Below are 119,481 nucleotides of genomic sequence, written 5' to 3' on the forward strand. Positions count from 1 at the left end.
ACCCTGCGCTCCCTCTGGTTTGTCTGATGAGGGATCTGATGGACAATGTGTCCTGGGCACTACCCTGATGGGGTTGCTAGGTTCCTCCAGTGCTCCGTATATTTGTGGTTTTGGGCCCCGGAGCATTGGGCCCCCCTGTCCATTTTTTGGCAATGGAGCCCAATGCCTTTCTCCATGATATCGTGGATAAACACTTGGTCCTTGTTCGTTTTTTGATAATGGAGTACCCTCTATGGTGGTTTGAGAATGGCATTCATTAGCCCAATGTCTCCCTCTATGGCATCGTGGGCAAATACCCGGTATTCTACTCCTTTGATACCTAGTTTTGTTAAACCCTCCTCCTATGGGGCAATTCCTTTTAAAATGTCCTGTTTGCTCACAATTGTAGCATGTTCTTGGCCTGGAATCTAAAGCCTGTTTTACTGCAGCTGCCACAATTTGCCCTTGTTCATTAATGTCTCTGGCATCTAAAGCCTGTTTTACTGCAGCTGCCACAATTTTCCCTTGTTCATTAATGTCTCTGGCATCTAAAGCCTGTTTTACTGCAGCTGCCATGACTTGCTCTTGTTCATTAATGTCTCTACATAATTTAATATATGTGTTTAAATCTTCATGTTTCCATGGTCTAATGATATCTCTGCACCAACGATTCGCTTGGTCATAAGCCAGTTGTTTTATTAATGGCATTGCTTGTTCTGTATTCCCAAAAACTCTGGTAGCTGTTTGAATAAGCCTATCTACAAATTCAGCATAAGATTCATTAGTTCCTTGTATTATCTTAGATAATTGACCTTGTAAACCTCCATGTCCTTGTAAAGTCTTCCATGCCTTAACTGCATCTACAGCAATTTGTAAATATACACCAGGATCATATGCAATTTGTTGCTGCTGATCCTCATAAGGTCCCTTTCCTAACAACATATCTAGATTTCTCTGAGGATAACCAGCTGCTGCATTTCGCCTAGCCGTCTCCTTGCAAAATTCCTCATTGGCAACCTTCCATAACAGGTATTGTCCTCCATTTAGCACAGCTTTACACATATTAGCCCAATCTGCTGGCGTCATGTTCAAGTTGGTAATGGATTCGACCAAGCTTACAGTGAAGGGTGCTTGAGGACCATAGGTTGTTACAGCCTCTTTTAGCTGCTTCACTGTTTTGAAATTTAAAGTATGGTAAATTCGCTGCCCTCCTACCTCAAATACAGGGCATGTTAATACTTGAGATCCTGTCTCAGGATCTGAACTATCCACTGCGGGGGTTGGGGGCCTCTCAGCATATGAAGGTGGCCTTGTCAGTTGGACACTTACGTCTTCTGGTGATAGAAAGGTGTTAGTAGCAGTCTCCTGTAGAGGTGGTGCTGTTGGTTGGACACTTACGCCCTCTGGTGATAGAAAGGTTTTGTGTCTCCTTTTGTAACTTTCCCCCTGATGGCTTTTTCTGCTCTAAACTTTCTTTCTCTGTCTGATTAGCTCAAAAGACCTTCTCTTTTACTTGAATATTTTCCTCTTTCTGACTAACTTGAGAGACCTCCTCATTTACTTGAATCAATATGTCTTCTCCTTCCTCTACCTTTGTCTGAATTGAAGGTTTTGGACTAAGAAAACCAGATACCAACGCCCACAATGCCAATGTGCCAGCTGGCAGAGTTCCTGGGCTGTTCTTTTCTATTCTTTTTAAATCTTCACCATGATGGTTCCATTGTGATATATTTAATAACTCCTCCTTAAAAAGCCATGGGCTACATTTTTGCATTGTATCAACGTATGCCCTGACTGCTCTTGATTTTACTGGGATGCCTCCTTCCTCTAACAATTTACTTAACACTCTTTCAGTTTGTTTTTTACTAGTTTCTGATCCCGTATTTCTACTATAATACAACCCAACAAGATGATGCCAAACAAAACCGAGACAGAATGAAATAAAAATGGAACAACAAAAATTCATTATAGCCTTTCTATCCTCCTGACATGTGCATCCGTCCTTTCTCCCTATCTGTTCCTCAGACGTAAATAGTTTTTCCTCAGAAGTGAGCGGTTTTTCTTCCGTCTCACTCATCTCCAGGGACAGGCAACTTAAAACAAAAATGAAGCAAAACAAAAGAGGAATCTTAAAATGGCTCCCCATCCTCTCACCCTGCCCTCAGGGGCGAGCGGTTTACTTACCCTCAGTCGCTCCCCGTGCGAGCCACCAAATGCCGCAGTCTGGCTGGGCACAATTCAGGAGCCACTTGTCAAAAGAAACTAACTTTATTTTTAGAACCACACAAGATAAACAAAACAGCTCCTCAGGAAAAAACCCTCAGAGCCCAACTGCCACCACCGGCTTCCCACAAGCCACACACCCCAACAACCTCTTCCTCCCACAATCCTCCTGCTCTTGAGGCCGATTGGCTGGGTCGCATGGGCGGAGCTAAAAAGTCCCCCAATGAGCAGCTCCGTGGTCTGAAAGGGCAGGGAAACAGCCCAATGAGCATCACTGCAGAGGAGCCAATCAGCTAGATGTTGCTGGGGCCGCTGTGAGCCAATCATCAGCTGGCAGTCTGAAAGTTTGCTGGGGCCCCTTCAGCTCATCAGCTGGCAGTCTGAAAGTTTGCTGGGGCCCCTTCGGCTGTGGCTCTCAACATACTCTATGCATCACAACATCACACAGCAAATCATTATCACATTGCGGGAAAGTCAAACAACAACTCTTAACATTGATTAGCACATTCACTGGCGGGAACAAGTTGGGTAGGGGTGATTGCTACCTAAATTGCTCTGGCACATTTTAGGCATCCTATACGCCGTAGTTGTTATTAGGTAGAGTTATAAAACATGCAGCTCTTGTACAAGAGGGGGATTCCTCTGAACTGGTTGATTTAAGCCACGAGGGGTCTCCAAACTACATGGTTTCCCAACATGTTATCAACCACCATAAACTACTGGAGGGTCATTTGGCATCCCAGGTATTTTCCCTGTCTCATGCTGATTGGTGGTTACTAGGGGGTTGCTATGGGTCCTCACCTAGCTTAACTGAGTTGGGGACACCTGGCGCCACAGATCTCTCCTGTTATTTGCAGATAAACAACTCAGCAGGGTGGGTATGTGCCTAGGAGCTCTCTGTGAGTTTTTCCAAGGACAAGGGTCACTCCCCTCTCCTTGGAAACACTTTGAGGTAGAAGCTTTTTTCAAAAATGGAGTCACATCAGTTTCTCACTAGCACCTTGGGTGGGGTAGGGTGGGGGGGGTGCACATGGCGATTCCAGTATAGTCAAGGCTGAGAACCACTGCTCTGACCTGAAGTTCAAGATGGTGTTAAAAGCTGTAAAGAAATAAAGATGAGGGCTGGGGTTGTAGCTCCGCAGTAGCTGGGTCGATCCTCAGCATCACATAAAAATAAATAAATAAAATAAAGGTATTATGTCCGACTCCAACTAAAAAAAAAAAAAAAATGAAAAAAGAAATAGGATGTAATTTCCACCACATCCCACACCTCCTCACCCTGGCTCATCATTTCCCAGTCTGTGCCTTGGAGTGTCCTAGGCCCTCTGTGTGGATGTTCCATTCCACTCCCACTGCCATTCTTGTCCTGCTAATCTTCACCTCCTCAGTGAAGCCCTCCTTCTCCAGGCTCCTCAGGATTTTGCTTAGTGCCCCCCCCGCCACCACTGATATCATGACATGGTTCCTGGAAGCTCCCTGAGAGCAGCGAGCTGCTTGGGTCAGCATCAGAGTCACCAGCGTCTTACATCTGCTCTGGAACATTTTAGGCATCCTATACACCGTAGTTGTTATTAGGTAGAGTTATAAAACATGCAGCTCTTGTTGAAGTGTTTAGGGACAAATGAGGCAAGGCACAGAAGATAGCAGGAAACAGTTTCATTTGGCTGCAGCCAGGTTCAGAGGGCACAGCTTTTGCTGTAATCAATTAATCCCCTGAACCCCGAGATCAGGGAGTTTCAGAGTTTTATACCCAGCATGTAAGGGGAGGGGCTCAGAAGTTCACAGTCTGCAGAAGTTCACATAAAAGCAGCTTTTTCTTTCACTGCTCTGGGCATGTTAACTGTTCAACGACAACACCTGAGAAGGGGAGAGCTTCTGCTCCCCTTTCTTTCCTCCCCCTGCCAGCTGTTACCATGGAGCCCATTTGTAACTTACCTTAAAAATGTAGACATCTGGGGCTGGGGATGTGGCTCAAGCGGTAGCACGCTCGCCTGGCATGCGGGCGGCCAGGGTTCGATCCTCAGCACCACATACAAAGATGTTGTGTCTGCCGAAAACTAAAAAATAAATATTAAAATTCTCTCTCTCTCTCTCTCTCAAAAAAAAAAAAAAAAAAAATGTAGACATCTCTGTGAAGCCCAGCTCAAGGCCAGAGGCCTTTTTTGCACATTTCTTCAAAGTACTATACTGGATATGTTTGTGAAAAACTAGTAAGGGGATGTCCAGCACCTGGAGTGCCGGTATCTTCTCGGCCAGTGGCCAAGTAAAACAGGGCAACACGAAAATAGGAAGTTTATCTACATTGAACTCTTTTGCAGAGACTCTTTTGCTGACAGTCCTAAAATCAGCCATGGTGAAGATTTCTGGAGAGGCCCGGTTAAGACTTTTCAGTGGAGAAAGGGGGTGCACTTCAGAAGCACATCATATTGCTCCCTGGGTCTGGAATATTCTTCCTCCAGATATCTATCTGCAAGGCTGTCTTTCACCTCTTTGGGTTCTTTGCTAAAATGTCACCTTCTTGATGTTTCCCTTGAGCATCCATTTTAATTGCCACCTCTCAAATCCCCACTCCATTCTCCTTCCCTAGTTAGCTTTTCTCCAAAGCAACTAACACCTGCTGACAGACTGTGTCATTATTTAAAATCTTGATAATTTTTCGCTGTAGTTTTTTGTGTTAATTTTTATTTTAAAAATAATTGTATTAAAATGCTATTTATCTTTAGTACTGTGGTCCTTGTAGTCCCCCTTCCCGCACTGCTTAAATTTCACCAGACTAGTTTGTTAACTGTTTCCTTCTTAGAATGTAAGCTACACTGAACATAGGTAATTTTGTCTGTTTTTTTTTTAATTTTATTTTTTTATTGGTTATTCAAAACATTACAAAGATTGCAGAATCACATCGGTTACACATCCACATTTTTACATAATACCATAATAGTAACTGTTGTATTCTGCTACCTTTCCTATCCTCTACTATCCCCCCTCCCCTCCCCTCCCATCTTCTCTCTCTACCCCATCTACTGTAATTCATTTCTCTCCTTATTTTTTTCCCATTCCCCTCACAAACTCTTATATGTAATTTTGTATAACAATGAGGGTCTCCTTCCATTTCCAAGCAATTTCCCTTTTCTCTCCCTTTCCCTCCCACTTCATGACTCTGCTTAATGTTAATCTTTTCCTCCTGCTCTTCCTCCCTGCTCTGTTCTTGGTTGCTCTCATTATATCAAAGAAGACATTTGGCATTTGTTTTTTAGGGATTGGCTAGCTTCACTTAGTATAATCTGCTCTAGTGCCATCCATTTCCCTGCAAATTCCATGATTTTGTCATTTCTTAGTGCTGCGTAGTACTCCATTGTGTATAAATGCCACATTTTTTTTATCCATTCATCTATTGAGGGGCAGGTTCAATGCAATGCCAATCAAAATCCCAATGGCATTTCTTGTAGAAATAGATAAAGCAATCATGAAATTCATATGGAAAAATAAAAGACCCAGAATAGCAAAAGCAATTCTAAGCAGGAAGTGTGAATCAGAAGGTGTAGCAATACCAGATTTCAAACTGTACTACAAAGCAATAGTAACAAAAACAGCATGGTACTGGTACCAAAACAGGCGGGTGGACCAATGATATAGAATAGAGGACACAGAAACCAATCCACAAAATTACAACTATCTTATATTCGATAAAGGGGCTAAAAGCATGCAATGGAGGAAGGATAGCATCTTCAACAAATGGTGCTGGGAAAACTGGAAATCCATATGCAATAAAATGAAACTGAATCCCCTCCTCTCGCCATGCACAAAAGTTAACTCAAAATGGATCAAGGACCTTGATATCAAATCAGAGACTATGCGTCTGATAGATGAAAAGGTTGGCTGCGATCTACATATTGTGGGGTCGGGCTCCAAATTCCTTAATAGGACACCCATAGCACAAGAGTTAAAAACAAGAATCAACAAATGGGACTTACTTAAACTAAAAAGTTTTTTCTCAGCAAGAGAAACAATAAGAGAGGTCAATAGGGAGCCTACATCATGGGAACAAATTTTTACTCCTCACACTTCAGATAGAGCCCTAATATCCAGAGTATACAAAGAACTCAAAAAATTAAACAATAAGAAAACAAATAACCCAATCAACAAATGGGCCAAAGACCTGAACAGACACTTCTCAGAGGAGGACATACAATCAATCAACAAGTACATGAAAAAATGCTCACCATCTCTAGCAGTCAGAGAAATGCAAATCAAAACCACCCTAAGATACCATCTCACTCCAGTAAGATTGGCAGCCATTATGAAGTCGAACAATAACAAGTGCTGGCGAGGATGTGGGGAAAAGGGTACTCTTATACATTGCTGGTGGGACTGCAAAATGGTGAGGCCAATATGGAAAGCAGTATGGAGATTCCTGGGAAAGCTGGGAATGGAACCACCATTTGACCCAGCTATTGCCCTTCTTGGACTATTCCCTGAAGACCTCAAAAGAGCGTACTACAGGGATACTGCCACATCGATGTTCATAGCAGCACAATTCACAATAGCTAGACTGTGGAATTTTGTCTGTTTTTGTTCACTTCACTCTTCCCTGTGTCTGCAACAGTGGATCATACAAGGTCGATCCTCCAAAAAAATTTTGTAAATGAAAGTTTGAATTCGTGTCTTAAGGACCATCCTGGGCACTAATAAAAGTGCCTCTCTCCAACTGTTTCACAATTTTAAAATTTTAAATGGAAATCCTTAATAATCATCGGGTGGATGGCCTGCAGGTTGTCAGAGTTACACTGCAGCCAGCAGCACTCCCATTGGAGAATGGGGAGGGGTAGTGGGAGAGAACACTAAGGCAAAATCTTCTGGAGTCGGCTTTGACCATAGAGTTAAGCCTCCCTGATTCCTAGAGGGCACTTCCGGAATGGTGATCTACTGATCCAGGCCAATCTATGATCTCGGGGAGACCCGATCTCTCTCTTCGACTAAACTTCCGGAAAACCGCACACGCGCGACCACAGAAAGGTCCAGAGAGCACCGCCCCATCCCCGTGAGTGTGGTCTTGCGATTGGCGAGAAGGTCTGGAGGCCGGGCTTAGCGCGAGCTGGCGCAGGCGCGCTGGCTCGGCGGGGTGGACAAGCGGGTGGCACTGGCCGGGACTGCTGGTGGTGAGCGTGGATGACAGCGGGAGGAGAGCAGCGGGCGAGGGTTCTGGGCGTGGGGACCCTGGACCTGGTGTTCGTTTTCTTACGTGTGTCCCGTCCTTGAACTGGGGCGCGGTACAATCACATGAACTCTTGGATGGATCCGGCTGGTCTCAGTTTTCTAGGTGGAAAAGTGAGGGCAGCACTTGACTGCGTCGGGTGGTTTTGAGAATCGGCGTTCCTAGAAGTGCCGGCCCTGGAAGGGCCTCGGGAATCACCTGGTGGTCGAGCCAAGCTTCCCGTTCTAGGAATGGGAAAGCAGGTCTCGGCAGTGGAGTGACTGGATCAGGGTCACTCCTAAGTGAAGGCCTAGCCAGTTCTCAGAACCCGGTTCCATTGCAGTTTTATTGGATTGGGAGCGGGGAGTGTTCCTTGTCTTCCAAGGTTGACCATGTGCATTTGCTTCTGCGTGACGAGGGATTTCTCAAGCATCCTGGTATTACTACTACTAGCAGTAAACATTATGGCACTGAACTGTGCACCCAGCACTATTGTATGCACTTTGTGTACAACTTTCCTGATTGAATTGCAGGGCAGTTGGGAGTCTTGAGAATCTTTTAAAAGACCTGATGAGGAACCACCAGCAGCTCCACACAGAGTAGGTACTCTGTAAAAGTTTGCTGAATTTGAATGACTCAGAGGCTCTTTGCTAGGCCACAATCATTACTATTTGTTACCATATTTGTTACTCTGTTACTATATTGTCTGTGGCCAATATTTTGAAAAATAAGATAAAATACTAATTATTCTGTTTGTATAAGCAGAGAACAGGCACACATTTGGTGGGGGAGGGCTTAAAGCTCTTATTTAAATTACACAAATAATTATATCATTGCATCTCTGTTCTCTTCATTTTTAATATTTGATCAAGAAATGTCATTAATAATTGCCCAAATATTAGGCATTGTGCTAGACCCTAAGTCTAAGAGTGTATAAATTTCATGAACTCATAGTTTAATGGAGGATTAGGACATGAAACATTCACTCCCAATACTAAGACATTAGAAATATATTTTAGAAGTGGCTGCAGTACAATACACTGCAAGGAAGCATGTGCCAAAGGAGTTCGGAGAAGGAAGTGGCTCTCTGTCCTGAAGGAAGCTTCTGGAGATAAGTAAACGTTGCATGGTGTGTTGAAGTTGCTGGGAGTTGGAGGTTGCCCTTTTCCAGGAATGATTAGTAATTTGGGGCATGTTAAGGAATTGGTAGGATAAAAAGCTGGAAAAGATGTGTTGAGATCAAAATATGAAGAGCTTTGATGCCATTCTGAGAAAACATGATGGGGAGTTGTTAATGGATTATAAGTAGTGGAGTGTTCTGACCAGCTACCTTTTTGTCAGTAATGTGGAGACTGAACTGACAGGTAAAAGGATTCTTTCAGCACTGTGCGCAGGCACTGTGCTGGATGCTGCAGATACTACCTGGAATAAACTAGACAAGGTTATTGTCTTCATGAAGTTTACAGTCCCAGTCAGCACATGTGCACAGCTTGGTCCCTATAGTGTTTCTCCCAGTGTGTCCTGAACCAGCACATCAGCACCGCCTGGATGCTCGTTAGGAATGTGAGTTCTCAGCCTATGACTACTGATTCAGATACCCTGAGGTTGAGACCTGGCAATCAGTGGGTTTTCTGGTTTTGTTTGGTATGGGGATTGAACCCAGGGACACCTAATCCACAGCCCTTTTTTAATTTCATTTAGGGACAGTCTCGATGAGTTTCTTAGGGCCACACTTAGTTGCTGAGTCTGGCTTTGCCGTCCTGATCCTCCTGCCTCAGCCTCCTGAGTCAGTGAGATTACAGGCGCTGATATTCAGTGTTAGGTGATTCTGATGCTCCATTGAGTTTCAGGATCACTAGACTATTGTAATGTAGAAAAAAGTGGGTGGACCTGAGAGAAATTATGGAGACTTTCTTGTTTTAGGAGGAGTCAAAGGTGAAGGAGTTTCTTACTTGGGCCACTGAGCTAAGGTTGGACCTCATGTAAGTGATGAAGTCAGGGGTGAATCCATATGTGTCTTCTTCTAGGCCATACTTCTGTGAAGCCACACTAGGGCTCTATGATAGTGCCTCACAACCTTTTAGAATTTGTACAGTGCACAGGAGAAATTGATGAGGCTACTTGTTGAAGGGGACCGACAAGTGGTGGACCTGAATCTTGGGATTCTAATACTCCAAAGATGGGAGGCATCAGTAACATATTGGCATACTGCCCAGAGCTTTGCTGCAAGGACTGTGCTGAAAAGTTGAGGTACTCAGCTGAATTTGGCACTGTAAATCAAGAGCCTCAAAGGAGTTTATGCTCTTTGACTCATTAATTCCTTTCCTGAAATGTTTCCCAAATATATACAAAAAAGAAGAAAGCAATCTGTTCATTGTAGATTATATGTAACAGAGAAAACCAACAACTCTGGTGACTGGAGAATCGTTTTTGATGTAGTCCATCAATGGAAGGTGGTCCTGCTCTTAGAAATATGTGAATATCTTATAACAGGGAAACATACTTATTCACTGGACAGCATATAATAAGTCTTGCCATGTGCCAAGGATACAGTGGTGAGCAGGACAGATGGGTCCTTGCCCACACAGAGCCGAGTGTCTGGAGGAATCAGCAGCCAAATGAGCAGCCCCCACACAGGATTCATGTTTTGGGAACCAGTGGGTATGCAGGAGAAGCCAGTTGTTTGATGTCTGGAGAAAGGGACAAAAGAGGCTTCCCAGAGAACAAGGCAGTGATCCTTAGGCCTGGAGCATGAGTAGGTGTTGGGATGCACAGGGCAGGGACTGTGTTCCCCAGAGGAATCGGTGTGTTTAAGAGGCACATGGGGAGGGCTGGGGATGTGGCTCAAGCGGTAGCGTGCTTGCCTAGCATGTGTGGGGCACTGGATTCGTTTCTCAGCATCACATAAAAACAAAATGAAGATATTGTGTTCACCTAAAACTAAAATAAATAAATAAATATTAAAAAAAAAAAAAAAAAAAAAGAGGCACATGGGGAAACTGGAGCAGGGAGCGGGCACTGGTGTGACATGGCCAGGAGGGGCATGCTGTATACACCCTGAAGGTCAGAGGCTTGGACCTTATTCTTGGGTCACCAGAAAGCCATTTTGAGCCACAAATACTGGGACTGCATTGTATTGGAAGCCTCCCTGAAGGCTGCAGTGGGGGAACAGATTGAAGGAGGGCAGGAATGCAAGTCGAGAGATGAAATGACAGTGGCCTAGACTGAGGTACAGGCTGAGAAGATAGAGATGGGGACAAGAATGACAGGATCTAGAAGGCTGGTGAATGTGGCCACAGCAAGGGGCAGAGTGGACATACCCAGGCTTCTGATTTTGTTTTGTTTGGTAAGGACAGCTTGCAGTGCCATTCAATATGATAGGCAGGTCTGGGGAAAATGTTGAGTTTATTCTGTGGTGCAGAGTTGGAAGTAGGCTGTGCAGTGTGCTCTCCAGGCAGGGGTCAATATGGAGGTTTGAAACTTGAGATGAGCCACACAGGGGGGAGTGGAGATTCGGACTGCCCAGGACACGTGCAAGAAGGAGGGCCGAGGCACCTGAAACTGATTTTTAAACAGGGTGAGAGATGGGAAGAGCAGGGCTTGCAAAAGAGACAAGGGATTGCCACAGTGTCCACAGCAATTGCCTGAGGGATTATAGTGGATTTTCTTCTAGTTTTTTTCCCTCTCAGTTTCCTACAATAATAGCAAACATCAGTAGGCTCATAGTATTGTGCCAGATACTATTCTAAGAACTTCTAAATTCCAACAGTAAACCTTCAAGATAGGTCCCATTATTATTATCTCCCAGATGAAGAAACTGAGCACCGGGGGCTAAGGCACATGGTCAGGGAAAAGACTGTCTGGAATCCAGGCTGCCTGGTCTCGGGGCCGTGCAGTCACTGCTGGTGGCGTCTCCACAGCATGTTGGTATGCTCTCATAGCCAGAAAAATACTGACTTTTTTTAAAGAAATAAAAGGTAAGAGAAGTAGTGCTTTGATCTGCTAGGATATCAGAAATAGAAGGATTCACACCTACAGAGTCAGTGGCTGACTTGGAAGTTTGCTGGAGACCAGACTGAGTGGCTTCTTAGTGACTCGGAACCCAGCTCATTCCCCACAACTCATTTGTCTCCAGGTACCTGCTTCCCTGTGCCAGGTTGTCATGGAAGGGCTGCTGACAAGATGCAGAGCATTGTCCACCTGGACCACCTGCAGCCACCAGCTCTCCAGATACATATCCCACAGGTGTCACCACTCTGCCTCAGGGAGAGGGCAGCGCTTGATATTGTCCCGCATGTTTCAGCCACAGAACCTCCGGGAAGACCAGGTGCTTTCTGTGGAGGGAAAATCTAGCGACCTGACTTGTAAGAGCCAACGACTGATGCTGCAGGTGGGTCTGATCCTCCCAGCAAGCCCTGGCTGTTACCATCTCCTGCCCTACACCGTTCGTGCCATGGAGAAGCTTGTGCGAGTGATAGACCAGGAGATGCAGGGGATTGGGGGGCAGAAAATCAGCATGCCTAGCCTCAGCCCAGCAGAACTCTGGCAGGCCACCAACCGCTGGGACCTGATGGGCAAGGAGCTGCTAAGACTTAGAGACAGGCATGGTAAGGAATACTGCTTAGGTCCAACTCACGAGGAGGCCATTACTGCCCTTATTGCCTCCCAGAAGAAACTGTCCTACAAGCAGCTTCCATTTCTACTTTACCAAGTGACGAGGAAGTTTCGGGATGAGCCTAGGCCCCGCTTTGGTCTTCTCCGTAGCCGAGAGTTTTACATGAAAGATATGTATACCTTCGACTCTTCCCCAGAGGCTGCCAAGCAGACCTATGGCCTGGTGTGTGATGCTTACTGCAGCCTATTTGACAGGCTGGGGCTGCGATTTATCAAGGCCCAGGCAGATGTGGGTAGTATTGGGGGCACAATGTCTCATGAGTTCCAGCTACCAGTGGATATTGGAGAGGACCGGCTTGCAGTCTGTCCAAGCTGCAGCTTCTCAGCCAACGTGGAGACACTAGGCTTGTCACAAATGAATTGCCCTGCCTGCCAGGGCCCACTGACTGAAACGAAAGGCATTGAGGTAGGACATACATTCTACCTGGGTACCAAGTATTCTTCCATTTTCAATGCCCAGTTTACCAATGCTCATGGTAAACCATCCCTGGCTGAAATGGGGTGCTATGGCTTGGGTGTGACACGGATCTTGGCTGCTGCTATTGAAGTTCTCTCTACAGAAGATTGTATCCGCTGGCCCCGCCTTCTGGCCCCTTACCAAGTCTGCCTCATCCCCCCTAAGGCAGCCAGTAAGGAGGAGGCTGCTGCAGAGCTCATGGGGCACCTGTATGACCACATCACAGAGGCTCTGCCTCAGCTCCATGGGGAGGTCCTTCTGGACGACAGGACCCATCTTACCATTGGAAATAGACTGAAAGATGCTAACAAGCTCGGCTACCCCTTAGTGATAATTGCTGGCAAGAGGGCCCTGGAGGACCCTGCACATTTTGAGGTTTGGTGTCAAAACACTGGTGAGGTGCTCTTCCTCACCAAAGAAGGAGTCATGGAATTCCTGACCCAAGTGCAGGTTGTCTAAGTGCCCATCTCATAGCCCAGTATTAACTCTAACAATACAGTTCTTGGCCCATGCTCCTCTCCTGGTGGTCTCCACAGAAACAGGACCACTCATGGAAAGTGAGAAAGGTTTAGAGAAACCAGTGTTTACCCAGTCATTTGTTCAGATTATTTGTATTTGAAATTGTTAACTTGATTCCCTTCTTTGGGCTGGCCATCTGACCATATGCCATTCCTTTTACATACCATTTTGGAAGCTTCTATTAGAAGATTGAGAGGCAAGAAAGAGACCCAAGTTCTAGTCTTGGCCCTTGAGCAAGTCACTTACCTTCTCTGCTGAGTTTCCTGTGTAGGATGGGAATGGCAGAAGGCCAGGGGCCTCAGCTTCACTCAGTCCAGAGAGCAGGCCCACCAGCCTTCTCCTGAGAAGCTGAGAGTGTAAATGAAAGAGTCTGATTGTCACCAATTCACTGGTGGCTTGACACGTCTGCTTCCCAACTTGGGCTACAGTTTTTCCCATCTGTTACATGAGAAATTGGAATTCTGTGAAGTCCTTAAAGCTGTCACTGAGTGGTTCCACAAGAGGCTCACAATACACAAATCTGGTTCTTCTGATCCTCCATGGTCTGAGTTTCCTACAAATTTGAATTGCCTGATAACCCAAGAACCACCTCCAGAGACCTAACCCTGCTGAGATGGCTTAAGCACTGAGATCATGTTTTCTTTATTGACTTTTTGTTTGTTCCTGAGTCCTGAGGCTTGAACCCAGGCGTGCTTTACCCCCATGCCACATCCCTAGCGCTGTTATCTTGTTAAGTTGCTGAGGCTGGCCTCAAACTTGTGATCCTCTTGCCTCAGCTTCCTGATTAGCTAAGATTTTCTTGATTGAATAAAATCTAACTATTAGACTTGAGCCTTTCATGTTAATTTGAAATGGTAATAACATTTCCTATTTTAACTGCTTAGAATACCTTACTGTTCCTTTTCATTCTTTTTCTTCTTTTTTCACACTCAAAAAAAGAAAAAAGCATGGTTGGGAAATTATGTTTTAACCATCTGTGAGCAGTGGACTTCAAGCCCCATGGTGACCTTGTCTTGGGTGCAGAGTTGGATCCCAGAGCCACAATGGAATGACTATAAAGAGCCTTTCTCTGCCTGAAATCCATGGGAAACTGGGAGTGGACTTGAGCCACACAGCAACACTGCCTGCTTTTCTTGCTCCTGCATACTAGATTAGGAACATAACCAGAGTTTCCATCCTTGACCCCTAGAGTCCCCCCTCCCATGTCCAGGTTTAACAAGAATCTGTCAAAGCCAATCTCAAAGCCACCAGCTCCAAAAAACCTGCCTGACAGCTTCTAGAAATGGTTCTTCCCTCTGCCTCACACAGCACTGGTCACATTCTTTCTTGTGTGCACACACCCAGTCACTCTACAGTGTTCAGGTGGTCTCATCGTTGATGGTGAGCTGCAGGAGGCCAGCCTGAGCTGCTTCCTAGTGCACTGTAGCTCTTGTCTTGGTGAGTCCTCACCCCCCGCCCTGTTAAACTGCTGCACAAAGCTTACTACCTCTGGGGTTACTGCAAGAGTAATGCCACCCCAAGCACAGGCAACATTGTGTTCCCAGTGAATATATCTGCCCAGCCCTGATGGCTCCCAGGCCTCCCTTTGGAGTCCTGGATCCCTTTGGACCAAACTTAGAAAGGCAATGATCTTAGCTTTACTGCATGTTGGAATCACCAGAATTCCCTGCAGAGGTTTTAGTTGGGCTGTGGCCTGGGCATAAAAAGTTTAAAGCTCTCAGATGATTCTCATGACAGTCAGTGGATTGAGAGCTCCTGCTGTAAGAGCCGCTTCCTTGGGGGCCCTCTTGGTAGTTGGGCATTTCTCTGAGTAAGGTATTGTCAGACTGATGCAAGCCGTCTGCTTTTATTGGTCTAGTTTTTTGTTGAGAGCTTGCCATATGTCCCTGTGCTGTGAGGCATTTTTACATACTGTTTCCATGTCTGCAAAGTAGACATGATTCTCATTTTACAAGTGCAGAAACCTGAGGTTCCATTAAAACAAATGACTCAAACATGCCCTGCTATTAAGGATTAGAGCTAGAATCTGGGCGGTGGCCAAAAACTATGCCCTTCCAAATATTGCTTGGCTTCTACTTAGATAAAGAGATTTTAATAAGTAAAATTGAATTTATATCTATCTAGTCAGGTTAGCCTCGAATATTTGAGAAATTAGAATCCATGCAGATGAATGCTTCAAATAATCCTTTTTAACTTTGTGCTTATTTATGGAAGGTTAGCCTAATGGCACTTCAAAAACTGAGACTCCGGGAATAGACAGCCAGTTAATTTTCAACTTTTCATAAATGTGCAAGTGCTAGGATAATTTGAGGATAAGGTAGAGTCCTGGAACTTGAGAACAGGAGAACATCAAGCTGGCTGTTCCAGCTGTGGGTTCACAGAGAGGAAATAGCCTGAAGCAGGAATGCACTGCCACATGCCATCTGACTGGCAAATATGAGGGCAGGCACGATAGCCCCTTGGGTCAGGCCTTTTGGAAGAAAAGAGGCCTGGGTCAGCCTTTGAGTTACCAAAGCCTTAGGCTGCTGAAGCTGGTACTTGTCCTCTTTATTTTATAGCAGAGAGACACATGAGGAGGACAGTGATATGCCCAAGGTCAGCATCCTGACCACTAGGCCAGTGTTTCTTCAGTTGGGCCAGGGGCAGTGAGATTTGGTGGAAGGATCAGAGCCTTGAGGAGACATGATCTAGATTCACCACTTGCTGGGAACGTGACTTGAGAAAATTACTCATCCTTTTCGCAGCTCTGATTCTTCATTGGTAAAATACTTCAGTTAATGGCCCCTGCCTTATGTGGTGGTCTGAGATGACTGAGCTCATTTGTGGTGAAATACTTAACCCTTAGTGTGCTTTCAAGAAACTTTCCCTTATACTGGACCACATAGGGACCCCTCCACACACACCCCCACACACACCAGGAGTTCAGGCTCTGCTGTTAACTCTTAGCTCAAGACCTGGATCTTGGTTTTTTTGGTAGGATGCTTTATTGCCTTCCTGGGGAGTGCTGTGGATAAGGACTAGGCAACACCTACTGAGTGGGTTCATCTCAGAGCAAAAACAGAAATAGTCAAACAATGTTCCTTATTTTCTCCCATTTCTGAACTTGCTGATTTTACTTCTTGCTATAAATAGATCAAATGAAGATGCTGGAAAAATAACAGGGACAGGCTATATTATCATTGCTCATTCCTTGGGGAGATCTAGAGGCAACTGGCTGGGAAATAGCAGAATTAATACTTTGGGACAAAGGCTGGTTCATAACAAACCCATCATTATTAAATGGGTTAAACTTAGAATGTAAATCAAGGTTTCCATTAGTATTCTGTGTTTTCATGGAAGAAACTCCTGCTGAACTGTCAATAAAGGCATTTACAGAAATATGCCGAAATTGCCATTTGCTTAACTGCTTGAGTGCCATGCTTCTTCAGAGTTCCCACGATCCATTTCTATATTAAAATGCCAGGATGCTTTTTAGAATGGACTGTTTGTATCCAGGGGCACAGAGGCTTTGTTTGGAGTTAAGGAAATTATCATGATGTTATTACAAACATTTTATTTAAAAATTCAAGGTACATCACTTAATTTAAAACAATGACTTGAATCATCAAGTAAGACTACAGACTGGAATCAGATCAGCTGGACCATATTACTGCAAAATGCTTCCTTAAGTCTCTGCACTGTAACTTCCTCATCCATAAAGTGGGGAAATGGTGTCCTGCTCACAGCTGGTACTTGGTAAGCAGCAGCTGGCTTTAAGTGATGGTGATACTTTGGCAATAGTAGGTGGATGGGTGGTGCACTGTGGCCAGCAGAAAGGGGTGGTACTTTAGGCTCCCTTGTGATGCCGGAATGGTGTCCATTCCCGTCAAGCCAGACTCTCCAGGCTGCTAATGAGCTCCCATGGTTAGAGCTTAATTGCCCTTGGCTAATGGAAACTGTGTAGGTCCTGGAGAGAGAAAGAGAGAGAAGCACTTACTGAGTGACAGTAACTGAGGATGCTTCATTTGCAAGCGCAGAACTGCTGAAGTTCACCTAGAAAGTTCATGGGTGATAAGAATCTTATTGATGGAGTGACAGGTGCTATGGGGATTTTGACTGTAGGCTCTAGCAGTGATTTCTGCAGACAGTGGATTATTCTATGCAGGTAGACAGGTTGGAGACATTGCATTCATGTCACAGTGAGTGCCAAAACTTTACCATAGCTTGGAGTGAGCAAGGCAAAGGCACCTGGATCAATTGCGAACTCCTAGAGGGAGAGTAAGGCCTAGTAATACTGATAGCTCCTGAAGAGCTTAGGAGGGTTCTGAATTCATGGCCTGCTCTGTTTGTCATTAGCTTGCTTTCTTTGGACAGGTATCTCAACCTCTCTGTGGCACTTCCTATCAGTAAAAGGCAGGAGGGGCATGAAAATTCCTGCTTCCTAGAGGTGTGGGGAGGATTTAAGTGAGCCAGTCCACACAAACACCTGGGATGCTGCCTGGCTTAGTCTAGGTACTCAGTAGGCAACAGCTGTTGTTTCTAAGCCAGGCCAGCCTATGCCCTTTCAAGGCTCCTTTGCTTGAGGGCCTTTCCCCTTGCCGTACCCCTGATTCCTTCTTCAGCTTCATGGCCCAGGTCCATCATGTGTGATCACTTCTACCTATGATCTGTTCAGAATCAATCCTTTCTCTGAGCCATCAGCCAACAATCACTTGTGCACCTACTAGGTGCCGTGCAGGTGCTGTGCTAGACCCTGGCAGTAAAGAGGTTCAGGGACCTTGATTCAGTTTACAGAGAGGTAGGGGGAACCATCAAATAAACAGGATTCAGTGTGGTAAGAGTAGTGATGGTGCAGCTTCATGGGAACACCTGGGTGAGGAACCAGGAAGGGATTCCTGGAAGAGACAGAGGACCTGATTGAAGGATGGGCATTAAGCAATGATGGCAGGAACAGTTGGAGGTGAAGAGAGGGAAGCAAGTGGGAGGCAGAGTGGGCCAGGCCGAGGGAACAAGGTGCAAAGGCCCAAAGCTAAGAGAACATGGCTGTGTTCTATATGCTTCACAGAGATTATTTCAACCTCAGCAACTGCATGAGGTTGGTGCTATTATCTTGCTTATATTGCAGATGAGGAAAGAGCCACAGAGCTAAGCAAAGTGCCCAAGACCTACAGTGGTGAGCATGGGGCTGGAACTGGAATGCAGATGGCCTCACTCCAGAAGTGAGCCCCTTAGCCACTGCACCCTCCTGCTGCAGAGATGAACTGTATCCAGGATGTCTGGGTTCAGGGGGTCAAAGAGGAAGGAGGAAGCTGCAGCAGGGACAAGGGCCCAGATCCTGGAGGGCCTTGAATGTCACACTGAGAGTGCTGATGAGGGCAGGGGAGCCTGGGAGGGCTCTGAGTAGGCATAAGGACAGGCCTGCTTGTTGTAGCTGTATGTCTCGTCACTGGAACATTTCCCAGTCCAGGGGTGGATCATCACGACAACTGAACAGTGGGCACTGAATGCAGGCTGCCTGATGCCCTTTGACCTTGATGCTTTGTCCGTGTAAGTGCAAGATAAGTGTTTGTAAAGAAAGGAAATGAACAGAGGACAGGAGGATGGTGGGTCCTGGGTGAGGTGTGTGGGTTCAGATGCTGGCTTTGATACTGACTAGTGCTGCAACTGTGTGCCTCCATCTCCATGTTTACAAAACTGGGGTCACAGACCCAAGAGGGTGGCTATTAGGATTAAATAAGAGAATCTAGTTACAGCATTTAGCACGATGTAGGAATTCAGTCAACAGAGGCCAAGACTATTGTTCTTTCCAGGCCACCCCTGTGTACTTGACAGCAGTGTGTTTTGGAGAGCTTTGTCCCCCTACTCAATTCTCCAGCTGCCACTCCAAATCCACAGAGGTAACCAAACATAAGTTTGATGTCACTGCCTCCATTACTGACTCCTGACTCTGGGAAGAGCTACACTCTGGTCCTTCTGAGAGGAAGGGTCACTGGGATGGGGATGGAAGAGGCTTTGCCCTCAAGACAGGTTGGCGGGCAGAGTGTATGGATGGAGTGCGTGCCTTGTCCTCAGCCTTCCCCTTCTATGGGCCTCCATTTCCCTATCTCATAAAAGGGGCAGGGAGATGCTGGAAGCCTGGGAGCTCTGCTGAAGTCTCAGTTATTGTTCCAGTAGCCAAGGTCACCGGATGATGGTCAGGTCCACGATTCCCATAGGAACCATCAGGTCATGCCCCTGTCCCCTCTACACACTCCCGCCCTGCCTCCCATAGGAAGGGGAGCACTTTGCCTGGTTCAGCCTAGCCTCCCCTGATTCCCGGTGCTCCTGTTACCACCATTACTGCCATCAGCATGGCTAAGACCTGAGGCTGTGCCTGCCACTCATTTATTCTTCCTTCCCTAGAGCAGGGGTGAACTGGGCTTAGCCAAGTAGTAGTCCTTCCCTCTATGGGGAGAGTGGTTGCAGGGCCTTCTGCAGAAAGAAGTCCCAGGATGGACAGAGGCCCCCTGCTTCCTGTGTACCACCTCAAGTCCTCCCACCATTCCCCGAGTCCACTATCCTGGTAAGCAAAAGGGAAAGCAGAGGCCAAGGGAGGTCAGGAGCCTTCCTGGAGGAGGTGTCAGGTGGCCATGTTGGGCGTGTGCCTGGGAATGCTGTAACAGCTGGTGCTTGTGTGCAGGCTGGGGCTTGGGAACAGGAGGCATTATTAGTTACTTCTTTCAGCCATCCAAACACTTGCTGCACTCTTAAGCACACTCTCACCATGCTCCCTCTATATCAGGTGCTGGGCACTCAGGTCTGAGTCCTTATGTGACCCTACCTGCCTGGCTGAGAGCTCACCTGCTGGGAGACACCACTGGACTCTGCAGGTGCACTGCAGTACTGCAGGGGTGGGGCAGGTTCTGCAGGTGAAGATGGGGGCAGGTGCATGCACCTCCCAGTGGAGGTGCCCTTCCAACTTGTTTGGGGCATGTGGACCAAACCAGAGGAAGAAGGTTCCAAGTTCAGGCAACTAGAGCAAAGGTGTGTGAGGGGAACTGTAATCCAGTTTGTGTGGGCAGTGGGAAGAGGGAAGCCTGGAGAGGCCAGTGTTGGCGGGGCAGAGTGCAAGGATGGACTGCTTCAAGGGATGGAGGCAGCCTCTCATCTCATTGGTTGAGGAGTCTGCTGTGGGCTTTGCTCTGTGCCCTTGAAGCATCAGAAGGTGGCTCCCACTTGGGGACAGTATGCTGGTAGCAGGCCCTTGGAACACATCAAGACCCTGCATTTGTCTTTTTTGGCACCTTCTGTCCAGTCATGACTTCTGCTGGGTTCCTAGGGCCATTGAGCACCTATTAATGCATGCCAGGCACCAGGATGAAGCACTGAACATACTGCATCTGATGAAAGTGTCACAGCACTCCCCAGCCCCCTATATTTGGCAGTGTTTTTTGCCTCAGTTTACAGGTGGTCAAATTGGGGCCCAGAGGGGCTAAGTGACTGGAACATAACCTTGTTGCAGAGCCAGAATCCAAATTAATATCAGTTGCATATCAAAAGTCATACTGGGGCTGGGGCTATGGCTCAGTGGTAAAGCACTTACCTAGCATGTGAGGTACTGGGTTCGATTCTCAACACGACATGTAAATAAATAATATACAATAAAGGTCTGTCAACAACTAAAAAAATATTTTAAAAAAATCATACTGGCCAGGTACGATATGGCTTGAGAGGCTGAGACAGGAGGATTGCAAGTTCCAGACCAGCTTTAGCAACTTAAGTGTGGCCCTAGAGCACTCAGTGAGACCCTGTCTCTAAATAATTTTTTTTTTTTTTTTTTTTGTGGTGGTGCTGGGGATTGAACTCAGGGCTTTGTGCATACACGGCAAGCATTCTACAAACTGAGCTATGTCCCCAGCCCTAAATAAACTATTTTAGAAGAGCAGGGGATGTGATTCAGTGATTAAGTGCCCCTGGGTTCAATCCTTGGTTAAAAAACAAAACAAAAAATCACCATACAGTATGAGCTAAAGATCTGTCTTCTGAGTGGGGGCCCTTGCTACTTGCTATTTAAAAAGAATAAGCCGGGGCTGGGGTATGGCTCAGTGGTAGAGCGCTTGCTTAACACATGTGTGAGGCACTGGGTTTGATCCTCAGCACCACGTTTAAAAAAAAAAAAAAAAAAAAAAACCTACAAATAAAAGTTATTTAAAAAAAAAAAAAAGAAGAAGCCTTATAGGGATGCAGTACTATGTTACTATGTTTTAATATATTGTCCCCATTTTTATATGGAAAAAACAAGGCCCAGTGAGAGCAGGGACTCGCTAGGATTAGGCAGTGAGTACCTGGTGCTAGCGCTATGGGCAGTCTTCACCCTCCTGCTTTCCATCCAGTACTCTCTCTAAATGGCAGGACCCTTCTCAGCTATACTTCTGGGGCCCAGGATTTCAGGAGGGACACCTGAGGACCAAGTCCTTACATGAAGAGATGTGTGCCTGCAAGGGGCCCTAGAGCTATGACAATTTCTCATCTGGGGGTAAAGGCAGGGGAGAAATATCTTACATTTACGTTGCCCCAAAGAGTGCCTGGTGCTCTTAACAGCTAATGTTTTCTAGACACTTACCATACATGTGCCAGGGGCTAGCTACTCAACCCTCAGAATAATCCTCCAAGTAATATTAAACTTCCTTACAGATAGAGAAATAGGCACAAGCTAGATAAGAAACATACCCACAGTCACACAGCTATTAAATGGCAGAATTGGGGATTGAACCCTGGCACTCTGGTCTGAGAGTCTGCTCCTAGCTATTACATTCCAATTGCTTTGGAATATCAGCATCTTGTATGTGGGTGGACGAAGGACCCTGTTCCCACCAGTCATTGCCAGCCACTGTCACCGTACCAGCCTGTCCCTCAGGCTTTGCAGCACACATACTGGGCTTCAGCCAGAGCAGCTTCTCCCTTCTACATAGGGCTCGGCCTATGCCTTCTGTCACCTGAGGCTTTTTGCCATGTTCTATCCAAGGGAGCTGCTTGAGGATGATGCCACAAGAGGACTTGCTCTTGACTGGCTGCCCAGAATTTTAGAAAACCCCTCTGGGCAAACCACTCCTTCCTTCAACACAGCAGTGGCTGTCCAGTGTGTAGGGATTTACATCCAACATTTGAGCCCAGTGACAAAGGGCACCTCCCATCTCCTTTTTTCTCCAGCATTATTACTCGCTAGTTCTCAAACATGCCAGTCGGGCACCCACCACATTCTCTGCTCTGCTCCAAGGGGCATTGGGTATCTGGAAATCCCACAGGCCCAAGTCTCAGGGAGCTGTCTGGTGGCAAAGGGGTAACAGTCCTTCGAGTGGGTGCTGTGTAGAGCAGTAAGGAAGGAAAGGCTTCTGTGCCTTCACATGTGCTGAGCCTTCTGCCAGGAATGCTCAGCTGGGGCCTCTTCAGCACTAAGTTACCTCTGGAACCTTTCCCCATGTGGACTGATCACTCATCCCTCTGCTCAGCCAGATCATGCTGCTTAGCCTCTTCTGCACTTTCATTTTATCCTGTTGGGTTTCCACATCCTATCCCTGAAGGCCTGGGAACTTCTCAAGGGAAGGGCCCAGGGCAGGAGCTGGCCCAGGGCAGGAGCTGGCCAAAGCCAGCTCAGTGAAGGCTGTGGTTGAATGACAAAAGCAGGTAAATAAGTCTTCCCAACCCCGGTGCAGCCAGAAGGATCCATGCAACTGCTGCTAAAACAGTAGGAGAGGGCGCACTTCTAGCTCCAGAATTAGAGCACCCTTGACATTCTAAGGCCTGGGGATCAAAGTCCTAGGTTTCAGTGACTAGGAATCTGTCTCACAGGATCAGATATGCAGACCTCACTGCCTGGCCCAACACCCTTCCTCATGCAGCATATGTTGTGTTTCTCAATCACCTCCTGAAGAAGTAAGTAAAGCAGTACATCCTATCATCTAGTAAGTGCAGCTACCATTATTGACCTCATCTTGCAGAGATTATGAGGATTATGAGGCTCAGAGAGGTTAAAGAACTTTCCCTGAACGCCACATGGGCTTGAACCAGGATCCATCTGAGTCCCTCAGTCATGACCATAACTGGTCATGGTAGGAGAGGGCATCAGGAGAGATGTGCTCTGATCTTTTCTGACTTGTCCTGCTTTAGCTGGTCATCTTCTCTGTATGTTGGACATGGCCATGCTGAACATCTAGAGGTTTAGGCAGATGATGTTAGACATCATGGGTGACATACTCTCAACAAATACAGCTATGGCTTAGACTACAACATTAGCCTCTTCTCTAGGAAGTCCTTTACTAACCTGTAGGCCACTGACTCCTGATACCTGGCTCTGCAGCTGCTATCCCATCACCATTGCTTCTTGTCCCTCTAGAACCTGTGCTGTGTGGCCTTAACAGTCTGAGGCTGCACTACCTGGCCACATACCTCTCCAAGCTCCAGTCTCTACTGACAGGGAGGCATCACATGGCTATACCCCCAAGCCCCCATACTCGGGGCTCCTAAACCTGGAATGTAGAACTGCATAGGGCCTTAGTGATCTCTCCAGGCCACTCATATAGCAGGGGTAGACCATCATAATATGACAGGGATTGTCCTAGACCACATAAACTTCTTCAGTCCCATTTAAGAGCAGTGAGGAGGCTGCACCAACTTGCCCACTAACCCAGAATTTGTTGTGGGCTTATTTCTAGCCACAAAAGCGTCTCTCCAGCTGCATACACACCTTGAGCCTGGTATGTCCACCACACAATGGTTTATCAGGCTCTATTCTTTGTGGACTTTCTGCAAGGACTGCACACTGAACCTTGATGGGAAGGGGTCAGATTCTGCTTCTCACATCAAGGATGGGGATAAAATTGTAAAGAACCAGAGAACATGGCAAACATCCAGTCCTCCATTTCCCTTCTCCACCTGACACTTCAGAGAGAAAGAATGTCATGTGACCCCCACAGTGTGTCAGAGCTGGATCTCAGCTTCCTGTGTGGTTACAGTCCTTTAATACAGGATCTTGTCTCTGCAGGGTCAGAGCCCCTCCTTTAATAAGTGCTGATGACTTAGGCACAAATGACTAAGAAGTTAATGGACATGGGATCCTCTATGCACCCCTATTGATAGACCTGGGAGAGGCTGAAAAAGTACTTAATGGGATGGTTACTTTAAAAGTATTTCAACATACATGGTCTTTAATAGTGTTTATTTTATCTTTTTGGTTTAGAGCAGCATTTCTCAATCTCAGCATTATTGACAACTCCGGTCAGATAATTCCTTGTGGGGGCTGTCCTGTACACCATATGGTGTTTAGAGGCATCCCTGGCCTCTACACTCAATGTCAGTAGCACCCACCAAGTAATTATGTCCCCCAGGAGACAATCTTACTTTTGGTTGTGAATCCCTGGTTTAGTGCTACCTGTCTGCATAGATGTGCCCCTGGATATAGTGTGCTTATGTGAAGAGCCATTGAATTAGTACAGGCCAGGCACTGAGCTAGGTACTTACATGTACTATCGTACAGAAGAGCCATCAATAAGCTGGTGTCACCATCATTTTACAAGTGAAGCAGTTTCCAAGCAGCAGTCCCTAACCCACCCACATTCATAGCAAAGTAGCAGCCACTGAGCTCTACCTCTGGTCTAATACTGTCTTCTAAGTCCCTCTCTTCCCTCTGCCCCAGCTGTTGGAGGGGAGTAGGAACTGAAGAGAATGTACAGCAAGAAGCTGGCTGATGGCCTAGCCTGCTAGGAGCCTAAAGAGAGGACTGGGTGCTGAGGATAAAAGTCACAGAACTCTTCTCAGGTACATTTCAATGTACAATTTGGTGGCATCCAGCACTTCATCCCAGTCTCACAGTATCTAGGAAGGAGGCTGTGCAGGCATCTCTAATCAGAGATAAGTGAGGGCACAGTGGAGCCTACTGTGCTCCACAATAGTGAGGTGGCCAGTGACAGCTGCTACAAGAACCCTCAATGCCTGCAGGGGTTGTTGCTGACTACATGTTATGCCCTCTACCCAAAATTCTGAGTTCTTACAAAGGGAGACAGATTGAAGTGAGAGAGGATGGCCTAAGTGTGGCCAAAACTAGACTTGGGAAAGACCCTGGCCTGGCAGGAACCAGCACCTAGAAGGAAAGCTGTCTGGTTCTTTGTAAATATTCCACAGCCAATTTCTCTTCCAAAAACAATGATGCACACAAGACAAACCCCAAACTAGCTCATCTGAAGGACAGCAGCTGATTTCAGTTTAATGAAGTATTAGTCAGCTCTGCTATTATAACCAACAACCCCAAATCTCAGCAAACATCTATTTCTCATTCATGATACAATCAATGGCTTCTGGCCGGCTGCTTGGGCTCTGCTCCCTGTGCCTTCCCACTCTGTCACTCAAGCTGAAGGCAATGCCCCTATTTGGGATCTCACAGAAGAGTCAAAGAGCACAAGCCATCATGTACCGGCTCTTCAAGCTTCTGGATGAGCACAGGTCCCATCTGCTCACATAACTTTGCACGAGCAGTAAGAAGTACACTCCCATCCGGGGAAGGGGTGGCCACTGCAGGAAGTAACACAGCTACCAGTAAAGATACACAAAGCCCTCTAGGACATGAGGAACAAATAGCTGAAGACAAAAATATAACCTATGACAATGATCCAAGATGCAAAAAGATTTTCTATTTTAAAAGGACTAAAAGCCTAGCCAGGAGCAATAATGATGCATGCCTGTTCCCAGTAGTCAGCAGGCTGAGGTAGGAGGATCACTTGAGCTCAGGAGTTTGAGAGCAGCCTAGGAAACATAGTGAGACCCCAACTCAAGACAAACAGGCAAACAAACAAGAAGGCATAAAACCCTAAAATGTGAAAACCAGAGAGGAACTGAGAGACCACTGTCCAAGTCTACTGAAGTTTTCACACTGCAAAGACCAGGGAAACTGGCAAACCTCTAAGGGGTACCAAGGATCCTAGCCTTAAGGCCTTACAACTCTATACAGAGCTGGTTTTACCGACTTAGAAGAGTGTTCTTTCCTAAGGTGACTGACACCACGAAGGTTCAGAAGCACATCATATCATGAGTTGGTTTCCATAGGCCAGTGAGTTTTTTGTGGTAACAGGAGCAGACAGTCTCTTGAGATGCACTACAAGGACATCACAACCAAGGCACAGAGTTTTGTATCCACTAGGAGAGTGATAAACAGCCAGAGCTCAGTACTTGGCCAGAGGCTCATCCTTCCTCCAGCATGAAGATAGGAAGGACTGTCTCTGGGGTGACAAAAGAACACTGCTGGACCGAGGATGTGTCCTGCTGATTCAAGTGAGCTAAATTGCAGGTGACGCAGGAGATCCAGGAAAGCTGGCTGTCACAGCCTGGTTCAGTCACTTTATCTGGTGTACCTGCCTCCCCCGGAGATAATTCTTGCAAAAAGAAGAGGATCCTACACAGACGAGAAATGCTGGTGTCAGGGCTTTTACAGAGTACCTGTAGTAAACACACAAAGAGGGGGGTTAACTAAATTATGATCTTAAATCATCAAGGTGAATGATCTTAAACAGCCAGCATTCATATGAATAAACATTAAAACCCAAGTTTAGCAAATTTATTTGTTTGACTGTTTATAAATCTGTAAAACTAGCATGACATTCTTCCCCTTACAACCTAATCAGAACCTTTAGGCCAGTCTTCCAGCATCAATGCTTATCCATGGATAAACAAAATCATAAAACATTTTCATTTATTCATTCAGCAGTCAGTGAGTGACAAGGACAACCTAGGCCCTGTGTTGAAAACAGATTAAAAAATGAACATACAGCCAGGATGTGCAGATTACCTGTAATCCCAGCAGCTCAGGAGGCAGAGGCAGGAGGATCATGCATTCAAAGCCAGCCTCAGCAAAAGCAAAGCACTAAGCAACTCAGTGAGACCCTGTCTTCAAATAAAATACAAAATAGGGCTGGGGATGTGGCTCAGTGATTGAGTGCCCCTGAGTTTAATCCCTTGTACTCTGCCCCCCATCCCCCCTCAAAAAAGAACATATAAAAACGTAGAGGAAAAAAGTAAAAAACTATTGTCCCTTGCTCTCAGGTTCAATCCTGGGAGATGGGGGCAGAAATAAAAAAACAATTGAAGGCAGCAAGCACAACTATAGAAGCATTTGTGAAATAACAGCCTCAGTGCAAGGAGGCACAATTCCCTCTACAGGGAGAGGAACCAGGAAAGGCTCCCTAAAAGATGCCATGTCAGAACATGGTTTTAATTTGGGGAGGGGGTTGAGGAGTAGGGGAGCAAAAGCCAGGAGGTGCAGATTATCAGAGTATAAAGCTATCACTGGAACATAAAGTAAATGGAGTGAGACAGGTTAGAGAGATGGGCAAGGCCTTGGCCTCCCAGGTCTAAGGGTATTTGCGTTATCCAGTGTCTGGTTCTGGACAGAGGGGTCTGTTTCTTGGCTCCACCCAGTTCAGGGTCTGGAGCTTCCAGAAACCCATCCCAGATAGCCTAAGTATCACTCCTAATACCATTTACATTTTCTAAAAGTATGACATTGCTTTTCCTCCATGGATCAGTCTGCTTTATTTTTTGGAAATGGGGTACATGGTGGACCTCAGGCCTTAAGAATTCTGGGCAATTTACTAACAACAGAGAAAATGATCAGCTGATATTCTGTCCATAAACTAGAAGGAAGATTTGGGATCACAGCAAAATACCACTAAGAGAACTACTAATCAAATTTGGAAAGTCTTCCCTATCTGCCTCCCAAGGCAAATCAGAAGCATCAAGCTCAGCTAGACCTTGACCCTTAACAATTCAGTCAGCACTTCACCAACACCTATCCCATCTGTTCTAAAGCTTTTTCCAACCCATTCCCTCATACTTCAGGGCTTACCCAAGAGTACACTTCAAACCTCTACATTACTATGTACAGTTTACTTAAACAAATACCTCCGTGACTCCATACACTACCAGGGTATAAAGTTGATGTGCCTTAATAAGGCATTCAAGTTTATGCTTCATGTGTGGTTCTAACTTAGCTCTTCAGCCTCATTCTCTTCAGCCTCATATCCAGCCACCTTCTTTCTCCCCAAAACACTGGGCTCCTTTAACCTAAGCGCAAAAGAACCTGCCTGCCTTCTCTTTGCTCAAAATTAAAGAAAGCAGTCTAATAGTCAACTTACTAATGCTGAGGGCACTCTCATATAAGCAGATGAGAGACAACCGCCAAATCCCACCTGCTGCTACTGCTAGTGACAAAGATACTCTATTGCAGAGGGTTTATCCTACGTAGTTTATAAGACCACTCTGACTCCTACTGGCTCAGTGGTATTCAAGTGCCTGAGAAACACAGGTGAGAGTTACTGTTCCTATTCTAGAGATGAAGGAAGAGCCCCAGGGAGGCATAGCGGGCTCAGGGTCACATGGTCAGTGAATGAAGGTTTCTGACTTCAAAAGCCAATGCTCTTTCACATGACAGTATCAGGAGACAAGAGAAAAATTAGGAAACCCACTTGAATCAAATGTATGAAATATGATATGTCAAGAGCTATGTAATGTTTTGAACAACTAATAATAAAAAAAATAATGCTTAATAAATAGTAAATAAATGCTCAAAAAAAAAAAAAAAAGAAGCCTGTTCTGTTTTGCTGCCTTCAGGTACAAAAGCCAGGTAGCTTTTCCCATCTGAGACCAGCCTATTTACTTGCCCTGCCCTGGGGGCATCAGAGCTGTAGTGCAGTGGCTATCATCACCTTGCAAGCTGTCTGGCAAACAGCTGGGTTTCATGGGCCAGGCCAGCCCACATGGCTGCTGTCTCACACAGCTTTGTGCCAGTGCAGAAGGGAGGAGAGTACAAGGTGATCACTAAGTGGAGGAATGAAAAACTGGCTGTACCCCTGGGGAGATGCCTGAGCATCTTCCCCAGTCTACTCAGACCCACAGAGCTGCTCACCTGGGGTGCTGCAGCACCTGTAGCAGGGTGCTCTTGGGAGGTACCTGGTATAGTTCTGCCCCATCCTCATCCTCAAAGTAGACCTATAAGATTAATGGAATAGAGTCAGAAACCAAGAGCTTCAATAGCCAGAGGCATATTAAGGTCTGCCGCAGTCTGGCTGGGCACAATTCAGGAGCCACTTGTCAAAAGAAACTAACTTTATTTTTAGAACCACACAAGATAAACAAAACAGCTCCTCAGGAAAAAACCCTCAGAGCCCAACTGCCACCACCTGCTTCCCACAAGCCACACACCCCTACAACCTCCTCCTCCCACAATCCTCCTGCTCTTGAGGCCGATTGGCTGGGTCGCATGGGCGGAGCCAAAAAAGTCCCCCAATGAGCAGCTCCGTGGTCTGAAAGGGCAGGGAAACAGCCCAATGAGCATCACCACAGAGGAGCCAATCAGCTAGATGTTGCTAGATGTTGCTGGGGCTGCTGTGAGCCAATCATCAGCTGGTAGTCTGAAAGGGCAGGGAAACAGCTCAATGAGCATCTCCACAGAGGAGCCAATCAGCTAGGTGTTGCTGGGGCCGCTGTGAGCCAATCATCAGCTGGCAGTCTAAAAGTTTGCTGGAGCCCCTTCGGCTGTGGCTCTCAACATCTCCCCCTCTCTGTTTAAACAAGAAGCATGTGGCTTAGGGACCGTGCCTGCCTTAGGTTGTCCAATAGTACATATGGTCCTTACCCGTTATCGGATGAGCTGACCTCAAGGCGTCAGCCTCCTGTCTTAGGTTGGTACCACAGTAATTGGATCTTACCCGTCATTGACTACCAGTCCAGTATACAGCCACACCTGTGTAGAGGTCTTCGTACCAGCGGGGGGGTGAGGTTCTTTGCCTCACCTCTGTTGGCCCCCAAATTTTAGCTGAACGATCATGACAAACAGAAGGGAGGAAGATACACCAAGCCAGCTGACGGCTCCTTTTGGAAAAATTGTACCACCGATGACACCATCAGCATAAATACCCCAACACTACCAGAAGTTGCTGCACCAACAGATAGTTCATAATGCATACAAGTGAGTTCACAATGCATATAAGTGATACATAGTCCAGGCAAGTTCTGCAAGCAGTTCAGTGATGGCTATTGCAGAAGCTGTAGATTGGTTTTATCTTTGTCTTTTGGTGGCAGTTGGGCTCTGAGGGTTTTTTCCTGAGGAGCTGTTTTGTTTATCGTGTGTGGTTCTAAAAATAAAGTTAGTTTCTTTTGACAAGTGGCTCCTGAATTGTGCCCAGCCAGACTGCGGCAAAGGTCAATCCCAGAGACAAGTTAAGGAGATTGCAACCCTTGTTGGTTGAATGCCCCCTTTCCACAGCTGTGGGACCAAGTGTGTTACATTCGTCCTCCCCTCAACACCATGAGAAAGGCTAGCAGTTCCATTCTCCAAAGACAGAACCAAGGTTCAATGTCACCAGTAGTAAAGAGACAAGCCAAGGCTCAAGCCCAGGCCATATAACCTTCTCTTCCCTAATAATTTAGTCCTTGAGCCACTGTGGGGTGGGAAGAAAGCCATGGTAACCCAGAGCAAAGAACTAAGCAGGTGTCTGCGTGGGGAGAGTCAGGGGGAGGGGTGTCAGAGCTAGACCAGTGAAGGAGGGGTCCCTGCTGGGAGCCAGCCAGCCTCAGCAAGGTGAGAAGGGCTTCCCTCTCAGATGGCTGTCCAGGGTGGGTCAGAGCCCAAGTGGGATGAGGAGCGTGTCCATGTGTAGGCCAGCTGAAGTGGACTATAAGGACAAAAGCAGGTGAGGAGGGCAACCAGTCAGCAGAGATGGCCTGTTGTATAGCGAGAACCCAAGCAGGATGAGGAGGATGTGAAAGTAGGGATGTCAGATCCTGCACAGGATGAGGAAGGCAGCCTGCTGGAGCAGCAGCCTAACAGAGTCAGGAGGCCAGAAAGGCTGAGGACTATTCCATGGAGGAGAAGAACCAGTGCTACTGACAGGCGGGGGAGATGATTAGACAAGTTAAGTATATTAAGAATACTAAAGTCATTGGTACAAATATAGAAAGGAAAAAAACAAATCCTGTAGTGATGGGTTAGAACTGGAGATACCTCATGTTTTTACACACACATATACATGCTCTCTAAGCAGGGAGGCACTGAGAAGGCACAGAGCTTTGGGCTTCTAAATAGCATTCTCCACTAGAAAGAACCAAGGCTCCTGCGGGGGAAATGACAGACTTCAGAGCTAGGGCAAGGAAAATACATTCAGAACTTGGAACATCTTGTGCTTAAAACATGGAGGTAAGTCAAAAGGACAAAATTTGAAGAGATTCCCACTGGCCAAATCTAGGACAATTAGGCATAAAATAAATAATCAGAGTAGCACATTATAAAGAAATTTGTATAAAAGAATAAACCATAAATTTACTAATATAAAAAAAACAAATATATTGAAGGTTTGAGGAACAATGGGATATTTACATCATTTCAAAATTTTTCCCTATAAAATACTTATCAATCATAAAGGAGAAAGAATAACTGTATATTAGAGAAGCCTGGCAGACCCCTTTCCCATCAGGCGATTACTGAATTTCAGTAAGGGGGAAAATTGAAATCAGGTACCACCTGATAGGATGCAATGAGAACACAGCATTATTTCTGTGATAGTCCAACTGAATATATAGAACCCAAATCCAGTCACAGAAACATGAGGCAAACCACAGACAGGCACTCCACAAATGGTCTACAATCTGCACAGAGTTAAGAAACTGGAGAAAAGTCTGAGGAACACTTCTATGCAGAGGAGACTACAGGATATGATCACTGAATGCCCAGCATGGATCTGAAAGGCCCCATGGGCTGGGAAGGACACTGAGTGGAGCCCAAGGATCAAAGAGCAGCAGTGTGCCGCCAATATAATCCCTGACTTTGGTGGCTATTTGGGGATTATGAAGAAAAATTTCCTTGTAAGAAACATACACAAGTACAGGAATTTAGGACATTAGTTGGCATCTTAATTTCAAATGATTACAAAAAGATAAATTCTTTCTACTATAAACTGATTATTTTTTAATCCCAAGAATGGGATATTATTCAGCCTTAAAAAGGAAGGATGACACATACAATAATATGACATATAATACAACATGGATGAACCCTGAAGATACTAGCTAAGTGAAATAAGCCAGACACAAAAGAACAAGCACTATACAATTCAAACTATGTGTGGTACCCAGAGCAGTCACATTCATAAATAGGAAAGAATAGTGGTTGCCAGGGCTGGAGAAAAGGAAGAATGGGGAGTTATTGATTAATAAGTGAAGAATCTCAATTTGGGATTATGGAATGTTGTGGAGATAATATTGGAAAACACTGTGCATCTACTTAATGTCACTGAACTGTGTACCTAAAATGATTAAAATGTTAAAAATGTTATATATATCTTACAATTTTTTAAAAAAAGCAGTCAGTCTCTCTCCTTTTGTCCCCTCCCCTAAATAAAATCTCATAAAGGAACAAAATAAAACTTCTCTTACCTCCAGATTATCAGGGCGGTATTTTTGCTCTGAGTCCCAAGCGGGTATTTCACCAAACATCACCATTAGATGATCAATAAACCTAAGGATGTAACATATACTTTCTGGGTATCAAAACCTCAAGATCTACATCAGTCCCTGGACAGCAATTCACAGAGACAAAAAGAATGTATAAAACGCAAAATAGGTTTAATCCATTCTGACGGTAGTGCCCAAAATGTGGTATATGCATATCACTTATCTATGACATAATTTCTTTAAACAGACTCAAGAGTTAAAAACATTTCTCATATTTAGCCATATTCTAAGCATTAACCCTATGAAATCACAAGATAAATGTGCCATCTATATTTTTTCTAATATACACTTAAATTACCTAAAATGATTTCACACTTCACCAGAGGTGTGCCACTCTTTGGCAAACACTATACTGTGGTGTTACACTGACCAGCCCAGGCAGTATGACAATGAGACTTGTCAATGAGACTTGTATCTATCATTAAAACCTAGTTGGGCTGGTATTGTGGCCTAGCATGCGTGAGGCACTGGGTTCAATCCCCAGTACCACATATAAAATAAACAAATAAAATAAAGGTATTATGTCCATCTATAACTAAAAAAACAAATTTTTTTAAAACCTAGTTAACAGAAGTTCACTCAGCTATAGGATAGAGAAGTTATATCAAATCAGATTGTATGAAACCCTCTGAACTATTCTTTTCCCTTCTCAACCAAAAATCCACCTGTCCTACCTACAAAGACAGCAGGGAGAGAAAATGCCAGCCAGAGCAGAAGGTTTTGGGGCAAGTGATTACCTGGAATCCTCATGGAAAGCAGAGATGAAGTCCGACTGGGCATACTCCGGGTACAGAAAGAGCACAGGCCAGCTTAGCCTTCCCTGGTCATCTAGACTCAGCCTGGCTCCATAGGGATTCTCAGAGCTAAGTCCATCCAGAAAAATCTCACCTATACCTTCTGAGGCTGAATCTTCATCCTCACCAGCAGCTTCAGGGATGAGCCTGATGTTCCTAGCCTGGGTTAAAGACAAGGTTATGTGGGAAGACAGAAATCCATTTCACTGAAATAGGGAAACCTAACAACGTAAGCTCCTAGAGGGCCAGCTCTACCCAAGATTAACCATCACGATCCCTGAGGACTGGCAGGGCACAGTAGGCACCACTTGTTTAACTCACTTTCACTAGGCATCTACCATTTATCTACCATGTGGACTATGTCACAGAGAGGAGCACACATGGTTCCCCCCACCTCCCGCCCTTAAGCCTTTGTTTATGTCTAGTGGGGAGACAGCTATGGAAATAATTACAATAATAAAATTAAGAAGTACAATTGTGGAACTGCAGACAATGGAATTATTCACCCTGGGGCTGGAAGTATTGGAAAATGCTAAGCTCTGAATGATGACTTTGAAAGGCAGAGAAGATGGGGGTAGGGGATTAGAATAATATGCCACCATAAAAAAAAAAATGTGCAAAGACAAAGAAAAGATCAAGAGTGTAGCCTGGACAAAAATGTTAAGTGTTTCAATTTGGCTAGGACATAGGATACTATAAAAAATGTATACAGACTTTATCTTGACAGTCAGATAAAGAAATGAGGATCAATCAGGGGTCTGAATAGAAGGGTCACCTCTTATGTACATGTGTGGAGGTTTATAAGTTTAGCACATGAAGGGAAATCATATGCAATCAGAATTACTTTTGATAAAACAGGGACTAGCAAACTTTCTTAAAGAATCTGATAATGTATGCTAAATAGTCTCTGTTGAAATTAACCAAATTTGCCATTGTAGTGTGAGAACTACCATAAATAATATATGAACAGTCAAAGCTGTGTTCCAATGGCTGTAGTTTGCTGATCCTGCTTAAAACCATCAGTAAGGGTTGGGGTTGCAGCTTACTGGTAGAGCACTTGTCTAGCACGTGTGAGGCACTGGGTTTGATCCTCAGCCCCAAATAAAAATAAATAAAACTACTGTGTCTATCTATAACTAAAAATATGTTTAAAAAAATAAATAAAGTATGGCTTGTATTCTATTGAGAATAATTCTCATGCATACTGAAATCTACGATGCAGGGTTGGACTAAAGGAGAAAACCAAATTAAAAAAAAAAGTCTGTATGTAAATGTCTAGTATTCCAATATCCTACATTTGAGAAAATGACCAAATCTTTCATTGTGAATGAGATGAGAAATAACAGATTGTTTGTTAGATAAGTGGAGGCATTTTAGAAGTGTTAAATCTTAAAGTCAAACATGTACCTTAAATGTGTGGATAATTTAACTGAACAAAAAATCAAATCAAAACCCACCCCACAATCTCTCAACAGGTGTTATGTACCTTATGGAAATGAAGCCAGCACTAACAAGGTTCAAGCAAGATTTGAGTCACAGTACAAAAATTTCAAAATGCAGGAAACAGAGGAAAAGGGAGGCAGGATGTTGTTGTTATAAAAGAGCAACATCCTAAAAATTCAGCTTCTCAGGATGTAGTATAACACAGTGATGAAGAGCAAAGCCCTGGCTGACACTCATTAGCTGTGTGAGGTTTCTTCACCTCTCTGAGGCTATTTCAACAGTTAGCAGAACAGGAACAAGAAGACCCCCCTCAGATGCTGTAGTGAAGATGAAAGGAGAGGTCACTTGACCCAGAGCAGTACTCAGTATGTTAGAGACCAGCACATTCACACAGTGGGAGAGCTGACTCAACTCGGGGGGGTCTGACTCCAGAGCCGGGGCTCCTTTGTCACACTGCTTCACCAAAGCAGAAAGAAAATGAACACAGTCATTCCAGTAAGAAAGGTCCCCAGCAGGCATCACAGGATTAGTGGATTTTGCAGGACTGGGGGACCTAAGGTTTGAGAACTTACCTTGATGGCTTGGAGTAAAGCCTCATTCTGATTCTGCTCCTTCTTTTCTTTCAACTTTGCTTTCCTCACATCCCTCTGTTCAGTTCGCTGGAGATGAAATTCAGATACATCAGCCCCAGGGAACTTGCTTCCTCCTCCCCTGCCTGCAGCCTATGCCTGAATGAATGCCTCTCTGGACTCTGTTCAAGCCATGCTCCTATGTTGAGGGCTGCCAGGGGCTGATTCAGTTCAATAAACATGCACAAAGCACACACCAAGGTGTGAGGTGCTATCGGCAGAAGTATAAGGTCTAGTTCCCATACTCAAGGAACTCACAGTCTACTGAGAGGTACAGACCAGTGAAGAGACACGTGTAACAGGTGTGCTCTGTGTTAGTCTGCTGGAGTGAACCAAGTGCTATGAAACACAGGCAGTGACTGACCATGCCCAACTGAGGAAGCAGGCTTAGACAAGGAAGACTGACTGACAAAGAAGAAAGGGCAGTCTCCATATAGGAACTGACACAGGGCAGATGAGCACCTCATGGGGAATTTCAACTTCCCTGGTTTGGCTGGAGTACAGGATAACACAATGGAAAAAACTAGGACAAGAACCTATCAGAGGTTCTGCCTTTTGAACAATTGTAATCCATGACAGAAAAACACCAACATTCTACTCAATATAGCAGAAATATACTTCAGATTTTCTTTTCCTGCTAATCTACCCAATACCCATTGTTTCTGCTTTCATCCTCAGAACTACACATTAGTAGGAGTCAGCAAATGTTTTCTGTTAAGCAAGACAGTAAATATTTTAGGCTGCACAGACCATGGATGATCTCTGTTGCATATTATCTGGTTGTCTGTTTATAACCCCCCTTTGGTATATTTTTTTTTAATTGAAATGGAGTCTCAGTGTGCTGCCCAGGATGGTCTTGAACTCTTGGGCTCAAATAATCCTCCCACCTCAGTTTTGTGAGTATTGGGACTACAGGTACATGGCACCACATCTGGCTTATACTACCTAAAAAAATAATAATTTTGCTGAAATATAATGTGCATGTTTTAAGGGCACAGTTCAATGAGTTTTGACAAATGTATACACCTGGGTGCCTAAAAGACCAATCAAGATAGAGAACATTTCTACATCCCTTCTGCCTCTTTGTAGTCAGTCCCCCTCCCAACCCATCACTGATAAGCTTCTTTCCTTTTATTGCCAAATAATATTTCTTTGAATAAACATACTATAATCTGCCTATCTATTCTCCTGTTGTTGAACACAAACTCTGTTTCTGGGCTGTTATATAAGGAAAAGGCTATGAACATTTGTATATAAGTCTTATTGTGTACACCTTTCAATTTCTCTTAGGCAGACACATAGAAGTGAAACTGCTAGGTCACAGGATAAGTGTCCAAAATAAAACACTGACTTCGAAAGTGGTTTTACTATTTTATGTGTCACTGGCAATGTACAAAAGGTCCAGATGCTCTATATATTCACCAATATTTGATTTTGTCAGTCTTTTTACAATTTTGACTATTCAGATAGGAATGAATTGGGATCTCACTGAGGTTTTTTTTATTTTTTTCTATACTGGGAATGGAACCCAGGGTCTTGAGCACGCCAGGCAAAGTTCTACCGTTGAGATGTATCCCCAGACTTGTTTTTTGAGATGGTGTCTTATTTAATTGCCAAGGCTGGCCTTGAACTTGCAATCCTGCCTCAGCCTCCTGAGTTGCTGGGATTACAGGTGTGCACCACCTCACCTGGCATCCTTGAGTTTTAATTTACATTTCCCTGATGATTAACTATGTTGTTATATTTTCATGTGCTTATTGTAAATCTTCTTTTGAGAAATATCTGTATTTTTTTACCACATTTTAAAATTTTGGTGTTTTGTCTTTTTGATGTTGAGTAGATTTCTTTATGTATTCTGGATACAAATCCTTTATTAAATGTAGTATTACAAATGTTTTCTTCTATTTTATGGCTTGCCTTTTAATTTTCTTAATGATGTCTTTATAGATCAGAATTTTTTTCATTGTTGACCAAGTTCCAATTATTAATAAATTTGTTTTTTATTGTTGGTAAATAATTTAATTTTTGAAAATTGAGGTGAAAGTCACATAAAAAAATAACTTGTTAACCATCATAAGGTATACAATCAGTGACGTTCAGTACATTCACTATATTGTACAATCATCACCTCTATCTGGCTCTGTGACCTTTTCAATACTCTGAAAGGTAATCCCATCCTCATTAAGTAGTCACTTCCCATTCACTCTCCCCAACAACCCCTAGCAACTATCTGCTATGTCCATAGATATACTTATTTTGGATGTTTCATATAAATGGAGTCATACTATACGTGATATTTTTTGTGTCTGTCTTCCTTCACTTATCATAATGTTTTTGAGGTATCCACATTATAGCATGAATCAATCCATTCCATTTTTATGGCTGAATAATATTCCGCTGAGTGGATATACCACATTTTATCCACTCATCAACTGATGGACACTTAGACTGTTCTACTCCAACTAGTGTGAACAGTGTTACTATGAACATTCAGGTACAAGAATTTGTTTGAATAACTGTTTTCAATTCTTTGAAAGTATATACCTAGGAGTAGAACAGCTGAAACATATGGTAATTTTGTTTAACTTTTTGAGGAACTGCCAAACTTTTCAACAATATCAGCATCATTGCAATGTATGAGCTTTCCAATTTCTCCACATCCTTGTCAACATTTGTTAGTTTCCTTAAAAAAAATGTATAGTCATCCTAATGGTTGTAAAATAGTATTTCTCTGGTTTTGATTTGCATTTCCTTATTATTAATGACATTAAGCTTCTTTCTATGGGTTTGTTAGCCATTTGTGTACCATCACTGGAGAAATGTTTATTCAGAACCTTTGTTCATTTAAAAAATGGAGTTCTTATTGAGATATTAAGAGTTCATTATATATTCCAGATAGATGGGTGTGGTGGAGCATGACTATAACCCCAGCAGGAGGATCACAAGTTTGAGGTCAGCCTCAACAACTTAGCAAAACCCTGTCTCAAAAATAAAAAAATAAGCCAGGCACAGTGGCACTTGCCTATAATCCCAGTGGCTCAAGAGGCTGAGGTAGGATGACTCTAGCTCAAAGTCATCCTCAGCAATACAGCAAGGTCCTAAACAACTAAGCAAGACCTTTTTTCTAAATAAAATATAAAGAAGGTCTGGGGATGTGTCTCTATGGTTAAGTGCCCCTGGGTTGAATTCGATACCCCAAATAAAATAAAATAAATCATAAAAAAAATAAGAGGGCTAGGGATATGACTCAGTAATAAAAAAAACAAAAACAAAACCCTGGATTCAGTCTCTAGTACCAAAATTTTTTAAAAGTTTATATGTGTGTGTATACACACACATACGCATATTTATATATAATAAATTTATGTATTTTTCTAGATAAATATTTCTTGCAAGATGACTTACAAATATTTTTCTCCCATTCTGTGGGCTGTCTTTTCACTTTTTTGAGGTTTTTGTTTTTGTTTTTTTGGAACTAGAGATCAAACCCAGGGTCTTGCATGTGCTAAGTAAGCACTCTATCACTAAAATAATCTCCATCATCTTTTCATTTTTTTGATGGAACCTTCTAAAGCAAAAAGGTTTTATTTTGATGAAGTCCTATTTATCTATTTTTTTCTTTTCTTGCTTGGGCTTTATGTCATATTTAAAAAACCACTGTATAATTCAAGGTTGCAAAGACTAATGCCTATGTTTCCTTCTAGGAATTTTATAATTTTAACTCTTACATTTAGCTCTTTGATCCATTTGGAAGTAACCTTTCTTATATAATTTCAAGTAGGAATCCAACTTCATTCTGCTACATGTGGATATCCAGATGTCCCAGAATCCTTTGTTGAAGACTGTTCTTTCCCCACTGAATAACCTCAGCACCCTTGTTGAAAATCAATTCTCTACAAATGGTATTTATTTCTGAGCTCTCAATTCTACTACACTGATCTACATGTCTATCCTATGCCAGTACTACAATATCTTGATTGCTATAGCTTTGTAGTACATTTTGAAATTAGGAAGTATGAGTCTTCTAATTTTTTTTCCCCAAGACTGTTTTGGCTATTCGGTGTTCCTTGAATTTCTAAATGAATATTATGATCAGCTTATCAATTTTTGCAAAGAAGCCAGTTGGAATTTTGATGAAGACTGTATGATCTGTGTATGATTATAATGTTCTAATTTTAAAAAAATAAAAGATTATATGGTTTGGCACACCAATTTGGGAAGTACTGCCATTTTAACAATTTTTAAGATCCAATCCAGAAAAAAATGGATTATCTTTCATTTATTCACATCTTCTTTAATTTCTTTCAACAGTGTTTGGTATTTTTCAAAGTATTTTTCAAAGTATTTTTATGCTACTTTTGTTAAACTTGATCCTAAGTATTTTATTTTTTGATGGTAATATGAATGAAATTATTTTCTTAATTCCATGTGGAGTGTTAATTAAAAGTCTAATGTATAAAACTCGTAAAAGTCTAATGTTAAAACCTACAAGCTTGTTCAACTTGTAAGTCCCAAGAAATTTTTACTGAATCCCTTAGGATTTTCTATACATGAAGTCATATCATCTGCAAGAAAAATACTTTTACTTCTTCTTTTCTTTTAATTTTTAAAGAATAGGTTTGCTAGATATAGAATTCTTAAGATTCTTTTTTTTTTTCTTTCTGTACTCTGACTATGTCATCTCACTGCCATTTGGCTTTCATAGTTTCTGGTAAGAAATCAGCTGTTAGTTTTATTGAGGATTGCTTATACATGGAGAGTCTTTCTTGCTGCTTTAAGATTCTTTTCTTTGCCTTTCAGCAGTTTGATAATGATGTGTCTAGGTATAGGCCATTTTAAATTTATCCTACTTGGAGTCTGTTAAGCTTCTTGGATGTACAAATTATTATTTTTCATTAAATTTGACAAGTTTTGGGACTGGGGATGTGGCTCAAGCGATAGCACGCTCGCCTGGCATGCGTGCGGCCCGGGTTCGATCCTCAGCACCACATACAAACAAAGATGTTGTGTCCACCGATAACTAAAAAATAAATATTAAAATTCTCTCTCTCTCTCTCTCCCTCTCTCTTAAAAAAATGATCTATTTAAAAATAAATAAATAAATTTGACAAGTTTCTGATCATCACTTCTTCAAATATTCCTTTGTCTCTCTTTCACTCTCCCCTCCAATTGGAACCTCGGTTATTCCTACACTAGTGCACTTCATGGCATCTCAAAGGCCTCTAAGTCTTTCTTTATCTTTCTTTTTCTTTTTCCCCATTCTCAACTATCTTCAAGTTTTCAGATTCTTTTCTGCCTACTCAAATTCACTGTTGAGCTTCTCTAGTGAATTTTACATTTCAGTTACTGTTCTTTTTCTCTACAGAAATACTATTAGGTTCTTTTTAAATAATTTATTTTCATTGGCATTTACTATTTGGCAAGACATTACTCTTGTGCTTTTCTTTAGTTCTTTAGACATTGTTTTCTTTTATTCTTAGAACATATTTAAACTAGATAGTTTACAGTCATTGTTTAGTAAATTCTATGTCTGAGCTTCCTCAAGGACAATTCCATTGACTTTTTCCCATCTGCATACTTTCTTCTTTCTTGGCATGTCTTCTAATTTTTTGCTAATAACCAAACACTAGTACACACCTGTAAATCCAGCAACTCAAGGGGCTGAGGCAGGATTGCAAATTCAAGGCGAGCCTCAGCAACTTAGTAAGACCCTGTCTCAAAATAAAAAATAAGATAAAGGAAAAGGAGAAGGAGAGAGGAGAGAGGAGAAGGAAGAGAGAGGAGGAGGGAGGAGAGAGGAGGAGGGAAGAGAGAGGAGGAGGGAGGAGAAAGGAGGAGGGAGGAGAGAGGAGGAGGGAGGAGAGAGGAGGAGGGGGGAGGAGGGGGGAGGAGGGGGAGGAGGGGGAGGAGGGAGAGGAGGAGGAGGAGGAGGAGGAGGAGGAAGGAAGGAAGGAAGGAAGGAAGGAAGGAAGGAAGCAAGCCAAACAGACACTATAATGTGGCAACTCTAGAACTCATATTTGACCATCCACTCCTGGATTTATTATTGTTGCTGTTACTGTTTATTGATTTTTCTCAACTAATTCTGTAAAATGTCTGTATTCTGTCATATGTGACTACTAAAATCTCTACTCATTTGGTCGTCAGCTAACAACTGAGCACAGATTTCCACAAATACCAGAACCAGTAAGTCTTCTAGCTGCTGCCTAGAGGCTCTGTGCACATGCCAGAGCACACCTTCAACACACACTTACTTGAGCAGCTTACAATTCTACCTTAGCCGCCACTTCCTGCTTGGTCAGCCAGAGGTGAGAGTTTAGGTTCCTCTCAGGTCCTTTTCTAAGCACATATGTAATACCCTTGGCATACATATAACCTTCTAGAGTCCCAGGAATACCGAAGGTATTCAAAGCCCCTCCAGAATCTTATCCCTAGCTTTTACTTTTAAGCTTTCTGGTAAGCCTTCATTATCTGTACTAAATGCTATCTGGTGCCGCAGGTATGTGGAATCTTAAAATAATTCCTCTAATGGTTTCTGATGAATGTTCTCCCTTTTAATCTCCCTATTACCATATCCTATCTGAAAAAGCTTTCCATACTGGGTGAGCTCCAAGTTGGGTCATATAAAGACAGCCTATAAGCAGGGTCTTCTAGGGATCTACTAGATGGTCGAATAATGATAACTTGGGAATAAGGCTTTGAAGGAACTGTAATGTTGTTTTTTCTGGTGGCCACCAGGTCACTTTTTTTTTTCACCATGATTATGGACTACCAGCTCTCACAATTACTGGGGAACTGGGAAGGGAGAGATAGGACTGAAACAAGTTGAAATGTCACCAGCTTATTACTACAGCTTATTATTCTTATTATTCTTGGCTATGTTTTTTTATTTTTTCTTATTCTTTTTTGACATTGAGGAGTTTTAGTTCTGAAAACAGAATAGTATACTAAATGATTGTTATGCTGTATTTCCTGTAGTCAGTCAATGGGTAATATAGCAAGAGAAGTCAAATCACTCCATTTCCATTTATGTGAAAACAGTTGCTATCAGTCTTAGAACTGCTGCTCTTTGTTTCTTAGTGTTAAATTCCAAATGTCATGTTTAACACTTAATTCTACCCACAGGTACCACCAAGAAAGCAAGCAGCACACCAGGCAAGCACCTAATTCTCTGTCCTTCTTCAGACTTCAAGAAGCTGTCCCTTCGTGGTCAAGCTGATTTTCTACCTTTACCTATCCTCTCCAAGAGGAGCTCTCAGTTCACACAAGCTACTAGCAAGGCTCTCAGGTCACCATCTTACACAATAAACAAAAAGAACTCCAGAGATTTTGAGCTCACAAAGACTCTCCAAGTGCAATTGCTTTCAAGTACCATGGGAACAGAATGAGTTTCACTTAGGAAATTCCCTTTTATCTTCCCCACTAGCTTTCCCTTTACAGAGCAATTAAACCTAGAGACAAAAAGGTTAGAACTTCATTTGTATGTTATTTCCACAACCTCATCAATATTTCTATAGTTAAAAAGTTCATAGAACATTAGTCATGTTTCTTGAACAACACTTCCTAGCCTGCTGCAAGCTTTTGGTTCATTTCCAGAATTCTAGAAAAGTTGATTTTGACCATTTTTGCCAGTTTTCTCATTGATTTTATGGAGGAGAGAATTTTTGTAGATCTTTTAGTCAACTCTTTACAGTGATATCATCTTATTTATTTTTTATTTACTTGATCTCATCAATCACTGAGAGAGAAGGATATCATCAATTCCATCTATCTGTAGAATTGTCTTTTCCTTCCTTGGGTTGTCAATTCTTGTTTCAAGTAGTTTCAAGCTCTGTTATTAGGTTCCTACACATTTAGAATTATTAAATCTTCCCATAAGGTGATCCATTTTTAAAAATCCTCACTTTATTTTAGCAATACTCACTGCTTTGAAGTCTACTTTCTCTGGCATTAACTTGGCCACAGAAAATCTAGTGCTTATATATGCCAAGCACAAATGAATCCAGAATCAATTTATACTATGACTTTTGAGAATAATTCGGTTATTCAGTAAACAAAGTCAGTTATATCTGATGTCAAGCTTTTGGGCACTGAAATCTCCCCTAAAGTGTATCTTTGCTGCAGACCAAGACGCTTTCACTTAAGTCCACTCTGGGTTTTCTATGGACAGGTGTGGCCACAGCCTTCCACAGGAGCCCTCTCGACATTCATTCCTGTATATATACTTTAGAAACGTTAGAAACCCCCCGTTACCTGGGCTTACAATTCTGTTTACTTAACCAGGTGAGGCCATAGAGATCTATCTTTTCTGATATTTCAAATGATGAGAATGACTTCTGACTCCTTGTTCAGGACCAGCTAAAGATTCTCCAGGCACTAAAATTTCCAATTCCATAGAATAAGCAGTGAGAAGATATTTAAGCCAGGAAAAGGAGACATGAAGTTTCATGCTGGCCTTGTACTGAAAGACAGATGAGGCAGTATTGCACAGTGGCCAAGAGCCTGGGCCCTGAATCAGACTGCCTGCATCTGAAGTCTTCTTCAGCAGAGTTGTGTGACCTGGGCAACTTCCTGATCTCTCTGTGCTTTAGCTACCTTTATAGTGACAGCCCCTACCTCATAGGGGTATTGTGTTGTTTAGATAGTTTAAATAAGTGAAAATTTTAAACTAGAGCCTAGAACATATACACAGTAAATACTATCTAAATATTGGGTAGTATATTTGGTATTAATGGTATTCTGTTGTTATTACTATTTTATCATCATTTTGGCTGTTATGTGTCAGAAATGTGGCATTGTTTTAGCAAGTAATAGGTGTCTTAATACTGGAAGTTGTGCATTAGAAACTTAAGGTTTTGTTTAAATATTTAGCTTGTCCTTTTTTCTTCTTTATTTCAAGAGCTCTACACTATACAGATAAACTATGGCACTCTTATGTTGTTTTCTATTTATTAAAATCATTCAATTCAAAGTCAATTTTTTAAAATATTTTATTTTTTAGTTGTGGTTGGACAAAATACCTTTTATTTTTTTATTTTTATGTGGTGCTGAGTATTGAACCCAGGGCCCTGCATGTGCTAGGCAAGCACTCTATCACTGAGCTACAACTCCACTCCAAAAGTCAATTTTTTACAGAGTCCTTACTGTAGGTCAGGAAATGAGGAGGAGGAAAAACAGGAGGGCAAAGTTAGATACCACTAGCATATACTACTACTACTACAATACTGTATGTTCTTGCTTACCTCAATTTACTTGTTTGTGTCCTCTACAGAGTTCCAAGAATAGAGACTGATTCTTTTGGTTTGTTTTTCTTTTCTTTTCTTCTTCATTTTTGTCTTTGGTACCAAGGATTAAACCCAGGGCTGCTTAATCACCGAGCCACATTCTCAGCCCTTTTTTATATTTTATTATAGGGTCTTGTTGAGTTGCTGAGGGCCTTATTGAGTTGCTTAGGGCCTTGCTAAATTGATGAGGCTGGGTTTAAACTTGCGATCTTCCTGCCTTAGCCTCCCAAGTCGCTGGGATTATAGGCATGCACAACAGCACCTATCTGTTTTTCTTTTCTTTTGTCTCTTTATTTTTATTTATTTATTTGTGTGTGTATGTGTTGCTAGGATCAAACCCAGGGCCTCACACATGCAAAGCATGCACTTCCACTGAGCTACATCTCCAGCACCCAGGTTTTTACAATGACCTGAGAGATGCAATCTGGTAAATGCAAATTAGCCAAAGCCAATTGTCTGCTAATACCAACCTTCAGCTTGTCTGCTTTAATCCTTATTTCCAGAAGCTTCTTCTCTTTGGCATCTATCTGCAGCCCCTCATCACACCAGTTCACAGCCTCAGCAAAGTGTTTCAGTTCCAGATGGCACAGGGCACCTACAGAAACCAGGGCCCTTAAGATCTAGGAATGACATACATGAATAAGCCCTGCCTTGAACAATACCTATCCCATACCAGCTACCAGCTACCAGCCAGCCCCTTGAAAAGAACTTCATTCCCCAAAGAAGAATATTTTTTGTATTATAGATCAGAAATGCCCTAGTGCCTATTCAGCTCAAAATTCCTCTAAGTCTCCCTGGTATAATGTACTCTAAAAATAGGCTTACTAGCAAAGAGCAAAGGCTCTGGAATCAGACTGATTTGGCTCTATCATTCACCATTCCATTAGGACAAAAGACTGAATATCACCAAGCTCCAGGTTCCTCATATGCAAATGGAAATAATAAAGCCAATCTCAGATGATTTTAAAAAGACAGACAGAAAGCAGAGTTTGCTTCAGCCATTCAAAGATGTTAGGTCTCTCCTAATTTTGTTCCTTATGATCATTAGTTTAAGTTGCCTCTTCTATTAAAATGTTTTAATGCAATCATGTGTGTTTTTCTTTAATAGTTAGCCTCTTTAGCCTTTCCACAGAATTTCAAAATATCAGAATTATAAAGGCTTAGATGTCAAAGGAACCTAACTCCATCTTCCAGAGATGAACAAACTAACATCAGAATGAGTATCTTCCTACTGTCACATTATAACAGAAAATCAACAACTGAATTCAGGATTATGGGTTTCTAGCCTAAGGCTAATTCCACAGGACTGTCCAATCTTTATTTAGTAACTTCTTTCTATACAGCTGAGAGACAAGGACCTACTTACTATCCCTTAGCCATGAACACCTAAAGAAACATAACTTAATAAAGCATTTTAAGCTGGTCATAAGAATGCAGGGAAGATTAAGTGTGATGAAAAAAGTGTGCAAAGCATCTATGAAGTTCTCAAAGAAAAAGTGAAGTATAAAAGAAATACAAGCACTATTATTACACAGAAAGGTCGGACTACAAGAGAAAAAATAATCTGGGGCCATCTCAGCATCAAAGCTATCAGCAAATGTCCTGTAACTTATCTTTTCACTGAATTAACAAGGCATTTGAAGATTTTGCCTTTCAATCAGCTAATCTGGAAAAAAAATCAGAATGTAGCTTTTGGGAATTACTTTAATTCATTTTTGGAATTACTTTAATTCAATACAAATTTAAAAAGAGGAGTCTCAATTTCTATACAAATTCTTATAAAGGATTAGAGTATTTTCTTTCAAAAGCGGCATGGTGCTGTTAATAAGGAACAGGAGCTTAATATCAAGAGTGCAAAAATAAGATAACTTCACTAGGAAGTATCCTACTACCTTAACATCAAAGCTTTAAATGTCAGTTTTTGGTAAATGAATACCAGCTTTTCCATAATGATAACCATACTACAGTTCTATAAGACTTACCTCTTACTATGGCTTTGAGGTGGCAGGGTTTTAGCTTTCTAGCAGCCATCACATCATTGAGAGCAGAACGAAAATTACCTACAAAAAAAAAAAAAAGCCATTTAATAAAAGAAAGAACAAGTTTTAAGATCAAACATTTCCAAAATTTTGTGTGATAAAAACAATCTTGGAGAAACATAAATCAGAGTGCCATTTTTAGAAAACATATAGTTGTGCTCATTTAAGCCTTAGAAATGTTTATAACATCAGGCAATCCACAGAACTATAAATGGCTAATAAGCAAGTGAAGAGATGTTCCATGTCTTAGTTATCAGAAAATTAAAACTGACATGAAACTGGTAATAAGTAAAGACAGATAGATAATATCCAGTATTGGTGTAGATATAGAAAAAGGGCACTCTCAGGATAAAATTAGCAAATTAGCATGCATTTTGTGCAACTACTTTGACCCAATAATTTCTTCTCAACATTATGCTCAAAAAAGTTTGTATAAATGTAAAAACACAATAATTACAGCATTACTTTTAATTGCAAAAAGCTGGAGATAACTCATTTTTAGTTTGGTAATGACTAAATGAATTTTTATGGATTCATACTATTGAGTATTATGCAGTCATTAAAAGAAGAGTGAGACAGATCTGCTTGTAAGAGACACAGTAGGACGTAAGTGTTATACTGTTTTAAGTGGTAGTGGTATCCACTCCAAGAGGATACCAGATTTCTGTTTGTGTAAAATAAACCAAACTAAATATTTAGACATATAGACACACATACGTAAGTGCATTTAAAAAAAAGTACAATCACATACATACCAGTTATCCAAACTAGGAGGAAGGCATGAGGCAGATTTACATTATAAATATTCCTTAATGTAATACCGTATTTGTTTTTTTGTTTTGTTGGGGTTTTTTTGGTACCAGGGATTGAACCCAGGAGTGCTTAACCACTGAGCCACATCCCCAGCCCTTTTTTATATTTTATTTAGAGACAGGGTCTTGCTGAGTTGCTTAGGGCCTTGCTAAGTTTCTGAGTCTGGCTTTGAGTTCATGATCCTCCTGCCTCAGCCTCCTGAACTGCTGGGATTACCAGCATGTGCCACTGTACCCAGATGTAATAATCATTATTTCTAGTTATACTCTTTTTAGTTTAGACTATAAGTATTACTTAATGGTTTAATATTTCCTATTAATTTCACTTCTAAAACTCTAGATCAGGGGTCAGCAAATTTTTCTGTGAAGGGCCAAATAGTAATCACTTTAGACTTTGCAGGCCACATGTGGTCTGTCACATATTCTTCTCTGTATTTTTAATAATCCTTTAAAAATGTAAAAAACAATTTTAGTTCACAGCCAGCCAGAAGGTCAGACATGGTCTGTGAGCCACAGTTTATCAAATCCTGCTTTAGTCTAAATTACTGAAAAAACTTTATGTCTAACTTTGTTCATTTTCGCATGATTTAAAAACCTCCACATAGCTTATACACTCAAAAATAGTAGAACAATAAAGCAAACAGTTGTAGGTCCACATGATGTAACTTCATATAGCTATTAAAATAATATTCACAAATAATTTTTAATGACAGGTGAAATTATTTACCTGATAAAATTACATTAAAAATACAAAGTTGGAAGAACACAACAATCTCAACTTTGGGGAAAAATTCATATGTAAAAGAATCAAGGACTTCTGGTTAAAGGTAGTAGATGGAACACGTGTATTTAACTACACCGTCTTTCCCAAATCCTCAAAGCCATAAACCCACAGAGACAAAGAGAATGAGAAGAACACAGAACACATTTTAAAAACTGGAAAACAAAAGGACAAAGACTGATATATAAGGCTAGAAAAAAATGGATTCTAAGCCAGCAGAGGGAAAGCATAAAGGCTACCAAGTGGTACTGCAGAAATCATAAAGTACTCAGGTAAGACTCAGACTCATAAAAGACTCAGGTAACTCCAGAACTAAGAATGAAGGTGCGTTAAAGTCTAAGAAACAGATTCCCAACATTCCTTTCCCTCTGGTGTTGCTGCGATCTATCTCTGTCCAATTCTGGGAAAGTACTAGAGGTTTAATCTATACAGATCCTAAGACAGAGAGCCTCTGGACTGGAACCTCCAAGCACATTGGTGAATCAATAAAGGAATACTAAATACTGAACCCCAGTAACCCTAGACCCCAAAGCATCAGCAGCAGGACTTCCAAAAAGAGTAAATGGAAAACAGAAGAGTATCAAAATAATTTAAGAAAATGTCCTAGAAACAAGTTTCCAACTGAAAGTGACCACTGAATACCCAACTTATAGAACTACCATACTTTACACAAAATGTTTCAGCACACCAAGCATAAAAAGAAAATACTAGAAGCTTCCAAAGAGAAAAACCCAGAATGCCAGAATCAGAATAGTTCTAGACATCTCAACAGCGATACTATAAGCTAGAAAGCAGTTATGACTACAAATGCCTTATACATACATAATGGGCACAGTATATGGTGCACACCTATCATCCCAGCTACTTGGGAGGCTGAGGCAGAAGGATCACAAGTTTGAGGCTAGCCTTGGCAATTTAGTGAGACCCTTCTCAAAGGAAAAAATAAAAAGGGCTGGAGATGCAGCTCAGTGGTAGAGTGTTCCAGGGTTCGATCCACTACCAGGGGAAAAAAATAGTAATGGCAGGATGAGAAGTAACTGAGGCAAAGAAACCAACCAGTCCATACTGAAGTAGGTCAGAAAGCTCCAGAGGGGTATCACCAATCAGGTAAATGGTTATAACACCTGATGAGGAAGGGAGTGAGAAAACAGGGCAAGAGCACAGCACTGACTCAGTGATAAGTACAATAGGAACCAAGTAAGCATTACTTAAATTAAAAATTTAAAGCTTTATTACCAAAATAGAAAATGACCAGAATTCTCAACATGGTTTAGCTGTGAATAACAATTACATAGTTATAAATGAAAACAATAAATAACAAACACATAGGTATATGCACAGAGCGACAGGATACTTGTGGATCTGGGGTGGCAGTGATGAGAGGGGACAACATACTCACTTCCACAATGGGAATCAACAGGCATTGCCCCAAACTGGAAAGTCAAAGCAGCAGAAATACAAGCATATTATTTAGTTATATGAAGGTACATAAGAAAAGAAACAGCTAAAATAGTTGGTAGTATTTGCCTCCAGGGAATAGGAAATAGTAGGAAAAAGAGTCAGGGGGCTGTACCTTTATAACAAGCCTTACAGAACTTTGCCCATTTAAATTATGTGTATAAGAAACTGACACAAACCAAGACTAATTTTAAATAAATAAATATGACCAAAAGGCTTCATATCAAATGTTCAAAGTGGTTCATGTAAACTATGGATGGGCTTAATTTTCTTTTATAATAACCTTTCTGTATTTTTCATTATTACAATATGCTTGTATTACTTTTATAATAAAAGTTCCTAAAATACCTCACGTCTAAATCAACAGATAAGAGTCCTAAATTCCAAAAGCAGACATCCATTCATATAAAGTTATAGCCCCTGAACCTGTGCAGTACAAAGCAGGAAAAACTCCATTCACGAGAGTAGCCAAGTCAGATGCAGTGTTACACACCTATAATACCAATGGCTCCAGAGGCTAAGGCAACAGGATTGTGAATTCAAAGCCAGCCTCAGCAACTTAGTGAGGCCCTAAGCAACTGAATGAGACCCTGTCTCAAAGTTCAATCCCTAGTACAAAAAAAAAAAAAGAGTAAACAAGACATATTGCTCATGGCCAGTTTTACAGAAATACCTGTAATCACTACTTGGAATGAGAAAAAAAAAGCCATTCTTCTATTTGTAACTTTTCTGCTACACTGACATCTTTAATTCTTCAGATACCTATAATATAACTTTTTCCAAATTTTCCTCATTTTTTCTTATTAACCTCTCTTTTGGCGACTTCATCCAACAGTTTCCTGAAACTAGTTCCTCAAAGCTTCTTCCTCAGCCACATGTTTTCCCTTGCTGTACACCATCCCTAGACTGCACTCTGGGTTAGGTTTCTGCCTCTCATTGATGCTGATGACTATGAATACAGATCTCTGGTCCAAGCCTCTGCCCCAAGTTTCACACAATCAATCCACTTTCTAGATTTCTCCACCTGGTATCTCATAGGTACTCCAAGTGAACTGAGTATTCCAAGTACACTCAAATAGTCCCCAAAGTAAATTTTGAACCCCTCATCCTCACCAACTTCCTCTTCTCTAGACTACCTGTTTCAAGTAGTGGCACTACAATCTTCCCCCAAAACCAAGAGCTCATCACCAATTTCACATCAACAGGCTATATCACTATGATCAAATTAATTTCTATTGTATCCATCTTTTCTTCATCCTCACTGCCACTGCCTTCCTCAAAATTTTTTAAATCCCGTGGGTGTGGTGGCACATGCCAATAACCCCAGAGACTTAGGAGACAGGAGGATCACAAGTTCAAGGCCAGCCTAAAAAAACTAAGTGGGACCATATCTAAACATTAAAAAAATAAAGCTGGGTGTGATAGTGCACACTGTAATCCCAGCAGCTCAGGATGCTGAGACACAAGGATCAAGAGTTCAAAGCCAGACTCAGCAACTTAGCAAGGCCCTAAGCAACTCAGCCAAGACCCTGTCTTTAAATAAAGTATTTAAAAAGGGCTAAGGATGTGGCTCAGTGGTTAAGCACTTCTAGGTTCACCACCTGGTAGCAAAAATTAATTAATTAATTAAAAATAAAAAGGGCTGGGGATATAGCTCAGTGGTAGAGCACTGGTCTCACATGTGCAAAGATCTGAGTTCAATTCCCAATTCCATAAAAAAAAAAAAAAAAAAATCTTTAAGTCTGTCCTCTTCACATTATCTGCTAAGGTAATCCTTCTGCAAATTCATAGAAATATAACCCTATTACTGACCTGCAATAAGCCCTTAAATGCCTCTTCACTAAGCTATACAAAGTTCAAGCCCAATGTGGCAACCAACCCTACCAATTTCTCCAGCCTCCTCACAATTTCCTGTCTTGATTCCACTGGCAATAATGACTTTCAAGAATTTCTCCTGCTTTTCCCTTTTGCTGGAATGTCCCAATCTGCTTCTACTTGATTAATGCCTACTTGTCCCTTTTTTTTTTTTTTTTTTTTTTTTTTGGTACCAGGTATTGAACCCAGGGGCATTTAACAACTGAGCTACATCTCCAACCCTTTTTATTTTTTATTTTGAGACAGAAATAAAGAAAAAATATTCTTCCTAAAATTAAAGACAAGTTTCCAGTTTAGGTTCAGGTACTAATGAAAAGGACCCTCTCGAAATTATGTAAACTGAAGGGGTTTGCTAGCTTAAATAATCTTTCAAATTTGGTACCACTTTAACTTTTTCAAATTTTCTAATGAAACAGACTGAGGGAGACCTACCTTAGAGATAAACTGTTCAAATGGTGATGAGTTAGAAAAAACTATTCCAGCAAGACTACAGCACTTGTTTTCTACTGGACCCTCAGAAATGCCTGAGGTTACCCCCAGGTCCTCTTTAAACTCTGTGATCATAAACAAGGGCCTAATATGACCCAAACTAGTCCCCAGCAATACTACTACTTAAATAATCAGCACTTCCTAAAATCATATTAGCAGAACAGCCCTGCATAATGTTTTATCTGAAAAGCGGACAACAAACTTGAGAAACCCAGGATAAGTTTTTTGTTGTAGGCTATTCAGTATTAAATGTTAATGCATACTGAAAATCTCCAGCAGAGAAGCAGCATTTTCTAAACTTCCTCATCCAAGAAATATTTTTTACTTCAAGAGTTCCATACAATACTGAGAAATTTCCCCTTAGATTACAGCTTTTCTCACCTAAAGAGCTCTGCTGTTTTAATCCTTCAGCATTCTTGAGAAGAGGATAAAAGGCCAGAGGGAAAAAAAAAACAAAAAACACTTTTTAAAGTACAGAAGCATTGGGGCTTAAAGATCACAGATCATACTGATTCATACATCAGTTACTTATAAAGTAACTAAGTCACTTTTATTTTTGTTTCAGATAGTAAAAATTATAAAATGTTTCCTTCTCACCATGTCTACAAAGAAGATCAAAACTCAATTGGAATAAATGATCCTTAGTCTCGGTTTCTGGGATGAACAGCCCTTCTTTCTCTGACATTCTCAAAACCTCCTCTAGCCATCTAAAGGCTTTTATCATAAGTAATTTCTTTAGAAAGCATTTAATAATGAAATAAATTACCCAGATGGTACTGTGCTGCTGCCCGGTTAGTATAAAGGACAGCATTTAAATCAGGATCTGCACATTTTTTCTTTAATCCTTCCGTGTACGAAATCACAGCTTTCTTATAGTCTTTTTCTTTAAAGTAGTCATTGCCTTCATCTTTATAGGTTTTGGCTTGTTCTGCAAAAAAGAAGAAAAATAGTCACTATTTCTCACTTTAAAGACCCATTAAGAAGATTTTAAATCATGTATTAATTTAATAAATGATAAGTCAAAGAGAAGAAACCAACAGGAAAAAGAAATCAATAGGGAAAGAAAACTCAAAAGTAATGCTGTGATAAAAATGGGTATTAACTGGGCAGTGTGTGGGGCATGGGGTGGCATGCCTGTAATCCTAGAGACTCAGGTTGAGTCTGAGTTGAGGCAGGATGATCCCAAGTTCAAGGCCTCTGCCTCAACAACTTTGTAGAGCCATCAGCAACTTAGCAAGCCCTAACTCAAAATAAAAAAAGGACTGGGGATGGAGTTCAGTGGGTAAAGCATCTCTGGGTTCAATCCCAAGTACCACAAAAAAAAAAAAAAAAAAAACCAGGAGTGTCAATATGGAGAAACAATGTCATGAAAACTTAATGCTTCAATCAATTCCAAATATTTTACAAGGTACATTACTAAATACTTAGCAAAAAAGAAAAAGAAGTATAAAGGGGAAAAAAAGTTTACTTATCCTAGCTTTTGAAAACAGGATTTTTTTTTTAATTACCAAGGATATGGGAGGGGTTACACTTTATTTATTTATTTATTTGTGGTGCTGAGGATTGAACCCAGGGCCTTGGGTATGCAAGGCAAGCACTCTACCAATAGAGCTATATCCCCAGCCCCTCTGCTTTTATTTATACTATTTTATTCTCTGGGATGCAAATCCCCTTCCTTGCCCTAGTCAAACCCTACAAAATTGTTAAGATTCAGCTCAAATTTTCCAATCCACTGAGAGGCCACTCCTGCTCCTTCAGTGTTCTAATAGCACTCACTACAGCTATAGTATACACATTGGCACTTAACACAAGTTTGTCCTAATTCAATTTAGCTTCTCACTGGAGCCTGACCTTTGAGGGCGGGAACTGTGTCTTATTTACCCCCATGTCTCCAAAACCTGGCAATCTGTAGGTACCCAAAGAAATATGTGTGAACAGTGACAAATTAGCTCATGCAAACTACTTCTTATCAATCAGAACCTTTCTGACTCACACATTATCTCAATACAAAACAAATGCTAGTCTCATAAGATACCTTCTGGAGATCGATCCTCATCAAAAATAATTGACTGGAGGCAAGCCAAGTCAGGATTCTCTTTGGGATCAATTTCTGATGGTGCTTTCTTCATAAATAAGGGGATCTTGTCAAATTCCTAAATTTTAAAATCACAATGAACAGCATGAATAAACTTTTTCTATTGAGTAAAGCCAATCCACGACTCATCATCAAGATTTCCTTATTCATCACAATCTGCAAATTATCGTGATTGGCTGAATCTTTTTTGTAAAATGAGAATGCAGGATAACGATATCTATTCCTTCAGTTCTCACATTCTACAGGATTCTACAAGGGCAGTAGTAATTACCATTAATTGAGCGCTCTTATGTTCCTGACGCTTCATTTTATCTTTGCCACAACCCTAAGTTGGTGCCACAGGTAGGGCAATTTTCCAAAAGAGGAAACCGGCTCAGAGAACTTAGTAAACTAACCAGTGTCAGAGCCGGTAGGTGACGGCGTCACAGGCCTGACTGCAAACCCGGTACTCCTGAAAGTACTGACAGTTTAAGAAGACTCTCAAACCTCAAGGCCGATCGCTAATACTCAACTAGAAACCATCCACCCGCTGGCAGCTACAGGGACCTGGGCATGCGGGAGACACCGCGGAGCCCCAGGAGTCCAGAGGACGCCCAGTACACGTGCCCAGTCCCCGGGCCCGCCCACCTCCTCCCACTGGTCCTCGTGGAAGCCTCCGCGGTAAGGCTGGCTCTGGAACTTGTCCAGGAACGAGTCCATGGCGTTGTCGTCAGCAGCGTCAGGCTGAGAGCGCTCCATAGCAGTTCCAGGATCTCTTGCTCCGATCCTGGGGCAGACCAGCGCGCGGCTTCTTCCGGCGGTGCGGGTGCCCTTTGCTCAATCCTCCGGGTGGCCCTGACCCTCGCGCCTCGGGTTCCGCCCGCCTGCACGCCCAAGCTCCACCCCTCTCTAAGGAGCGAGATCTCTCCAGCCCGAACCTCCTCCAGTCCTTTAGCGGTGGTGGGTAAGCTCAGGCCCCACTGAGTCCCCACTATTACTTCATTCACTTGTTAGCAAGAAGTTACTAGGCTCCTTCTGTTTGCTATAACTTCTAGGCCCTGGGTTCAGAGTGATGGACAGAGCAGATGAAACCTGCCCCGTAGGCACCAGAGTGGAGACATGGAGAAGGGATGAGATGTGAGAGTTTGTCAGGTGGTAGCAAGAGCTGTTGGAGAAAAGTGCCAAGTAGGGTGGACAGACATTCAAGCAAAGAGGAGGCCTGGGAAAGACCAGGAGATGTTTGTTCCCACAGAGGGAATGGACAGCATGATGCCCAGGAAGGAGCAGGTGGGCACCCCTGCCTGTGGAACACTCAGGAGCCCTCCCCACACCCCAACAGGAGGCCAGAGTATCTGAAGCAGAATGAGATGGGGCCAGGGAATGACGAAGTGGGAGGTACAAAGAGGATGTGATTGTGAGGACTTGTCTTTCCTTAGGGTGGCATAGGACATTTAAGGAAAGGAGTAACTGCTCAGATATGTCTAGTTCCCTTTTTTTTTTTTTTTTGGAGGGGAAGTGGTACTGGGGATTGAACTCAGGGGCACTTAACCACTGAGCCACATCCCCAGCCCTATTTTGTATTTTTATTTAGAAACAGGGTTTCACTGAGTTGCTGAGCACCTCGCTATTGCTGAGGCTGGCTTTGAATTTGCAGTTCTCCTGCCTCAGCCTCCCAAGCCCCTGGGATTGATTACAGGTGTGAGCCACTGCACCCAGTAAATGTGTCTATTTCTGAGCCTAACTACCTCCTCACCCATACAGCTGGCCTGGGAACAGGGTGTGCAGTTCAGATGAGGTGAGCCTGCTTATCCAGCTACTGTGGCTTCCTGAAGTGGCATTCAGAAACCACCTGGTCACCCCGCAGATGGCTGCAGGACTGTATGGGCTGTCATGGCCTTGGTCTAGAATAAAAAGCAGACAGGTAATAGACCAATTTAAACTGGCACTAGGTTACAAGTGTGCATAATGGAGACACAGAAGATCGGGGTCTAGGAAGGACAAACATAGGTGACACAGAGCTGAGAGCAGATGAGGAAGATCTCTGCACATGGATAGAAGTCTGGAGGGAGCTGGGAAATTCAGACAGTATTTGCCCATGTGCAGAGAGAGGCATAGAGGTATCTAACAGCCTGTTGTGGTACTGCAAGATATAAGAGGTGAGGCCACTAAGGTGGACAGAGGCCAGAGGGCCTGACTGCCCTATTAGCCTTTATCCTGCAGAGAAGAATGAGCCACTGAAAAGACCCAAAGAGAAGGAAAGCCATAAGCCAATTTATCTTTGGAAAGCCTGAGCTGCCAGGTAAAGGACTGGTGGAGGGAGGCTGAATTATGAGACTGATAAGGAAGCTGCTGGGGAGCCAGCAGTGGAGCTGGCAGACTTAGCCAATATGGGGATGAGGGAGGATCAGCACCCTCCCAGGGTCTGGACTGTCTTTATCTTTTAACTCTGTCAAAACACCTGGTCCAAGTGTTCCCTTTCCTCCAGACCCAAGCCTCCTTTTTTATACTTCTCCATGCTCACTCCCTAATCCTGGTTTCCTTCCTAATTTCGCTCTTCATTATCTTTTCCCTTCTTAAATACAGAGCCTATAAAGTGCCTTTGCTTCTGTTTTAGTCCATTTTCTATTACTGTAACAGAATACCTGAGAATGGGTAATTTATTTTAAAATGAGATTTATTTTGGCTTATGAGTCTAGAGGCTGGGAAATCCAAGAGCATGATACTAGCATCTTCTCAGCTTCTGGCAAGGCCTTCCTGCAGCTTCAACTCATTGCAGGAAGCATGTGCAAAGAAAGGCATGTGCAAAACAGAGACTACCAGAATGGGCTTGCTTTATGACAACCCTCTCTTACAGTGACTAGCTAGTCCTGTGAGAGCAAGAACTCATGCAAAAAAGGCAGCAATCCATTCATGAGGCTCTGCTTCCAGGCCCCACCTCCCAGCACCACTCGATGAAGATCAAGCCACAACACGAGTTTGGGTGGGGACAATCAGTGTTCAGTCCACAGTGGCTTCCATTTTTTTTTTCACTTGATCTCTATAGAATCTGTACAAACCCGTTTTTCAAGTAATAGCAGGGGAGACTCAGAGAGAGGAAGTGACCTGCCCAGTGTTCTTGAACCTTCCAAGTAGTTATTGACTACTTGGCCAATAACTGACCAAATCTCTGCTATGCTCAGAGACCAGACACAGAATACAGCAGACCTGGGTTCTGACCAATGAAACAGCAGTTCTTCTGAAAAGAGAGAGTTTGGCTGTGGCTTGGAGATCAGTACTTCCACTGGTCCCCTCGTATGACCTTCACAAGGCCCATCCCTCCTTAAGAAGTGTCAGGCTGTGTCTTCATCTGTGGAATGTGGGCAAGAAAGCTGACCTGCCCTCCCTCAATCCCCAGGGCTACTGTCTCACAGAGGCAATGGTTATGAACATTCTTGGCTGTTAAAGGGTTGTGCAAATGGACTCCCCCCACACATTCCCACCCTCTGGTCCAGTATCCCAATGATCTTGGCCTACCATTTACTGGAGGACAATTGTGTGGTCAACTTCTTTGGTTCCTCATCCACAGCAGGAGCTTAGATGATGTGCTCCTCAGGCTTCTGTCGCTCCCATGCTGTCCCTCCCCCATCTCACTGTGCACAAATGTTTATTTTCATCTCAGACCCTCTGCTGAGCTCCACCTCATGCAGCTGCCTTAGTATGTTCAGGCTGCTATAACAAAATATCATAAATTTTGTGACTTATAAACAACAAAATGTTTATTCCTCGCAGTTTTGGAGGCTAGAGGGTCCGAGATGAAGACACCAACAGATTTGTATCTGGTAGGGGACAGCTTCTGCTTCACATGCGCCATCTTTTTTACCATGTCCTCACATGGCAGAAGTGATGAGGGAGCTAGCTCTCTGGTATCTCTTATAAGAGCACTAAGCCCATTCATTAATCCTGAATCATCTCTTAAAGACCCTCTTTTTAAATTTTTTTTTAGTTGTAGGTGGACACTATATCTTTATTTTATTTGAATGTGGTGCCAAGGATCAAACACAGTGCCTCACATGTGCTAGGCCAGTGCTCTACTGCTGAGCCACAACCCCAGCCCCGACCCTCACTTCTTAATAGCATCATATTGGGGTTCAGAATTTCAACATATGAATTTTGGGGTGTCATATTCTGCCCACAGAATCAGCCAGCACCCTCATGGATGGCTTCACTATCATGTTGACAAGGTCTTCAATTCACTGTGTCCAGACTGACCTTTATCCCCTGCTTTATTCCCCACCCTGCCCTGGTTCACCTCTAAACATGTTGTCACCATTGGCTCAGTCATCCATCACAAGTGGAATTGCTGGGTCATGTGTAGGCATAAACTATGACCAAATAGGGACAGGTTCCAATCCCAAATAGCTGTACCAATGTATGCCCCACCTGTATCCGTATGAGGGAGCTTTCTAAAGCTGACATCCACCCATCTCTCTCCCTGCTTAGCATCCCACAATGCCTTTCTGTGGATGAAGTCCTCCTCCTTGACACAGCCTCCCCTATGTCCTCTCCCTGCCCTCTAGGCTTCATCCCACTACAAACCTGCAGTTGGTTCTTGGTCCTGCATACCCTGCTCCCCTCCATACATGCCCACTGTGTAGTCATCTTTAACCCACCCCCGGGGGTTCACTTCTTGGGAAACCTTGCCTGACCCCTCCATCCCCACCTGGCCTACATACCTCCTCTGGACTCCAAAGTCTCCCAAACACCCTGTTGTACTTTTGGTGTGTCTTTATATGTATCTGATTCATCTGTTAGACCAAAATTTGTCTGCCTCGGCATTTTAAACAATTTGAACTGAATGACTGTGGGGACTGTCCTGTGCATTGTGGAATTCTTTGCTTAGTAGCATCCCTTAGTCTCTGTCCATCAGATGTTAACAGCATCCCCACCCTCAAGTCATTAGCCAGAAATGTTTCTGGATGTTGTGAAATATTCCCAGAGGATCAGAAGTACCCCTAATTGAGAACTGCTGCATTATACTCTGGACCTGGGCTCAGGACCTGGGGATGGGTCTCATTCATGTCTGTATCACTGGCATCCAGAGCAGTCCTGGCCCGGGTTAAGATGTCAACAAATACTGCTTGAATCTGTGGTGGAAAATCACCAGGCCAAAAACCCAAGGGTGGATCTCAGAGATCAGTGTTCTGAGATATACAGATATCATAGAGTTGGGGGTGTCTCTTCCCCTCCTTTTCTTCCCCCAAAGGGCATCCAAATCATCACCTCCTTTTGCTCTTATAATGAAGGGAAGACGTCCAGCAGGCTTACAGTGCAGCCTTGGGCAAGCCCCTTCGCCCCTCTGAGCCTCAGCTTCCCCAGTTATACAAAGTGGACAAAACAGCCTACATTTATCAGTAAATGTCAAATGAGTCAACAAGCAAAGGCCATGACAAATCCTCACAGATTCATCACACAGAGTGATGGCTGCTTGGAGCCTGGGGCGTCTCCCATGGGGAAACACTCATGATGGAGAGGTAAGCCACCTGGCATTTATAGTGAGCACAGTTGCACTTGGCCACCTTGAGCACAGATGGGGACTCTGGGACATCACTGCTTCAAGGACATCTTCCAGGAGTTCAGTGCCTGCATGATCCAGGAGCGCCGTTGGTGGGAAGTGGGCAGATTCTCACAGCTGGGGCTCCAGCGGTGAGTGGTGGCTGGGTCACACATCCATGAGTCCCCACGTGGCAGCGGCCAGGAGTTCCGCCAGCAGCTGGCCAGGATGTGGTCCTGGGCCTGGGCCGCACAGATGCACACTGATGCTTCTGGATCATGTCTCAGGTTTTCCAGAGCTGAGTCATGGGAGGAGGAAGGCCACGTGTTAAGATCCCTCAGCAGGTCTCACACCTCATCCTTCCTCCATTCCTTGGCTTGGGTGCCCTCTCTCGGCATCCCCTCATCTCACTTTCCTCCCAGCCCTTGATTGTTCACATCTTTCAATGCCTGAATCAAAACCAGCCTCCTCTAGGAAGCCCTCCGGATGGCCCCAGCCCGCCTCCATGTTCCCATTGTCTTCACTGTTACAAAATGAACATGAGTCCCCTTAAGGGTCTAGACTATTCGCTCTGCATGATGTGGTTTCTGTTATCCTTTTTGAAACTCATTTCTTTAATAAGATGTAAGCTCCCCAGAGTGGGGCTGTGTGTTCTGCCTCTTAACGGCCCCAAGGTATCTAACACTGTGCTTGCCCCAGCTAACAACGAGCAGAGCTGAAGTGAGCTGAAGACCCTTGCCTTAGGACATGGCCTCCATTCCTATTGCCCACTCTGATCCTGTTTGCTGAATCACTGCCCCAGACACATCACCCACCCAGGCACTACTTACCACCTTTCACTTCATTCAGCCAATCTTCCGTCATTATACTCTCCATGCAGGGGACCAGGGACCCTTGAGCATAATCCAAAAGGTGAGGGTGTCCATCTGATTATGACACCACCCACCTCATCCCCACACCAGGCCCTCAGGGAAGCTTTCCTTGTCTTCCTGCAGCCTACAACTGAGGGTATGAAAGGAGAACATCATTTTGATTGGGAGCAGATTCCTTAAGAGAGGCTGGGAAAGGTCCAGCAGGCAGGGATAGCACCAGAATAGGGGCAGGATCTGGGCTGCAGCAGATTGACAGTGCCACCCCAGGCTGGGCCCTTACTCAGCTGGGCCTCAATTTCCTCAGCTGTGACATGGGAGGAGCTGCCCCTGCTGTCCACTCCTCAGGGAAGTGTGAGCAACAGTAACATGCAGGATGCTCTGCACCCTGCACACATGCCAGGCAGGCTGCTAGCAGAGTCCCCAGAAGGACTGAGACTCAGCTGTGCTGGATCAGCTCAGTAGCTGGGAACTGCTCCCAGTGGCCCCACGGGCAAATCTCTTGCTGCGACCAGCCTGTGTGCCTGGCTCCCACAGCACCTGCAGGTCCCTGAACCTCTCACTTCTCAGCAGGTCCTTTCCTCACAGCTTACTTTTCCTTTTATGTTCCGTGTAGCAAGAAATCCTTCCTGATCCTGTCTATGTTTCCAGAGTTGTCTCTGTCTATACTATGTTGCATTTTACTTGTGATTTGTGAAACTTTATCTTCCACCAGACAGCAGTTTCTTGAATTTAGGTATACTTGGGGAGTGAGAGTGGAAAGGGAAGTCTTTGAGAATCCTAAAATTACATGCAAAAGTGTGTGCATATTGTGCCCTTTTCTAGAGTAGTGATCATAACTTTCAAGTCTCACAGAAGATTTATGACTCAGAAGAGGTAAAAAAGCACTGCAATGTGTCAGGAGCTGTCTGTGAGCAGAGCCAGCCTCTGCTCAGCTTTGTTTCCCCAGCACAGGTCTGGCACAGCGTGTTAAACACTAACATTTTTAGAAGTGGGTGATCTGGAGCAAGACTTTAATCAGAAACCAGGAAATAGATGGCGTTCCATGTAAGAAGCTGCTTCTGAGCAGCACCTTACATTCTCAGGCATGCCCTCAGTCCTAGGCATTGTTCCTCCGTCCCAGTATGATCATGTTAACAGACCATCCCCCCAGCTCCTTGTCCCCATCAGCAGCACCTTCCAAGGGGCTTTTCCTTTCTCTAGCCTAAGCATCATGCCTGGTGCATAGTAGGTGTCAACCAATACTTACCAAAAAAAAAAAAAAAACAACAGAAGGATGGATGCATGGGCGGGTGGACGAATAGATGAGTAGATGGCTCGCTAGTTGGATGGGTGGATATGTGGGTGGGTGGCTGGTTGGCTGGCTGACTGGATGGATGGGTGAATGGGTGGGTGGATGGGTGGATGGGTGGATGGATGGTTAGCTGGATGGGTGGATGCAGGACTGGCTGCCTGGCTGGGTGGGTGAATGAATGGATGGATGAGAAACAACAAATTAATTGAGGAAAGGCAATAAAAGAACCTTCACTTTACAAAGGTCATCACCTTGAAGCCTGTCTGTAGCAAGGTCTCCTGGTCCTCAGTGAAGGGAGCATGGTTATTTGGAGGCAAGGTAGAGGAACAGGGGGAAATACCCCAACATGCCATCAGAAGGGTTGTTTGGAAGGATTTGGAACAAGGGTAACCTATTTGATTTCTTCACAGAAGGGCAGGGATTGTGATTATGGGAAAGAGAAGAATGAAAACAACTGACATTGAACACCTTGATGAGCCAGGCCTCACCTTTTTAAAAATATTCTCATCCAGTCTATGAAGTAGGAGTTGATCCTTATTTTACAGATGGGGAAACTGAGGCTCCATGGGAATAAATGACCCAGTTGGAATCACACAGGAAGGGAGATTCTACTTGACTCTCTACCCAGTTAGTCCCGACTGCTGCAGTCAATCGGGGATTTGCCTAGACTGCTGCTTAGCTCAGACCCATGCTGTACTCCAAAGGGAAATAGCAGTCTGCTGTGTACAGTTGCCAGGGTTGTGACCTGTACAAAGGCTTAAGGCTGACTCAGCCTGAGGCCCACTTCTTAGCCACAATCTTTGAGGAGGGAAGACCACTGTAACATGCATCACAGCTGATGGCTGGCCAAGCCTTGCACATAAGGGGAGGCGTCTGCCCAGGTACTGGATGGGCTGGCAGCCTTGAAGGAAGCAGACTGGAGAGCAGGCAGACCCCTGGAAGCAGGACTGGTTGTGCTAGAGCAGGTTACCTATGAACATGACTGAAGATTTCCGGAGGGAGGCCCTTGAGTTCTTGGCATACTCCAAGCTCTGGCCGAGGAAGTTGAAGGCATTCTCTCGATGGGTGTTTACCTGGAGCAAAGAGAAACCCCAAAGTGCTGGGTCCTCAGAGAGATTCATTCCCCATCTACCCATCTTGAAGTTAGAAATAGTGACCCTGCCCAATAGTCACACTTTTGTCTCCTTGCTTCCTAAATATCTCTGCCCTCTCCCTGAGGCTCCCAAAGGGGGCCTCATCTCCTCTTAGCTGATTGCAATGTGTTCCTGTCTTGTGTATCCCTTCTTCCAATCAATTCCCTTGCTGCTGCCCGAGGGAAAGTTCCCAAATGCAGATCCTGCTCCTGAGATCAGAATGGACATGACAGGCAAGGAGATAGATCTGACCAGAGTGAAGGATTCAAGTTATAGAGCAATGGGGGAATAAACTAGGGATTGGAGGCTCTTAAAATCCAGACAGGAATGGGATTTACTCATGCATTGGAAAGTAGGAAGCCAGCATTCATTTGTGGCAGGGCAGTGACAAAGCAGTGTTTGGGTAAAATAGCCTGACAGTAGTAGTCAGAATGGGTTTGATGAGCAGGAACAAGGAGGTGTCCAGCTAAGAGGCGAAGAGAGATGATGAGAAATCTGATCGGATCATTCTCCTGTTGACAGACCCTGCACACTGAGGTCTAACCTCCAAGGCCTGGCATGCAATGCCTTCAGAGAGTCTAATGCAGATCTAGAACACTATGCTTCCAAAACACACCCCCTTGCCCCCTCCCCACTACCTCCACCTGCCACACACCCTGCTTCAGACCAAGAATATGGCCTGCTCCCCCAGATCTATGCCTCGCACAAGCAATTGCTCCTATTCAGAAGGTTGTTCCCTCTCTTCAACCAATAAATTACCTCTCACCCTTCCAGCCTCAACTCAGAAATCTTTGTGACCCGCAGGCAGAGCTCACCTACCACCCTGATGCTTCTGCAGCATCTTGCACATCCTGTCACAGCAGCGTGTTGTGATTATTTATACTGTCTTCCCACTGGACAGGGAGCTCTCCGAAGATAAGGGCCCTTTCACTCAAGCTTAGAGTCCTCAGCACTCGGACAGGGCCTGGCTTGAAACCAGTGCCCACAAAGTGTTGGATGAATGAATGAATGAACAAATGAACAGCAGGTTCAACAGGTTATTAACAATATAGCTTCCTCCTCCTCCTCCTCCTCCTCCTCCTCCTCCTCTTCCTCCTCTACCTCTTCTTCTTCTTCTTCTTCTTCTTCTTCTTCTTCTTCTTCTTCTTCTTCTTCTTCTTCTTCTTCTTCTTCTTCTTCTTCTTCTTCTTCTTTTCTCTTTCTCTCTCTCTCTTTTGTACTGGGAATGTAGTTCTCAGTAGCACTTTACCACTGAGCCACATCTCAGCCCTTTTTTATTTTTTACTTTGAGACAGAGTCTTGCTGAGTTGCTTTGGGCCTTGCTAAATTGCTGAGGCTGGCCACAAACTGCAGTCCTCCTGCCTCAGCCTCCCAAGTTGCTGGGATGACAGGCGTACACAACCACACCTGGCTACTGTGGCAGTAGCCACAGTACTGACCCCTTTTTAAAGCTGAAGCTCATATGACTTTCACATGAGCAAAGCTGTTGATGGCCTGGAGAGCAAGGAAGAAAGTGAGAATCCACAGAGGTCTGCCATACAGGACACGAGCTAGGTGCCACAAGTAGCTGGCAGAGCAGTGGCCAGCAGTGTTTTAAATAAGCTAAATTGATACTTTGTTAATGTCTTTAAAATGTAGGTTTCAAACTTTTCTCCTGAAACCAGAGGACCTGGCCTTTGACAGGGCCAGGGCTCTCCCAGCTCACAGGCTGCACTATGTCCATGTCACTCATGGTCACTGTCTGCCTAGCCACTGTAGGTATGTGAATTAGCAACACTGCCCAAACTTCTTCCAGACCTCTTTCCCCTCTGTAAAGTGATGGAAATAATATTAGAGGCCTGACTACAGAGGCTTTGAGTGTGGCTGATAGCTGTGGGGCCTTGTTACTTTTTATATTTATGATAAACTCCTGTGAGGGTGCAAGATGCCTGCTTACACCTTCAGGTGGGAAGAGCTTAATGCCCCAGCTATTGGGATTGCCTGGTGAAAACTGCCTGACCCAGGCCATGTCCCTTTCCAGGGTGGTTGGCATCCAAGGACAGATGGACACAAGGGCATAAAGACCTAACTCCAGCCAGGTGTGGTAGCACATTCCTGCAATCCCAGCTCCATGGGAGACTAAGACAGGAAGATTGCCTGAGCCCAGGAGTTTATGGCTAGCCTGGGCAACACAGTGAAACCCAGTCTGAGGGGAAACACACACACACACACACACACACACACACACACACACACACACATATACACACACATGCACGCCTGACCCCTGGGCCCATTTTGAGACTCTCACTGCAGGGTCTTGGGGTTGGCTGAGACCTCCACTGAAGCTCCACTGCAGCTCCACTTCTTCCTCTGCCACCCTACCCCTCTTCTCCCTTCCACAGGGCTGATTCAACAGAGCTCCTCCTAAACCTTCCAGCTAATCTCATCTGGCCCATGACAACAGGGAGGAGATGGTAAAGACTGCCAAACGTTCTGCATTTGCAGTGCTGTCCTTCTCAGCACGAGCATGGTTTGCTCCTACTCAGGCTGCCCCCAGGTACCACCTAGCAAGGGGCTTCTGTGGTTAAATTAATTTACCTTGAAGTCAACAAACGCTTTACCTCAGAGACTTTCATGTGCTGAGATGCACACATCAGGAAGCATTGCCTAAATTTATTCATCCTAGAACTTCTCCCCACACTCACCCGGGGAATATCTGGTGAAATTAGTGTCACAGGGAATACATCCTGGGAATTGCTATTGCAGAAAAGGAGACCACTGTAACCCCTTATGCAGGGATACATTGTACAGGCTAGGGATTGTGGGTATAGCTCCCACATTTGCCTAGTACATGCAAGGTCCTGATTCCATCTGAGCAACACAGAAAATATTATCTATTATTATTATATGTACATATAATATGCGAATTATATAAACATATATATTATGTATAAATATATAATATAAACATATAATATTTATTATACATGCAAATACATAGAGAGACAGGCTAGTGTTTTTGTTTTGTTTTGTTTTGTTTTGGGTGCCAGGATTGAACTCATGGGAGCTTGACCACTGAGCCACATCCCAGCCCTATTTTGTATTTTATTTAGAGACAGGGTCTCACTGAGTTGTTTAGCATCTCACTTTTGCTGAGGCTGGCTTTGAACTCACAATCTTCCTGCCTCAACCTTCCTAGTCGCTGGGATTACAGGCATGCACACCACACCTGGCTCAGGCTAGTGTTTTAACAATGCCACCCTGGTGGTCTGGAAGGGGAGTAAATTAAAATTAAAGGCTGGGAGACCCACAAGATAGCTGGACTCATGGCCCCAATGAGAGAGAGAGTTAGGATTTTTAAGATTGATCAGATGTGGAAGGTGAGGAAAAAGGAGTCTAGGATGATTCTAGGTTTCTTCTTTGAGAACCTAGAGGGTCAGAGCAAGAATGAAAGGGAAGTCTTTAAAGTTCAAAAGAGACGTGCTAGCTCGCAGTGCCTGTGGGTCATTGGTCCAGTAAGCCAGTGGAGAGGGACCACCAGAGGTGGGGAGAGAAGTCAGAGATGGGTTTTCCAGAGCCAACCAGTTGTAGGTGGTCATGGAAATTGTCAGGATGCTGGTGTGCAGAGAAGGATAAGAGAAGGATGGGATCCCCACCTGCAACACACTCGTAAGGAGCCTGGGCAGAGTCTGGAAACTCACAAGGTACTTGCAGATTTTGGCCACCACCTGTGGCTGGTTGTCCCAGGGCTTCCGGCTATAAGCTTTTTTTGGCAACTCCCAAGTCATGAAACAAGAACAGCGGAACAGGGTCTTCATACATTTCTGGGGTCAAGAGAAAGGGAATACCAGAACTATGAAATTCTAGGACACTCAGAACATGTTCCAGGGGGGGAAAAAAGTGTGAAAAGTGGATTTTGGAAAAATCAATTCCTGTTTGAAGGGGTACAAGTGAAGTCAGGCATTTTCAGGGAGAATCCTGACATAGACACTTTGGGAAGACAGATGTGGCTGGACATAAATAACCGCCCCCAATGGGTTGTTTGTGGTCCGGGTTTGTTTCCACAAAGGGAGACATAGCTACAGGCCCAGTGCCTCACACGCTCACCTGGCCCACCTTGGTGTTGCCCTCCTGCATGATCAACAGTAGGGGCACCAAGGTATGGATCAGCTGCTCCTCCATGGCCTGAGTGCGGGGTGGCCGAAGTTTCTGGACCACCTTCCCGTATATGTTGATGCAGGAGAGGCGCACATCCTCTCTTGACTGCAGCAGACCCCAGGCTCAGAACGCCCCTCCTCCAGGAGGAGGCTCCATGGCCTTCTTTTCCCTCATTCTGAGGGGCCCTCCAGGCACAGAGACACAGAGACAAAGAACAGCCAGGCCACCCAGTGGGGCTGTCTGGGGCCACTACTCCTCCCCCAAGCCTAGGTCTGCAGTTCTCTTCATTCTTCTCAGCCAGGGCCCTCAATTCACTTAAAAGGTGCCTTTGTGCCAAGTGGGGAAATGCCCCCCTCTACCAGGACTGGTTAAAAAAAAAAAAGTATCCCCTTTTTAGGTGAACCAACAGCAATATGATCACCTTCTCTGGTCAGACTTGATTAGCTCCCTCCGGGGGGAACCAATTAAAGAGATCTTCTCTGGATGAACCAATTACAAAAACATATGGGCCAGTTGAAACAAGGTGCCCCTTCCTCTGGGCTGGGCCCTACTCAGAACCCAATGGGGTAGGGCCATCAGGGGAGGTATCACAGCCCCCAAGTCAGTAGAGGACCCCACTCCCTATCCCTCCCTCAACCTGTGGGAGTCCTTACATCACTGAAATGTGGAAGCAGGACCTGTAGCATCTCCACATAGACTGAGCTGTCCATCAGTTTCCGGTCCTGTCCCTTGAAGATGGTCTTGAGATTGTGGACCGCCTCTACCACGAGTATCCCATCCACATTCTTCAGGCCCTTCACCATGGACGGCAGGAGGGCCTGCACCTTGGCCGTCTGTGGAACAAAGCCATTTGGGAGAGGGGTTCCTATCTAGACTAGCAGGTAGGAGAACTGGCCTCTAGTTCACCAGTTGCACTTGGTGGCCCAACTCCAATCCCCAGGCCTTTGTGAATGCCCTCGCTCAAGCTCTTCCCTCTCCCTGAAGCCTTCTTTGACCTTATAACTCCTTCCTGGCCTGGATTTCTAGGATCTCTGTCATCATCCCCCTTTTGGGGATTAGGTAGGTGACATCTTGCATTTTCAGTCAGCCCTGTCCCTTTGCCATGGCTACATCCTGAGCTGTAACAGTGCAACAGAAAAACAAAGCATTTTTAAAAATATCAATAACAGGGGCTGGGGTTATGGCTCCGCAGTAGAGCACTCACCTAGCACATGTGAGGTGCTGGGTTCCATCCTCAGCACCACATAAAAATAAATAATTTTTTTAAAAATGCCAATAACACACCAACAGTCTGCACCTGTGTTTCCTGATGATCTGTAAAATAGGAATAACTACTACCATTCCCTTCCCTCCTAGCACCTGCCTTCAGAGTCATTGTGGGAAACCCTGATTAGAAAGTATTCAACAAGAATATAATGCGTAAAGGTTACAAAGGTAGATCCTCTGTACGGATGAGACCACTGAGGATGGACAGAAATGGGCTCTGATTCCAGCCATGAGCTGAGATGCTGATGGTTGAGCTCCATTCTCCTCCAGCCCAGGGCCAGACTAGGCTAGGTGTTCCTCTGCCTTCCACTCACCTTCTCAGCTCTACGGGCCAGGATGACCAGGCCTCGGATGGACAACACCTTCATGACAGGGTCACGGTGGCTCAGGCCTTCCACCATCCTCCCCAGAGAGTACTCCTCAGGGATCCTGCGCACCTGCTCCATTTGGAGGAGCTGAGGAAACCAATGGCAATTACTCCCAGGCTGAGGTGCGAGTGGCCCACAGGTCTCCCACACTTGGGGAAAACCAGGCTCAGCTTCTGCCTAGAGCTGCAGACTTGGAAAACCAGCAGCTGGCTGGAGACCTCCTCTGCATGTCCTCCACACCTCGCGACAAAAACGATGTTTCTCTCCAGCTCAGAGCCCTGTGCCTCTCCCTGCCTGTGCCATCCAGCCCCTGCTGGCCCCTGTGGCCTCATTCACACCATGCCCACCCGGCAGCCCACAGCTTCCACCCAAGCTGCCCACTGTTCCAAGAATGGCTGGGCTGTCTTGTCCTTTCTGTGTTGGCAGGAAGCCCTTCTGCTGGGACACCCACCTCCTCTCTGACCCCCATCACCTTCCATAGCTCCATCCAAAACTCAACCGCTGGAGCCATGCTGGACCTGAACATCCCAAGGCAGCACCTGGAAACCTTCAGGCCCCTTCTGCCCTGTGTGCCCCTCCTGGACACCTGGGGGCTTCCTTGGGGCAAAGATCAAGGCTTCCTCCTTGGGCTGGGTACCTAACCTGAGCTCTTGGGGAACACCTGCAGCGTGAGCTCAGGCCCAACATGAACTCTGGCCCCTTCCTTCCTGAGGACTGCCCTTCCCCTGTCCCCACTGCCCTCCTTCCTCTTCCTCATGCCCTCCCTTCAGTTTCTGCCATTAGCCTCATGAACATGTGTCCCCTTGTGCCCATGCCTAATACCTACCACCACTATTAAGATCTGTGTCTGTGAGAGGGGAACACAGGGCACAGGGAGAGCTGTAGGAGAGGGTGGGAAGTTGACCAGACGGAGGGGACAGGGAAGGGTGGCTGCACCCACCACCCATCCATCCTTCCACACAGCTTGGCACCAGGTCAGACAGGAGAGACACAGTGATATTGGCTGTGCTGACACACAGAAAGCACTTTCTAGGTGCCAGGCTCTGTTCTAAGGACATATGTGAGCACATGTCACCCTCATTGAAATTCAGTGAGGCAGGCAATTCAGTCTTCAAATTGCAGGTGAGGAAACTGAGGCACAGGCAGGCTAAGCAACTCACCCAAGTCACAAAGTTCCCTCCCTGAGTTTAACTGCCCTTGGAGCAGCAAGCACACACAAGGACAATCACAGGTAGAGGGCTATGGGGTGCAGGCACAGGCACAGGCACCTCTGCTGGGGAGGTGGAAAAGCTTGAACCCACAAGACGACCCTTGCCCCAGAGAGGCAGGGCCAGTGCTCAGGGCTCCTGAGGATTGCTGGGATCAGAAAACTTGGAGTCCCTGACCTTGTAGTGGACCTAGAGACACCCCTGAGATCTACCAAGTTCCAACCTTCACCCCCTCCCCCAAGAATCTTTGTGTCAGCCACTAGCAGACTTACAGAGAAGCCCCTCCCAAGAGACCAACCAGGGCAGAATCTCTGCACTCCCTGGGATGTGTGGCCTTGAAAACTACCCCTGGCCTCCCTCAACCATAAGCACCACAATTATTTGCAAGGTTGTGTGCAGACTGATGGGGTTGAAGTGGCACCCCCTTTCTCCACAGAAAAGCCCTCTTCACCATGGCTGATTTTAGGACTGTCAATAAAAGAATCTCTGCAAAAGAGTCCAATGTAGATAAACTTCCAATTTTCGTGTCGCCCTGTTTACTTGGCCACTGGCGGAGAAGATACCAGCACTCCAGGTGCTGGACACCCTTACTAGTTTTCACAAACGTATCCAGTATAGTACTTTGAAGAAATGTGCAAACAAGGCCTCTGGCCTTGAGCTGGGCTTCACAGAGCTGTCTATATTTTTAAGATAAGTTACAAATGGGCTCCATGGTAACAGCTGGCAGGGAGAGGAAAGAAAGGGGAGAAGAAGTTCTCCCCCCTTCTCAGGTGTTGTCCTTGAAGAGTTTACTTGCCCAGAACAGTGAAAGAAAAAGCTGCTTTTATGTGAACTTCTGCAGACTGTGAATTTCTGAGCCCCTCCCCTTACATGCTGGGTATAAAACTCTGAAACTACCTGAACTGGGGGTTCAGGGGATTAATTGATTACAGCAAAATCTGTACCCTCTGAACCTGGATGCAGCCAAATAAAACTGTTTCCTGCTATGTTCAGTGCCTTGCCTCGTTTGTCCCTACAACAGGGTGACACGTGAACAAGGCTGCACACAGTAGGCCTGCAAAACATGGTCCCTTCCCTTTCCATCACCAAGTCAGGGAAATCAGAAGTATAACTGAGCAGGAGCTGGAGCCCAGGGATCCTGACTCCAAGGTTTGTCCTCCCTGGAGGTGACACATTCTGCTGATGCCCACAGGGCCTGGCAGTGTTCCTCGGGCACTCACTTGCCCATCCAAACCCCACTTTCTGGAGCCCTCCTAGGACGGGCCTGGGGATGGAATGCAAACACAACATGGCCCCTTCTCCAGACTCACAGTGCACCCAGAGAGGGGAAAGATGCAAGAAGTTCCCCTGCTGCCTCCTGTCCATCCGATAAACTACTCACCTGTCAAGGCCCAAATGTCACCACCTCCAGAAAGCCTTCCTTATCCTTCTTACTATCCAAGCAGACATTGAGCCTCTTGCCTTTGAGCAATAAACCCTTGTAATAGCCAGGACTCCCCTGCATGACAACTGTCAGGTCATAAAAGGCAGACAAATGTGGTGGCCAGGAGAGTGGACTTTACATTGTCAGTCAACAGATGAAGGGAAAAACGACCTGTGGTGTGTTCATATGATAGCAATCCAAAGGAGGAGTCCTTTCACATGCCACACCTGGATAAATTGTGAAGACCGCTGCAGGGAGGGAAATTGCAGATAGAGAAGGACAAAATCCCCCCTTGCATGCAGCATCTAGAGTAGGCAAACCCATAGGGAGAGAAAGTAGAATGGAGCCAGGCACAGTGGCACACGCCTGGAATCCCAGTGGCTCAGGAGGCTGAGGCAGGAGGATTGCAGGTTTTGATGCTAGCCTCAACAACTTAGCAAGACTGTAAGCAACCTAGTGAGACCCTAGCTCAAAATAAAACATAAGAAGGGCTGGGGATGTGGCTCAGTGGTTAAACACACCTGGGTTCAATCCCTGATACCAAAAAGAAAGAGAGAGAGAGAGAGAGAGAGAGAAGAATGGAGGTTCCCAGGGCTGGGGGAGAATAGGAGAGGGAGCTAATGTTTAATGGGTACAGTTTCAGTTGGAGAAGAACAAAAGTGTTTTGGAGGTGGACGGTGGTGATGAAGGCAGGATGATGACTGTACACTTAAAAGGGCTGAATGGCAGATACTATGTTTGATATATATATATATAATCCCAATAAGAATGAGAGAGAGGGAGAAAAGGAAAACGAAGTGGAACCCAAATGTCTGGCTTGGAATTCTGAATCTGCCACTTGGACCCTGGGAAAGGGACAGAAACCTGTGCCTCAGTTTCCTCCTTCAAAGTGATCATAGGATTACTGTGAGGATGAACTAGATCAATAAATGTAAGCTCCTAGCACATGCCTAGAACATGGTAGCACTCAACAGACACTAGCAACTGCCGCTAAGGACTCTCCCTTTCTGGATCTGTCCCTTCCAGCTTTCCCTGACCTCTCCAGCACCACCCCCCAGCACCTCCCACCGACTTCCTTCCTCCAGGAAGCCCTTCCTGACACCTTCTCCCTCGAGTCTCCTCTTCTCCCACCACAGCCTGGACTTCCCCATCTTCAAACAAGTCACACTATGGCCCCCCAGGTTAATATCTGAGTGTCCTTTGTCTCCCAGATGCACCAAGATGCACGTGATGATGATCCTCACCATCACCCTTCAAGGCAGTTGCTGTGGGAGGCCAGGTGGGATCAGGTTCATATCAGCATCTCGAGGCCTGGCAGCCAGGGTTGGTGGTTGCCTGGGGCAGTCGGGGAGGAGTGTGGGGAGTGTGAGGAGGGGGCGAGCAAGGGAGGGAGACGGGTGGGGTCTTCATATTCTGAGCAATCATACCCCTAGAAAGGCTTTGGATACTGTAAGGCACTGTTTGCACAGGAGAAATAACTACTGTTGTCAACTGAGGCCCGGGACAACCCCACCCCATGCCCCGGTCCCAGTTGGTACCTCCACGAAGAAGGCTGTGGCGGTGATCTTGTGCTTCTCGTCGCCTCGCTCCAGGAGCGGGATGAGCAGGTAGAGGATGCGGCACAGCTCCTGGCAGGAGTAGTGCACCATGGCCCTGGTGGGGGGACAGTCCCTTCAGGCTCTCCTGCCTCAGGGGACATGCCGGAGTTCGACCATGGCACTGGAAATCCCCAAGCCAGGGTCATCTGGGTTCCTGTGTTCCCAGGCCCTGGGGGGGGGGGACTGAGGCCCCGAGTGAAGGCAGTGTGCCTGAGGGCACAGAGCCAGTCAGTAAGAGACAAGCTGAAGACCCCAGCTGCACAGGAGAGAGGGACAGGAAGGAGGGGAAGTGAGGGTCCTTTCACTAAGCGCCAGGTGGCAGCCAAACCCTTTGACCTTGCTACTTGATTTGATCCTCACCATCACCTTCAAGGCAGTTGCTGTTATTATCCCCATTTCACAGCTTCGGCTGCTCAAGGGCACAGCGCTGGAAAGCAGCAGAGCTGAAGCCCCAACCCAGGGCTCCCCTATTCCTGCTGCCTCGCTCACTCTAAGCTAGTGGTGCTCAAAGTGCCCCCTCCACCCACCACCCAGCATCAGCACCACCTGAGAATCTGTTAGAAATGCACATTCTCAGGTCCTAATCCACATTTCCCAAAGCAGGAACTCAGGGCAGTGGGCAGCAGGCTCTAGAGATGGTCCCAATGCATGCTCAAGTATGAGGCCCATGCACGGTGCTCCAAAAATCAGCAAATCAAGACAATGTGGCAGGTAGGAAACAGGGACAGGAGTGAGATGGCCTGGGTTCAAATTCTGGCCCTAGCACTAGCTGTGTGATTTGAAGCAGTCACTTAACTTCTCTGGGTTTCAGCATACTCACATGTAACCCTGGGATAGTAATAATGTAATTCCAATGGTCATGGTGAGAGAACTAAATGAGATCATCCATGTAACCACTCTCCACAAGGTGTTTAAAACATAGTTGGTGCTCAGTAAATGTAGTTGTGCCTCAAGACCCTGGGGAGAGTGCCCTCCTGAGCACTCCGGGGTAGGTTCTCCTACAGGAGACACATCACAGAAATCAAGGTGCCCCCCCTGACCCACAGGAAGTTGTGTGTATTTGAGAGGAGAGCTCTGGTCAGGACCAGTGGGTCACATATGGCTGTGTGATCTTGGGCACATGACTACCCTCTGGAGCTAGGCATGTTCTTATGCAAAATGTATATTAACGCCTGTCCCAGGCACCAGAATGGAAGCAAAAGCTAATCTGTGCTGGGCTTACCACATGGCAGGAGCTCTTCAAAATACCTTATTTAGGGCTGGGGTTGTGGCTCAGCGGTAAAGCGCTCACCTAGCATGGGGGCGGCGCTGGGTTCGATCCTCAGCACCACATATAAATAAATTAATTAATTAAATAAAGGTATTGTGTCCAACTATAACTAAAAAAAAATATATATATAGCTTATTTAATCCTCACTCCACTCTCAGAAGTGGGTCTTACTATTTCCATGCTTTCATGGGGAAATGGAGACACAGAGGGGCAGTCATTGGCCCCTGGTCATACAGCAGGGAAGGGGCTCGGCTTCAGATGCAAGCAGACTGTCTCCATGGCCCCTCCCGGATGCTCTGACATCATCATTTCCATCACATTGGTGTGGGAACCAAATTCCTATGAAAAGGTGCTTGGTAAATAACCTACAGGCTCTAGAATTGCCAGGCGCCACTATGTCCATGGTTACTTCCCTGAGTAAATGCCACCTTTCATGTTGGTGTCGTCCACCTGCCAAGGAGGACAGTAGCCCCTTGCAGAGACAAGTTGACAAAAGGAGCAATGAGTCTTGCTCAGAGAGATGGGAATCCAAGTCCATCTGAAATCTGAGGGTTCCACCCACGCCTGCCCGAGGTGTCCGCAGGGCTCACCTTGCCAGCAGAGACACTCCGCGATGGTGGTTCTCCGCCTGCCCCATGAGCTCCCAGCCACCCTGGTCCTCCAGGGAAGTGGCCTCGTAAGAGCAGCCCATCTTCAGCAGCAGGGTTTTCACCACTTTCACCACCCAGCTGCCAAGACAAGGGGGCCGAGCGCTCAATCCCCCCACCCTGGCAGGCCAGGCCTCCCTCAGCCCTCCACTTTCCCACCATCAGCTGCCGCCAGCCCCACAAGCTTCTCCCCCATGTCGTTACAGGTAAGCAGTGTGTCTGCAAAGGGAGGCTTGTAAAATACTTAGCTTGGAGAACAAGAGAGCAAACAGAAGCAAATCTCCTTCCCTGGGAAGATGGGCGTTTACCCTCCCTCTTCCCCCGAGCCTCATGCACTGCAGGAAGAGGCTGAGCAGGGTCTCCCCAGCCTCAAGATCTGAGGGTTCCACCTGGTTCTCTCTTCTCCATTCCTCATCAAGCCCATGGCTGGATGGGCCCCTGGCAGGTCAGTCCTCTCTGCTCACTTGGACACTCAGTATCCTGTCCAGGACAGAGTCCTTTTCTCCCTTGGGACATTTAAGAAATGATTCCCTGCTGGGCAGGTGGCACATGCCTGGAATCCCAGTGGCTTGGGAGGCTGAGGCAGGAGGGTCACAAGTTCAAAACCAGCCTCAGCAACTTAGAGTGGCTCTAGCAAGTTAGCGAAACCCTGTCTCAAAAAATAAAAAGGGTTATGGATGTGGCTTAGAGGTTAAGCGCTCTAGACTCAATCCTTAGTACTAAAAAAATAAAAAGAACCATCAGGGTGCCCAGCAGAGTCCCCTGGGGACCTTTTACACCCCAGGGCACTGACCAGGCCTCTGCATTCTTAGACTCCTGAGTAAGCTCAAGGAGCTTTTGGGGTGTGTGGGGGTGCATCTATTGGGATCCTACCATATGCCTGGCATTGCACGGTTCTGTAGTTGTTCTTATACAGTCAGTCATAGCTTAACTACAGGATATATTCTAAGAAATGCTTTGTGGGCTGACCTTGTCCTTGTGCAAACATCACTCAGCGGTCTAGCCTACTCAACACCTGGCCTCCACCATGATCCTAGGGGACCTCCAAGGTGTACCCACCATTGAGCAAAATCTTGTTATGAGGCACAGGACTGCATACACAAACTTTTACTAAGATAAAAACTGACACAAATGGATAAAGTTTAAGTTTACACAAAGTTTTCCAAAACATACACATGTGCTTGAAGGGTTCACCATGCACTGATCTGAGGAGCTCAGGAGACACAGAACTGCTAGTTCTTGTGATTCAGAACAATCCTGTCGAAATCAGGAGAGCCTCATCCTCAGGAATTTGCTTTCATTTCTGTGGGTTTACTTTTCAGTACAGGATTGGGACAGGGATGCTCTGCCATGTGCTATACCCCCAGCCCTCTTTTTTATTTTATAAGACAGGGTCTCACTAAATTGCCCAAACTGGCCTCAAACTTGTGATCCTCCTGTCTCATGCCTCCCAAGTACCTAGGATTATAGGTGTGTACCACCTCATCTGTTATGTTTCTTTCTTTCTTTCTTGGTACCAGGGATTGAACCCAGGGGTCCTTAACCGCCAAGCCACATCTCCATCCCTTTTTAATATTTTATTAGAGACAGGGCCTTGCTAAGTTGCTGAGGCTGGCTGTGAACTCATGATCCTCCTGTCTCAGCCTCCTGAGTTGCTGGGATTACAGGTGTGCACCCCTGCACCCAACTTGTTTCTACTATTTTTTAGCAATCCAGTGTGAAAAAAAGAGCTCCAACTGAGGCCAGGGCCCTTGGAATCAGAAACATGGAGCCTTTGTGCTGGCTCTTTGGAACCTGTGCTGTCAGGAGCGTTCCCTAGCAGCCATGGAGGGAGTGGGAGGGCATGGGGGAGGTGTCTCTGCCCTTCTTCCTCCCCCAGGAACCCCTTGTGCTGATGGAGTGGCTGAGCTGAGCTGTTTAGGTTTGCATTCAGAAGAGAAAAGTGGTTTTTCTCTTCAAGTTAGAGCATTAGCGCCTTCTGCTAAAGCAGATTAGTGCTCCCCCTGCTACTACAGCGGCCTTCCCTCCTGGGTGGCCCCATGTGCAGGGCAGCTTTGGTCATCTCCCCAGCAACGGGTCCAAGGGAACGGCACTGAGATCAGTGCGTCCAGACAGCTGCAGCTGGGCTGCCCTCTTGGCCCTCCCTCACACAGCAGGACAAGTATGTGTTTAGGCCAAAGCTTCTGGACATAGAATTAATTCCTAATGTGTCTTCTGCACTGTTTCTTATTTCCTCAATCTGGCCCTACATTTTGACAAAAACGACCCTACCCATCTCCCTTCCTCTTCACCCCAGGCCCAAAGATTTGCTTGTAACAGCCCCAAATGCCACCATGCCACCATGGAGAGTTGAACCAGGCACCATGGCACACACCTGTAATCCCAGCAGTTTGGGAGGCTGAGGCAGGAGGATTGAGAGTTTAAAGTCAGCCTCAGCAACTTAATGAGACCCTAAGCAACTTAGTGAGATCTTGTCTCAAAAATCAAAGCATATGGCTGGGGATGTGGCTCAAGCGGTAGCGTGCTCGCCTGGCATGCGTGCGGCCCGGGTTCGATCCTCAGCACCACAAACAAAGATGTTGTGTCTGCCGAGAACTAAAAAATAAATATTTAAATCTCTCTCTCTCTCTCTCTCTCTCTCTCTTTAAAATAAATAAATAAATAAATAAAAAATAAAACATAAAAAGGGTTCGGGATGTGGCTCAGTGGTTAAGCGCCCCTGGGTTTAATCCCTGGTACAAAATATATGAATTTCTGAAAGCAGAACACAATAAAATAATTTCAGATCAAGTTAAAAACTAGAATACAAAGGACAAAAAGTTAATTTCTTTAATATATAAGGAGCTCTTACAAATTAATAAGAAAAATCCTCAACAGGCCAGGCACAATGGCATACACCTGTAATCCCAGCAACTTGGGAAACTGAGGCAGGAAAATCACAAATTTGAGGGCAGCCTGAGCAACTTAGGCCCTAAGCAACTTAGCAAGATCCTGTGACAAAAATCAAAAAGGACTGGGGCTGTGGCTCAGTGGTTAAGCACCCTGGGTTCCATCCCTCATGACAAAAATAATAATAATGAGACAGTTCTGTGTATGATGAGATCTAAGATATGGCATAAGATAGGAGCAAAAATGGGTACCTGTGTGAGGTATGCTACCACTGCGGTAAGAACAGAGAATTAAACACATCCGTCATGCATCACCCACCCCTGAAAGAACCTGCTTGTCCTAGGGGAAGCTGGCATAAGGGCAGGAAAGGAGACTCACTTTTAATGTCCTTTGGGGTCTTTTTTTTTTAATCCATGTGCATATACTACTTATTCCAATAAATAATTAAAAATTAAACTGGTTGAGCCTTACACATGCACCTAATGCAAATGTCTGTAGGGAGAGAGGGAGAAAATTCACTGGTGAGCTGCTGGGGGAGGAGGACAGCTTCCTGTGCTCCTGGGCTAAGCAGTGTTGGGCACAGAGAGCAGTTGCTCAAAAACAGCTGCTGGATGAAGTATTAACTCTAATAATAAAGTGTGCTTCTGGGGCTGGGGTTGTGGCTCAGTGGTGGAGCACTTGCCTAGCATGTGGGAGGCATGAGAGCTGGAACTTGAACCCAGGGGGAGCCTGGTTCCCACCCCAGACCTCAGCACCATGTAAAAATAAATAAATAAAATAAAGGTATAAAAAAATACAATAGCATTATTTAAAAAAAAAAAAAAAAAAAAAAAAACAGTGTGCTTCTGCTTTCTCCTCTAGTCCCAGAGCTTTCCATTGATGGACTGCCCTGAAGCCTTGTGGAGGGTCTTGCTGTCCCCCCAGGGAGAGCGGGATCAAGAGAGATGGCAGAACATACTGCACAGGTACGAAGGCAGGCGGCTGTATGTCGGTCTTGGCATCCTTGCGAGGAGCCACGCGGCCGGGCAGGTTGAGGCCAATGTGGTAATGCACCTGAATGAGCAGGGCCAGCAGCAGCTGCGGGTAGATGCGCCTCACGCGGCAGACACAACTGTTGACGGACAGCAGCTCACACAGGCCGCTGGCTGCCTGGGGGAGGAGTGGGAGCTGGTGGCATGAGAAGGCATCTTCCCTGCACTCCTGCCTAAGGCCTGGCCTTCTGCTCTGGGAGGCTGGACCTGGGTCTTTTCTCTTCCCTGGCCCAGCCAGGGAGAGCCTGGGTCCCACCCCAGACCTCTAGCCAGGTCTCAACCCAGAGTAAGAACAGCCTGTCTTCTAGGTTTGGTCCAGGGTTATGATGTCATCTGACCTGGGAAGATTCATGGTAAGGGATCCCTTCCTACCTCCTGAGAATTAAAACAGTCTTGATTCCATTTTGCAGTTGAAGAGAACTGGCTCAGAGGAATGAAGCAGCTGCCCAAAGTCACCTATCCCCATAGGGGCAGAGCTGGAACTTGAACTCAGGTTTTCAGATAGCAGCTATAGCATTCCCTGCCTCTTCCTCACTCACAACACAGGTGCCCAGAACTGGGCAGAGATCTGGGCTTGGGTCCTGGTGCCACCACTGGCTAGCTGTGTAACCTTGGGCAAGGCACAGGCTGTCTCTGAGAAGGTCTTGCTGCTGAATCCCCAGAACTTATCAGTGTGCCTGGCACTAAGTAGGTGCTAACAAATACCTATTAAATAAACAAATCAGCCCCCCAAAAATAGTTGGGTACCTACTATGTGCCTGGTGTGTTTGACATTGGGGATATCATTGTGAGCCAAATAGGACAGGCACTGGCTTGTGCACCTCACAAATTAACCCAATGGCCCCCACACTATTACTAAATCATAACTGGGATAAATTCTTCCAAGATAAAGTATGTGAAGCAAAGTATACGATGCCCAGATCAGAGCAAGTCAGGGAGAACAGGGAGGCTTCCCCAAGGAGGTGATGCTTGCATTCAGAGCTGAGGGATAAGCAGAGGTTAGTTTGGTGGAGGGCATTCCAAGGAGTGGACACAGTGTGCAAAGGCCCTGTTGCAGAAGACTGCTGGATGTTTGGAGTTCTGACAAACACCAGCGAGGCTGCACTAGAGCAAGCAAGAGGCCCGTGGAGGGAGGAAAGGTGGGCAAGGGGTACCAGGTAGGAGCAACATGGCGTTCCCCAGGGGAAGAGGAAGCCAAAGCAGGGGCTGAGAAGAGCAGGTGTGCATTCTGGAAGATGCTTTGGTAGGGGTCACAGGGCAGGAGTGGAAGCAGGAAAGCGAACAGGTGGTGAACCAGGTAAAGGTTAAAGGTGAGAGAGGCAGAGAGAACCCCATCACCAAGAAGGGCGAGGCCTCCATCGCGTCCTGGCTGGTGAGGACCCAGCCCCCCTCCAGCTCATGCTGTTCCCACTGCTGCAGGCTGCTATCCCCACAGGTGGCACCACTGTGTCATCCAGTGGATCACAACCAAGAGCCCAGAGTCAGGGACTTGCCCAAGTATCACTGGCAGGTGGGACCTGGAGCCCTTTAAGCTGAACACAGCGGGAGGGAAGAAGGGAGGGAGGGAGAACAGAATGGTGGGGCTGGTGGGCTGCATCCTCACCGCCAAGGGCACAATGGAGGCCCGGCCCTTCTTGGTGACTGGCTTTTCCTTCAAGCTGGTCAGGAGCAGATCCAGGAGGTCGCGGACATCACAGCTGGGCTTGCGCAGTATCAACTGCCTCCACATCTCTGCTCCATTACTGAGGTGGGGGAGGGGGATGGTTAGGGGATGCCAGCAAGGAAGGTCCAGAAAACACTCTCCAAGGGAAAGGAGGCTCATGGTGATTGAGAACCCTGTTCCCAGTGACCACACCAGGTGCTTTATATTCAATTTACTATTTCAGCAAATATTTATTGAGCATATGCTGCATTAGGCAAATCTCTAGGGCTACAGAAGCAAAAAAAGAATCGGATCCACGCAGGGTAACTGAATTTTCACAATGATCCTCAAAGCAGGCATTGTTATTTCCATTTGATAGAAGCAGAAGAGAGGCTCAGAGAGGCGAGATTGCTAATCCAAGAAGATACAGCTAATGAGCTACAGAAGCAAGGAGTGACCAGATCTGATGTCTCCAAAGCTGGTGCTCCTCCCTTCACACCAGTGAGCAGGAACCAAGGCAAGGGAACCCTTGTCACTTAATACCAGGGAGCATGTCTCCTGCCCCTGGGCAGGCAGTTCCCCAGGCAGGGGAAACCCCTGAATGCAGCAGAAACCAGCCCACAGAAGTCCTGCCATGGGAAGTTGACAGAGTGCTAAAGGGTTAACAAAAACCCCTGCCCCCTCTACATGAGCATCGGAACCTTCCCTTCACTCTCTAGCTCTGTTCCCCTGGAAACCTGATAAAGATAGTATGTCAACTATGTTGCTAGGCAACATTACTTATGGTAAAAATGGTCTTTATGGCCACTTGGTAAATTGCTTCTGGACTGAAACTATCAATTAGCAGTAAGAACTGATGGGGATGATGGGGACGCTGCCGGGAACAGTGACTCTTTCATGGGATTGTCCCTGTGGGGTCCCCAAAAGTGAAGCCTCTAGAGTTGGTGTAAGAGACTCTGGTCTCTGTGGTTCCATTTCAGCCACGTGTTCCCCATGGGACTCCTTTCCTCAAACCTGAGCTTTACCTGGGAGGCCCAAGAGACCATTTCCCAGACCCAAGCATCCCGGGCACAAAACTCAAGGAGGTCCTCGCTCTAGAACTCATGCAAGTAAGGCTTAGCACCTGCAGAGGGGCCTCCTTCAACACCATGCCTGGGTGCTTGGCCTGCCTCTGCCTTGTCCTCTATCCTGACTGACTCTGCTATCACATGTGATCCCTGGAAGTCATATGAATCAGTCTATCTAGGGGTCCCAAGAAGAAGGCCCCTGATATCAGTGCAGCTGAAAGATGCTGGATCATTCCACTCTTTTTTTTTAATATTTATTTTTAAGTTTTAGGTGGACACAACATCTTTATTTTATTTTTTTGTGGTGCTGAGAATCAAACCCAGTGCCTCACGCATGCTAGGTGAGCGTGCTACCACTTGAGCCACATCCCCAGCCCCGAGTTGGATCATTCTAATGGGAGGATGTGTGGCTGGGTCCTCACTTCCCCTGCTGATCTCCTTGGCTTCTGCAAATGACCCCAACTGTCCTTATTAGAGCATACCCTAAAATGCTGTTTGCACAGCTCTGCATAATTCTTTCACATTTACTCAGAAAAAAATCATCCTAGGGTTTTGATCAGCCACTGCCTTGTTTTATTTATTCAAAGACATGGTGGGAGCATTTCCTGGGCTGAGAGGTCAAAGTCAGCCAGAGTAGTCACCATCTGGCCACCGTCCCCTCTGCCCATCAAACCAAGAGCTCCCTGGAGGCAGTGAACATGGGGCATCTCCCTGCACAGCTACAGGCCCAGCAGGTGCTCAGCCCAGCTGGTCGTATTACTTCATCACACCACCCACCTGGGGTGTAAATATAGGGATCAATTCCTCCTTTTGCTTCTGGGGGGAAAACTGAAGCCCAGAGAAGGCAAGCAGCCTGCCCAAGACCACCAGCTGCTGGAGGTAGAATCAGGACATGCAGGCCTCCTTCTTATGACACCATTAAGAGCTCTGGGCTTAGAGTCAGTCAGACCCAAGTTTAGGTCCTCCTTCTATTGATAGCTCAGTGGGCTCCTAGAGTAAGAAACTTCCCCTGAGTCTCAATTTCCTCATCGGTAGAATGGAGCTTCTTTGAGAACAAGAGAATGTACTGGTACTCAGCACAACACCCAGCAGTGCTCAGGAAATGATTAATGGTTGTCTAAGTACCTCAGGTCATGGGCAGGGGCCATCTGGGAGGGCGAGGGGCTTCTCTAGGTAGAAGGGGGTTCCAGCCTGGGGGGGAGCTACTTTGTCCCTCTGAGGTGTAGTGGCTGAGAACCCGCTCCCAATTGGTACCTGTCCAGCGGGAGGGGACACATGAGCAGGGCCACCACAACCTCCGTCATGAAGGAGCTGGCCAGGAGGGAGACGGGCAGCAGGGCCACCTCACGGGCCCGAGGTTCCTGGATGTGGCTCAGCTGCATATAGATGCCCTGCATGATTTCTGGGATCTGGGGTACAGCCATGAGCAGGCAGAATGAAGGTCCATCAGAAAAACCAAGAAGGCTCCGGAGGGGAGCAGGAGGGGAGGAGGAAAGAAGATGGAGACTGGAGACAACAACAGAGGCAGGGGTGGGAGGGGACAGGAAGGAAAGAGGAGAGCAGCACGGGAGAGAAGAGGGGGCTGCGTCCCACTTCCGCACCCCATCCCGCCAGGTGAGCCGGCTTCTCTGAGGGTGATAAGCCACCCACTGCCTTGCCCCAGTGCTTGGGGGTTCCACCACCTCCCACCCTGCTCACAGTCAGGCTGTGCCAAGGGCTGAGCAGGTCGAGGGACAGGGGAGTCCCCCAGGCCCCAGTGGCCACCCGCCTCTGCCCCTGGGGAGGCCTTACCACCTCCAGCGCCCTGTGGCGGTACCACTCCAGCACTGAGCTGAGCGTGACCTCAGAGGCCAGCTGCATCATCTCCCCGGAGTCCTTCCCCCGAGCCTCTGAGCCGCCTTTCAGCCCTTCCAGGGCTGCCAGCAACAGGTCCTTTACCTGCTGGGGCCCTAGGAAGTCTCCAAATTCCTGAAGCAAAGGTGCAGAGAGAGCTCCAGACCTTGAAGCGAAGGGCCAGAGCCATACAGAGGCTCAAAGACCACCTGACCCGCTACAGAGGGCATGCCGCCTTCATCAGCAAGGGCTGAACCCTCTGGGGAAGAGCTACAAAAGTCCAGGTGCATGGGCCCTGCACTCAGGCTGGGTGTCAGGGAGAGGGAAGTTGTGGCATGGGCTGGGGGAGGGGCACTCAGGTGGGCTCCTATGGCTGGAGCTATGGGGAAGCTGAGCTGGCACTTGGGGTGTGGCACTGTCCTCCTCCCCTCCCTCCCATGGGAAGCCCGGGCTGACAGGCAGCAGTCACCGCGATCACACGCAGGATGTTCTGGCACGGGCTGACAGGGTTGTAGGGCCCCAGGAAGCGCTTATTGCTCTCGTAAAGCTCCTTCTTGTTGGTCTCTTCCTTATCTCTGGCTCCTGCAAGAGAAGAACCTTCCAGGTGAGGCCTGACCAGACTATTACTCTTAACTTTTTATTAAAAGCCACAGAAAGGGGCTGGGATTGTGGCTCAGTGGTAGAGCTCTCGCCTAGCATGTGCGAGGCCCTGGGTTCAATCCTCAGCACCACATAAAATTAAATAAACAAAATAAAGGTATTGTGTCCAACTACTTCTAAAAAAAAAGCCACTGAAGGAAGGACCCAAATCCTGCACAAGCAGCTTAATTATTTTCACATAGTGATCACACCCAGGTAGGGTAGCTGGCACCCAGGTCAAGAAGCAGAACACAATCAGCATCCCAGAGGCTCTCTTGTGCACCCCTCTCAGGGCTACCCCTTGCTCCCCACAGGGCAGCCATTCCTGAACCCCTACCTGGAGTTCCTGGCTTTGAACTTCATAAATGGACTCATGTGGTGTGTGACACTGGGCTGGTCTCCACAAATACTCTTTTTTTCCTCCCCAGGTACTGAGGTTTGAACTCAGGGGGTGCTTTATCACTGAGCTATACCCCTAGTCTTCTTTATTTTGAGACAGGGTCTCACTAAGTTGCTCAGCCTGGTCCCAAGCTTGATATCTTCCTGTCTCAGCCTCCCTGGGATTACAGACATGCACCATCATGCCCAGCTCTTAGGAAAGGCCTCAAAAGCTTGTAGATTTTGTTCTACTGTAATCTTTATACAGATAAGGAAATCTAAGCCTAGACAAGCAAAACAGCTAGGAAGGACCAGAGGTCTTTGTAGGCGATGACATTCTTTCAGAGCCAGAGGAGCTTAAGCCAGAGGAGCAAGCCAGGGTCACCTGGACTGGGGCAGAATGGGACTTTAGAGAAAGAAAGAAGACAAGAGTCGGGGCTTGTACAATGCATGCCACATCACTAGCTCCCTGAAATTGAGTCACCCCTAGATTCTTCCACCACTCCAGATCCTAAGACAGGACCTACTCTTTGTTAGAGCACCCACCATGTGGCCTTGGGCACACAGTGATGACTAAGATGCAATCCTGCCCTAGTCTCATGGGATTCCATTTGAGTGGGGAAGACAGACAAGAAAACAAGATGTTGGGACCAACTTGACTGAGTGTATACGGTACTGTAGGGACATGAAAATGACTGTCACAAATTAAGCACAGAAGGATGAGGAAAAGCTTAGAAAGGATTATTTACATCAAAATAGGTCTGTTTGTAGGTAGCTTCTGTCCCCTGGTTCTGTGGGAACTAGGGCTTCACACCAGCTTCCACAGTGGCCATCTGACCCCGGACTGGTCTTCCCATCTCCCACCAGGGCCTCACTGCCTGTCTCCAGCCAAAGACCAGCTGAGTGGCCTCCCAGGAGACCTGCCCTGGGGGCTCCCACAGGGCTTACGTTTCTGGAGCTCCAGGATAGTGTAGAGGATGGTGATGCCGTCCAGCGCCTCCCGGCCAATCTCCTCGTCAGGATCCCCAATGCGAAGGATGAGCCTCCCCAGTAGGAGCCCCAGTGCGGGGAACCCCGAGGGCATCTATTGGTGTCGTAATCACAGGGGCGGAGTCTCACAGGTTCAGTAATACTACACAGAAACTGGTGAACAGAGCCCTGACAGCAGAGCCCTCAGAGCTGGGAAGAGTCTCCCCAGGAGCGTCCACCCCTCCCGGCCACACTCACGAAGAAAGGCAGAGTCAGGAGTGTGTGGTTCAACACGGAGACGTTGCTGTTCACAGCTCGCGCTCGTTCGTGGGCCTTCCCAGAGTTCATCCAGGGCCCTAGGGGCTGTAGGGACCAGGGCAAGACTCAGCTAACCCCTGCTCCTGGGCAGACAGGCCAGCCTGCACCATCTGCAGGAGCTTCAGAGAGGGCACAGAGGCAGCTCACCAAGCCCTCCTCCTCTTGTGGGGCTTAGGGAGAGATAGGGTCCAGGAGCTGAGAACAGGACTCACTGACTAGAGGGAAGGAGGTCAATGAGGAGAGAGATGAAAGGAGGAGAGTCATGAGAGCAGAAAGAGACAGGGACAGATAGAGAGAGGGAAGCTATGGGAGCAATCGCAGGAGCTGTGTGGGGTGGCTCTACATAGAGTGAGGGGTGGGGAGAGAGTTAGCGGTGGCAGGAGTCTGGGACAGGGCCTGTGAGTAGCACCGGGAGGTAGAACGCTGGCCCAAAATGACATCCTGAGGTCAGATCACTCCTGTTCCAGCCTCCCTCTGCTCAGACCTGACTCCCTGCTTCCTTCCCTCTGCCCTTCCCTGCTCCCTCCCCAGCCCCACTCCCTGCACCTCCAAGATGCTCTTCAGTCCAGCAGGAGTGGGGTCTTCAATAAAGAGGGCATTAAGCAATGTCTGTAGAGCATCCAAGGTCTGATGGTAAAGTGTCTGTGGACAGGAGGAGACCCAGTTGCTAGGGGTTAGCACCCTCTCTGGTGGCAGGGAAGAGGGGGCAGTTGGGCCCATGAGAACCACTTTCTGGCCCCACTTCTGAGACTCGCCTGATGTGTGATATTGGACAAATCACTCCCCCTTCATGGGTTCCAGTCTCCTTACCAACAAAGTGGTAATTATGATCCTTGTACTTCCTACCTTAAAGGGGAAAAAGCAGAGAACCAGCATTTATTGAGACTCTGCCATGGGCCAGGTGAGTGCCTGGTGATTTGCATATCCACATCCTCAAATTGAGGAGACACTTGTCCAAAGTCACACAACAAGGAGCTGTCAGGTTGGGACAGCTTATTTTCATTATCTCTGCTCTGATTAAGACCCAAATGGAGTCTCCAAGTTGCCTTAAAGGAGCCATCTCTCCCTTGGCTCACCATGCAGCAATGCTGGAATTGTTCTATGGCTGCAGCAACCACACACACATAATGCTAAGCAGTGGGTTTGTGCCACTCTGGGGAAGGCCCTCCTTTCCTTGCCTCCCCTCCTTCTGTTGGCTCCCCAAGCATATCTCCCAGGTTGTCACTGTCCAGTTGTCACTCCTGAGTCTGCACACACCCTGGAGCTAGTGGCCCTTTGAGGCACACCACAACCACCAAGCAAACTTCACTGCCAACTACCTCCTTCTTCCCTCCCATTTGCTGCTGATTACTGTGCAGAACTTCCCTCTCCTGGTCAGACCTGGTACTGCAACAGGGCCGCCTGCTCTTCCCAGCCTGTGGGGATTCCTTGCCTGGCCTTCTGGTCTTCTCTGAGGGCCCCAGCTCCACGCCCAGAGCCCTCCAGCTGTGTGCAGGGGCTGGCTTCCCCTGCTCTCTAGCCTGGCCTCCCCGAACTTTTGTTTCCAGCCACATTGCCTGCTTGTGGTCCTTGCAGTCACTATGCGGTCTGTCCACAGGCTTCTGCACAGGCTGCTCCCTCTGCCTGAAATACCCTTCCTTCTGCCCCCTCCTTCAGTTCTTAGTTCTCTTTAACCTCAGCTCCAGAATCATGACCCCGACCCTCTCTAGGCCATGTCTCCCATTTCAGGCTCTTTACAGCACCAAGACTTTCCTGTGTGTAGCACTGCCTGCTGGCTGCAATTTTGCATTTCTTTGAGTGAACCTCTGATAATGTTCCTCCACCCCCAGCACTACTGTGAGGTCCCCACACTGAGCCGGGTGTGGAGAGGTACTCAACTAACACTGGCTGAGGGGGAGGATGGATGAACACGCCTCACCCTGAGCTGGAATCCCTCTTCCTCAACCTTCCCCCCCACCCCACCTGGCTCCCCACTCATCCTGGACTGAAGGTCACTTCCACCACTTCTCCCGCAATGACATCACAGAAGTTCAAAGATGCTCAAATGAGCCCCTTGAGGTTCTGCTCCTCTAGGTGTCTGCTCCAGCTCCCCAATCTTGCTTCCTTATGGCTCAGTCCTCAGCACCTGCCCCCCAACCCTGGCCACCTCCTTCGGCCATACCAATATCTGCCCACTTCCTTCTCTCAGGGCAGGGCCTAGAAGTGAAGGGTCTCCAGATGGAGAGGCAGCCTTTGCAGTAATTTTATTTACATACAAAATTTATCGAATGCCAGCTCAGGCCAAGGGAGGTGACTTTAGTGACCCAGGCCACATGGCTAAGGCATAGGGTAGAGGCTCCTACCTACTCCCAGAATTGGCCCTTTTTCTTGCCCACTAGGTGTCCAGAGACACAGCTCACTCCAAGACCCCCCACAGCCCTGGGGACACACCTGGGAAGGAGGGCAGGCACCTCACCTGGATGTCCTCTGCTTTGGCCTCGTCTCTCTCCTGCATGGCCTGCACCGAGGGCAGTGAGAACACACTCCGCACACACGTGTTCACCAGCTCTGCCCTCTCCCGCACACCCAGGATGGGCTGGGTGTGGCTGGGAGGAAAAAGGAAGTGAGGCATGGAATGAGGGAGGGGCTGCAGGTGCGGGGCAGGGGTCAGGGCCCCTGGCACAGGTCTGGATGCTGAGGTCTGAGCCACAGGAGGACGATATGAGGTGGCACCAGGAGAGTGGGTGTGGAGGGCTGACAGCCAGGCAAGGACTGGGCCAGGGAGAGGGGAGGCTCGGAGCAGGGAGGGGCTCAGGGAAGGGCCCAGGAGAGACAGGCAGAGCCCAGAGGTAGGGTGTGGACACCTCAGTTGGGTCAGGGTCTCCATGGCCTGCCGGCGGACGGAGCTTGAAAGGGAATCCAGCGGCTCATCCTGGATCTGCCTCTGGACAGGGACCACAGAGGGCCAATGAGGACACCTGGTTACAGACCACCAAAGCCAATGCCACCCCTCCTCAAGGGAGCAGGTGCAACAGCCCTTCAGCCTGGGCAGAGTCCCCCACCAGCGGGGTCCAGAGAGCCAGCTCACTGCTCAAACTCTACCCTGAAACTTCAGTTCAAAACCCCAGGGGCTGGGGCTGTAGCTCAGTGGTAAAGTGCTTGCCTCGTATGTGTAAGGCACTGAGTTCGATCCCTAGCACCACATAAAAATAAAGATACTGTGTATTCATCTACAACAACAACAACAACAAAAAAAAAAAACCCAAACACCCCCAGCCCTCACCTGCTGCACCCCACATGGAGAACTCGGTAAAATTGTTCCTGCAGCAGCTTAGTGACAGAAGACTATTTCACCCACAGACCTGCCCAAGCAAAAATACTACTCATGGCCCCTGAAAGCTGCTGGTTGGATTTCTCTAAAAGGACCTTCTACTTTTCACTTTTGATCTAGCACCTACATACAGTAGGTGCTCAATGAATGTGTGTTAAATGAAAGTGTACTGTGGATTGAACTCAGGGCCTCACACATGCTAAGCAATCACATGACCCCTGAGTTACACCCTAGTCTTCTCTCTCTCTCTCTCTCTCTCTCTCTCTCTCTCTCTCTCTCTCCCCCTCTCTTTCTCTCTCTCTGGTACACAAAGCCAAATATAATTTTATAAACTTCAGTGATTAACCCTGCCTAACTCATTCTGGTGGATAACAGAGAAGAGACTGCATTCAGCAATCCTGAAGTTGCCCACCAGGAGGAATTTCTGGGAAAAGAATGATTCAGTGATAACCATTTCCCATGCACAAGGCTCTGCAGGGAAATGCCCACTGGACTGCTCTCCCAGAGACACAGCCATTGTGACCCCATCTGTAAAATGAGGAGAGTTGGCTCAGAGAAGAAAAATGACCTGCCCAGGCTCCCTCAGGGTAGGTGGAGGGCAAGTAGAAGGGGAGCCAAGGCTCAAGTCCAGGTGACCTATCCTTCATCCTATCTTCCTCCCACCTCACACCCACCCTCACCCAGTCTCATCAATGGGTGGGCTTGGGAATTCCACCCCTTCCCACCCAGTGCCGCACACCGATGTGGCCCCCTCGCACCATCATCTTCTTCATCATGGACTTCTTCTTTCCTTCCCCTTCCAGCAGGTCCTGGCCCTTCTGGGCGGCCTTGATGTTCTCAGCCTTGGAACAGAACCACAGGGAAAGCCCCACTGAAGCCAACCCTTAGCGGGTGCATACAGCTTCTGCTGACACCCAGCACCTTGAAAAGGCAGCTCCCAGCATCAGCTCAAGAGAAATGACAAGTCCTCCCCCGCCCAGGGGGAGGCAGGGAGAGCTTGGGGTGGGGTAGGGTGAAGACTGGAGAAAAATCTTGGTGATCAGGATGGGAAGGGTAATCCTGAAGGCCAGCATTTGGAGATCAGAAATGAGAGACGGCAAAACATTCCTCCTTCTCCAGGAAAAGACAGGGAGAGACAGAAAAGGTCTCGGCATCCAACCTGAAATTCTACCATTACCAACACATAGGAACCTTCTAGAACATACCAGTCAAATTAGGGCATTCTGCTGCATGACAGAGGGAACATAGGAACCCACCTCCAAGTAACCTATCGGTTTCCCTGTCTTAAAGGTGAAGAAGAGAAGCTAGCCATGACATAAGTAAATAAATTTCAAATAGTAAAGAAAAAACAGAATGGAGATGGTGGCAGGGTAAAGTTGAACCAGAGTTCTTTTTTACTTCTATCAATGGAAAGGGCAAAGACCCAGAGTCGGGAAGGAGTTCAGGGTGTGAGAAGAGGGAAGGGCAAGAGTAAGGCGGATGACAAGAAGAACGCTCTGGGAGGAGGATGAATGTTCCCCAAATACAGGGCCTCTTGCTCCTGTCACCTTCTCCCTGCCCCCACCCACACTGCCTAGGGGCTGGAGCTGGCCTGGCCTGGCCTGGGTGGATCCCCTGACTTCAGACCCCATCCACAAGCTGGTCTTGCTCACACTCGAGTGCCACCTTCATGTCCACCAGCTTGTCCAGTCTGCCCCACTGGCCCTCACCAGGTCCTGCAAATGCTGGCCCTCACCAAAGCCTGCTGCGTGGCCCAGACCTAAACTGGGAAATGACTGTGTCCTTAAAAACTTTCATAGCGCACCTACTAAGGTGCCACGCACTACTCTAAATGCTGAAAATGCTTCTGTAAGACAGATAGACATCTCTGACTTGTGGAAGACTCATTCTAATGGAGGAGATGAACAAGAAACAGGAGTGAGGAGGCACATGGTGCATGAGAGGGTGCTGACTACTTAGGAGGAAGAAACTCCACCAAGGAACAGGAAGCTGGGTGGTGGGGAGGGGTGCCCCAGGAAAGTGGCTAGGAGTGGAGCAGAGGCATACCAGTGCCGGTTTGTTGTCATCTTCTCTGTTCTCTGGCACCTTCCTCAGATTTGAGGTCACTTTATCAAAGATTTCTGCGTGTCACGATTTCCATGAGAAGAGAAGCAGATAGAACATAGGGGGACTCAGGGTGCCAGAGTCCCTTCCCACCCGACACGCCCAACCCTCACTCCCCCAGCAGGCCGAGCTTAAAGTATAAATCAGCTCAGGTCACCTCCCCTCCCTGAAGCCCTTCAGTGGAGCCACATTCCATTAAGCAGGAAGCCACCACCATTGGCAGGGCCCTCCCCCTCCACTTCCCAACTTCATTTCCCACGGCTCTCCCACCCTGGCCTCCTCCAGTCCTGGACAAGTGTACCCCAAGGCCCTGACACAGGTGGTTTCCACTGCCCAGTCACTCCCCTGCCATTCCCCCTTGTCCCTCCGGGGTCCCTTCTTTCCGGTCTTTGCCTGCCACTCCTCAGAGATGCCTCTCCTGACCGTTGGGCCAAATGAGGGCCCACTGGCCCCTCGGTGCGGCCTCCTAGTTACCCAATTTATAAGTGACCACTTATTTGTTTCAATAGGCACCTGCTACTGCTCAGCCCCCAATTCTCCCACTTTTTTGGGGGGTGAAGGCCCCCCTTTTCCCTGGTCCTTTACTTATGGGGGCTGAGGGGACACTGAAGGTCAGCAGGTCTCTCTCAGAATTCTGAGGTCAAGAACCAGAACCTGGGAGAGCTGGAACTTGGGCACCGTGGCTGCAACCGCCAGAGGCTGCCAGGGGAAGGCGCCAATGGGGAGAACCCAACGCGGGCCTCGCTGGGGCCAAGACCTTGGCTTCCAATCACGTCTCCACTGCCACCAACGGGGCTCCCTGGAGAAGCGGCTGATTGCAAGACTTGGGCAGGGGAGCCCAGGATGCGCCTGGGATAGCTTGTATCAGAAAACAAGGGAACAGGAACACTTACTTGAAGGGTATTCCACTGGCCAAATAAAGGAAATTTCGAATATCAAGAAAAACAGACATTTTAAGATAAAAGTTGAAATTACTATCAGCAGAATTCACCAAAGGAAATTCTAAAGGGTATCCTTCAGGCCGGAGAAAATTAATCCCAAATAGAAGGTCTGAGACAACAATAAATAAAGAAGCAACTGAAGGAGGTTAATATTTGAGTAAATAGAAGAATGTGAACTATATAAAATAAATAAGGGTTATGAAGTTAAGAACTTAGAATTAAAATGTCTTACTGCAATAGCATATAAATTGGGGGGAGTGAATTAAATGGGATTAACGTGTTCCTAAATCTTAAACTCTCTGGGAGAGTTGTATTGGTTAAACTGGACACTTTTATTCAACCTGTACATTAAAGCTTCTCTACAGAATCACTAAAACAGCACAGAGGTGCTGGGTGGCTCAGTATAGTGTGTGGCTAACATGCTGCAGGCCCTGGGCTCCTCCCCAGAACTGCAAAACAAACGTCTACAAATAAAAGACAGCACAGGATATTACTTCCACCCAAGGAAAGGAGAGAAGTGAGGCGAAACAACCACCCCAAAGCCAAAAAAGGACAGAAAAAGAAACCGAATCAGCAGGACAAAGGACACAAGCAGGTGAAGACACACAGACACTCAAGTCGTCACATTACATATGAGAGGACTGGGGCTTGGAAACAGCACTATATAGAGGACACTGCCTAAGTCCATCTGTGGGTTTAATGAAATCCCAAAGAAAATCCCAGCTGGTTGTCATTCTATTTTATTTTGTGGAATTTGACAAGTTGTTCCTAGAGTTTATATGGAAAAGCAGAGCACTTAAAACAGAGGTTTTGTTGTTGTTGTTTCATACTGGAGACTGAACCCAGGGGCACTTTACCACTGAGCCACATTCCCAGCCCTCTTTATTTATTTATATTTAGAGACAGGGTCTCACTGAGTTGCTTAGCGCCTCACTAAGTTGCTGAGGCTGGCTTTGAACTCGTGATCCTCCTGCCTCAGCCTCCCGAGCTGCTGGGATCCCAGGTGTGCACCACCATGCCCAGCCTAGAACAGCATCTTCAGGAAGAGCTAAGTTGGAGGACTGTGGTACTAGATATCAAGAGTAACTAAATGTTCTCTCTCTCACATGTAGAACTAGAGAAAGAAAGGAATAAAAAGGAAGCTTGTGAAAACAGAAGAGAGACCACAGAGTAAAAAAAAAAAAAAGGTGATGGAGCGGAAGGGACAATGGGAGGGCCCAGAAAAGTCCTGGAGAACAAAATCTACAAATTATGCCATGTTCATGTACAAATATACCACAATGAATTATGCATATATTTATAATGCACTAATTAATAAAACAAAAATAAGAATGGAAGAGAGCCGGCGCGGTGGCCCACGCCTGTAATCCCAGTAGTCAGGAGGCTGAGGCAGGGGGATCGTGAGTTCAAAGCCAACCTCATCAACAGCAAGGCACTAAACAACTCAGTGAGACCCTGCCTCTAAATAAAATACAAAATAGGGCTGGGGATGTGGCTAAGCGGTCAAGTGCCCCTGAGTTCAATCATCAGTACTCCCCTCCCCTGCCCCCCTAAAAAAGAATGGAAGGGTGATCATTAGAACAGGGCCAGTAGATTGGGGAGAGGGAGAAGCAAGGGAAATGGAAGGTACTGGGAAATGAAATTGATCAATGCTATGTGCATGTAAGAATATGGCCCCAGGAAGTCACTAGTATGTAGAATTATAATGTCCATCGAAAAAGAAGTTTTAAAAAGAGTAACTCTAAAACCCAGTAATTAAGGGAATGGTTAGAGGTACGGCTTGACATGACTGCAGCCATCTTGAGTCATTAGTGACAATACCAAATGTTGGTGAGGATGTGGAACACACTGAACTCTCACATTATGGGAGGGTAAGTTAATTCAACCACTGCTATGGTTTGAACACTGTGTCCCTCCAAAATTCATACTAAAATCTAGTCTCCAATGCATCAGTACAAAGAGGGGTGGACTTCAGGAATGTTAGGTCATGAAAGTTCTTCCCTCATGAATGAGATAAAGACACCTTTAAAAAGAGGCCTCAACTAGGTGCAGTGCAGTGCACCTGTAATCTAGTAATTCAGGAGGCTGAGGCAGGAAGATTGCATGTTCAGGGCCAGCCTGGGCAACCTGTCAAGACTCTCAGCAACTTAGTGAGACCCTTTCTCAAAATAAAAATAAAAAAATAAAAAGGTCTGATGGTACAGCTCAGCAGTAAAGCATCCCTGGTTTCAACCCCCAGTACTACAAAAACAAAATAAAAGAGGCTTTACACAGCCTTCAACCTGTTCTTCCCCTTCTACCTTTATGAGAACACAGCATTTGTCCTTCTGCCATGTGAAGATATTGTTAAGAAGGCCTTCACAAAACACCAAATATTGGTACCTTGATCTTGAACGTCTAGCCTCCAGAACTCTGAGAAACAAATTTCTGTTATTTATAAATCACCCAACCTCTGGTATTTTGTTACAGCAGCAAGGACCAACACAACTACTTTTAAAAACTATTTGGTGATGTCTACTCAAGCTGTAAATACGTATACACTATGACCCAGAAATTCCACTCTTAGATAAAGGTCTCTGCACCAAAAGTCATACACCAAAAGGTTCACAGTGCTGGGAGCAGTGGGGTATGCTTGTAATCCCATTAGCTCAAGAGGCAGGGGCAGGAGGACAGCAAGTTCAAAGCCAGCCTCAGCAATTTAGCAAGGCCCTAAGTAACTTGGTGAGAAACTCTCTCAAATTTTTTTAAATTACAAAATGGCTGACAGGGGGAGTTCAGTGGTAGAACACCTGTGGGTTCAATCCCTTAGCAAGGCATTAAGCAACTCAGTGAGACCTTTTCTCTAAATAAAATACAAAATAGGGCTGGGGATGTGGCTCAGTGGTAAAGTGCCCCTGGATTTAATCCCCAGTATGTATGTATATATGTATATATATCCTGAATAGCTGAACAATCTTGAAAGTAGAGCAGAGCTAGAGGTCTCACACTCCCTGATTTCAAAACAACATGGTACTAGCACAAGGACAGACGTGAAGACCAACAGATTAGAATAGAGAACCCCAACATAAATGCTCCCATACAGGATCAAATGATTTTTTAATAAAATGCTAAGACTTCACTGGGGAAAGGACAGTCTTTTCAATAAATAGTGCTAGGAAAGCTGGACATCCACATGTAGAAGAATGCATTAGGAATATAAGGTCTTCATAAATCAAGGAAGACAGCCAGTCACATTTTGGGTGCCTGGGGATAGGCCTGGGGAAATGGGGAGTTATTGTTTCATGGGAACAGAAGTTCAGTTTAATAAGACGAAGAAAGCTCCGGAGATTGAAGGTAGTGACAGCTACACAAGATTGTACTTAATACTACAGAAATGCACATTTAAAATGGCTAAGATGGATTCTGGGGTTGTGGCTCAGTGGTAGAGTGCTCGCCTAGCATATATGCAAGGCCCTAGGTTCGATCCTCAGCACCACATAAAAATAAATAAATAAAATAAAGGGATTGACAACTACAATTAAAGAATATACATTAAAATAGTAAATAAATGAGGGCTGGGTTTGTGGCTCAGTGGTAGAGCGCTTGCCTTGCACACCTGAGGCAATGGGTTTAATCCTCGGCACTACATAAAAATAAATGAATAAAATAAAGATATTATGTCCATCTTCAACTAAAAAAAATTAAAAAGTAAATAAATGAAATAAAATGGCTAAGATGGTAAATTCTATGCTATGTGTATTTTAACACAGTAAAAAGAAAATTGGAGGAAAACAAACCTTTTTAATTCAAAAAGAAATGAAGTTGAACCAGACAGAGAGATACATATACACACACACACATATATAAACACATGCATACAAGAGTATATTATTGATATTTAAAGTATATTGCAAGCTGGGCTCGTGCATGCCTGTAATCTCAACAACTAGGGAGACTGAGACAGGAGGACCATAAGTTTGAGGCCAGCTGCATCAACTTAGCAAGGCCCTAAGCAACTTAGCAAGACCCTGTCTCAAAATAAAAAGGGCTGGGGATGTGGCTCAGTAGTAAAGTGTCCCTGGATTAAATTCCCAGTACCAAAAACCATAATGATGATGATAATGATAATAATAATATATAATTTGTAGTTATATTTAAAATATATTATAATAGTTATACATAAAACGTATTTAAAATTTATTAACTATATATAGTTAAAATGTAAATATAAATATAGTTTTATTTAAATGTAGCTGGGAGCAGTGGCACACACCTATAATCCCAGTGGCTAAGGAGGTTGAGGCAGAAGGATTGCAAGTTGAAGGCCAGCCTCAGCAACTTAGCAAGACCCTGTCTCAAAATAAAAAATAAAAAGGGCTGGGGGTGTAATTCAAGGTAAAGTGCCCCTGGGTTTGATCCCCAGTATCCCCCCCCCCAAAAAAAGAATAGAAGGAAAAGGTAATCCACAGAATTGCACAAAATATTTTCAAGTCATGTATCTAATAAGGCAATAATATTCAGAACATGTAAAGAACTAAAACTCAACCACACAAACAAACAAATTCAAAAATAGGGAAAGGATTTGAATAGATAGTTTTGCAACAGAATATACAAATGGCCAAAAAGCACACAGAGGGCTGGGGTTATGGCTCAGCGGTAGAGCACTCGCCTAGCACATGTGGGGTGTTGGGTTCAATCCTCAGCACCACATAAAAATAAAATAAAGGTATAAAAAATTTAAAAAAAAACATGGAAAGATGTACTAATCAAAGCCACATTAGTCACTAATCAAAGCCACAGTAAGATATCACTCCACACCCTTTAAGTTGGCTATTGGGGAGTGAGGAAAGGAAAATAAATGTTGGCAAAAACATGAAAAAATGGAAACCTCCTACATTGCTAGTGGAAATTACCAATGGTTTCACAAAAACTAAATCTAGAATAACCAGTAGTTCCACTCCAAGGCATATACCAAGGGGAAATAAAAATGTGCGTCTATACAAAATTTTGTGGGTAAATGTTCATAGTAGCATTACTTAAAATAGCCAAAATATAGAAACAACCCATTTGGCCATTAAAAAAATGTGGTATGTTCCTACAGGGGAATCTTATTCAGCCATAAAGAGGGATGAAATGGCAATACAGGTTATAACATGAATGAAACTTGAAAGTATTGTGCCAAGTGAAAGAAGCTAATCTCAAAGAACCACATACTGAATAATTCCACTTATATAAAATGCTCAAAATAGGTAAATCTATGCAGACAGAATGATTAGTGACTGTCTAAGGCTGGATATGGGTTGGGTAGGTGGTTATATCTAAATGGTACAGGGTTTCTTTTGGGGTGATAAAAATATTCTAAAACTGATCATGGCCATGGTTGCACAACTCTGTATATAATATAGCTTTTAGATTGTACACCTTAAAGGAGGGAATCAGATTTTACATAGTAAATTATATCTCAATAAAATTGTTTAAAATAAAACCTACTTGAGCCAGGTATGATACACACATGTATTTTCAGCTACTCAGGAGGCTGAGGCAGGAGCATCCCAAGTTCAAAGCCAGCCTGGCAACTTAGCAAGACTATCTCAAAATGAGAAAAAGGGCTAAGGAGAGGCTGGGGATGTAGCTCAGTGGAAGAGCACCGGCCTTGCATGCAAGAGGCCCTGGGTTCAATCCTCAGCACTGCGTAAAAAATAAATAAAAATAAAGATATTGTGTCCATCAACAACTAAAAGAAATATTTTTTAAAAATGGGCTGAGGATGTAGCTCAGTACCCCCGAGTTCAATTCCCAGTACTTAAAAAAAAAAAATCACTGTCAAAAACAAATTTCCTCTACATTATCAGAATCATCAATACCAAAGAGGAATTGTATTAAAAAGCAAGATCTAGGGTTGGGGCTGGGGCTCAGCAGTAGCGTACTTGCCTGGCATGTGTGAGGCACTGGGTTCGATTCTCAGCACCACATATAAAAATAAACAAAAAATAAAGGTCTATCAACAACTTAAAAAAAAAGGAAACAAGATCTGATTTATGATACCAATTAAAACCATAAAATAGCTAGGTTTAATCCATCAAAGAATGCACTAGACCTAAATTTTCCATATATCCTATAGCAAGGAAAACTTGAATACATAGATAAACCAATAGCATTCTAATAAAAATGCCAATAAAAGTTTTTGATGACCTACACAAATGTATTTTAAAATGTATGTGGCATAATGAAGGTCTACTAATTGCTAAATCAATTTTTTTATACATTTATTTTATCTTTTTTATGTGGTACTGAGGATTGAACCCAGCACCTCAGGTGTGCTAGGCAAGCGCTCTACCACTGAGCCACAACCCCAGCTCCCTGCTAAGTCAATTTTCAGGAGGAATTTCCTTTTGAGGAGGAATTCTCTCATCTTAACAGATGTGAATATATATTTACAAAGCCATGGTAATTTTTTAAAATAAATCACACATGGTATTGGTACATAAACAAAAATTGATTAGGAGAAGATGTTTATAGCAGCAGAAACTGATAGAGAATGAATTACATAACTGCAAATCCGGAAGAAGACACCAGTTCCAGACAAGACTATAGGGTCTTGACCTGGTGGAGACCCTGAAGTCTCAACAGTAGTGAGCTGAGTCTGAGCTACCTGGCCACTGGCCAAACGTTGGCCTGAGGAGCAGGGCCCAAAATTTTTCCACAAAAAGGTGGACATTCTGAACGGAAGGTATAGTTGCTAAACAGACTTAGAATTTGGACAGAAGAGAAATATTATATAGTTCTGGGTGTGGTGGCGCATGCCTAAAATCCCAGCGACTTGGGAGGCTGAGGCGGGAAGATCACAAGTTCAAAGCCAGCCTCAGCAGCTTAGTGAGGCCCTAAGCAACTTGATGAAACCCTGTCTCAAAATTTTTAAAAAGGGCTGGGGATGTGACTCAGTAGTAAAAAATGCTCTCGGGTTCAATCCCCAGGATCAAAAAAAAAAAAAAAAAAAAAAGGAGGAGGAGGAGGAGAACAACAACAACAACAACAACTCCTCAGGGAGTTTAAGCAGCTCATTCTAAGTCCAGCACTAGGTCTCTGTGTGCTATTGCCCTTGTGCTATCTGTTGCAGGCTGCTCCCTTCCTCTGTCCTCTCTGCTCCCCACTCTGCCCTATGAGTCTGAGTACAGTCATTCTTTAGGGCTGTGGCCCTTCCTTACTCACCCTCAGGGAAGCTGTTGTTGACTACATTGTTGCACACCTCGGCCCAGCTGTCCAGATTCCCCTCCAGGGGCATGGTGCGAATGCTATTGTCCTCAGAATATTCCTGCTGGCTGCTCAATGTCAAGGTGGAGGTGTCACTGATCATGAGGCTGGAGCCCATGCTCAGAGTCTCATTGGAGCCCAGGATCAGAGTCAGGCATGAGGGTGGAGAGAGGGAAGACCTGGGGCCATGGGCAGCAGAATGCATGCTGACACCATCGCTCGAGGCAGAAATCAGGGTCAAGCATGAGGCCTGAGTGACAGTCATGTTCACATCAGGTCTGGGGAGACTATTAGAAGCCACGTTGACGGTCCCCTTTGAACCTGTGCTCCAGGTTGCACCAAAGGATCCTTTGGAAATAGACCCAGCCATGTTACGTGGAGCCAAATTGAGAGTCTCATTTGAGTCTGGGGTTGGGGTGTCACCAGAATCTGCATCAGCGTTCAGGTTTAGCGCACAGATGTTTTTTGAACCCACATCGAGAAGCTGATTAGAGCCAGGGTCCAGAGTAGTGTTTGAGACTCGAATAAGGGGTGCTTGTGAGCCCGACCGCGAGACACAGTGGCCCAGAACCAGGGCTTCTCTAGAATGGGACCTCATAAATGAGCTCAACTCGGGCCTGGAAGGGTTGCAGTTACTCTGACCCAAATCAAACATCTTGCTCGGAAGGGGCTGGCAGTCCTGCTCAGGATTCAGCCCAGAGTGGTTCCCTGAGCTCAGACAGGTGGCCTCTGCAGGGCCTGGGCTCAGAACGGGGTTTGAGGCTGGACTAAGGGACCCCTGTGGGTCAGGCTTTGAGACGAGACTCGGATGGTCTTCGGGGCTGGCGGTGTTATCAGGAATTAGGTCAGAGGCCTCCTCTGGAACAAGATTCAGAGTTGGATTCAGGTCTGGGACGAGAGGCACTCCAGGACTATGGGGTGGACTCAAGATAGGATCAAGGGCCACATCCATGTGGGGCCCAGCGAGAGTACCAGAGTTGAGACTTGGTGTCATCTTTGGGTCTTCATGGAGGACCACACCAGCCATTGGACTCAGGGCCATGTGCAGTCTGGAGGTTTCTCAATGCTACTGCCCCTTCTTTTCAATGGCCAACTGTCGAGCTCCCTGCAGGACCCCTGAGAGAAGACAAAGGCCACTAGGCTGCACCTGTTAAAACTTCCCCTGCCATCTCACCATTTTTAGAATGAGGGCCTCTTGTTGTGACTTACAAGCCCTTGATGGTCCTTGGACCACCTTTCCAGCCCCATCACACCCTGTTCCCCTCCTTGCTCTCTTGGTGTGTAACCCCTTCTCTGACCACATCCTGCTTCCCCTCAGCTCATGACCCTGAACAAGCGCAGTGCTCTTGGCTTCAGACCTCCCCCTGTCATCCTCTGCCAGTCCCACTACTCCCAGCAAAAATGCATCCACCTTAATTCCAGCCGCTCACTGGGTAGTCTGGCCCTTACTAGAGACAAGCTCTGGATGTCAAGAACTGTCTTATCTTGGACTCTGGGGCACTCACAGCTCCTAACACAATGCCAGGCACACAGGTGCAAGTCTACAATGGACAGACCCGGAACCTCTTCCGCTTTAGGTAGAAAAGGGGGAGGAGCCAAATTCCAGCAGGGTACCTGTGTCAGGGCCTTGTAGGTGCACTAGCAAGGATCCCTGAGCCTTGGGGCACTGCAAGCCAGAGATAAGCTTTGAAGTTGCTAGAACTACTCTGCATGTGGTCACAGCACTAGTCTCAAAGCCACGTTGGCAGAGCCGCCTGTGGCCCTTGACGGCTGGCCTGTTCTGGGTGAGGCCAACTCCATAGACAAGAGCACCGGCTGTACCAGAAACAGAACCTGCTCAGCGCAGCAATCTAACCACTGGGTGGACTCCCCAGTCCTCCACCACCCCCCACCCCACACACACACACACACCCCGGGGCCACGCTCCCTGCAGAATCATTGGGTCGGCTCACCTGCGTACATGGTGTTCTTAAGCAGGCGTGGGCCCCTAGGAGGAGATGCAGAAGGAAATCAAGTCAGGAAAAGAACAGCTTTTCAACTCCCACAGAACCGTCTATAGGCCAGGTGGGAACACACATGTGCCACTCCCCACATTGTGAGCACATACACAGACCAAGTCCTGGAGTTCGATACTACTGGTGAAGGTCAAAAGGAGAAAGGTCACTCACCCCATTTGCCCCCTAGGCAGCTAAGACCATCTCTAAATTCCTGCCTAAACTCCTCCTGCCATCTTTAGAAAAAGTACCCTGTCATTAAAAGACCCTCTGCATGTGTCTCTGGGCCCAATTTTTGCCCTCCATATACCCTCTTCCCCCTCCATTCCACCCTTGCTCGGCTCCTTTGAGTCTCTCCAAAAAAAAAAAAAAAACAGTTATGTCTGGACCTCCCAATGGCTGGGTGCCCCTTCTCCACTCCCTTCCCCAGCTACTGCTTACAGCTTCACCCTTGAAGGCTCAGGGTCTCCTAGATAAGTGAGGGCACCTGTAAGTTCTCAGGACACCTCGTCCCCTTCACCTTCCCTGGCACCCAGAATCTGGCTTCCCCACCAGATTAAACTCCCTAAGAGCAGGGACCGAGGCCGCCTGGCTCTCTGCCCATGTCTAATGTCTAGCATAGCACCTGGCACACGGTAAATGCTCAGAAAGGTTTGGGTCCACTGTTTGATCCTTCTCTCTCTCCTCCACTTTTGCTAGGTCATTCCATCCCCACTCACACACCAACTAGGTCACCGAATCATTTCCTCCCTCCGCAAATGTGCTGTGCTCTTTCTGACTTGGCTTTGGGAAGATCATAGGCCTGGATTCACATTGTCTTGAATTCAAACCCCAAGCTCATCCTCTCACTAGCCTGGGTGGACCAGGTCAAGAGACTCCTCCCTGCTGGCCCTGTTCTCCTCAGGGCACAAAGTCCCTGTCTCACCTGAAGGTGATAGTTACCGGGCCTGCCATGGAGCTCATGGCCCAGCCAAGGCCTGGCCTAAATGACAGATGCTCATTTCATTCCTTTGCTGAGCACTGTGGGAAAGAGCTGTGACGCCCTCAGCGGCCATTGTTCCTTACAGAGGTTCCTGTACGGCTTTGCATGTGCCCCAGGACCAGGAAGTGTGCACTGCCCCCCAGTACCAGGGCGATTTCACATAGCATTTTAAATGTGGGCTGCTTGATTCCACAGTCCCTTGTCAAAGCCCTGTACTTAATTTTGTATTCATAATTTTGTCTTTTTTCATTTAAAGAGGAGGCTGTATTTTTCCCTGATTTTCCCTCCCATCCATGCACACAGGCACGCGCGTGTGCACACACACATCACAGTTATGAAAGAGAGGCATTTTCAACCTGGAAAAATAGGAATGGTGCAGCTAGAAAACAGTGAGTAGGATTTTGAAAGAACTACCTAGTTAGGGCTGTGGGAAAAGGCACTAGTGTCCCCCTGCACCCCAGCAGATGCTCAGTATCATGTCCCAGAATGCCACAGGTCTCAACCCTGGTTGAACCTCTTCCATGAGAAAAGATTGGATCATCCCCACATTCTCAGTCCTTCTCCTCCACCTTGCTTCAGGGAAGCCAGTCTTCAGAGCTGCCTGACAGGCACTGGGGCAGTCCATGGTTTGCCCTCCACCACGCAGATGCTGTGCATTGAGAGGAGCAATGGCTGGTGAGGGACTTGTGGGACCTAAGGAAGCTAAGACAGCCACAAGCTGCCTGTGGACCTCAGCCTCAAGTTCTCATGCCCACAGTGGGGAAGGCAGAGCATGGCTATAAAACAGCTCATCCAGTGCAAGAGTGAGAAGCACTGGCTGATGGCCATCCCTCTCCCTGAACCATCCTCTCCAGGGGCTGCCAGTGCACTGCCCCCCAGTACCTTAACGGGTAGAATTATCAAAGATCTTCCAGTTCCTCTTTGAGAACAGATTATCAGATACGTGGGCCCAGAATGTGTTGGCCACTTGTGCAAGTATGTTTGTATAAACAGATGTGCACGTGCTCAACATCTGACACTGGGGCACCTCAGATCCAGACAATCCAAACCAGAACTCCCCAGACCGTCCAATACTCTATTCCAAAGAAATGAAATCATCACCCAATGCAGGAACAGTAGGATCCTTGACTACCATGTTTCTCACTTGCTGCATGCAATTTTAGCCACGTTCCGCTCATTCTAGATCCAGAACATTTCTCCATTCCCTCTGCCAGACCCTAGTCCATGTCCCATTGCCTTGGGTTGAATCTTGGAATTGCATCTTGGAATTGCTCACTCAATAGACGCTCCTGTTTGTAGTCCTGCTCCCAACAAATTATTTTCCAAAGTGAACCAGAAAAGTCTTCCTTTAAAATTGCATGCATCGAACAGCAGAACAAGCACAGCAATCCGCAGAGCGGCAGAGCCACCCCCCGAGCCTACAAGGTAGGCAGATCTGCGACCCACCGGCAGGTCAGGCCCAGCAACCTGCAGAGGGGCACAGCTGCCCCACGCACCTGCTAGGTGGGCGAAATCATGACCACCGACAGAACAGGCGCAGCGGCCGGCCAGACACATCGCCCTGGTTGGGGGAGGGGCAGAGCCGCCGGGCGCCTGCAAGGTAGGCAGACCTGCGACTCACCAGCAGATCAGGCCCAGCGACCCGCAGAGCGGCAGAGCCACCCCCCACGCCTGCAAGGTAGGCGCACCTGACACCCACTGGCAGGTCAGGCCCAGCAACTCTCGGAGGGACACAGCTGCTCCACGCGCGTGCAAGATAGGCGGAACCGTGACCACCGACAAAACAGGCCCAGTGGCCCGCCAGACACATCGCCCCGGTTAGGGGAGGGGCAGAGCCGCTGGGCGCCTGCAAGGTAGGCGGACCCGCGACCTACCAGCAGAACAGGCACAGCAATCCGCAGAGCGGCAGAGCCACCCCCCGAGCCTGCAAGGTAGGCGGAACCGTGACCACTGACAAAACAGGCCCAGTGGCCCGCCAGACACATCGCCCCGGTTGGGGGAGGGGCAGAGCCGCCACCAGTGCCTGCTAGGTAGACAGACCTGCAACCGACATCAGAACAGGCCTAGCGGGCAGAGCCGCTGCTCACGCCTGCAAGGTAGGCAGACCTGTGACCACCGAAAGAACAGGCCCACCGAAAGTACAGGCCCAGCGGCCTGCTGGCGTGGTAGGCACATTGCCCCAATTGGAGGAGGGGCAGAACCACCGCCAAAGCCTGCGAGGGAGACTTTGCAACTATACAAGAGCAATATAAATATATAGGGGGAAAAATCAATAACACAACAGTTTCACCAAGCAGAAAGAAACGCGATCAGTATGAAAAGACAAGGAAAGAAAGGACCACAAGCAATGCAGGTCAACTCAACTTTAGAAGAGGTAATATCTGCAGCAGATGGAATGTCAGATAAAGAATTCAGGATATACATGCTTCAGATGATCTGGAGTCTCAAGGAAGACATTAGACAGCAAAATCAGACAATGAAAGACCACTTCGACCACTTCGACAATGAATTACAAAAACAAATCCAAGAAGCAAAAGATCAATTATACAGGGAGATAGAGGTTATAAAAAACAAACAAACAGAAATCCTGGAAATGCAGGAAGCAATAAACCAACTTAAAAACTCAATTGAGAATACTACCAGAAGAGTAGAACACTTAGAAGATAGAACATCAGACAATGAAGACAAAGTATTTCAACTGGAGAAGAACATAGACAGCTCAGCAAAGCTGTTAAGAAACCATGAGCAGAACATTCAAAAAATATGGGATAACATAAAGAGACCAAACTTAAGAGTCATTGGGATACAGGAAGGTATAGAGGTCCAAACCAAAGTAATGAGCAATCTATTCAACGAAATAATACGAGAAAACTTCCCAGACTTGAAGAATGAGACAGAATCCCAAATCCTAGAAGCCTACAGGACTCCGAATGTGCAAAATCATAAGAGATCCACACCTAGACACATTATAATGAAGATGCCCAACATACAGAATAAGGAGAGAATTTTAAAAGCTACAAGAGAAAGGAAGCAGATTACATTTAGGGGTAAACCAATCAGGATAACAGCTGATCTTTCAACACAGACTCTGAAAGCTAGAAGATCCTGGAATAACATATTTCAAACACTGAAAGAAAATGGGTTCCAACCAAGAATTGTGTATCCAGCAAAATTAGGCTTCAGGATGGAAGATGAAATTAAAACCTTCCATGATAAACAAAAGTTAAAAGAATTTGCAGCTAGAAAACCATCTCTTCAAAACATCCTCGGCAAAATATTACAGGAAGAGGAAATGGAAAATATCAATGAAAACCAACAGCGGGAGGTAGTACAGTAAAGGGGGGGGGAATAATCAAAGAGGAAAACAAACCATGTTTAGTAACATAAATAAACAAATATGGCTGGAAGAACAACCCATATCTCAATAATAACCCTAAATGTTAATGGCTTAAACTCACCAATTAAGAGACACAGGCTAGTAGAATGGATCACAAAACAAGACCCAACAATATGCTGCCTTGAGGAGATGCATTTGATAGGAAAAGACATACATAGACTGTAGGTGAAAGGTTGGGAAAAATCATATCACTCATATGGACTTCGGAAACAAGCAGGAGTGTCCATACTCATATCAAATAAAATAGATTTCAAGCCAAAATTAATCAAAAGGGATAAAGAGGGACACTACATACTGCTCAAAGGAACCATACACCAACAAGACATAACAATCATAAATATATATGCCCCAAACAATGGTGCAGCTATGTTCATCAAACAAACTCTTCTCAAGTTCAAGAGTCTTATAGACCACCATACAATAATCATGGGAGACTTCAACACACCTCTCTCACCACTGAACAGATCTTCCAAACAAAAGTTGAATAAGGAAACTATAGAACTCAATAACATAATTAATAACCTAGACTTAATTGACATGTATAGAATATACCACCCAAGATCAAGCAGTTACACTTTTTTCTCAGCAGCACATGGATCCTTCTCAAAAATAGATCATATATTATGTCACAGGGCAACTCTTAGACAATATAAAGGAGTAGAGATAATACCATGCATCTTATCTGATCATAATGGAATGAAATTGAAAATCAACGATAAAAGAAGTAAGGAAAAATCATGCATCACTTGGAGAATGAACAATAGGTTACTGAATGATCAATGGGTTATAGAAGACATCAAGGAGGAAATTAAAAAATTCTTAGAGATAAATGAAAACACAGACACAACATATCGGAATCTATGGGACATATTGAAAGCAGTTCTAAGAAGAAAATTTATTGCTTGGAGTTCATTCCTTAAAAAAAGAAAAAAACAACAAATAAATGATCTAATACTTCAACTCAAAATCCTAGAAAAAGAAGAGCAAAACAACAGCAAAAGAAGTAGAAGACAAGAAATAATTAAAATCAGAGCTGAAATTAATGAAATCGAAACAAAAGAAACAATTGAAAAAATTGACAAAACTAAAAGTTGGTTCTTTGAAAAAATAAATAAAATCGACAGACCCTTAGCCACGCTAACGAAGAGAAGAAGAGAGAGAACTCAAATTACTAGCATACAGGATGAAAAAGGCAATATCACAACAGACACTTCAGAAATACAGAAGATTATCAGAAATTATTTTGTATCCTTGTACTCCAATAAAATAGAAGATAGTGAAGGCATCGATAAATTTCTTAAGTCATATGATCTGCCCAGATTGAGTCAGGAGGATATTGACAACCTAAACAGACCAATATCAATTGAGGAAATAGAAGAAACCATCAAAAGACTACCAATTAAGAAAAGCCCAGGACCAGATGGGTATACAGCAGAGTTTTACAAAACCTTTAAAGAGGAACTAATACCAATATTTTTCAAGCTATTTCAGGGAATAGAAAAAGAGGGAGAACTTCCAAATTCATTCTACGAGGCCAACATCACCCTGATTCCTAAACCAGACAAAGACACTTCAAAGAAAGAAAACTACAGACCAATATCTCTAATGAACCTAGATGCAAAAATCCTCAATAAACTTCTGGCGAACCGGATACAAAAACATATCAAAAAAATTGTGCACCATGATCAGGTAGGATTTATCCCTGGGATGCAAGGTTGGTTCAATATACGGAAATCAATAAATGTTATTCACCACATCAATAGGCTTAAAAATAAGAACCATATGATCATCTCGATAGATGCGGAAAAAGCATTCGACAAAGTACAGCATCCCTTTATGTTCAAAACTCTAGAAAAACTAGGGATAACAGGAACATACCTCAATATTGTAAAAGCAATCTATGCTAAGCCTCAGGCTAGCATCATTCTGAATGGAGAAAAACTGAAGGCATTCCCTCTAAAATCGGGAACAAGACAGGGATGCCCTCTCTCACCACTTCTGTTCAACATAGTTCTGGAATCACTGGCCAGAGCAATTAGACAGACGAAAGAAATTAAAGGCATAAAAATAGGAAAAGAAGAACTCAAATTATCACTATTTGCAGATGACATGATTCTATACCTAGCAGACCCAAAAGGGTCTACAAAGAAACTATTAGAGCTAATAAATGAATTCAGCAAAGTGGCAGGATATAAAATCAACACGCATAAATCAAAGGCATTCCTGTATATCAGCGACAAATCCTCTGAAATGGAAATGAGGACAACCACCCCATTCACAATATCCTCAAAAAAAATAAAATACTTGGGAATCAACCTAACAAAAGAGGTGAAAGACTTATACAATGAAAACTACAGAACCCTAAAGAGAGAAATAGAAGAAGATCTTAGAAGATGGAAAAATATACCCTGTTCATGGATAGGTAGAACTAACATCATCAAAATGGCGATATTACCAAAAGTTCTCTATAGGTTTAATGCAATGCCAATCAAAATCCCAACGGCATTTCTTGTAGAAATAGAGAAAGCAATCATGAAATTCATATGGAAAAATAAAAGACCCAGAATAGCAAAAACAATGCTAAGCAGGAAGTGTGAATCAGGCGGTATAGCTATACCAGACTTCAAACTATACTACAGAGCAATAGTAACAAAAACAGCATAGTACTGGTACCAAAACAGGCGGGTGGACCAATGGTACAGAATAGAGGACACAGAAACCAATCCACAAAATTACAACGATCTTATATTTGATAAAGGGGCTAAAAGCATGCAATGGAGGAAGGATAGCATCTTCAACAAATGGTATTGGGAAAACTGGAAATCCATATGCAACAAAATGAAACTGAATCCCTTTCTCTCGCCATGCACAAAAGTTAACTCAAAGTGGATCAAGGAACTTGGTATCAAATCAGAGACATGGCGTCTGATAGAAGAAAAAGTTGGCTATGATCTACATACTGTGGGGTCGAGCTCCAAATTCCTCAATAGGACACCCATAGCACAAGTGTTAATAACTAGAATCAACAAATGGGACTTACTCAAACTAAAAAGTTTTTTCTCAGCAAAAGAAACAATAAGAGAGGTAAATAGGGAGCCTACGTCCTGAGAACAAATCTTCACTCCTCACACTTCAGACAGAGCCCTAATATCCAGAATATACAACGAACTAAAAAAATTAGACAATAAGATAACAAATAACCCTATCAACAAATGGGCCAAGGACCTGAACAGACATTTCTCAGAGGAGGACATACAATCAATCAACAAGTACATGAAAAAATGCTCATCATCTCTAGCAGTCAGAGAAATGCAAATCAAAACCACCCTAAGATATCATCTCACTCCAGTAAGATTGGCAGCCATTAGGAAGTCAAACAACAACAAGTGCTGGCGAGGATGTGGGGAAAAGGGTACTCTTGTACATTGCTGGTGGGACTGCAAATTGGTGCGGACAATTTGGAAAGCAGTATGGAGATTTCTTGGAAAGCTCGGAATGGAACCACCATTTGATCCAGCTATTCCCCTACTCGGTCTATTCCCTAAAGACCTAAAAAGAGCACACTATAGGGACACTGCTACATCCATGTTCATAGCAGCACAATTCACAATAGCAAGACTGTGGAACCAACCTAGATGCCCTTCAATAGACGAATGGATAAAAAAAATGTGGCATTTATACACAATGGAGTATTACTCTGCATTAAAAAATGACAAAATCATAGAATTTGGAGGGAAATGGATGGCATTAGAGCAGATTATGCTAAGTGAAGCTAGCCAATCCCTTAAAAACAAATGCCAAATGTCTTCTTTGATATAAGGAGAGTAACTAAGAACAGAGTAGGGATGAAGAGCATGAGAAGAAGATTAACATTAAACAGGGATGAGAGGTGGGAGGGAAAGGGAGAGAGAAGGGAAATTGCATGTAAATGGAAGGAGACCCTCAGGGGTATACAAAATTACATACAAGAGGAAGTGAGGGGAAAGGGGGAAAAATATAAGGGGGAGAAATGAATTACAGTAGAGGGGGTAGAGAGAGAAGAGGGGAGGGGAGGGGGGAGGGGGGATAATAGAGGATAGGAAAGGCAGCAGAATACAACAGACACCAGAATGGCAATATGTAAATCAATGGTTGTGCAACTGATGTGATTCTGCAATCTGTATACGGGGTAAAAATGGGAGTTCATATCTCACTTGAATCAAAGTGTGAAATATGATATATCAAGAACTATGTAATGTTTTGAACAACCAACAATAAAAATGAATTTAAAAAAAATTGCATGCATCAGGGCTGGAATTATATACCTTAATGGTAGAGCACTTGCTAGCATGCATAAGGCCCAGGGTCCAATTCCTAGCACCACACATACACACATACATAAATCATGCAACAGTGTGGTACTGGCATAAGGATAAACCAGTATAATAAAATTGAAAGTCCAGAAATAAACCCATGCATATGGGATCAATTGATTTTGATAAGGGTATAACTATTCAATGGGGAAAGAACAGTCTCTTCAACAAATAGTGATATTGACATGCAAAAGAATAAAGGTAGACTCCTACCTTCTACAAAAATTAACTCAAAATGTATTAAAGACCTCAAAGTAAGAGCTGAAACTATAAGACTCTTGGAAGAAAACACAGGAGTAAATCTTCATGACCTTGGAAATTGCAATGGTTTCTTAGGTATAACACCAAAAGCATAAGCAGCAGCAAAAATAGATAAACTGGACTTCATCAAAGGTAAAAATTTGACAGGCACAGGGGTACATGCCTATAACCCAATGACCTGGGTGACTGAAGCAGGAGGATCACAAGTTCAAAGCCAGTCTAAACAAATTAGCAAGATCCTCAGCAACTTAGTGAGACCTGATCTCAAACTAAAAAAAAAAAAGAACTTGAGACATAGGTCAATGGTAAAACACCCCTGGATTCAATCCCCAGGACAAAAAAAAAGGTAAAAATATTTGTACATCAAAAGGCAATGTCCACAAGTGAAAAGACAATCTACACAATGGTAGAAAATGTTAGTAAATTATATATATGATAAGGGTATAGTATTCAGAATACATAAGGAATTCTTACAACGCGATAACATAAAGACCGACAACCTACTTAAAAATTCGACTAACAGGGCTAAGGATACAGCTCAGTAGCAGAGCTCTGGCTTGCATGTGCAAGGTGCTGTTTCCAATCTCCAGCACTGGAAAAAAAGAGAAAGACAGAGAGATACATAGAGAGAGAGACAGAGACAGAGACAGAGAAAAACAGAGAAAGCAAGCAAGAGCTATTGAGCAAACAATTTAAATAGCCATTTCTACAGAGATGAACAAATGACTCATATGCACATGAAAATATGTTCAAAATCATGAGTCATTAGAGAAATGCTAATCAAAATGATATGGACCTGGGTGCAATGGTGCATACCTGTAATCCCAGTGATTTAGGAGGCTAAGGCAGGAGGATCACAAGATCAAGATCAGCCCCAGGGGCTGGAATTGTGGTTCAGTGGGCAGAGTGCCTGTCTAGCATGCATGAGGCACTGAGTTCGATCCCCGCCACCACATAAAAATATGCAAATAAAATAAAGGTATTTAAAAAAAAAAAAAAAAGATCAGCCCCAGCAACTTAGTGAGTCCCTAATCAACTTAGAAAGACCCTTTCTCAAAATAAAAAATAAAAAGGGATGGGAATGTGGCTCAGTGATTAAGCACTCTTAAGTTAAATCCCCAGTACCACCAACACCAAAAAAAAAAAAAAAAAAAAGCTATAATGAGATACTATTTCACATCCACTAGGGTGGTTATAAATTTTTTAACAGAAAATAAAAAATGTTGATGAAGGTGTGGAGAAATCAGAACACTCATACGTTGCTGGTGGGGTTGTAAATTGGCACAGCCTCTATTAAAAATCAACTTGGTGATTCCTCAAAAAGTTGATCCAAAATTTCCATTCTGAGGTATATAACCAAAAGAATTAAAAATCTGTGTTCCAAATATATACAAGTGTTCATAGCAGCAGCAATATCCACAAAAGCCAAAGGTGGAAATAACCCAAATACCCATCAACTGATGAACGGATAAACAAATATGGTATGTACACACAATGGATTATCAGCCATAAGGAGGAATGAATTCCCAATGCATGCTAAACAGGGATGAATTTTGAAAACATGCTAAGTGAAAGAAGCCCATCACAAAAGACCACATATTATGTGACTCCATTTGTAGGAAGTATCCAGAATAGTCAATCTATAGAGACCGAAAGCAGATTCAAGCCGACAGAAGGAACTGCCAGGGCCCAAGGAAGGAGAGAGCAGAAGTGACTGCTGAATGGGTGTGGGCTTTCATTTCTGAGTGCAGATAGGTTCTGGAACTAGGCAGTGGCGATGGTTACGTGACTCTGTCAACACACTGCATGTCACTAATGGTAACTCCTATGCTGTGTGTTGTACTGAAGCGGCACTCCCTTTCTCCACAGAAAAGCCCTCTTCACCATGGCTGATTTTAGGACTGTCAGCAAAAGAGTCTGCAAAAGAGTCCATTGTAGATAAACTTCCTATTTTCGTGTCACCCTGTTTACTTGGCCACTTGCCAAGAAGATACCAGCACTCCAGGTGCTGGACACCCCCTTACTAGTTTTCACATACGTATCCAGTATAGTACTTTGAAGAAATGTGCAAACAAGGCCTCTGGCCTTAAGCTGGGCTTCACAGAGCTGTCTACATTTTTAAGATAAGTTACAATTGGGCTCCATGGTAAGAGCTGGCAGGGGGAGGAAAGAAAGGGGAGAAGAAGCTCTCCCCTTCTCAGGTGTTGTCCTTGAAGGGTTAACTTGCCCAGAGCAGTGAAAGAAAAAGCTGCTTTTATGTGAACTTCTGCAGACTGTGAACTTCTGAGCCCCTCCCTGGGTATAAAACTCTGAAACTCCCTGAACTCGGGGTTCAAGGGATTAATTGATTACAGCAAAAGCTGTGCCCTCTGAACCTGGCTGCAGCCAAATAAAACTGTTTCCTGCTATCTTCTGTGCCTTGCCTCGTTTGTCCCTACAACAGTACCACGTTTTAAAAATTGCACATAGTGGACAAGAGGGTGTAGAGTCGCTTTTCTCTGCTTCTCCCTTCTAAAGACAACTAAATATTCAGGAAATAATAAAACAGACAACAATTAAAAACAAACAAAAAAAAACTTTAGGGGCTGGGGCTGGGGCTCAACAGTAGCACACTTGCCTGGCATGTGTGAGGCCCTGGGTTCTATTCTCAGCACCACATATAAATAAATAAAATAAAGGTCTATCAACAATTAAAAAAAAAAAAAAAAAAAAACGTTAAACCTGAAAAGAATACAGAGGATTGACTTGGAGGATGACACTATGGTGCGTTCCTTGGGGTTTTTTTGTTTTGTTTTGTTTTGTTTTTTGTCTCGCATATATCCCAACTGGACACCAGAGCGGTCTGCAACATGGACCTGCCAAGAGCATAAACAGATGTGTTTTTGTTTAAAGTCTCCAGACAAAGAACAAGGAAAGGGGAAACCCAACAGGGCGTGCACCCCACTGGTCCCCAATCCCTACTCCAAACCTGGAGCAGTGGCCATGTCAACAGAGCTCCAGCCTGTGGCAGGGAACTTACCACACTCCACAGCCCCTGCCCTCCCAGTGGCAATGGATGGCCCAGGGGAAGTGACTTCGGTCCCTGCAAGCAGCCCCCCAAGAATGATCAAGAGCCACAGCAGTGCTCCCCAAATTAAGCAAACCAGGGCGCTACATACTATCATTGAAATCGCAATCCACAAAAGTAAACACTAAACCTTAACAGGTTGATTGTCTACTAAGATAGAGGATTAAAGTAGGAGCAAGAGTATCTTAATATGATATTCTAAAATGTCCAGGATGCAGTTAAAAAAAAAAAACAAAAACACTTACACTTCTACCAAAAACAAGGAAAGTCTCATCTTGAGGAAAGACAATTAACTAACATTAACACTGAGATGAATCAGATGTTGGAGTCTGTGACAAGAATTTTAAAACAGTCATCATAAAAATACTTCAAGAAGCAACTACAAATCCTCTTAAAACAAATTAAAAAAATAGAAAATCTCATCAAAGAAATAGGAGCTGTGAAAAAGAACAATAAAAACTACTTGAGAGGCTGAGATAGGAGGATCACAAGTTCAAGGCCAACCTCAGCAATTTAATGAGGCCCTAAAACACTTAGTGAGATCCTCTCTTAAAAAATAAAAAGGGCTGGGGATATAGCTCAATGGTAAAGAACCTCTCTCTGGGTTCAATCCCCAGTACTCAAAAACATAAAATTAAAAAATTATATTAAATAAAATTAAAATATTTTAAAAGGATGGGGGACGTAGCTCACTGACAGAGCACTTGCCTAACATGCACAAGGCCCTGAGTTCAACACCAGACTGAAAAAAAATAACTGAAACTAAAATAGAAATTAAATTTTAAAATACAATAACTGAAAGTTTTTAGCTTTTTTGAGATATAATTGGGCCGGTCATAGTAGCACACGACTGAGGAGGCTGAGGCAGAAGGATCTCGAGTTCAAGGCCAGCATCAGTAATATAGCAAGACCCTGTCTCAAAATAATAGCTCAGTGATACAGCACTCCTGGGCTCAATCCCCAGTACAAACAACAAAAATGAAAGAGGTATAATTGCTATATAAAAACTTGAACATACTTAATATGTATATTTTAAAGAATTTAGGTATATATCCATGCTACCATCATCACAACTGAAGTGTGAAATATTATTTCCAATTTTTTTTCTTGTGTTGTTTTATAAGTACTTGAGAACACTTTACCTAAGATCTATTCTCTTGACATATTTTACACCACAAATTATCACTGTGTTAACTCTAGCCACTGTGTTATACAGATCTCCAGAACTTACCTATCTTTGCGTAAGTGAAATTTTATACCCATTGAACAACAGCTCCCTACTTCCTCCTCCCAGGAATAACTGAATCTTTTTAAACTTGCTGGATGGGCTCAATAGCAGAGTGAAGACAACAGAATATAATCAGTGAACTTGAGAACAGATCAATAAAGATTATTTAAGCTAAACAATGGAGAAAACAAAAAATGAACAGAACCTCAAGGATCTGTGGGGCAATAACAAGATATCTACAATTTTATATCATCGGAATCCCTGAAGGGTAGTACAGATACACATTGAAATATTATTAAGCCATATAGAGTATGAGATTATGGCCTTTGACAGTATGGCACCACCTGGATGGAACTGGAGGCTATCATGCTAAGTGAAATAAGCCAATCCCCAAAAACAAAGGTCAAATATTCTCTCTGGTATGCAAATGCTGACTCAAAATGTGTGTGCATGTGGGAGATGGATGTTCACCAGAGTGGGACAGAGGGGAATGGGGGAAAGAAGGGAAAGAAGGGGGGATGGGAATGGGAATCAGACATCACTTCCCTATGTTCATAAATGAATATCATGTACAACCACATACATCATGTGTACATCATGTTCACATCATGTATAACCATAAGAATGGGAAGTTATATTCCATGTATATGATATGCCAAAATACAATCTACCATCATGTATAACTAAAAAGAACAAAATTTTTTAAAAATGCAACTAAAAAAAAAACAAAAAAACAGAGTCCGGGCTTGGTAGTGTGTGCCTGTAATCCCAGCAGCTCAGGAGGCTGAGGCAAGAGGATCTCAATTCAAAGCCAGCCTCAGCAAAAGCAAGGCACTAAGCCGCTGAGTGAGACCCTGTCTCTAAATAAAATACAAAATAGGGCTGGGGATGTGACTCGGTGGTCGAGTGCCCCTGAGTTCAATCCCTGATACCAAAAACAAAACAAAAATCCCAGAGGGAGAAGAGAAAGGGTGCTGGAAAAATATTCAAAATACCAATAGCTGAAAACACCCCAAATTTAGATTCAGAAAACTGAGTAAACTGATAATGGATAAATGTAAAGAAATACATGCCAAAACACATCATGATTAAACTTCTAAAAACTGAACACATCAACAACAATATCTGAAAAGTAACCAAAGAGCAACACATACAGGCAAAGGGCAACTCAAAGGACAGCCATTTCTTATGTGAAGCCAAGGAGAGCAGAAGGAAGCGGCCCACGTTTTTGAGCCCTCAAAGAAATGAAGTGTCAATCACACATTCTAGATCTGGGAAACCATGCTTCAGGAATGAAGAGGAAATAAAGAGACCCTCAGATGGAGGGAAAACACATATAAATCCAACAATTACTCTCCTCCATGATAACCCCCCTGGGAGGACTCAGGAGTTCTCAAATTGCGGGGTGCAGGTGGAGCTGATATTTTTAAAAAGCTTTATCCCAAGCATCATGCTCAGACCCCTTTTGGTAGCTCAGGACCAACCTTTGATCAAACTCTCCTCCCTCTCTCTCCAAAATGATATTACAGAGTGGTAGACCTTCCATGAGCCGGGATACCGGAGTCTGTAGGCAGATGTCTCTGTTTCTTTGACTCGAGTTCTCGGCCCACAGCACTGTCCCCTCCATCTCTCCAGCTGCATCCATCCCTGTTTCTGGCCTTGCACCCCATACCTGAACCACTCTTTCTCCCAGGTCCACCTCTTGCCTCAGGGCCTCTGCTAGGACTCTTTGATCTTCCTGTAAACTTCCCCAAGACCACCGATCCACACTTCGAATGTTTCCTCTCACATCTAACCAAGTCACATTTCAGCACTATGTTAGATGTCCCCACCTCTGGGAAGTCTTCCTGGGACCCCCAAGTGGTGTGAGGCGCCCTCTCCATGTGATCACTTGATTTATTTGTATGTCTCCACTCTAGCAAAATAGGCCTGGTGAGTGTCTGACTGCCTTGTTATGTTTTTCCAAGACATAGCACAGTGCCTGGCATAAAAGGGAAGCTCAGAAAACATTCGTGGAAGGAATGAGTGAATGAATGACAATCCCCCAAGGGAAGTATCATTCTCCTCATTGACTAGCATGTTAATTTAGACTGCTCCCAGCTCTAAACTGATTTTTGTCAAGTCCCCAGCAAGTGGCAGAAGCAGGATTCAAACCCAGCTCCACTCAACCCAGATTTCCCCATGACACCAAAGAGATTCCCCCAAGACATAAATCACAAAGGAAGCGCATCTTCCCGTTTCTCATTTCCCATCCCCTCTGCCACCCTTAGGTCCTCAGAGAAAATAGTCAATGAAAACAAGCCAAATTGCCTAAATCCCTGCTATAATACAAAACTCCAGAGATTTGGAATCAGAACTGAATTGGAAACTGGCCCTGTCTCTCTCCAGCTATGTGGGGCCTGGACAGGCCACCTTGCACTCTAAGCACCCATCTCAGGTCCATAAATGGGATCAGGCACATAAAATGATGACCACAGAGCTTGGCCCACAATAGGCCCCCACCAAGTGTCCACCTCCACCATCCCTCCCTGCCTCTGAATGGAGATGGTGGGGGGCTGGGAGAAAAGAACAAAGTCAGTTTCTAGGCTCTCTGCCTTCTCCTTCCCTCCCCCTGGGTCTTCTCACCTCCTTCCCCCTCCCCCAGCTCCCACCCTCCCTGCTCTGAGGATGCACTAGCCTATGCTCTGAGAGCCTCAAGCTGTTGATGTCAAGTTCAATGTGTTACCTCCACCTGGGGCATCCACATGGTAACAGAACATTCAGCTCTAAGCCAAAGGTATGAAGTTCTAACTGGGGAATTTCAGCCAGAGGGGGAAGTTTTACCCAGGGGGGTGGGGTCTAGGTGGTAACTGCCTTGGGGAGGCTATGGAGGCTGACCCCACCCCTGGGACTTTCTCTGAGCTTCCCCTCAGCTTACCTAGGCTCCCCCAAGCCCAGGCTGGTCTGCGGTCTTTGTGAGGTCACCATGATCTGGAAGCTGTCCAGCCAATAAGACCTCTGCCTACACAGTGGGGAGAACCAAAGGAATGTCCTTTCAAAAACAGGCATGTCATTGGGCATGGTGGTGCATGTTTGTAAACCCAGCAAGTCAGGAGGCTGAGGCAGGAGTATTCCCAAGTTCAAAGCCAGCCCCAGCAACTTAGCAAGGTCCTAAGCAACTCAGCAAGATCCTAAGCAACTTAGCAAGAACCTGTCTAAAAATAAAATATCAAAAGTGCTGGTGATGTGGCTCAGTGGTCAAGCACTCTGGGTTCAATCCCTGGTACCAAAAAAAAAAAGAAGGACATGTCTTCAGGCTCCCCACAATTACTGGGAAAGGATCTCACTTAAATGAAGACTGTAACAGTGGTCTACTTTATGCTTTGAATATAGCCCTTGCTGCTCTGTTACTGTGACTTCTTTTAAAATGGACCTGTTTCTCTTCCTGTGTCCCAAATCCTCCCTAATCTTTCCCCCTCCCTAATCTCAGGGGGAAACAGGATTGTCTTTCTTCCCTATCCTAGGCAGAATTATCTGTCCTTGAGCGCACACCCACCACAAGTAATTCAGATGGCACCAGAAAATCTAAGAAATGATTATCTCCCAAATGAACAAGTGAATCACAACTCTGAGTAGCCGTTGAGTCACCTCTTTAAAAATACCGTTCCCCCCCCCCAACCATGGGCAAAATCACAGCCTCTGAGACAGGACTATGTTTCTCCTTTATTAGCTAAAGCAATAAACCTTTTTTCTTTGTCTCAAAACCATGTCCTTGTTATTGGATTGGCATCGAGAACAAGGATTTCAATAGCAAACTCAGCTTCTCATGGGCATTGAAAAGTCTCCATAAAAACCCCTCACCGTCTGATCTCATGTCTCTGTTTATCTTGGGGGGAAAAAGGTCTTTTGAACTAGGTAGCCCATGGTAAGGAAATTAAGACTCTTAGAGGAAAAGTACTGGCTCAAGGTCAAAAGCCAGGAGGACTGCCAGTGCAAGTTCTTGATCTTTGCCCTACTCCACCCTGCCTCCTCTGCCAGGTGCAGATAACAGTGTGGAGCAGGGTGAGTAGGGCCAAGCCAGACCAAGAGGTGCAGAACTGCAACACCTAGATTCTTGGATAAGGAAAGGACCTGCAGCTCTCTCCCTAAAGAACATCATTTAATGATAAGCAATAACTAAGATTAGAAAATTATAGTAACTAGATGGAAAAACTGCACCATTTACAAAAGGAGAATGAAGCTGTCCGTGAGGTTGGATTCTCGTTTTTCACCCAGATCGGTCAATCTTGGGATATTCTCAGATATGAAAAGTAACATGTTCTGAGACATGCCGCCTAGAAATCCTCAGACTCACTCCTGACCCCAGACAGCCCGATAGCCCTTGAGAGTGACCTCACACAGCAGCTGGTGATGGGCAGACTCTTGAATTCCCTCCCATCCACCTTGAATCTCGCCTTTCCTGCCCCCACCCCTTGGTCCTTCACCACTCCAATGCATTCTTGGTCCCTGCCTACCAACGCCGCCTACAAACACTGCCAAGTTCTCTCTCCTAGCAAGACTCCTTCCTGCAAACTTGCCTCTTCCCCCAGCTGCCCCTCACTTTCTTGAGCTATGACAAGCGGCTCCTGAGGACCCTTTGACTCTTCCCTCTCTTCCCAAGTAAATAACCAAGTCCTTCCAATTTTACCCCCAAGTCTGCCCTGTCCCTCCAACCCCACACTCTCAGTCCTCACTGGAACCCTATTATGGGAGGCCCAGATATTGGCCAAGTCTTCGAGGAAATGTCCTCCAGGGCAGGTGCAGCCAGCCTCCTGCATCCCCCACATGAAGGGAGCTCCCTGCAACTCACTTCCTCTAACACCTTCAACATTTCCCCACTGTCTGCGCAGGCACAG

The 119,481-nt window shown here is 45.3% G+C and overlaps 3 protein-coding genes across 8 annotated transcripts; 1 reads left to right on the plus strand and 2 right to left on the minus strand.

The window, feature by feature from the left end:
- Positions 1-7,171: 7,171 nt before the first annotated feature.
- Positions 7,172-13,874, plus strand: Pars2 (prolyl-tRNA synthetase 2, mitochondrial). Of its 4 annotated transcripts, XM_076860302.1 has the most exons (4): positions 7,319-7,358; positions 7,927-7,992; positions 8,413-8,522; positions 11,529-13,874. In XM_076860302.1, exons 3-4 carry the CDS (start codon positions 8,520-8,522, stop codon positions 12,981-12,983), a joined length of 1,458 nt encoding a protein of 485 aa, XP_076716417.1. In that variant the 5' UTR covers positions 7,319-7,358; positions 7,927-7,992; positions 8,413-8,519; the 3' UTR covers positions 12,984-13,874. The 4 variants fall into 4 exon arrangements, with proteins under 4 accessions (XP_076716419.1, XP_076716418.1, XP_076716417.1 ...); XM_076860305.1 differs by lacking the exon at positions 8,413-8,522; XM_076860304.1 differs by lacking the exons at positions 7,319-7,358; positions 7,927-7,992; positions 8,413-8,522 and adding an exon at positions 7,172-7,240.
- A 2,816-nt stretch (positions 13,875-16,690) lies between these two features.
- Positions 16,691-55,037, minus strand: Ttc4 (tetratricopeptide repeat domain 4). Of its 3 annotated transcripts, none has more exons than XR_013091801.1 (11): positions 54,879-55,037; positions 54,192-54,309; positions 52,923-53,084; positions 46,685-46,762; positions 45,173-45,297; positions 35,362-35,448; positions 33,290-33,507; positions 32,475-32,556; positions 28,951-29,033; positions 26,014-26,486; positions 16,691-16,989 (listed from the first exon to the last, which is right to left on the minus strand). XR_013091801.1 is itself a non-coding variant. In XM_076860306.1 (11 exons), exons 1-11 carry the CDS (start codon positions 54,987-54,989, stop codon positions 16,969-16,971), a joined length of 1,170 nt encoding a protein of 389 aa, XP_076716421.1. In that variant the 5' UTR covers positions 54,990-55,037; the 3' UTR covers positions 16,691-16,968. The 3 variants fall into 3 exon arrangements, 2 of the variants coding, with proteins under 2 accessions (XP_076716421.1, XP_076716422.1); XM_076860306.1 differs by having other exon boundaries at positions 26,402-26,486; XM_076860307.1 differs by lacking the exon at positions 16,691-16,989 and having other exon boundaries at positions 24,826-26,486.
- Positions 55,038-59,813: 4,776 nt separating this feature from the next.
- Mroh7 (maestro heat like repeat family member 7) lies at positions 59,814-100,368 on the minus strand. Its single transcript, XM_076862397.2, has 23 exons — positions 99,285-100,368; positions 98,649-98,690; positions 91,099-91,172; positions 89,811-89,894; positions 88,586-88,665; positions 88,198-88,327; positions 86,289-86,384; positions 85,683-85,787; positions 85,404-85,539; positions 83,908-84,020; positions 83,397-83,573; positions 82,860-83,014; positions 80,500-80,638; positions 78,824-79,014; positions 74,920-75,057; positions 73,000-73,114; positions 68,777-68,917; positions 67,850-68,029; positions 67,146-67,301; positions 66,740-66,862; positions 62,894-62,996; positions 60,591-60,653; positions 59,814-60,058 (listed from the first exon to the last, which is right to left on the minus strand). Exons 1-23 carry the CDS (start codon positions 100,366-100,368, stop codon positions 59,814-59,816), a joined length of 3,870 nt encoding a protein of 1,289 aa, XP_076718512.2.
- Between the last annotated feature and the right edge of the window lie 19,113 nt (positions 100,369-119,481).

The sequence above is a fragment of the Callospermophilus lateralis genome, chromosome 7 (genome assembly GCF_048772815.1).
Source record: "Callospermophilus lateralis isolate mCalLat2 chromosome 7, mCalLat2.hap1, whole genome shotgun sequence".
Taxonomy (NCBI): Eukaryota; Metazoa; Chordata; class Mammalia; order Rodentia; family Sciuridae; genus Callospermophilus; species Callospermophilus lateralis.

Bases quoted from the DNA above. Each gene is read 5' to 3' on its own strand.
- Ttc4 (XM_076860306.1), bottom strand. From the start codon at position 54,989: ATGGAGCGCTCTCAGCCTGACGCTGCTGACGACAACGCCATGGACTCG. The intron at 54,310-54,878 runs GTGGGCGGGCCC...TTTAAAATTTAG, and splicing joins ACGAGGACCAGTGGGAGGAG to GAATTTGACAAGATCCCCTT. The intron at 32,557-33,289 runs GTAATCACTTGC...TTACATCCTTAG, and splicing joins GCTTTCCATGAGGATTCCAG to GTTTATTGATCATCTAATGG.
- Mroh7 (XM_076862397.2), bottom strand. From the start codon at position 100,368: ATGGCCCTGAGTCCAATGGCTGGTGTGGTCCTCCATGAAGACCCAAAG. The intron at 83,015-83,396 runs GTAAGGCCTCCC...GCTGTACCCCAG, and splicing joins GCCACAGGGCGCTGGAGGTG to ATCCCAGAAATCATGCAGGG. The intron at 68,030-68,776 runs GTGAGTGGAAGG...TTTGTTCCACAG, and splicing joins TGGCCCGTAGAGCTGAGAAG to ACGGCCAAGGTGCAGGCCCT.